The sequence below is a fragment of the Amblyomma mixtum genome, chromosome 2 (assembly GCF_055824585.1).
Source record: "Amblyomma mixtum isolate Tamu chromosome 2, ASM5582458v1, whole genome shotgun sequence".
Taxonomy (NCBI): Eukaryota; Metazoa; Arthropoda; class Arachnida; order Ixodida; family Ixodidae; genus Amblyomma; species Amblyomma mixtum.
The window spans coordinates 69,375,353-69,519,531 of record NC_143013.1 but is presented as its reverse complement, the minus strand read 5'-3'; the positions used below and the strand labels follow the sequence as shown (position 1 = coordinate 69,519,531).

The following is a 144,179-nucleotide window of genomic DNA, read 5'->3' as shown; positions in this document are numbered from 1 at the left end:
CTTTCATGCTGCTTTCGAGTTGCAGTGATCTATTGTATTTTTTTGCAGAGCAGTTAAATGCGTCGACACAAGCGAATGACAGGGGCAAAGAAAGAGTAATGTTAAGTAGCTTAACAAGAGGCCCCGACTTCTGTCCCTAGCAGTGGAGGAAACGTGAGCGGGATCTGAAGAGAGCAGGAAAGAGATATCAATCAGAGAACGATGTCAGTTAAAGAATCGTGTGCTAGTAGCTGGCAACCTAAAGGAAAATTCCCGGGAATCTTTAGGGCTGGTGATCGATATGGCCTGGAAACAAAATATAAATAAATAAAAAAACAGAGAACGGCCTGTCTTTTTAGGACTACTTTAATCGAAGATCCCTAATTACGAGCCGAAGCTTGGGCGAGTTGTTACGACATTTTTCTGTCGTACCAATGCCCGTACATGTGTCTTTCTTCTGTCCTCGTCCAAGTTCGCGCTGTTATTCAGAAAAAGACTAATTTATGAGTTGTTACCTGCGGCCTTTTACACCGTTTGTTTCGGTAATATTGAGCTGCATTCGTCGAAACTGCCATCAGCAGACACTGAATACGCAGCTACAAAGAGCGCGCTGCACCTACCTTACTTATGCCGCAGCGGCAGAAAAGAACTAGCGTGATCAATATGTTAATCACTTCTCATGCCTAAAAGATTCTTCTTTATACTCGAATGTCAGCAAACGGAAGAGATGCAGTAGTGACAGTGATCGACTCCTAGCTAAAGGTGAAGGTCAGCGCATTGCTAAGGAACTGCCCCGTCCATCACGCCGAGGAGACAGCCGTTGCTCCAGCGGTTGACTCAGGCTCTTGAGCGAAACTTGTCAGATGAATGCACTGTAGTATGATTTCCTTTAAAGAAATCGTAGACTATACAGTGCAAAACCTGTCTCCGTCAGTGTGTAATGACTTTATTGTCAGAACGTTCTAACTGTGAAAGGAGTGCTACTCGATGCTTCTTTGCCGGCACAAATATAAATCTTTTCCCTAGGCCTATCCGATCAAGAATGAGGCATTGCAACCACATTCAGTTCGCGCCTAAGAAAGGAATTTAAGAAAGCAACATATATCCTTAATTTCGCCTGTAGCTAAATTTAAAAAAAAATGGAAAGGCGCCATTTTTTTAAATTTAGCTACAGGCAAGAATAAGGATATATGTCGCTTTGTTAAATTTCTGGAAATGTCTTGAGACTGCGTGAACGCATTATCCTGAGCTGTAAATCGTACAATTAAATATTCCTGAAACCTGCCTCCTGATACGTTCCGTATACGCCGCTCATATAACAGTATGCGAATACGGAGTCCATATAGTTTTGTACAAATATACGAAAACACATTTGCTGTTTCTCGCAGATGTTTGACGGAAGAATTCTTGGTAATTTTAAAAACTGGGCTTTTTGAGGTAAACATATGGCTTTTGCGGCATATTATTATCAGCTTGATAAAAATATAATGAAATAATGATAATAAAATTATAACAATGAAAGAAGCTTGATACGCTCCTTTGTGTGCCTTGACGCACAAGGCGTGCATGCTTGCTCTCCTCTACGGCCTTTTCCCTCGCGGTGCCCGTCACGCGGACACCATGTGGCATGCCGCTACATATGACGTCACCAACGGCGACTCCTTGGTTTCGCCGAACGTATGAGATATACTTGCTGCAGTTAGATTGCTCGCTTCGTAATTGTGCAGCCATGCAAGCTGTAAGAAAATGTCACTTTTACCAACAAAGCATTTCCGCAGCTGTATACGAAACAAACAGATTGCGTGTCATTATTATTTTGCAGTCACCGTGCAAATCTCGGAATAACAGTCACTACGGCTATATCACAATATTTTTAAAATTGTTTCTAAAGTACACGCATAAAGCCACCTAAAACTGGATGAAATTGCGTCAGAATCGAGAGAAAATTTATATCCGATCGTCAATTTTTTCACACAGCTTCTGTCGTTTATTATATTTATTTCAAGAAATATCAACTAACCGCTTGCTGGTCTGCGTTTTTCTTTACTTTCTTGCTTTGATGAAGATATCCATGCGTCCATGGGTAGGCTACCCGAGGGGAATGTAGGTGCAATGGAGATTTAAGTACATAATTCCTGCAAGAGGAACGGTGCATCTACAACCTGGACCACCGCACACATCCCCTGGTCTAAGTTCTATTGAGCACTGAAAGGAACAAAAGAGAAGCATATTAGAACGAGAAAAAATAATAATTTGCTATAGCTTGGTTTTGCCATGGTTTTTGTCAGGGATGCGCAATTTCAAATGCCTGTGGAATAACTTGTAAATGTTATGCATTAATTTACCTTGCCAAAAAAATTAACACAAACTCACTTTTAACACAAACTCAAACACACTCACAAAGTTAACCGAAGATTATGGTACTCCCTGATATGAAAATTAAGCACACCTAAACTGATGTCGGAACGTCTGACGACGCTTAAGCTACTATTCTGGGTACAATGCCAAGCATCGCCTCTTTGTTGCAGAAGCCCTTTAAACAATCGCACTGATTGGACGCTCCTCAGCGGTACAGATGGGAGCGGTGCAACCGTCGCCCGTGTGCTTCTCTCAATGCTTCAAGCAGGGGAGCTGAAACCTCAAAGGATGCGTCTTCTTTTGGAGTTGATCCTGAGGCACGTGGCCCACACATTCTGAATAGCGCGTGTTCGTTCTCATCGTAAAGACCATGGACAGATGCCCATGCATGTGTTGATTGAAGGTTCGACTGCCGATTCCTGGCTGATTCAAGTCGCGACCGGTAGTTTTGCAGCCGATCTTAAGCTGATTCGAACGTAATCGATAGTCTACCTGTGCTGCAGTTAAAGGGCCCATAATATTTACGAACGAATCGCTTCATTTGGGCAAGCTAGTGCGTCATGTTTCACAAACCCTTAAATGTGTGCCGCCAGAAACTGAGGGTTCGCTGGGGTATCTGCCTGCTACTGCATTTGAAGTCGCTTCTGCGCAGGTGAAGACGCACGTTCCAGGCTTTGCGGTTACCTGAAACGCGTCAAGAAGGTACTGCATAACATCTGGGGCAAACTGAGCATGAACCATGCCTCTTGCTGCCCTGATACTCTCCTCATTTACTTTCCGCCTTTATTTCTTCCTCCACCCTCTCATTCTCACCCCCTCCCTTCATTGTCATCCAACTTTCATTCTTTGCCGTGGTCTTCTCGTTGCTATAGCATTGCCGGCTATGCCGACGACGACAACGAACAAGCCAGAAACGGGAGTCTAACAGCTGCGGCTCTTTTTGCGACATGACAATGGTTCTTCAAGGCAAGGTATTCGCTTCCAAATGCATGATGAAACCAGGGCTGCAGGAATAAGACGAAATAACCTTTCGCAACTAAAGGCTGTGCAGTCGTCATGCTCGTGCAAGACACAGGTTATATAAGGCTTATCACGTCAGCTGTGCGGATTCTGGAACACTTAAGTAGCCCTCTCTACACCGTACGAGGCGTGTAGCATCAAACCCCACCTGACAGTGCCAAATTGACGCTGGCTTCAACATTGTTACGCCTTTTACCAAACACCGCCCCTGTCGCGAGACGGCCTTTCTCCCCGTCTTCTATTCGCCCGGCCCCTCCGTCACCAACGCACAGTTCATGACAAAGAGCTCTCCCACTGACCTCCGATTTCCCCTTTTCTGCGCCTGCTACAGCCAGATGTACTTCCTTAAACTTCCTAATTTCCTGCACGCACCCGACTTCCCTGCCCCTTGCTACATTCGCTTTCACTTCGAATCCTCTCCATTAGCCAAGGGGCCTCCAGTTGCCTCCTTTAGCATTATGTTCTCTGTACAGTAAGGCCGGAATGCAACTGCAGCCAACACAAGTCAAAGTTTTCTACTTTGGAGCGAAATATGAAGATTTGAAGATTTTGTTTAATTTGAAGAGATGAAGATTCCATGAAGATTTCAGAGATGGCACTCGCTGGATCGTAAACGGAGGAAGGAACCGCACTGCGAGCAAAGATCCAAGCGCCCTCCTATGGACGAATTTTTGGCCGACTGACACAATAGACCCTATGGCCGAGTAATTTTCTCTTGCTTGCCGAGAACGGTTCTCGCGGAGAGTAACCCCTTGCTACGCTGCCTATGAGTATTTAGTTTAAGTATGAGTATTGTGCACAAACGAAACTATCATCTGTTCTGAGATTGGGCAACACCTAGCTGTGATTTTTTTGTTTCAAGTGAACTTCGCATCCCTAACCTCGCAAATAAGCTATTTTTTATGCCATGCACTGAATGCAGTAAATAATATTTGCTGCGTTATTTATTCGTTAGCAAGTCCTCAGCCATTTTATGAAGACATAATTTGCCGCAAGTAGCAACATAATTATTTTCGGGAATTCAATCGTGATGTGCACCTTCGAAATATATATTAATCTACGATCTTTCGCGTGTGTACATGATACTAGTATTTTCATTAAATATTACACTTTTTACGAAATATTGCAAATCCGTTCCAAACACCCTCTGCTAGCATTTTGCTCTAGAAAACTAAGAAATTGTAATTTTTGCCTTGATACACTATTCAGCTGGATAGATATTTCACTTTAATGGCAACAAAAACTGGACTCTCAAAGAGATACGGCTAGACTGGCCGTTCCGCGATATGTGGCAATGCCAAACAGATATGGTGGCAGTTTCTCTGTGCTCGGAAACACATCGCGCTGCATATGATACTAATCGGACTGGTGCCATGTCGTACATATGATACTAAGCGGAATGGTGAAAAGTTCTATGACGTCACCTGGTGCACTAGTATTATAAACTACGCATGAAGGTTACCACTCCGGAACGCGATTTCCAGCGACAGCTGCAGATTGGACGTCGAAGAGATTAAGAAGACATGGTGTGCGTAGCAACAACGAGAACCCCATTCCCTGCCACACGGAGCAGCGAATAACCGATTCGCTCAAATCTGTAGTGATAAATGTCCTGTGCAGTTCATTTCAGCACTACCTTTATCAGTTTAAGGCTTTGGTTATGGCACAGTACAAGGGGAGTGACGAACAGCGGTAGAGATGCACAAAGCTCTTTCCGCTTTTAGTTTGTGGCAGCAACGATGCGATACCCATTAAGCCAAATGGAAACCACTCCAACCTAAGCTCCTCCGATTCTCGTGGTCGGTTCCGGAGTCCGGTCCACATGTGCGATTTCGGAGAAAAGAAAGAGACAACAAAATACGAATGTTTCCAGCTTCGCTTGGGAAGCTGCCACCGGTCTACCTGTCTACTTTAGCGTTAAGCATCCAGCAAAGAGTAATACTGGTGAAGGCTAATTAAGGGGACAGAATTTGAACCGGACATTCCACGCGGAATCAGAAAAAGATATAGAACCCTTAATATTCAAATCCGCGGCGTCAATCTCTGACTACTAAGGGTATTTCTGTTTGAACATTGACTGCTAAAACCATGCTTTTCTTCACGATTGAGTTAAACATTTAGCGGATTACCTAGCGCTGATCCCTCGTTTTGCGTCAGGAATAGGCGGCTAAGCACCTAGCTCTGGTTGGGAGTTTTACCATGAGGATAGAAGCTGTATTTTTTTTACCCAGCCTACGAGTTTTGATTGTCTGTATTCCCTGTTCTCATTTTTTTATATCTGAACACTAGTTTATGATATAGCTAGTATGTTGTATCAGTTATTTGAAACGCATTGAAGGAAGAACTTTTCTTGTGCGGCTTTTATAAGCTTGCGGTGCTGTTCTTGCTCATCGGCAAATATTTTGCTTTATTTGCTTCCACAACATTGTAGCATATAGTACAGCCCCATGCAGTTTAATTTGCAGTGTTCATCACCCAATCGGGTGATATTTGGCGCAGAGTAGAGAACATTTTGTGCAGGCAATATCTTGAAAGCATCCTTACTAATGACGGACAAGAAGGGCGGTTCTGGGGAATTTGTCGGTGCCGAGGAGGACGCATGAATCTGAAAGAAGTATTTCCATGTAGGACACTTCTGCTGCAAAATCACCACAATGGCTCAGCCTTTTTTCTCATAACCGGATGCTGTTCCACACGAGTACTCTCACTCCCGTAGTTAATTTGCATTAATTTAATTTAATTCCATTTATTGTTTGCTTAAAGGACCGAAGGCATTACATAAAGGGGGACATATTGGTTTACAACCGTGAAAGTGATGTGAACACGCATTACAAAAAAGCAAACGAACAAACAAATGAATGCTGCGAAGTGCTGCGAATTAATGCTGTGAAGTGAAAAGTGGCTTCCTTAAACACTGTATTGCGTCATTCCACACAGCTTGGCCGAGACGAGCCAGATAATGTGCTTTTTTAATTATTGGAAAAAACGTAATTAACAAAAATTTTGTGAAATAAAGTTCTGCATGCCTGTTTATTTTTTTTTATGAATCAAAGAGGCTGCGTGGTCATAGGCACTCACTTTAAATGATTTCCTTTATTTGTTTCACCAACTTGATATTGAGAACAAGTTAAAAGCTGCGCTAATTTGTGTTATACTTTTTTACACTCTCCTGGAAGTCATTTCAAGCGTTTTCGAGGTACCGACAGCAAAAAAGGTAATAAAAACGTTTCGGAGCTTTTGCAACGGAAGATATTTCAGAAAACATTGCTATACATGCAAAAATTGCTCTTTTCAGCTCGTTCAGCAGTAAATTGAATAAACAGGTAGTCCTAGTAAATACATGAGGCAATAAAGTCCTGTTTCCCACCTTCCTGTTTCCCACCACTCCTGTAATGACCCTTCAATAGGTTTAACAGTATCAATAAACAAACAAACAAACAAACATAACCATTGAATGATAATAAGGAAGTAATTACTCATTGATATGTTTGACGCGAAGCACTTGTACGTAGACGATTCGGTTTCCTACCGCGTTTGAGGGAAAAAAAATATGCGCTACACGTTCACCAGAAGCGGATGCTATTGCGAAACCTACTGAAACAAGATCAAGAATAGAAAGAAATGGGAGTGCAAAAGGCAACTATACATCCCGGGCAGCATTCGTCAGCCGCAGTGTTTTTTAGCAGGGGAAGTTGCATCACTATTTATTGTGTATCCATCTTTAAAACTTCAAACTGATGCTACATGTTGCAGGACATGATGAAAAGAAGCGCTCAATAATTTCTGGCGACGACGGTGCGGAAACTGGACTTGAAAGGCAGGATTTTGAGCCGATGCGACATACCGCCAGGTACTGACCACATAGAGATCTGGCACTTGAACACAGCGACTCCCGAAATAGAATAAGAGAGAACTGTGCAAGCACAACAGTGGATCCCTTGCGTAGCGCACGCTGTCTGCTGCAGGCAATTCCTTTAACGCAAATAAGACAAGTTGGTGAAAAAATTGCTCACGCATCTAAACGTGCAACGTTTTGTGAGCAATAAAAGGCCATCCCACTCGGGTACTTTGCTGAGAACTACATTTTTATTCCCCAGGAAGCTCCGCAGTAAGACCACAGGTTAAGCACGCCAGCAACGGTGCATTCTTTTGTATTACCGCTCGCCAGAAAAGAATGCAGAAAACTTAAAGAATTCATTTCTTGTCAATTCAAACTACCTAGAATACATCAAATTTACTCTCTAATCGTGTATAAAAGAAGTTCTGAAGAAGCTGTTGTCAGAAAAAATTTGCGGTGGCTTAGCTCAGCTATGCAAGGAATACGTAGCGGAAAAGTTCACGAAGTCCGTTTCGAAAGTCCTAGTCGCGGTTCCACTCGCACTTAGCCGAATGGTTTGCTCGGTCAGCCGATGGGCCTTCACTCTTTCCTTTTTGGCTGGTGTTATTGAGAGAGAGAAACTTTATTGTAAGAGGAATTCGGGGCAACATCCCAGGGTCCGAAACAGCGGCTAGGCACTTCTTGCTTTCCTCAGTTTGGCGCCTCCGCTTGGCTGGCCGCTCTTCGCGCTCTTCGGGCATCTCGGCTGCTCGCTTGGCTTTCCTAAGGTCGTTCTCTCTCTGCTTGCCCACCCAGTACAGAGCGATGACTTCACGATCCGGCGAATTTATCTTCTGCTACCTATACTAGGGCAGGGCGACTACGCAGGCCTTGCTGCGGCCAGTGGCGCGAGCTTACGAAGCGATTCCTTATCGCCCGCTGTCAGCAACGGCGCGTCTGGGGAAACGCGTAAATGAAGCTCGCCATTCTCCAAATGGCCCCTTTTGAGAAGTTTTTGTCGTCCTTGCTCGTCGCATCTCTGTCGCCGTTTGGTACGATTTGTACCCCGCTGCACTGCTGCAGCAGTTTTACTGGTTCTATCGTTTCCTTCGGTGTACGGCCAGAGCGAAACCTTTTCCCGTCGTTGTGCCCCGCTTCGCGCTGTTCGAGTTTGGAGCACTTAGCTCTTCAGTTCAAAATGAGCTTGCGGCATGTGAAGAAACTTTGGTCCGTGAGACACCGCGACAGCATGGACTGTACCGTCGGTGTCTTACTTTACCGCTTCCCGCTGGACTTTCACAGGTGAGCTCTTGCCATTGTCATCTGCTCTAGATATGCTTTTGTCGGGCTTTTCTTACCTGTTTCGTAGCTGTAACCGTTTCATGCGTACCTCGTTTCATGTTACCGTTGATATTTAAGTAAACCGCAGGGCACGCACTTGCATTCCTACAGGGTGTGCGAAAGAGGCCCACCATTTGTCTTATTTATATTTAGCTTCGTGCAGCCGACTGTCACCAACGTGAACTTGATACCGGGCTCTCACGAGCAACCACGTGTCTTCTACTGGTCGCAAGGCCACTTTAAAACCAACTGTGCTACCTAACAGCTGTGAGCATAACATTAAGGGTTTTCGAACAACGTGAAACCAACTTCAGGATCCCCTCGCAACTGACAGTATTGAACTCCACCACGTGTATGTGCGCCGCCTTGACGCTGCCTTAACTGAATTCGGTCAGCAGTAGTTATTTACGTTCTACATATACATGACCGTCAATCTGGTTCTGAACACATTTCGCTGCTTCTCTTTCGTCACTCTTTGAGCATAGAAAAACAGCTAGCCCTATGGTATCAAGGCGAGCGTAACCGCACTCTGAGGTTCGGAGGCTTGACGCGAGCATTTGCTGCCATAGTTAAGATAGAATGTACTGCATTTAGCTGAAAGGAAACATGGAATATTGACATTTGGAGCAAATGGACTTCATTTCGGTGCTGTTGTATAACGTGCATGCTTCATCATGTCCAGGTGCAAAACGTGGGTGCAGTTCTGCCCCAACGCCGCAGCGGTGGCTCAGGGGTAACGGCACATGGCTGCTGATCCGAAAGACACGGGTTCGATCCCGGCCGCGGCGATTGAATATCGATGAAGGCGAAATTCTAGAGGCCCGTGTGCTTTGCGATGTCAGTGCACGTTAAGGAACCCCAGGTGGTCGAAATTTCCGGAGCCCTTCACTACGGCGTCTCTCATAGCCTCAGTTGCTTTTGGTTGTTAAACCCGAAAACCTAAACTAAACCACTTCTGTCGCAACGTCAGCCTGAAGAACACGCCGTGCCAGCTGCGAGTCGTGAGGGTTTGTTCTAATCACTTCGAACCGTCTGCGTATCTGCGGCCAGGATGGCTGCGTCATGGTGCTGTGCCTACTCGAGGAAGGATTGGCGGTGTATTTTTTATCGAACTTTTAAGTAATACGTCGGTCTTGAAATGGCAAATTCTAGCAATGAATTTTTACTTTTTTTTTCGGAGCACAACGAGATGGCAGAATAAACCGCACAGAACAGATTTATCTGGCTGTGTTGTAACGTGCAGTACAATGATTACACCGTCTACTGCAATGTGAATGTCCTTGCACTTCACTCCAAACTGGACTTCATGCAAGCTTTAGTTTGATTGGAATTGCTTCAAATTACTCCGGTTAGCGACAAGAAGCAGGTCTAGAGGCTGTCCGCAGCCCTATGCATGGTGTAATGCTCTATCGGTGAGCAGGTTTGTTGATGCTAAAACTTGTTTTTTTTTTTTTATATTGTCATGCAGGTGCAAACATAGCTGCTATAATCTTTAAGCTGAAGAAAAGAAATGTGAAGAGTAGTCCCAGTGCTTTATGCCCCATGTGCATCTCGGTGCGCCTATTTGATGTCACTTTTGTCTCAGTTGCAGCTGTCATAGCATGTTTTCTGTATATTTAAATTTTCCGGCTGACATTTGTAGCACTTCACTCTTTTTCCTGTCTGCCCTGCGACCATTGATATGATTAGCCAGCTTAAACAGGGCTACTGTTTCTGCTGCCTGTGACATGCGTTTTTGTTGGTGTGCTTTATCACTGAATTTGTTTGGTTGTAATAAACCATCAACATGAAAACGATACTTGCCGTACACTCTGTTGTGTACGGCTACTTTATGAAGACTTTATGAAGTAATGCCTGTATAGTAGCTTTCCAGTCGTTATAGATATCTTCCAATATTTTCACATAACACTCTTCTACACCCTGATTCCACAATGCTTGCATGACTGCTGAGGTTTCGACTGAGTAAAATGCTTTCTCGTAATCAATGAACGCTATATATAGGGGTTGGTTATGTTCCGCGTTTTTTTTTTCTATCAACTGTGAATATGGTCTATTGTCTATCAACTGTGAATATGGTCTATTGTCTATTGTCTATTGTGAATATGGTCTATAGTGTGAATATGGTCTATTGTCGAGTATCCTTTATGAAAACCTGCCTGATCATTTGGCTGATTGAAGCCTAAGTTTCTCCTGATTCTATTTGCGATTACCTTAGTAAATTCCTTGTAGGCACCGAACAGTAAGCTGGTCGGACTGCAATTTTTGAAGTCCGTGATGTCTCCATACTTATGTATTAAGATACTGTTAGCGCTCTTCCAAGTTTCTGGTGCGCTCAGAGTCACAAGGCATTTCGTATACAGGGTGGCAAGTTTTTCTAGCACAATCTCTCCTGCGTCCTTTAACAAATCCGCTGTTATCTGATCCTCACTAGCTGTCTTCCACCTTGCATAGCTCCTAAGGCTTTCTTTACTTCCTCCCTCGTTACTGGCGGGATGTCCCATTGCTGTGCTCGACTGCCTCTCTGCAGGCCTGCACCACCTTTAGCGTGTAGCTCTTATTATGCCTAATTACAATAGCTGCCACCATCTCGTTAATACTACAGAACTCCTCCATATTTGCAGCTATATCCTCAGTGATGAGGAATCCCACACTTAGTTCTCATCGATCCCCTAATCTCTGATAGCAAAGTACGTGCCCGCCCTTCAGTACTGCACACGCCTCATCTGTCCTCCTAATCTCAGTAAGCCCTATGACATCCCATTTAATACCCTCCAGCTCCTGGAACAGCACTTTTAGGCTAGCCTCACTAGATAAGGTTCTATCGTTAAACGTTGTAAAGCTTGTGTTTCCAATGGCGGCCTGTCCGGAGCCAGTGATTCTTAGCACCGTCCGCTGCGTCGCAAGTCTGACCGCCGCCTTGGTCAGTTGCTCCGCAGCCGCTGGGGACTGAGGGCCGAGGGTTAATAGGTTTGCTCATAGAACGTTGTTGCCAAGTACTACACCAGGATGACCAACTGCTGCCCTGGTGAGGGAGTTCGCTGTCGGTTCTGGTCACCGAGATCAGGTCGCACCCCGGGCCTGGTTGTGCAATTCCATCGACACGCGGAGTTTTGTTTTTTATCCCGGCGGAGAATTGCATGGCATCGGGAATCGAACCTCGGTCCTCTTGAACGCGAGGCGGATGCTCTACCTCTACGACATCGCTTCTTTCCTTAATAATATAAAGTACGATAAACTGAAGAAAAGATTACACTTACTTTGATTCTGCAGCCAAAGCGAGAAGAGCGCACAGGAAAAACAGCGTCAACTTCATGTCCAGAAATATCAAGCCTTAAACGGCAAAATCTGGTCAAAAAGTTTCTTCAGATTTGTCCTCCGAGGCAGAAGACGGGCAATATATGCACGATGAAAGCTTGTTTAAAAAATTGTGCCTCATTGGTGAGGCTTTTATTTTCAAATGGTGTCACAAGTTGGAGGGAATTTCCGCTGGACGCGAAAAAATATTATAGTGATACGGATGTAAATGTTCTATTTGCAGTCTAGTTGGAAATGTTAAGCCACTGGATGTAACTGGATTTGTTTTCGGCATAATACACTTTCTTTCATGTAAATTGCCCTAAAAATGAAGTTATGTTGAAATGCAGATCTTGTCACTGATTTTTTGTCGCCATCGAAGTTTAATGGCATTTAGCGCTATAATGTTAATCGCTGGCAGTGCTGAAGAAAATCTTTCTTGGAAACTGTATTACCACTGCTATTCATGCATGAAATGAGACGTACCATTCATATATAATTATTATAAAAATGAGTGCCTTCCTTTCACCCGAAACAAATTCCCTCTCAAAGAAACTTAAGCATTCCGATATTTGCCCTATGTGTGAGATAATGTGAGCTTTCTTCATTACCAGACCCCTGCTGTATTTTAAACTAGCACTGTAATTAGACTTGTAACGCTCCACTCAAACGACTTTTAAAAGCTAAAACTCGCGGTTTTTTCTACGCGCTGCTCTTCCTCTGTCAATCGGTCAAACCTGTCGAATATCGACTAGAATCAGCGAAAAAGACGACACCAAGCCTCAAATAAGACTAAAGCTGACTCTGAGGCCTAAACTTTCCGAATTTTTTTGTTCAAATTGTGCTTGAAGAAAAAGAAACTTTTCTCATGCACACTTACAAGGAGGAACTGTCTTCACGCAGAGCGCTGATAGATTAATTTTGTGCCCCCAGGTATTGGACCAATCTGGCCTCACAGCAGCGCATTGCGCAGTGTACTTTATTGCATGTGCAGCTCATACTAGCGACTAAATTCCTTTTGCAGTCACCTTTCATCCAGTTCTAATAGAGTGAGATGTATCACTTGACAGGAAGGCGCCTATCTCTTCAACGGCAGCTTTTTCTAGCTATACGTGAATGTGTGGATGCGAACGTCGTAGACTCTGTACCTTAAGTAGAGATACTAGAGAGAGCAGCGGGCTACTGCTACGGCGTGTCAAACAGAAAAAGCGCTTAGGGGAGCTGAGCCCGTCCCCCAGGGCGAAACAGTGAAGTGCCTGAACGCGTCCCGTGAAGGGAAATTTCACAGTGATTACGCTTGCTGCGCTGATCACGAAAATTAGCCAAAGCAGTGGGCTCTTGGGGCAATCCTACGAGCCGCTTCCATTAGCCCTATCCCTGCACTCTGCGCGTCATCGTGCTTAGGTTTCAAGCACTCGCGATAACCTTTTCATCACTCGCTTGAAAGTGCGACGCATGGCCGCGGCGTCCTGTCCTGTTCTTTTATGATGGAGTATAGAGACTTTACCTGGGCGCTAATCTTTCTTTCTCTTCAGCCTCCGCAGTGGCTCATCATGGGCACAGCCCACGCGAGCTCTGTGGCTACGCGAGCCCTGTACGCTTCTAAAAAAATTCGCGCACTTTCGCTGCTGCACTGTCCTGTGTAAAAAAGATATTGCACTTTTCCGCATCCCCACTACTCATGATGGCGCTTGCCATCACCGTTACTTTGCCGTTGTACGCGCACGGAATGTGGACATGCCTGCACGCTCTCCTCTTCGCTGTCGGAGGTACACATCTATATGCTAAAAGAACAGTTCAGCACTATGGTGCGTAAGAGAGTGAATACTCTGAAGGATGCTAGAGTGCATTTCCTTGAGACGAGGCTAAACGCGTTGGCCAGTAAAGATCCAAATCCGGCGCCTAACACCGAGCGTAATGACCAGGTGGAATTCATACGAGTGATGGGGGCGGTTAATCAAGCCCTCAGAGCAGTGAAGAATGCCGGACGGGTTGTGTACGCTCCGCGACGAATTTTCTTGGCAATATTACCGAAGCTACGGAACCTAAAGACAGCCTGTCTTCGCAAAATAGTATATAACCTGGGATCAGATATAACTTTTTTTTGAAAAACAGTACTATGCCAATAACCGTTATATATTGCATATTTTAACATCAGTGCACATTTTTTGAAGTAGGCGAATCGCGCAAAAAAAGTGCCTTTCATAAAACGAACCATTTAGGCACATCAAGTTGCAAATCACCTTTTGTAGGTGCCGCCAGTTATACTATAATCGACGAAATGCAAAAACAAAGCAGCCAGCAAAGTACCAGACGGCCGACCTGCACCCAACTATTCCAGGAGTGACATGGTAACATGCGCTTCGCCCTGGGAGTTTTCCCTTCATTCCAAAAATAAAAAAATTGTCGACCTATTATAAATTTGAGGAAATTAAAAAATGAAAAAGAAGGGTGCTCTTCGTTAGCGGTCGTGGCTTTGTACTGCTTTGCATTTGACATTAATTATATCTCACGCACAGGCGTGCTATGGCCGCGTTTAACAGGCAGCGCCGTATGTTTGCGTATTAAAGAAAAACATATCGAGTTTCATCTGAAGCCTGGAGAACTACTTTTCGCATCATCGATACAGGGCATACTCTGCACGACTATAGCACGAAAGTGTCCTTCATATGTTTTCAAGCCCAAGTAATAGCATGCTGCATGCTTTAAATACAAATCTGTCAGGAAAATGTCGTGCCAAATTTGTGCAGAGCATGACTTGTTCGATTGCGCACTTAGTAATTCTGCATGCGCACATGACAAAATTCAAGTTGCAAAGCATTCCGTCAGCAGGAGACCGCAACGTCGTTATCTACAGATTTGAATCTTTCAAATGTCACAGAATTTGGCAGCAGGTGATTTGTTGGTCATTCTCTTACATATATCAATGGAAGAGACATTAAGCAATAAAGAAGCAAACTATATATAAATCCAGCTTAGTTCCGAGAAATGTTGAATTCATAACCTACACCTCAGTATGGTAAACATGTATTCCGTATATGAAGCAAGTCAATAGTAACTAAAACGGAGGAAAGCAGGGGTGAATGTTTCTCATCATCATCAGCCTGACTACGCCCACTGCAGGGCAAAGGCCTCTCCCATGTCTCTCCAGTTAACTCTGTCCTTTTCCAGCTGCGGCCACCGTATTGCTTGAAACTTCTTAATCCAATCCGCACACCTAACTTACTCGCGCCCTTGCTAAGCTTGCCTTCTCTTGGTATCTACTCCGTTACCCTCAAGGACCAGCAGTTATCTTGCCTTCGCATTACGTGCCCTGCCCAAGCCCGTTTCTTCCTCTTGATTTGAACTAGGATGTCATTAACCCGCGTTTGTTCTCTAAACCCCTCCGCCCGCTTCCGATCTCTTAACGTCACGCCTATCTAAATGTATGCAAGGTTTTCGCGTGACCAATTAGAAATTAGCTTAACTCTTTTTTGCCTCTAACTCAATAAAAATTTCAAGAAAAAAGAATAAAATGCCGCCCATGCGATGCAAATCCACGAGCTATGCTTGTCGCGGCACCGCTCTACTACATAAGGTATCACGCGGCTGTGCGCTCACATGTTTTTTGGGCGTTTATGTTATATGTGACCGAACCTTGAGAGGTTTCAGCACCGCCGAAGCCCGGCCATTGCACCGTACATAGGCACGTTTTGTAGTACCAAAAGCGTCTCGTAGAACGTGACATAGCGGTGAGGGAGGCCGCTGCGCGAGATCCCTCTTACGTTTGCTGTGTCCTGAACTCTGCCAGAACCAAGACGCTCTTTGAGAAATATATCTGACAAGGAAAGGAAATTGAATTGCTCGTTACGACACACACACGAAGAAAGACAACAGTCAACGAATCCGTGGAAGACATGACGGAACTTTTATTTTATTATCGGATTGTACTGATGGACTGAGAGCAAGCTGGGAACAAGGAAGCCTTTTTAATGAAAATGCACATGCTGGAATTAAGCCGTGAGTGCGTGGCGTGCTATTCTAGTCTATATATACAAGGCGTCACAACAGAGAATTGAAATAGTACGTGATTGAATCTTTTAGCATCCACTGCCTTAGAATGTTTACACACCAAACGGCCATATATATAAGCATTCAAATGAATGACTTCAAAGGAAGCGTGCGTGTAAGCATCAAGCGAGAAGGTATTGCATTTATACACAGATGACTGAAGGGTGGCCGCTGCTTTCACTGGACACGGTTAATTGTTGAGATATGGAGAGGCCTTTCTTCTGCAGTCGGCGTAGTCAGGCTGGTAATGACGACTATAGGCACTAAGAAACAGCGCTTTGCGGTAAATTCATTTGCTTACGACCCACTTCTAGCCTAAGCTCAGACACATTAATTATCCTATCGGGAGAGCTGCAAGCGAGGCACTACCGACAATCCTTTGTTGATGCCTGTGTGGAGCCCTGGAAATCTCAAGCAATCTGCGACTGCTTTTTGCTGGGATATTGCCGTAACTTGGTTGCTGAGAGTTTTATGGGAGCTTTTTCACCTCTCCTCGAATAAATTATCGTCTAACAACACTGTTGACAAATTTACGATATTTTCCTCTATCAAAATTAGAATATACAGTTTTTCTTGATCCGCCGCGGCAGCTCAGTGGTTATGGGGCTTGACTGCTCACCCGAAAAACGCGGGTTCGATCCCGGCCGTGGCGGTTGAATTTCAGTGGAGGCGAAATTCTAGAGGCCCGTGTACTGTGCGATGTCAGTGCACGTTAAAGAGCCCTAGATGGTCAAAATTTCCGGAGCCATACACTACGGCGTCTCTCACAGTCTCTGTCGCTTTGGAACATTAAACACCATAAACCAAACCAAACCAAACAATTTTTCTTGACTACGCTCATGCTATTTCGACAAGGAAGATTATGTTTTCGCGTGAAGACGGGATTTTACAATTTTCCCAGTTTTTGCTAACTTGTGCCATCGAGACTATATTACAACCCTGCGCCCTTATTATCATTTTTAATTAATCGATGTGTTCAAGCTTCAAATATCCGGGTGGAAGACACTGTATTCGTAACAGCTCTGCTGACTAGCGAAAGGAACTGGAGGTCGCAGTGCTGGTATTTCACATTATAACATTTTATAGCTTAAAAAAACTTCCTTTTCAGTAAAAGTCGTGGCTTTCTTAGGTAAACATGGAAACATGCTGACTCACCTCACGTCTATCTTGTCTTAAACGTAATTTTAAAAGGCCCCAGAGACAGAAATCGCAAAGGCATTGCCGGGCCTAAGTAACATTTTGATAAGTCAGCGCTGTATGTCGTACATCCTCTTTCCGCGTGATTACATATTTCCGTATCTTACCGGGAGCTGCCAGGCTAGGGTCGCATTCTGCCTGTGTCTTGCACAGGGACGCACCCACACGCTCGTCATTTTTTGCATCACCGCGTTTTGTCAAGGGGTGTTGCTTGTTCTTTGGGATCGCTGGGCGCAGTCCTTTGGGGATATTTTCAGTGCTGCTGTATCAGCGGTTCTGGGAGATGCTTTTGTCGACAAGCTTTCCCTGAAGTGCACGAAGTTTTTGAAGAGCTCATCTCTGAGGAGGTCAGCAGGTAAACCATCAGCCACTGTGACAAAAATCCGACTCCTATAAAAACCACACTAGTTTCTCTATCCTGCTCCTGTTACCTGATTTATGAATTATCTTTCGCGGATGGCTGCAAGCTCCAAGGCAGTTTTTGGGAGAACTTTGTGGACTATCATTAATTACCGGTAACGAAAGGCGAAACTTCGTAAGGTCCCGGTTATTAAGCCAGGTTATGTGAAAGAAAAGACACCGAGAGAACTGCGTGTTAAAGCTGCTTTTATCACAGAAAAATAACTAAACTTTAGGATCAAAATATATTAAATATCGAACAAAGAAAACCGGCGGCCTTCGTCACGCCGTCATCAGCTGGTCACAAAAATATATCCTTGTAAAATGCCTTTTGTTTAAATTTTTTTAATATGTTTTGTAAGTTTTATTTCGAAGGCACTGTTACCGCTAGCACATTACCGTCAACGAGAGAAAACTTTTGACCTATTTCTCAAAAGCCTTTACGTTTCGTCAGTGATACGTTTTTATTTTTGTTATAGTTCATGCACAGCATAACAAGCTGCCACCTTTCGGTTAACACTGTTAATTTTGTTGTCACCTTGACGATTTTGCAGACAGTCCTTGTCAATGGAATCCATATGGAATGTTGACGCAAGGAAGTTGTAGCGGACCAGGAGGCCCGAAGCGAATGGCGCACCTGCAACCGAGTTCACCGCATTTTGCCCCTCGCCGTTGTCCAGGGTTGCACTACATGGAAGGATAAAGACAACGTTATATCATAAGTGGCGGGAAGATAACGTACGGAATTTCATGCATTTGTTTCTTGAGAAAGGGCTAATATAAGGCATCAGAAGAGAGCTGCGACTGCTCCTCATGCTTGACTATTAGTAGGTAAATGCCCGCATTTTGGAATGATCCAAAAACGTCGCCTGCGGAGCCTTGTAAACGTAATTTGCTACTTTAATGCAGTACATCGGGCTAGGAGGCAACGAACAGAATAAAAGGAATTATCGTAATGTGTAAAATAATAATGCTTCCCAGTTGTTCGGGACAGTAGCATCTTTGAAACTGCAAAGTTCTGCAGTGTGATCCGCGTAGAAAAGACACATTTTGTTTTTTGCAGTAGGCGCAGTCACGGCAACAAATTTAATAGTTTTGTTGGTAAAATATCGTTGCCAAAGCTTTCAAGAGCATGTGAACACAAAGTGTGGTAAGTTTGTGTGCATTCAAGCCCACATCGAGAAGCCAGTACCAATTGAGGCTTTTGCGTTCAGAGAGGCCCCATATCTTAACATTTTTTGTAGCTCGGCTAACATCTCGTGCATTTTACATGCCAGCTTTGGTTTTTACGAACTTTTTAAGCCTCTTAAGATAAGTCATTGATCACACATTACGCTATCCGCAGTTTCTGGAGGCACTTTCTTTCTCTTATGTTCGTACATTTAGATCATAAAGTTTTCTACATTTGCTGACCTGTCACTATGGTGACAAATCTTTAGCTTTCATGTCAGTACAGATGATCTCATTACAGGGAAAGAATAAAATACATTTTTTTATCGCTGAAAGAAAGGTCTTACATATGAATGGTTAATGGTCGAAAGGTCCGCCTGTTTTTTCCTTCAATCTTGTCTGATTTTTCATCTAAGAATAAACGGTCTTAGATGCCTTAGTTATAATTCCTAGAATAACCTGCTATTTTTTTATGCTGGGTCCAAAATTCGCGTTTCCTAGGTAGTTTGTGCATTGTTCATTTATCCCCACTTTCTGTTTTCAGCCACATTTCGTCTCAGTGTCTTTATTTATGCTTCAACTTCTAGTTAAGAAACCTGCGAACTAAATATTTAAATTGTAAAACTAATCGGACGAATTTGTCAGTCTGCAAGTTCTCGGTGTGTAGGCGAACAATAATTTGTGGGTGTACTGCGCCTCACTCGTACGCTCGCTAATATTTTTACTGTCCACCAGTACAACCACGACATGCAGTAATCAACAAATACCGCTTTAGAGCATCACTCTTGAACTCATCTATGTGTGTCTGGTGACACAGATTCAACTGTTTATTTAACTACGGGCTATTATCAGCGCACGTTGACAAGCTACTGCAAAAAGTTCATAAAAAAACTCGATACCTTTTAAAGCTCTCCCGCTCCATTTCGCAGATATGCTGCACGGGACTAGCTTCATCATCATTCCTATCATCAGCCCAACTACGTCTGCTGGAGGACAACTGCCTTCCTCATTCACCTCTACTTGGCTCCTGTACTTATTCCCTCAAACTTCCTATCACAATAGCCCACCTCTTTTTTTTTCAGCTTTGCTCCTCCACCTTCCATTGTATTTCCCTGTTTACACTAACAGACTGATCTCTTATTTGCACAAACATTGGAGTGGTACAATATTTTGTGTAGAGTCGTGTACCTTTCCTCGAAATGTTCTGATATTCCTTAATAATCAAAAGTATCAGGTTTTGTTGCACATAGGTTAATTTCAAGGTAAACTCGCGTAGATGTCCAACTTTTTTGCGCGCATTCACGCAGTCTTTGCCTACTAAAATACCGTCATTATTTCTCACCATTGCAGGACAACCACGACGATCTGAGTTACGAAAGTTGTAAGGATATATGCATCTGAAACGAAAACATTTAGAATATTATTTCACCCAAAAGGGCAGTGTAGACGCCGAGGGCGTCGCGTTAAGTTTAGAGCGAATGCTCACTGCTCTAAAGTTTCGACTATTGTGCATAAAGTATGCCCACTTGCAGTAACGCTTCTGCATATTGCATAGAAATTGTAATTTCAGTGTGCCGCCGAGGTCGCCCAGTGGTTATGGCGCACGGCTGCTGACCCGAAAGGCGCGGGTTCGATTTCGGCTGCGGCAGTCAAATTTCGATGGAAGCGAAATTCTGGAAGCTCGTGTACTGTGCGATGTCCGCCCACGTTAAAGAACCCCTGGTGATAAATATTTCCGGAGCTCTTAACTACGGCGTTCCTTACTCACTTTGGAATGTTAAACTCCCGTGCACAGTAATTTAGGCCAACAGTCACTTTCTTTTCTCCAAAAATCGTTACTATTCCCCCTTCTAAAAATGTAGTTCATGTTCCACTTCTACATCTTCACCGTATTCATAATGCGATTTTCCTTTCTTTCCGAGTGTATTCGTCAGATTTCTCTCTGCTTATTTTTGATGATGCTTTTTTGAGGCTTCTTTTTATTACATCTTGCACTATCCTCTGTATTCTTTTTTAGTATTGTTTATTTTACTGTTATACATAAACTTCTGCTTGTTTTATCTCATCATTGACATTCAGCACAGTCGTGTTCTCTTCGTTCTAATTATAGTTGTTCCCTAGGGGGCAAAACGGTATTCTTCTTACGAACCCTGCTATCCACTTGTATGCACACTTCGCGAATATATTCACGACTAATTCAATCGCCACTAATTCAATCTCAGCTTCCTGCGTTGTCGTCTTACACTTTACGATAAGATGCCGGTTCTCGAGCTAAACAATGAACAGTTTTTCAATCTTTTAATGCGTTGACATTACAACCCTTAGTTCAAGAAAACGGTGCTGTTGCCCTCTATCGGTGACCAGCCTGAGAATAAACACAGGAAAAAACTATCCTTATTAGGGTCTCGAGCCGGAATCGAACCCACGAGGGCAAGAAGAGATCAGCGTCTCTTGCTGCGATACGGCCAATGCCGCAGCCTTTCTCCTGCTGTCTTCAACTGTCCTTTGGCCACCGTCGTTTTTATCAATTTTCATCCGTGCTGCAGTCAGTCCTAAAGTTATAGCACTCGTCTACGTGCGCATACGAGCCCAATTTAGAACGTGTTACCTGTTTTTGTGCGAACGCTTCTAATCGACAGGAAGCGCTAAGCTCAGTGCCTTGCTACACTTTGTTTTTAGTCTGACCTCCTAACCATAAACTAAATACCCCAGCCTCCTACCTTAGGCCTCAAAATTAATTGACATCGCGGAAACGGGACCCATGGAGGTCTGGTAGTACGTTTACGTATGTCAGTTAGCTTTGAAGAATGAGAACTATTCAAACACTATGTGAAACTGAAATTCCGTGCAGTTAAACAATCATGTACATAATAGCACACATGAGCCAAATACATCTGCATTCGCATTTAGACGCAAAAGCTATTAAGCTCATAATAATCCAATTTTTTGTCCTTTTTGGTCATTTTGATGACCCATATGTGTGCTACGACCCGTATATTGCGTTAGAGAGAGCGCAGCTACTATGACAACAGTTGGCGAATTTTAACAGTTTAATAGCCGACGAGACATCGCACACCGTCTGGGCATTAAATTATCTTAGTGTTGATCTCCAAATCGCGCACTCTTTTCGCGTCGTTGGTCATGTTGGCCCGTGCTCTATCATGTTAAACTTAGCGCCAGCAAGGAAGACAACTACATACACAATTTAACCACTGGAGATCACAAAGGTCTTTGCGCTCGAAAGACAAAATTGCAGAACATAAAACTCAGCAGGAGACAAGACACAGGAGAGAGGTAAACAGGACGAGCTTATTCCTGTTTGCCTCTCTCCTGTGTCTTGACTCCTGCTCAGTTTTATGTTTTGTCATCATGTCATACCAACTAGCCCCTCATCGCTCACTCTCGAAAGACAAACTTGTAGAGTAAAGCAAAAGGAGTGCTATAAAATAATCGTGGTATACAGGCGGTGCTCGCGTACGCTAACAGACACTCCCGTTGCCTTTTATTTTATACCATCCCCTGTCTATTTCTATATGACTGTGTTTTTCTGCAGTAAAGAACTAGTTGATGTTCAGCAATTGTTCTTTGTGCCCTTTTCTATGAATTCATCTTTTCCACTGGCGCGAAGCTGAAGAGGCTGAATAATCAACACGCCCGGCTTTCTGCGTTCTTCGCGTGCTCTATACATTCTCGAAAAGCCAGTCGTTCAACCTATATATCCTAGACAGCTCTACAAGGGAGGTAGTTTTCTAAAGTCATGATAAGTGAGCCCTGTATTGCTGAAGGCGGCGGTGCAAGCGATACTGTTATCCGTCTCTGTCATCCGTGAGAGCCTTCGATGCTTCTAAATCCGTTTTGCATCAGTAAAAATGAGCAAGTTCTAACGAACGGTGGACTATGACTTTGAGAACAGGCATTCATTATGTTATATATGATCATAGCCATCAGATTGAACAGCAGCTAGAACTGAAAGTTCGGGACTTATTTGATGTAGCTGGGCACATATATCTACAAAAATTAGTGTTTTTTTGCTTCAAGAACCCCGACAGTAAATTAGGCTCAGAACGAAGCAAAAGACCTGCAACAGAGACTACTCAATGGCCGGATTTACTCCTGATCATTTTTTCTTATCTCGCATGTTACTTTGCGTTTGGAAAGAATTTTCAACGAAAACATTATCATCCTGCATATCGCACTGATAGCTTCTTGACCCACTGCGCAGTGTGCCGGAGCGCCAAGGACATGTATAAAACATGTCGAACCTAATTTCAAAACGTACACAGAAATGCAGCTACCAGTTAAGGCACGGAATTTATGATAACCTTTGTTTTATAAAACAGAGGAGCCCTCAACTGTTAAAGAACATGTCACAGAGCGCACAAGTGAAGCTTTCAGACTAGACTGAAGGCTTCTACCTTTAAAAAAATGTGCACCTGTAGTTGCTGCTAAAGACTATCTTAAGAATACCACTTGCTATTTCCTTGAAAGCGAAACGAAAATTTAACCGGCATATTACATTTATTCTAGTAATTTTATAGCGCTCTACTTGCTGACTTTATCCACGAGGTGAATGTATTTTCGTAGCTTATTATTTTCCCGCGATAGCAGGGAATATTAGAGTCTTACTCTTTTCACTTAATCCTCATAATCTGGACACGTAGCCGGCCTGTGTTGACTTCAGAGCGGTAATTTATAGAAAACAAAATTCCAAATAGCAATGAAGCCTATTTCACTGAAGACTATTACGAGCTACACACTCAGAGATAAAAGTTGTGCTCACTCAGATATTGCCACCAGAGTGAAGAGAACAAATATGCTATGAGCCGTTGACTTCATATCAAGAGCTACCATGGGGACAGGCCCCAAAGAGCGGTATTAACGAACTTAAGAACGTACTCTACGTGCCTTATACTGGGTACTTATACATGTGGGATCAACGTTTCTTATCTATATTTCCAGAGTATTACATTTTTCTCTTTCGTTTGAAGCACTGTTTGACATGCAGAGGAACCCATTACAATAATCGCATTTTTCAGTGCTGGTGCTGTAGTAACTTTGTTGAAATATCCTTCAAGAAAGCGAGATTTTTCACTCCAGGGTAAAGAAAAGTCTAAGCACCACCTTATTATAACGCTGGCAATGCTAGTGCCGGTGTTACTCGAGATCAGCAAATACATAATGCTACATGCGGGGATGCATTGATTTTCAGCCAAAGTATTTTTTTTTCATGAGTGCAACATAGGTTATCAAATTTTGCGTGAATATGCTGAGTTCCCATATTCGTCGCTGAGGAGTAAAAAATGTGTAATTCTGGAAATATAATCTGAGAACTGATGACGAAAAGAGAGCCCAAGTATATATGAGCCGAATCCGCTCTGGACGTTATTTTTGTCCATAATGCGTCACTTCAGATTCGTTTACTCGCGCATTTTTGCAATATCGATCTTCCAGCCCGAAATTACATGCAGTTTTAAATGTGCATCATTTTATTCGTTTCTCGTTCTCTATGCGGTACGATTTATATACTTTTGGTTTCTTTGCACGCATCTTCAACTTGTGTGCGACCTTTACTGCACTTCATTTCATACTCCTGAGGAGTAAATGGTTTGAAAAGTCAGTGAGTCAAGCTTTATGGCGACTGTCGCGGCAGAAACTGACACTAACGCGAAGAAGACACGGACGCAACACCAAACTTTTAACTTTAGTGCAAACGTATAAATACAAAGAAATTATACAACGCATCACGCCCCACGACAGACGAGAAAGAATGTGCCAAAAGTCACAAACAACCTGGGAAAGGTCGTCTAAAGCAGACGTTTCGAAAAAAACTATGAAAAAATATTTAATGAACCGTTAGTAGTTTACCTCATTCAGAAAATCGAGGAGGGGAAGAGATGACAAAAAAAAACACCCAGAAAAGCCGGGTCAAAAAAATCTGATAGAAACATGACAAAAGTCTCCAACCAAAACGATCATAACATAAAGAGAGAAACTTCAAACGCAAACAGAACTACAGTCGACGTTGAGTGAAAAGCGAACGAAACGCAACGCCCGGGTTCATATCGTTCAGATCATTAATACCAACAGTAGCACCACTAAAGAAATCTATTAGATGAGAATAAGAGGCAAAGAGGAAGAAAACTAAAAATCAAAATGGTTGGTTGGTTTATGGGGTTTAACGTCCCAAAGCGACTAAGGCTATGAGAGACGCCGTAGTGGAGGGCTCCGGAAATTTCGACCACGTGGGGTTCTTTAACGTGTACTGACATCGCACAGTACACGGGCCTCGAATTTCTCCTCCAAAGAAATTCAGCCGCCGCGGCCGGGATCGAAATGAAGCATCAAGAATACAGCCGGGACCGAGGAGTGGCAAGGCTAAAGCCCCGATAGTTGTGGCTGGTTTCCGGGAACCTCTCTCATACGGCCATGAAAACTAATTTTCTCTTAGCTTTCTTTAGGAGCAGCTGCGCTAATGCCTTTCCTAACTTTCCACAGTATTTCTTCTGCTGCGGCTATTTCGCGTGGGAGCTTTTATGACTGCGCATTTCCCGAGTAGCGCCCTGGTTTTGCACGACATGCATTTTAGGGAGAGGTTGGCTTCAATTCGTTGCCGCAAGGTAGACCAATGTTGTTGCAGGCGCTTGTTAATGCACCTGCCAGCCTGGAGTGTGTAGCCGTCGCCATATGCTAAGGGAATCTTCTAGACGGCGCCTTCAGATTAGGCTATGAAGTTGCTCTCGTGGTTTCTCAGCAATTCGCGATCGATTTGCTTTTCGTGACAGGGCACCTGTGCTTGCACACGGCTTAGAGTTTTACACGAGCCGAACCGGCCTGGTCGACGCTCGCGCGTGCTACGCTTGTTTTTATGCGCTGCGAAACCATTAAGATATACGGAAATACTTTGCATCTCTTGGGCTCCCCTCTTTCCTTCCTCTTGGTTTGATTATATTTGTCTAAAACTGAAATGCGGCGCCATTATCTTTCCTGTGGACCACCTCTACTGCCGACAGACACAAATGACTCCAGTAGCTCGCTGTCTTGAGGAGCGTAGCCTGCATGTCGTGGCTTCTGCTCATAGAATTAGGGCATGATGTGCGTGATTGCATCCTTGAAACGACGTCGTGCAGTACGCTTTTTGCCAGTACAGTCTGTCAAAAGTTTAGAGCCCAGGGGGTTTGCTTCTAAGCCTCGCAGTGGGACTCCTGTAACATTCGTGGTAGTCCTACCCATTGGAGGAGGCAGGACCAAAAATCTTCTTACCTTCAGCAAATTTGGAACGCTGGAGATTCATTACGAACCACACAGTGTGGCCCAGAAGCAAACCCCCTGGGCTCCAAACTTTTGACAAAGGCTGTACATTTCCGAGTGGGCTGACCAGCAATACAAGAGGCCTCTGTTCACCTCGTCCAGCATGAATGTCAGATAGAAGACCAATAACCTAGTACAGTCTATTGCAGGAAGTTTATGTATTACATCTAGTGTTACTAGGCCCTTGCTAACCCAACTCTGTATGATGTCAAACAAAGCATCACTTTGCTTTACCGTGACCGTAAGGTAATAGTCGACATAGAGAAATACATTTACGACTCCGGAGCCAAGTTCTTTATCCAAGGTTGAGACCTGGCACGCTAAAGCCTGGTCATTAAGTACCACCGCGATGGAACAGCAGATGTAATCTCCCTTCTTTCGTTGGCAAATATATCCTTCATATCCCAGGTATGAAATGGTGCGAATAAATTTAAAATGATCCAGAAATGTTCACATGTTCACATCCCGAATTTTTTTAATTTTGGCAGTCCCCCATCGTTTATCCACTGAACGCAAGAAAGAATTTCGTGATGAGGCAAAGCATAACATGAATCTTTAACACCAAGCTAAAACGGCCACAGCTTTCTGTAGCCATGTGCCTGCAAAAAAATTACTGAGCGAACAAAATCTGCATCCAGAGAGCGGGATACAACCGATAACGCTTTCAGGTTGGTTAGCAAGTACTGCACTACAGATCTGTGTCATGTCCCCGCTTTTGGGGAGTCATATTTGAAGAGTCCGGATTATGTGTGTTTTCTGAAGAAACAAAACAAAAAAAAACGCGAGAAGATAGAGTTGTTTTGTAGAATTCTCGGAGCCGAGCGGTCAAGTTTTCAGTCATTACTGAGCATTTTTTCCTATATTTCGATTTCCCAAGAAACACACAGCTATATCGGTAAAAAATCGTATACCGAACCTAATGGATGCCTTTAATTTCCATACACGTGAAAGAAGCCCCGCTAACCAACCTGCTTTTTCAACTGGGAGGAGGCATTGAATATTTCCCTTCAGAACAGATGATATCGAAGCCATGGGCACCCCAATGTTGCGGCTGGATACAGCGCACTAGCACGGCTGCTCCTTGAGACAGGCAGTCGCAACCAGTTCAGGAGTAATATTTTTGGGTTCAGAGCGAGTTTCGGGCCTGTGCGCTGCGTGTGTCATCTTCTAGTATTCAAACGTCACCTAGGAAGCGTAACTGGTTGGGTCTAGCCTACTTCTTCTCAGGTGTGCTGAAGAAAACCAAGGTAGCTGCGATTCCGCCTATCCGAACTAATTTGCACCGCTTAGAAAAGATCAGAACACGCGCGAACAGCAAAATGAGCTGGTTCGGTTTATGCGAGCTTAACGCCGTAGTGAAGGGCTACGGAAATTTCGACCACCTGGGGTACTTTAACGTGCACTGACATCGCACAGTACACGGGACTCTAGAATTTCGCCTGCATCGAAATTCGACCGCGTCTTTGGGGTCAACATCCCAGCGCCATAACCACAGAGCCACCGCGGCGCCTTTCGAGAATAGCGTGTGTACTTCCTGTGAAGCTTACAACTCTATGCAAGAGCAGGTTCCCTGTCAGAAAAGTGAAAGCAAAATGCATATGAAACTACGTGAAAGGAGATAGCCTGTTTTGCAGGCGTTCCTCCAAGCTTCTCGTATGCTTAAGGTTATATCAATGGCGTGTAGAAGATAGTTTCTTTTTCTAGCACAAACTTCCCTCCGTTTTTTAACAGAGCTGCTGTTGTATGTTCTCCACCAGCTGCTTTACCTCTTTACATTGTTCTAAGCAGCCGCTGCGTATCCCCTTTGGTCTGTCTCAATGGCGCAGTCGACGAACGTCAGGCCCGACCGAGATCTCCCGAACCGCTCCTCTTTCGAAGCGGCCGGGACGTCCTCTGTCTGGCTCACCCACAGTCGGCAAGCTCCATCGCGCCCCAGAACGGCGTCAAAGTCTCCTCCGCGGATACGGGCCAAGGCCTACTTCCCGCAGCCGTCCTTAGCCTGTCCGTTCAATTATGGCAGCAAAACTTTTCGTTCACCTCCACGATCGCCCGCAGTTTGCTGTCCTCCGGCTGTCCAGTGCCGTTTCCGGAATTCCGCGACTTTTCAGAGCACTCAGCGGCGTGTATTCAAGCCGCAGAGATCGCCTCCGCGGAAGATAGTCTTTGTGGAGCCGCTCCCACCTGGCACCTGGTTGACCTGGTCGGCCTGGACAACTGCCCTCCTGGCCGCTTTTGTTATGGAGAAGCGTGTAGCCGACGACAAGCTATATCCATATCGGCTGTTAGATTTTTGAATACGCGTTTACCTTCGACACTCTGGAAGAAAACATTTTGACTACATCGCGCCAAAATACATGCGCTTCCGAGATGCTTGCAAGCAAAGCAACCTCTCAAGTGCACGTTAACTCGTCGAAATGGCCAAAATTTGTTGGGCCAGAGAGCCGAGGGTAACCGAGCTTACGAAATTCTAAAAACGGATATAGATATTACTTACGGTTGGCTTCACGCCTCTGAATAAGTAAGGAGCCTACCAGTGATAGGTAAAAAGTTGACTATTCAAAATTAGTTAACCGTCAAGCTAGTAAGCATGTCTCATCTTTATTCTGCTGTACTACACCGTTGAACACGCTATGCCGAGAAGAGCACCCTTCTATCTGAAAAATCTTATTTTTAAACATTGTTTGAAGCCTTACTTGAAACAGCCGGAATACTTTTCTGTGGAGGTCTATTGATCATTACCATTCTTGATATAAGGTGCCTGCCCATGTGCTCTCCCAGTTTATTTATTTTGAATACTGTCAGCCTCTGGCTCAAGCCTTAGCAGGTGGGCATTACATATATCGCAGTTAACAAAAGATGACATTTCTAAAAGCAGCTCTGCAAAAGACAACCATAATCTAGACAATTTATAGCGCAGGAAAACTGAAAAGGCGTTAACAAGCTGGCACAAGTAACTTAAAAACCAACCAGATTTTACCTCGCAAACATAAACATTAACATGGGCACAATACTGTACGCTCCTTGTAATAGATAAAAACGGAGAAAACTAGCTTCTAACCACAACACTAAATTTTAAAATTCTTACTCTCATTTGTCTTGTTGTTATTCCATTGTCGTAGTGCTCATCTGTGGTAACTGCGTTCTCTAAGTAGACGTTTCCTCTTACCACTTCCGGTGCCACGCTACCAATCACAAACTGCGGTTCTTTTGCGAGACTGTGGAACATTAGTTTTTTTTTTGCATATTTTTAATGCGATAGCATTAGATAGTACACTTTCAAAGTCACGTCCGCAAAAAAAGTGTCCGCAGAAAGCGGCAGCATGTCACATGACAGGCGTGATATGACATTGTAGCGTGCCATAGTGGTCCGGCCGCTGAAAGCTTCACTTCTGTCGTCCGCTTTTCCTTCGCCATGGATTCAGCGCCTACCCTTCGTCCTGCTTGGTCTCCGCACTGCACTTCGCAGTGACTCTTCTACCTGTGCAGCAGAGCTAACGTTTGGCACTACTCTCCGTGTCTCTGGTGAATTCTTCGAGCCTTCAACACCCGCGCCTGCTGACGTCTGAGATTACGCCTACCGCCTACGTAGCGCTATGAGCGCTGTCATTCCACCACGTCAGCGCCAGTATTCCCGTCGTGTCCACGTCCCCTCCGACCTTCAGCGGTGCACTCACGTCTTTGTTCGCCACGACTCCGTACGCCGGCCCTTACGGCCACCATACGATGGTCCGTACCAAGTGCTCCGGCGTGCTCCTGAGCACTTTCTCCTGCTCATCAACGGCCGGCAGGACACAATCTCAGTTGACTGCCTTAAACCTGCTCATCTTGACACCGACGTCATCGCTAACTGTGTCACTGCATTCCCTCCCGACCGTGCCAGTCCTCGTCGCGTACGATTTGCGCCAAGAGTATCCGCTTTTCGCCATTCACTCCTCGCTCATAGCTTCATCGCTATAGAGGGGGGGGGGGGGGGGGGGGGGGGTGGCTGCAGCGTGCCATCGTGGCCCGGCAGCAGAAGACGACGACTGTCCCAGTACGCCTGCCAAGCACGCGCAGACTCGATTTCGTGGCTGCTTAACTGCAAGGCCGGCGAAGCGCTGTTCCGTTCCGGCCTGGCTGAGCGCGTCCAGCCGAATATATTTGTGGAGACCCGACGACGACTGGTTTCTACGATTCGTCTGCACAACATCATACTAAGTCTCGTGACAATGATGTAATATAATGTCATCACGTCACAACAAGTAACGTGACAACATCGTTATCTGACGTTAGGTGCCAACGATGTAATGTGACGTCATTCCCTGTAACATACCTAATTCCAAGTTTTTTATCTAGCTACCGAAATCGAATTAGCTCATCTTATGAATGGCTTTAAGAATAGCATTTGTTTTGTTCTGATGATATTACCACAGGGCTAATGAAAGAAGTTTTCGATATTCTATGTGACATTTTGATCCACTGTACAAATCTGATAATAATTACATGAAGATTTCCAGACAAAATGGAAATTGCGAATGGATCAATTGCACACAAAGGGGGTGTCCTCAAATGCAACGTTAACTATCTCTCAATAACAGCGCTCCTGCTGTTCTCAGAAATAGGCGCAGAATTACTTAGTCTATGGTAACTAAACTTTTAACTACGCATGGTTTATGGTTCATGGTTTATGGGTGTTCAACTCCCAAAGCGACTCATGTTACGAGGGACGCCGTAGTGAAGGGCTCCGCAAATTTCGACCACCTGGTGTTTAACGTGCACTGACATCGCACAGTACATGGGTCTCGAGAATTCCGCCTCCATCGAAATTCGACCACCGCAGCCGGGATCGAACCCGCTTCTTTCGGGTCAGCAGCCGTTGCCATAACCACTGAGCCACCATGGCGGCTTAACTTAGCATTCGTCGCTCTCTACGAGCCAGTACATTTTCAGAGCGGTAATTCAAAAGAATCTGCCCTTTTACGTATAAGTTCGCACATGTTGTAGAAATGCAGTTGTTTACTAAAGCTATTTACTTATCTCTAAACAAGCCTTTTTACATAGTTAAACGTAAAATGCTTTTTCAAAAGTTGCTACATGACGAAATAAAGGGCATCACACTTCATTTATAACGCAGCAATTTCTTTAACCGTTCCCAATGGGTCGTTATAAATATTACTGCCTCATATTGCAAATAGATATAGTACTATGCTCCAGAGAGTTCTGTACTAAACGCATTAATATTCCTTATATATATTAACAACACCAATGCTATCCCACGAACTTCAAATATCGTACTCTACGCTCATGACACGATTGATCTTTTTTCATCATATAACTTACCATCTGTATCTCACTGACAAACGAATGGCTTCATATTCTGTCCAGATGGCTCTGTGCCCGGCGGTCATGTTAAATGGCAATAAAACAAAATATATTAACTTTTTAGGTCTCGATACACCTATGAGCGTAACTACCACAATCTCAATCCAGTCACTTCTCTGAGAGAGCGTTTCTGTGCATAAATATTTATTTCCTTTATTCCAAGAACATCTCTGCTGTACATATACTATCTGCCACTTCATTATATCTAGATAGACACAAAGGGCCTGCTCGTACTAAGCACCTTCGTGTGATCGTCAAAAAATCTTTTTCCAGCCAACATATGGAGAATATGCTTTCTAGCGTGCTATGTTCTGGGTGCAAGCAGTGCTAAAACGTAATATCTGGTGGAAAGCTCGCTTTACAGTGACATAAAAAGTTATTGCAAGATTTTAGGCCGCTGATGATCCGACGGGGCCAATTGGGACTTGGTTAGCCCCCAAAACACCCACATCAGCGTACAGGGCGGGGGATTACGGATAAGCACAAATAGGTTGGGCCCTGCAGAACACACATCTGTTCCATTTGGCAATGTCGGTAGCCCAATAAATACGCACATCGGCCCAGCGTCGGGAATAAATGGTGTCATGCCGGAAAACCCGCCCGGATTCCAATTCTGCCGGCCGCTAACTTTCTCCTACGAGCGTCCCTTTTGACAAGCCCTGGTGCTGCGCCGCAAGGCACGCGCCCTAACGCTCCCTGACAAGCCACGATGCTGCGCCGTACGGCAGCGGAGTCCTAAGGAGAAGCATCTGCAAGCAACACGCCTGGACCTGTCGCAAGAGGCCAGACAGCGAGGCGCCAGATTCCTTCTCTCCCGGACGCCACCGCGCGCGGCAAAATTTGAAGCGGTTGGCCCGCGCGATCGCTGATTGGTCCTTTCGGACTGCCGTCGAGTGCTGCCTTTGGATTGGCCAGTTCTGAGGGGCCACCGTTCCTCAGGCTATATAAGCCCCAACGCTGCAGCTTGGAAGTGTGTGACGGAGTGACCGAGTGACCGACCCACCGTGAGTCGAGTGCTGCTCACGAGTGGAGTCGGATGGTGTGACGTGCTGGTGTCTCGCTGATCGTCGCTGTGCGAGAACAGTCGCGTTGTATAGCTCTCGGCCCCCGTGCCGATGTTGAACTATATTATGTCCTGTACATAGTGTATAAAGCGTTTTCTTAGTCTCACGGACGCCTTACTCGGAGTCTTCGCTACCGCTAAGAGAGTTGGCAACGCTCAGTCACGAAACGGGTGGCGAGCGCAACGGGACCACCTCTATGGCACAACAATGGGTAAGCCAAGATGGGCTGGCAACTCCGGTCCCCCCCCTGTCCCATTCGGCAATTCAGGAAGCCCCAAAGTGCTCACATCGGCCCCATGCAAGCCAGCCTAATTTGAGCTTTCACCAGCAGAACCAGCTTCAGTCCCATTTGGCAAGGCGTGTCGAGTGTGAGCAGCCGAGCTCAAGCTGCCACCGTGCGTTTGAAAAATGCGCCCTGTTGGCAGCAAACAGGGCGCCTATCTAGACACCATTCGCGAAACACGGGTGTTTGCCACGTGGGCTGCCCACATAAGCCCCGTATAGCCCTTCGCGGTGGTATATCAAATTCCTCAACTTCACAGGCTTCGTCATTAGCGTCCTGATTATTTCGGCTACTCTATACATCAGTGTAAGATTTTCATGCCACTATAACATAACTCATATTTGTGAATAAGTTGCCCTCATTGTCTCTTAGCGCAAGCGCTGATGTTCGGCGCTGACTATTTTGGCTATGACTATATAACAGCACTCAACATCACAGTGGTCAAGGACACCGGCTGCCGAAAAGTGCCTTCCGCTAGATCTGAATACTCGCGAAGTTTGGTTTTGTTAGCGGAGGTGATCTGGCTTTCCACGGCGACAGTATTTAAGAATCGATAGCGATTCCTGCACTCTTTAAGGCCGCTGGAGAAATTGGCAGTGTCACGGCAGTAAAGCACTTAACCTACCGGTACACGAGTTAGCTGAAGATAAAGGGTACGGACGCGGACAGATGTAAACGGAGCGCGCCGTACAAGAAAGAACTGCGTGTCAGCGCCCCCTAGCCGAACCAGACTAAAGCTCCAAATTGCCACGCGCATGTGCACGCCCTCAACAAGCGCAACGCCCTTACTGCTCCGCCAGTTTTGCACTGGACCGGCGTCAGTGTCGCACTAATGATGATTATGGTCGGATGGTTGCGCCCTCTATAGCGAACGGGCATTTCGAAATACGCGGATCGCTGCCTTTGATGCCGCAGAGCCCGTGCAGCGACGGTAACATTAATGCGCTTCTTCTGAGACAGCTGTAGGCATGTTTCCAACGCAAAAAGCCCGCTTGCTTCGAACTTTTGTTGTCTCTGGGACTAATTTTCGTCTGGCTATAGACTAAACGCGCTCAAAACACTCGATCTACCACCGCTGTCTCGATTTCATTTATTATAGTTACCATTGATTTTCTCCTTGCTCCTACGAGGCACCGATGCAGTGGCAATGCATGCGCTTTGTGTCCGTCCTGCAGCACATTGTACACCTGTACTGAAACCCGGTCTAGTTGCTCAGCTTAAATCAAGATGAAACCGCCGCTTCTAGAGTTTTCTTTTTTTTTTTGCAGCGCGACCCAGCGTCGGAAGGATAGTGGCAGCTCCCAAAGGCGCTGGATGTTGCTGCTGCATCAGTTGCAAGGCGTATATTGTAAATCAGATCGACGCCTAAATGTAACCGCTAGCAGTGAAGTAATATAGGCCGGACAGGGGAGTTACGATCGCTGGCTGATGTCTGTCTTGGCTCATTCTTTGATTAGCGGGCGCACATCGGAACGTGTACGCCGAATTTCACACGCGCGGAGCGAAACAGTGACGCACCGCTGCCGCGGCATTCACGTGAGGCAGTGAGACAGCGTCTGCTTGTAGTCACTCAAAGATCCCAAAGTGCGCGATCACCCGAGCTTTGCTGCGCACATGACAACTCAATACGCAGCCCGCCGTCCCGGTGGCGATAAGCTAAGGCGATAAGAGCAGGTTCCAGAGCAGGGACAGTTGTGCTTCCCGAGAGGCAGACAGGGTATACATGCTTTGTGCGGCGTCGGCGCCTCGCAGGGGTAAGTCGAACCGTCATTGATCATTGAAGTAAATTAACCCGAAACTACGGCAGTACCTGGAGTGCTTCAAGTGCCTTTGGCTGCTAGCAAGACGCAGATGAGTGCCAGAGGCAACAAAAGTTCGAAACACGCGGGTTATTTGCGGTGTAACCGCGCCTCCAGCTGTGTCAAACGAAGCGGCTTATACAGTGGTAGGGCTGTCCTCGCTGCTCGGCGTTCAAGGCAGCGGTCTGTGCATTTCGAAATGCCCGCTCGCTGCACAGGGCGCGGCCATCCGGTCACCATCAGCAACAGCCCGACTTAGACTCTGGCTGATGCGAGGCAAGCGGAGCAATGAGAGGGTCGCGCCCGTTGGGGGTCTGCACATGCGCGTGGCGATTTTGAGCTTTAAACCGGCTCGGCTAGGCGGCGCTGACACGCAGTTTTTTTTCTTGTGCGGCGCGTTCCGTTTACTTCTGTCCGCGCCTGTACTGTAGATTGGGCGGCGCCTTAAAATCTGCATCCTCAGCCATTTGTCAATAGCACGGGGAGAATGTTAAAGATGAAGAAGGGATGAAGAGAGATTCGATCGACACAGCACTAGACCACAACGAACTTGTTTTTCCTGGCCGGGTGTTCTGCATAATATATTCCTACCAGCTCACAAAATATACAGGAAGAGAATTGACCCTATCTCTCGAGTAGTTCTGAAAATGAAGGTACATTTTTCAGAAAAATGGGTATTTTGGGCTGAATGATTTTCAAAGTAAAAAGTACGTGCACTGTGGGGCTTTTTTAAGCGCCTGGCAGTTGCTGACTAAATTATTCCTTTGGAACCACCTCGTTACTAATCACTGAACTGACCTTTGCGTCTCTTTATAGCCATCTAGCTGAAATGATTTGTTTTAGAGCGCAAGCACCGTTCCGACGAACCAACCCGAAGCAAAAATCTTGTCTTGTGCACTGTCTTGTACAGTCTCATACACCCCCGATCAAGAATCTTGTCTTGTACATCGAGCGAACTCGAACTTACCAGAGTTATTCGGGTAAGCTCGGGTTAGTTCGGAGGAGTGTCGCACAATCTACAGCCAATGGAAGGAAGCTAGGGCAATTTGGGAGGAGGGTCTCACGTGCTGTAGCCAATGGGAGGAGGGCGTCACGCGACTAAGACAAATAGCCTTGTGGCGTCATCGCAGCTTGCCCTAGCAGGTGTCATTTAAATTAATCATTGTTCATTACACGTTGCTTGAGAAGAGCAACATGGGTCACGCAATATCTAACAGAGGCTTTGATAGAAACTACCACCTGTCAGTGTAGTGGGTGCATCGCTTAACCGCTGCGCCACTGCGCAGGAAGTGGTTCGAGGACTCGCCGCCATTTATGAATGATAATTGGAAAACGACCAATTCTGTATATACCGGCATCAACTCACTAAAGCCCTTGAGGCAGACTGAGTATCCTTTGCATTCGTACGTGTACTGAGTTTAACAATGATAAACCTCTAACAATTTTTAAGACTTGCCTGCTAATCAGTCATCAAAGTTGACTCTGTGATCGCAACTTATAATCTCAGGAGGCGGAGAGTGTTCGGCATTGATATTAGCCCAAAGGCCTCTTGCATTATGGTTTCTTTCGAAGCTGCTTTCGGTAAATATTATGACGGCATCTAATTTTTTCGCTTCTATAGCCTGCATCACCAAGACGGCATTTTTGAACTTTGTTCCAGGCGATGCTGTTGAAGGATTAAAAGGGTAACATGGAGGCTAAGAGCGTCAATATGCTTTTACTGAATCTGAACAAATAAGCTTTCAATTTTTCAATTTTATTCATAAAAGTTGACTTCACATGGGCGCTAAAATTTTTTCCCCAGAAAAAAGAGACTTGGCCATTCGTAAAAGCAAAATATATCGCGCAGAAGTGTCCGAAGCTGGCAAATATGCGGAAAATGTTGCACGTACTTTGAGAAATGTTATACAGCAGTAGTCTTTTTTATAGTTTTGCACCCGGAACCCTTATTTAGTGTTCCTTATGGCGGGGATGAAGAACTTTTATTTTTAGAATGGGTGAGTATGGGGCCTCTCCTTGTGTGTGAAGCCTCAGTCAAGGGCTTCGATAGCTTCTTGCTATCCTCTAGGCACACGCTATCAACCGCTAGTTATTGCTAGGTCTTTAGCTAGACAGAGCAGCTTCCCATGAGGTAATGGGGCGGGTCATTGGTCGTTGCCCTGCGGTGGTAGGGGGAGACGGAGGAGAGTATTGTGAGGGGAAGAAAGGGTGCTTGGGCCGGAGATTTGGGAAGAAGATCATCTGAAGGTGGTGCCACGCTGTGGCATCCCCTCTGGATATGGATAGGTTGGGTGGTGGAAATGTTCTTCATTGGAGTCTGTAGTATTCGAGGATGCGTGAGTATGTTAGTCTCTTAGCAGTGCGTCGTTAAGGTGTGTTCGCCTTTCATCTGGATTCCAGCCTCGAATTTCTCGGGCGAGTGCGCGTATACGCTCGTTTGCAGAAAGAGACGTTTGGCTTAAAGCCCAGACTATCCCTACCATAGGGAGTGTGGCCGTCATCAGCGAGATTCTTCAGTCTTTGTTGCGAACGAGTGTTAACAGTAATCCCCTCTGCATTTCGCTAGGAACAGCCGTTGTCTGGCCACAACTTCTAGAATTTCCTTCTCTCTCGACCAATGGCGGCGAACTAATTTTGCTGTAGAAGGAGGCAGCGTTTTCTGCACGCAACAAGCAACAACTATGCATATCGCGTCTTTATGAGAGAAGTCCGCCTATTGCCGAAGGCCAGTGCGCTGAATAGAAATGCCATTTCGGTTGCTTTGAGGAGACAGCTACTGCATAAAGGCCAGGAAAAATCATGCCGCACAGCCAGCGGACCAGCGGGCGATCGCACGCTGTTCTTCGGGACGGCCACTTCCGCGTTCTCGCATAGACTAAGATCCGGAGCGCCTGATAAATAATTTGTATGTTTGTTAATCTTTGTTCTCTTCGTGAATTGGCCTTATAGTATTTCTGTGCAAGTTAACCTCTCTCAAGTCAAACTCTTTGCATCTGATGGGATATGTGCATTGCTCTGCATCTTCTCACTCCTGGGCAAAGCTTGATGTCCAGTGAACTTTTGAATCAGCTTCATTCTTCAGAATGGGTTGGGCAGTAAATGGCCTTCCGCCACCCCCTTTTTCATTTGAGAGTGTAATTCCGGCCAAGATTTTAACAATAATAAATCGTGGACATCGTCTTTCAGACGAAAATATCGGCCACCACACGCCCTGACGATGTTGGGGTACACACACTATCACTTTTTATTTGACAATAGGAAAGCCCAAAGCGTGGAGTTGAAAGTTAACGCAGTCTGGATACCGCAGTCTTTCTCGGTATGCACTTTAATCAGTAATGGCTTTGCTTGAGATTGATCCTTCACCGCCATATTTTACGCGTTCGTTCTGCGCTCTCCATGCTCGACAGCATTACTGCCGGTGCCGTTACTGTGCAATGAAGCTGGGTGATCCAAGACAGAGAAAGGAAATTCGTTGTAGCCTATGGCGGCTTTACGGTGCCGCACACAAAGATAGAAAGTGGTCAAAGGTGTCGAACTTGTCCCTTAGTTAAAACATGTTTCGGATTGGGCTAGTGGGATTTGCATTTTAAGATACCGGCAGTTTGAGCTCACAAAAAAAAAAAAACATTGTTCCTAAGGCCAAAGAGCGAGTGAGCAATCTCGTGCGCAGAGGAGAGAGGGCCGCGATTTTCGCGCAGCTCCTTAAAAAGCCCGAGGAAGGAAGCGGCTGATGGCACTGACTCCTCAAGCCTCAAAAGCAGCCAGAGGCAAAATAGATGCTAGGCACTTAAAATAACTGAGGTCAGTGAAGGCCGTGGCATATGAAGCAACCACAAGTGCACGCCTGTGTTCATTTTCGGCAATTACAGTGATTAGGCACTCTGGTAACTGCTAATTTCGTGCAATAGAACTCGTGATGACAGCTAGTGTCGGCGAGGATGGAGGTAATGTTGAAGATGTTGGAATGTTCTGGCGTTTGCTTCAAGCAGTCTATAAGTGCTTATTATCTGCACTGCGCCGAATATGTAAGATTCGCATAAGTTTTGGGAGGAATATTTTCTAAGGCGTAAGCCATTTCACCTTTAAGCGAAAACCTGAGCGCGTCTATGTGTGTGTGTGTGTGTGGTGACCAACGATGGTACCCATAAAATATAGCATCCAAATGCAACCTGGCAGGTGAAAGCTAACTTAATCGTTGGTCGTGCGAAGTTTTTAGAAGATATATGCATGTATTTGTAGTTACAAATCACTCTTTATTTTCCACAGACACTTTTTCTTCACGTAACACTCCTGTCTCAATGTTTGACTGTCATGAAGGTGGCTTAGTTGTCGAAGAAATTCATAACGTGTTCAACCTCCTGCACCAATGCCTGCCTCATAAGCAGGCGGTTTACACTAAGAAGACAACGCTGTGAGGGCTCTGACCGACGCGGACAAGCACCGCTCTGGCGCCATTTATGATCGAGCGGCGGTACTTTCGTTCGCTCGGCAGGGCTGGTCGCGAGTGGAGCGTGCTCGTACTCCTCTCGCTTTCCCTCTCTCTCTCCTTTCTTCCGTCGCGATCAGTTACACCGACGGCGACGCGGCTCAGCCCACGAACGGGCGCATAAAAGCTGCGCTCTAAAAAACACCGCCCACAATGGCAGCCAATTTCATAGCACAAAATTTCTAAAAAAAGAGAACATGCACCCGTGAGAACTTTAAATGGCAGAGACAAGAATTTTAGCACGAAATTCCTCATTAAAGACAGCAACTATTTATTCTGACTTCTGAGTCTACTTACTTTCCGGCTACTATATTCGAAATATTTTGACTGACTAAGAACGTTGGGAGAAAATGGCTTGCTTGGCTACAGTATACTAGTTTGAAACCTTAGAATAAGCTCTCAACGAACAGGGAATCAGCTAAGACTGAAAGGTAAAACAACTGGCTTAATTAGAAGGCTTTTTATTCATCAGGGACAGCGTATGTCGGCGCTAAACACCACCACTGTCCCGTTTTTACTTATTTTCTGTGAATATAACGCATTGCGTCGTCCACCATAAAGAAAAAATTGTGGGCAAAACCATGTTTGTTGCTTATTCCTCGTATGTCGCACTTTTATTCTTCAAAGGTCTATTCATGCGTACTATATTTCTAGTCAGAGTTAATAACGCACTTCACGGCGCTTCTGGTTTCTTCACTTTATTTCACATTTTGAAAACTTTCATGTACACATGGATCAAAGCTATCCCGATAGAACTAAGATGCAGGACAGTGCTCCAAGTTTCTTCTTTCCCGAGATGAAGCCGCAGACACAACCCGGAGGCCCGCATGGATCCCCTGGCCTTTGTGTAGGAAGGCACTGATTGGTAACAGAAAGATGGCATTTAAAAATTCTTGCTTGAGGTAATTAAATTTCGTTCTTTTCTATACTGTCCATGCATTACCGAGATGCAGAAATCTACGAGAGCTGTTTTATTGTTAGTGCTGTTCATTGGCGTGCTGTTCAACTAAAAACACCAGAATGGTTGCGACTAAACAAACCTTTAGGCACTGTTTTTGTCACGTAATTTGCAAGCACCCACGTGCCACCTACGACGTAGAGTGTAAGATATGTCTGCTTAGTATGCTCGCATGCTCTTGGAATCTGGGAGCAAGCATTTGTTTTCATTACTTTTACTTTATAGTAACGTCTTACACGCATTTTGTCCACTCGAGGAGCCAGCGGTCACAAAATAATTATTGAACACAAAGAGAAAAAGCGCCGACACGAAACCAGCACATGCGAGCGCGGACAGCAGATGCGCGAGGAAATCTGCCTGTACGTGGTCGAAGACAACTGAGCTATGGTGTCACTATACATTGACCGAATTTGAAGACAACCTGCGCGTACCAGAAGTGTAAGGCGCTGAAATTTTTCAAGGTGTCCCTGTTTGGTCATCTGGTGAGATATTGGGCATTCATGGGTGGATAAAATTTGTTTTCGTGTGGTTTCTTTAATACATATCTTTGCATTCAAACGCGTGCTCCGCTGTTTAAAAATCACCTAGATTTTAGCCACGCTGTTGTGGCTCATGTTGAACTAAGTTCAAGTTATATGCCCAAGTGGGCTTTGCACAAGCTTCTAAGACCTGCAGGTCGGCTGATTATGACGGGGTATGGCACTGCGTGTAGCAGATGCTGGGACAGCCGGTGCCATCACCTTTGCGACGACAGTTGCTGCGACACGCGCCCTCTCTCTCAATCTGTATCTTCTAGCACCATTTCAGCTCCCTTCTGTCTGCATGTGGCAGTTATAGTTGCCCTGACTCCTTCTGTGCGGCATCGGCCGCGTGACAAACATTTTGAAGTGACTGACAAGTGGTGCTGCGCAGACTATTGTGATGACTTTCTGTGGACTTGCCCGGCTACAGCCTGCGTGAGACGACGCTTTCTGCAGACTATGCAGGAGATTATCGCAAGTGGGCACATGATAATCGATTTATTGAGAACTGTCGCCACATTTTAACCGAGGCTTGTTTACACTCCTCTTATAACTTTCTCGCCCTTTCTAATAATACGCCTAATGGCAAACAGCTCGAATAAAAAGAAATAGTGGCATAGTTGGAGCCAGGTTACACGTACGTGCAATTTTCGCTTTCTTCTTTCACTTTCAGTTGCACCTGTCTGCCCGCGTCGGCCGAAAGGCTTCAGCACGCCGCTTTGGCGCTACCCATGCTGCCACTTAAGCGGTCGGCTTCGCAATCTACTCAAACCTACTCCCTCCACGCGGTGTGGATGGACAGATGGACGGACAAAATTCTGCGGCCAAAAAGAGGTGAAAACGTAGCGATTGAATGCAATTGTGCAATAGAAAAGGTCCTGAAGCAATATCTTGCATATTACGTTTTAATCGTTCTTTCCAATTAGTAGGAAAAGTGTATTCTTATACAGTGATCTAATACGGCGTAATACTGAGCGCTGCAGATCAAGCTGTTGTACAACATTATTTCTCGGCGTCAGGAGTCCGCTTTCAAGCCGATTGTTAAAAATATCCAAAAATGCTCGAACCAAGCAATGTCGCAATAAGCGCAAATTAAAAATTAATGAAATAAAGGAAACTTTTAGTGTTTGCGCTTTCGTGGGTACGCGCCGTAAAAAGCCGAAGCTTGACGGACGTGAAAAACCGCCTCTTCATTTCAAAGGCATTCACCTTCCTGTATAATGTCATTTGCGCATTTGAAGGAGATTCTTGCTTCAGTGAATCCACAACGCACATTGCGAAAACTAAGTTTCACATCTTAAACACACAAGGCCCAAATCTGGGAGAACCTCTGATCGCAGGGCAGTGGCGCATCGCTTAACCGCTGCTCCACTGCGCGAGGTGTGGTATGAGGACTCACAGGGATCTATGAATGTTAAGTAGAGAAGTAACTTCTGCTTGTGCAGGAATTAACCCATTATGCTATCACGTCATGCCCTTACGGTGGAATTTTTTTACCAAAATATCATCCCTAGATATCATGTGTTCAGCCCGAAACACGCCCAGAACGTGTTCTAGAGAATTGTATTGCCCTGTGTACGTCCGGCGCTCACCATTGCGCTGTACTCTTTCCCTCCGGTCCCCTAATCACACCACTATGGATGAATGAATCCCGCACTTGGTGATTTAGCCGTAGGATCTGGCGTTCAACCCTCAGCTAATCTTTCCCGCTTACTTTCGATGGACTAAACTAAATATTGTCACATAGAGGTGCCGACAGACCACAGGTCATAAAGGCAGTAAAAGACGGCAAAAGAAAAGAAGGGACATTGCAAAGCTTTGAGGCAATATTGACAACGCCGTCGATGATTGGTTATCAGGAAACGAAAGGCGCGGTAACTGTCTCACTTCACGGCGGACACGTCAACCGCGCCGTTAATGAAGGGAAGAAGGTCGGCGCGAAGGAATAAAGAGCTGCTGTATTGGGTCTCTCCGATATAATTTCGACCACCTTGAAATCTTTAACGTGCGCTGACATCGCACAGCACATGTGCGCCTATTGCGTTTCGCCTCCTTCGAAACGCAGCCGCCGCAAGCATCAATGCGAGCAACACAGAAACAATGAAAGAGATTTTCCAGAAATTAAGTAGTGCTAAGTATGCAGGTCTCTTCGAGGGAACACCCTGTTCATCATCACATTTAAATTACATTTTAAGATTTTCTCCACGTCAATAGATATATGTGTGTGTGGGTGCGGGGGGGGGGGGGGGGGGGGCACGGTGTGGTGGACGAAAATCAACAAAGACTGATTGATATCGCAGCTATGCCCACACTCGATGCAGAACTTGTCATATAAACAAACGAAAATGGACAAACACAGCACGTAATTGAGCTGCCTATGGCCGGAGCACTCCGCGAGGCTAATTGCCTCCCTCGCGGCACGCCTAAATTCTCATTTACACAGCGCACAGTGCTTTGATGCCATGTGGTGCCTACGGGATAAGGGAAGAGCGGTAGGGATACATTTTCAGAGCTGTATCGCAGATAACATGTGATAATAGAGCAGTCATTAGTGAATTTATGAACGTTCGGCGTCGCTTCCTTGAAAGTTATGTGTACTTCAGCAGGCTACTCATAACTAGAGCTTCGCAACATGGTGCGGTGAGCTTCAGAAAAACCGGACCGTGTTAATTACGCATGGTTTGAAATTTTGAATTCAGACTTCGCACTGGGGTTGAGAAGAAATGGTCATTTCGGTCTTTGAATAAGGAGAGCAGGGTAGCGGAGTCGGGACGATGCTGTCATGAAAACTCTCACTTGAGCCTCAGCACAAACTGCCCCTTTCCCTAAGAATGCTGTAGTTGCAAAACGGTCTTCTCACACCGTTTTTCCAACCTGCTTGCATTTAACCTCGAAGTTGCAAACTAAGCACTTCTATCTTCATTTTAAACTTTCCAACGATTTGGATGATGCTTTTTAGAAAGACGGAAATAATACTTTTCCCACCTGATGGCTGATAAAGGTAGTTCAGCAATAAGCAAATTTCTGCAAAATAAGATACCATGTAGTCGTTAAATGCCTATTTTGAACCCTCTGCTGTATTCAGATTTTTTCTTGCGTTATATAAGGGCAAACACCCTTTTGACTTTTGTGCATATCTTCGAAAATAGGAAAATCTGAGTGCTCCTCTGTATCATGCTAGCTCAATTATGTTACTGAATTGTTGAACTTCTGAGAGTAAAGGTATCTAGACAACGATTGACGCTTTGTTGTTCTGTGCCCCATATCGAACTGAACCGATACACCTGTAGACAACGCGCACGGATGGCTCATTGCCTAGGCGATCAGCTACAGAGCCGGGGTATTGGGATTCAAATCCGACCTCAACGACCAGGTTTAAGTGGAGATGAAATATAAAAGGCGCCCATGTGCTGTTCGGTGTCAGTTCCTGAAGTGGTCGAAACTATTTAGGAGCCCTCAATAGGCCACCACTTTCATCTTTCACTCGCACCGTCCTGTCACCTCTCACAGCGCGGTTCAGGCGTACACCGAGAAGTGAAACAGTTACTGTGTCTCAAAACCCAATTTTTATAGATTCGCCTGCAATTGCAGGGAAAAAAAAGATTCACTCTGCAGGATACACTACACCCTTCGGCAGCTTTCAGCGCTCACTGATGAAATTTTCATGTGATCTGGAAATGAGAAATACAGTACCAGCAGAGGGCATTTTCCTGGTGTCGCTGAGCTCCACCGTACAGCACGGCGTGGCCTCTGGGCATTGTAACTGTGCTTCATGCCATTAGTGCCTTGAGCGGTGGGCGGGTAAACGCACCTGAAAAGAGCGAAATCTACTGAGATGATTATAGATTCAAAATAACCACAAATATCATTGGCTTCGCTGATCTTTTATTCTAAAAGAACTTCAGAAATTAAGCGTAATGAAATCGATAGCATCATTTTATGCGTGCAAACGCAGTTTCTTAAGTACTCTGTTATTCTGTAAGCTAGTACGCGCTTAATGAATTGAAGCTGAATGTGCAGGTACATTAATACTGAACCTTGGCACTACCTGCTTGGAACTCGTTCTGACTGCTTTCAGAAATGAGATGGGCTTTGATGTTTTTTTGGTTGTGCTGCGTATAGCGTGCCCATCCTAATAAATATTAAGAGAGAACAGAAAGAATCTGAAAAAGCTTGCTTTCAAAAGCGCAAATTTTCTTTGTTCATTTTTACAGGAAGCACATTTACAACCATCGTTGGCAATCATATTAACCAACCACCAGAACTGCCTCATCCTTTGTCTTCTACAGGAGGGGCGCCTGCTTAGCTGTGATGACTGGAGAACTGGTTGCTCATTCCATCGATCAGCTGGCAACCCCTTGAACGCTCACGGTGTTGCAGGGATTCTGTGTTTTACACCTAAAGCAACTTTGCTGCCATGACGTTGAACACCCTAGAGCCACTGGGAATGCCCGTTTCTGGGACTCTGACAAACAGTGAAAAAAAGTGAGTGAAAGCTATTTTTTTTAGTGGAGAGTTCAGGAATAATTTCGACCACCTCAAGACCTTTAACATGCACTCACATCGGACAGGAAACGGGCGTCTATGCGATTCTCCTTCGTCAAAACGCCACTGTCGCCGTGGTCGGGTTCCAACCCGGCTACTCCGGCTCTGTAGCCGAGCGTCCTAATCAGTGAATCAGCGCGGAAGTCCGAGAAACGTTTGGAGACGTCTCCCGAACCGCCTGGATGCATTAGCCTAAGGGTTTCACATGGCTAAACGAAAATGACCGAGAGCCTTGGTTGGTTTGTTTATGGGGTTTAACGTCCCAAAGCGACTAAGGCTATGAGAGACGCCGTAGTGGAGGGCTCCGGAAATTTCTACCACCTGGGGTTCTTTAACGTGCACTGACATCGCACAGTACACGGGCCTCTAGAATTTCTCCTCCAAAGGAATTCAACCGCCGCGGCCTGCATCGAACCCGCGTCTTTCGGGTCAGCAGCCGAGCACCATAACCAATGAGCCACCGCGGCGGTGAAAGTCGGCAAACACCAAGACCATACTGCGATGGAAAGAATGAAATGAGAAGAATAGCCGACATTTTTTGCGCCTCTTGCAAGTTTCGCCACTTATGCAAAACAGCTTAAAAATAGTAATTTTTCTCCTTGTGTTCCGTTTCCTTTGCCATCATATGATTAATGGCGCGTCGAAAATAATTTATGCAACTGTATGTATGTCGTCTTGTTTATTTCCTTAGAGCACCGTAAGCGACAGAAGAAGTTCGGCGAAACCCTGTTCCACAATGCTTCTATATATTTAGGAGTAGAGCAAAAGGAAACACGTTTTTGTGCTAGTGTTCGCTTACGAATCCGCGCCAAAAGTTCCTGAAGTAAGAAGCAGTGCGCGAAATTAAGTAGCAAGTGTGGTTGTACGGCAGACGCTTCAACAGGCCCGAACTTTTCAATGTCTAGATAGAGACACTTAGCTGTCACTCGGCTACTGAGTCAAAGAACCCAGGTTCAGTACAGGTCGCGGCGGCCACATTTTGAGGTATGCGAACCGCAAAAGGCATTCTAGTGCGTTGCATTGTGAGGGCACGTTGATTGTCCCCAGGTGGTTGAAATTATTTCGGAGCCCTCCACGGCAGCACATCTTTTTCCTTGCTTTCATTCACTTCTCATCCCTTCCCTCATGCCAACCGAGAAGTACGACAGTTACCGCGCCATTTCCTACCCTAAGTGTCGCAAACTCTCAAAAGGCGAACAAAGTGCGTGCAATCGACGCCAATACGGCAAGTATTAAAAATGTTGCCTGTATCCCAACAATCTAACATTATAATCATTTAATTAAAGTTTAATTAAAAAATGATAAAAGGGCGTGCTTACTCCGATGTTACAATCAAGTACAATACACACAGGCACTTGGCTGTCGTATTCATGTGGTCCCTGCAACTCTCCCGGCAGTGAAAAGCGCTAATGCTCAGTTAATAAAGCTACCGGCCTGCACAGACGTCTCGTACAGATGCTTGACGAATGCACGTTTGCTAAGATGGTCTTTTGTTTATTAGTTTCTTCTAGCGCGGTGTAACGCTCCGTCGAAATGAAAACTAGTTTGACATGCTTGTAACAAGTGTATGCAAATTAACTTCAGAAATGATTTGTAATCTCGTTATCTACTGCGCGAAAAGCTCTGCCGTTGCTATGCAGCGGTCGGTATCAAGCAGTTTTCGTCTTTAATCTTCTCCACCTTTTAGTGTAATAGCCCTCAAGAAGGGTAATATACGTACCCAAAGCGGATGTACAATTTATTCCCGTACAGATTATTCCCAGCTTATTCTCTTCAGAGTTTATTTAAGAAATTTGATTGCCCTTGTCGCTGGCTTGCTCAACTGCGCAACCGCCTCTGTTCCCAGTTAGGAAGCTTCTTTTTGTTTCCTTTTGTGATGCTGCGTACACGAGGTGCATTTTGTTTTAGTCTTTTTAATGATCAATTATTGTATAAAGTTTTGCATTCTCGGCATTGCATAAAAGGAAATTTCGCAAAACCCATACGCTGCATTTCAAAAACACGGACGTTAAGCTTTTCAGTTATCTTGAATAAAATACCTCCAGCATTTATTTTGTAGCATTATCTTTCCTCGATACGTGTCTTGGGGTTTTCCGGCTTAATTCTTCTGTTAATAAATAAGCCTCGAATTTTCAAATTTATTCGGTTTTCTAATAGCGGTGATTCCAAATACTGGCTTTTTCGGGTTTTCGGGCTTTTTCGGGGAGAAAACCTACATCTTAGGTTTTCTCATCAAGGGGACTTGAAGTTTTTTACTACAACATTTTTATGGTCACGGTTTCCATTTTTGTTTTTCGGATGTCTACACGCGTCACTCACTCGAACTATGATTTCGAGTCTTGAAGTGCACGTTTTTAAATTTTGTTTCCTTCAGTATTTCATCTCTATGGCTATTTTGTGTTGATATTGGTTTCAGACTTCTTTTAATTGTCACATTTTTGCAATTCTTCATTGCACTGTATTAATGTGTTCACAAACAATAGGGCCGCCGTGGTTGCTCAGTGGTTATAGCGCTCGGCTGCTGACCCCAAAGATGCGGGTTTAATCCCGCCCATAACGGTCGAATTTCGATGGAGGCGAAATTATAGACGCCCGTGTACTGTGTCATGTCAGTGCACGTTAAAGAACTCCAGGTGGTCGAAATTTCCGGAGCCCTTCACTACGGTGTCCCTCATGGTCTGAGTTGCTTTGGGACGTTAATCCCCCACAAACCACAAACAAACGGGACCTTTTGTTTTCACTGTTCAGGTATAAACATAGTAATCTACACCTGAAAAGTTAGTTATAATATCGCCCCCTTCCACTGTGATCTCATGTAAAATTCAGCGCGGTGGGTATTGTGAAAAAAGAAATAAATAAAAATTAAAAATCTTGCTACAACCCACCGGCTCTAATAAGAGACATACTATCAGAACAATCGATCCCACAAGAAGAGTTCACCGTTGGTACGTTCCGACCACAGTCAACTACCTAGGAATACTGCACTCTTCACAATTCGGTATCTATCCCCGCCGCTAAGGATTCAGTTCTGTACACCTTTCCTGGCAAAAAATATTAAAAGTTCCGAATTACATCTCAGGGAAAAATTGAAAGTAATGTTGCTGCCTGCAAACGAACACCGATTTCTTTGTGACATGTCGCCTTGTGCATTCAGCTATATTGCAACCAGCAAAAAGAAAGGCCATATGTAATGGTGGCAACATCGTTATGATGCAAGCATTTTCATGTCTTATTACGCTTTTTTAAACGAGTGATTCCTGCGACAGTGACGCAGTTGGGTGGAGACGACGGGGGAGAAGAACCAATTATATATAAATCGAATGAAATGTGTAAATCATTTCCTCCACTCATAAGAAAAACCATAACGCTATGCACAGACTCCTAAATAAAGGTTACAGTTCTTCAAACTGCTGTGCGCAAAACTTTTTGCGTTTTAAACCGCCTCGCTTATATGATCTCATTGAAAAGGGAAGACAGGTGGTTTTGTCTTCGATAATTGAAAAGCTTTGAGATGGCAACCATCATCATCAGCCCGACTGTGGCGAATACAGAACAAAGGCCGCTCAAAAACCTCTCCAATTAACCCGGCTTTGTGCCAGCTACGGCCTCCCAGTCCTCAGAATCTTCTTAATCTCATGCGCCTACCTAACGATCTGCCAGGCCCTCCTACGCTTGAATTCTCTTGGAATCCAGTCCGTTACTCTTAACTACCAACGGTTATCTTTACTTCGCATTACATTACCTGGTCAGCAACATTTCTCCTTGATTATGGCTAAAATGTAAATGACCCGTCGTTGGTTTCGTTACCCATTCTGCTCACTTCTTCTCTAACACTTACCACTTTCCTTTCTATAGCTGCTGTATACTTTTCTGTTCAGAGATAATTGATAAACTACTATCTATGATCTGAGAGAAAGTGCAAAGTGCACTCCACACCATTCCTCTTCGAATTATTTCGTTCTCGTGATCCGAATCTCCGGTCACTACCTATCCTAAGTAGTCACATTCCTTTGCCTATTCCACCCGCCGCGGTGGCTCAGTGGTTACGGCGCTCGGCTGCTGACCCGAAAGACGCAGATTCAATCCCGGCCGCGGCGACCGAATTTCGATGGAGGTGAAATTATAGAGGCCCGTGTACTGTGCGATTTCAATGCACGTTAAAGAACCCCAGGTGGTCGAAATTTCTGGAGCCCTTCACTACGGCATCCCTCTTAGCCTGAGTTGCTTCGAGACGTTAAACCCCAATAAACCAAACGAATCCATTGCCTGCTCCAGCGCCTCACTACTACTAGTAATCTGCTCTTCCCTTCCTTGACTGCTGGTCACTAATTTTGTTTTCTATATATAAATTTCTAAGCCCACCCTTCTGCTCTTCCTGCCTAAGTCATTGAACATGCTGTTCAATACATCCTGTGAGTGACCTAGCAAGGCAACGTAGTCAGCGAATTGCACATTATTAACGCGTTCTCCATTAAATCGTATCCAAAACCCTTCCTAATAAGGACTTTTAATATCTCCTTTAAATATGTGGTGTAACATTGGCGATACCGTGTCTCCCTGCCTTACACCTCTCTTTATTGGATTTTATTGCTGACTTTATGAAGATCTATGGCAGCAGTGAAGTCGTTATAAATACCCTCCAGTTTTGTTTTACAAAAGGCTTATGTAAACACTGGTTCTGGAATGCCTACATGAGTGCTGCAGTTTGAGCGAGCGAAACGCTTTTTTGAAAACTGCACAGGCTATATATTGTTACGAAGAAGACAGCAGCCTGTGGCGCGGTGCGGAGCGCTCGCGCTAGGCCAGCGGCCATTAAATCATTGGTTGTCCATCGTTCATAACGCCTCATTCTTCGGCTGGCCGCCATGTAACATTTGGTGCGAGGTGCGGGGGTCCCTTCATCGCCATCCTGGTCCCGGAGCTTCGGCGTCCTGCGCCTGCCGTGGTAGTCGGCCTTGAGTGCCTGGTCCGCCCCGCCCGGCCGTGCCCTAGCCCGACCTGAACCGACCTCGCCGCTCACCCCAACCCCGTCCTCCGTCCGGACCATAAGGCACGACGAACTCACGACGTTGCCGCGACCATAATGACCCGACCGACCCAAGACCCACATGTGAGGACACCGCCCCCTGCCCCTGCCGTTCGGTGCGTCCAACGACCTCGGCCGTCAACTCCTGGCTCCCTACGGCCCAGATGCCTCGTGGACCGGGACTCATCCGCCTATCATCTCATCCACCGTGACGGCCGGCACTTCACCCCCTTCCCACTTTTCCGCACTAGAAGCCCATCATCATATCGCCCATCCGTTCGTCGGTCTCTTCTTTACGATCGGGACGATCGCTCGGTGTCCCCGGGTAATGTTACGAAGACGAAGCTGGCAGTGGCGCGAGACGGAGCACTCGCGCTAGGCTAGCGGCCATTAAATCATCTCTTGTCCATCGTTCTCATGTCTCGTTCTTCGGCTGGCCGTCACGTAACAATATGATGCCGTGGTTAACCCCTTGTGATCTGTTAACACTCGCTTGTCACACAATTAGATTCAAGGGGAATGACCACGACGTCATGAAAATCGGCCTACGCCATTGGCTGGAGGGCTTCCTTTGAAGGGCATCTGCCGCTTCGTTCTTGAGTTGTATCCGACTATAATGCTGCAAAATTTCAAGACAGGTTGCATTATTTGAAAGTAGGAACGTTCTGGCGGTAACAGAAGCAGAAGCACCGAATTGGAAAAACAGCGCAATCAAAGACGAGACACAACAGAAGGACAAAACACCAGCGCTGTGTCTCGTCTTTGATTGCGCTGTTTTTCCAATTCGTAAAACATGTACCAACCAGCCCGCATTTGCCCTCTTCTAGAAGCACCGGTGTGCAAATACACATATTAACACCGGGAAACGGCAGAGCGCACACGGTTTGAGAACAGCGGAATGCTCCGTATATATGCAGCATCCCTAATTATACGAAGAGATATCCGATAGCTGTTTTGATAGCGTTTGTGGTGCTCTCGCGCATGTGCGTCCTGTTCTGATGTTGGCGATCCACTAAGTAAAGAATTTTCAGTTGTGTCTCCAGCGTTGTCCTGTGTACTTCTCCTCCTTGTGAATGCGTCCTTTTCGCTGGTTTTCTACGTACCATGCACCAACTGGCCCAACAAGCTACGCTTCTTCAGATATCCGAAACCACAGTGAAGGCTAGTGGCCCTAATCTGTTCTAGTAGGCAATTTTATTGGCCAATAAATCTGGGGTGCCGGAAAGAATAAACGCGATTGTGCGCATAAAGCTGCAAACATGTGTTATCGAAAATGCAGGTGAAGTCTTCCCGAGCTGTGTGCCTCTCTGCGAGGGGCTCCCATGAAACCACAAAAACCATTTTCTTCTGATCATGCTTCACATTAGCATTAATAGTAGATTTAAATCATTTAACACAACAAAAGTAAAGCTGGGTGTGGAGTTCCGTGCTTAAAACCTACACCATACAACTGTGGTTCGTGTGCATACGGAAAATAATCTTAAGGGTGAAGCTGATACTCTTACCTCTTGGCACAAAACAATTCCTTGGCTACGATGTCGATCAGACCCTAGAAACGTTCTACACAACTTCTTTCCATTATAATATTTTTCGTTCTCTAAAATTTTTTTCACAATATAAAATGCTCCAGCGGGAATGTTATAGCAACTTTCCAACGAAAAGAAAAGTGATTAACTAGACACGCTCGCCTTTTTTGAATAATTCAATACATACACATCATACGGCTTTGCAGGGATCTCAGGAGCAAGTAGCACGTTTATAACTCATCTTCTCAGGTAATTGAAAGGCATGTCATGCCGAATACGCGGCAAATACGCGGCGAGCGGTATACAACGGAGCAAAAATCGAAGCCGAAGCCAGCCCCGAGCTGGACTCGAAGCAATTCATGCTCAAATGGAGCAGTTTTGTTTATTGACCCTTAATACCGTCAGATATTGCCGCAGTTTTATGCACGCGTGATACACTTGCATAGCGTTAATGAACGTTTACTGACCCTACGTGCAGAGGCTCAGCGGCAGCGCCTCCCGCTGTATGCTCTAATGTGCTAATGCGCAGTTCATCATCATCATCATTATCATCAGCCTGACTACATCCACTGAAGGACAACGGCCTCTCCCTTATCTCTCCAACTAATCATGTCCCGTGCCAGCTGCGGCCACCATATCCCCCGCACATTTCTTGATCTCATCCGCCCGCCTAACTTTCTGCCGCCCACTACTACGCTTCGCCCCGCCGCGGTGGCTCAGCGGTTACGGCGCTCGGCTGCTGACCCGAAAGACGCAGGTTCGGTCCCGGCCGCGGTGGCCGAATTTCGACGAAGGCGAAATTCTAGAGTCCCGTGTACTGTGCGATGTCAGTGCACGTTAAAGAACCTCAGGCGGTCGAAATTTCCGGAGCCCTTCCTTCACTACGGCGTCCCTCATAGCCTGAGTTGCTTTGGGACGTTAAACCCCAATAAACCAAGCCAACCAAACTACTACGCTTCCCTTTCCTTGGGATCCAGTCTTTTACAGTTAATGACCATAGGTTATCTTGCCTTCGCATTGCACGCCGTGCCGAACATCATTTCTTCCTTTTGATTTCGACTTGGTTCATCGTTGGTTATTTTTTGCTTTTTATATTTGCTTTCTTTGGACAAAGAGATGTGCCCGTATGTTCGGTCGTTGGACGAATGGATGCGTCGTACAGTATGATTTCCTAGAAGGCCAAAAGTTAATCCCTTTTCGTAAACTCTAGTGGTTGTGGAAAATAATTTGTCCCTGAGATCACGAACCTCTCAACCAATTTTCGTATGTGATTTGTCTGTAATTTAAGTTTGTAGACGAGACCCGCGCAAAGTTGTGCTGTATGAATGTCGCGAGATGGACGAAAAAAAAAATCGAGTTCGCCCCCTCATTTGCAAGCAATTTCTGCATTTGGCGCTTTGTTAACTGCTGGGCATTCGCTTTGAATGAGCGCGAGTGCATTTTTATTGTGTCCTCTTTGTATATTTTGCGGCACTTGAAAACTGGTTGGCTTTATGGTGAATGTTTTATTCCATTTCATCTAACGACTACTACGGAAAGCTCTTTGTAGTTGTTGTGCAGTTACCACTGACGAATGCTTCGCGTATCTGTCGGAAGATACTCTCGTAGGCTGAGAGTCAGCTGCCACTTTACACATAACTTGCACAACTGAAAAACTCTCGTGCACACTGCTTCAATATTCTGTACCAGAAGGTAAATAAATTTACTGAGAAAATGCTTAGGAAACTATTGCGAAGAATAACAAAATTTAAATTCAGCATCAGAGGACACATTCGCCATGCTGATATTCTTGAAGGTCAAAAGACATCCAGACTTTGACGCCCTGTGTTTTGAAGGGCATGCTTCCGGAGGATGTGAGGAGCGAGAAGCCTAGTGGCTTGCCCCCCCCCCTCGTTCTTGAGGGTATGCCGTCAAGGCTTTTGGAGATTGAGGCATGTGGCCTTGAGGAGGATTTGGCTTAGTGTTGAGGAGATGGACGACTCACGCATAGAGGAGATTGATGGTCAGGGATTTGACGCGATGAACCGCATTACTCTGAGGACCCTGAGACATGCGGCCTTAGAATGTTTGATGCCTGGGGCCTCGAGAATATTGAGGCACAGCTCACTGAGGCGTTCGAGGCCTATGGTCTTGAATATCATTTGGCTTGGGGCATTCAGCAATTTCAGACTAAAGGGCTTAAGAAAAACTGCTCTCTGGCCTCTAAGAACTGAAGGAATATCTGTTGGTTGACCTCCAGGAAGGTATGGTTAAGAAAAATGAGGCGTGGAACCTCGAGCATTAAGAGCCAGCAGATCATGAAAAGATTCGGGTCCAGGGTGCCGAGGAGAATGAGCCCTAAGGATGTTCTTGTCCGAGGCATTGAGGTGGTTAGAGCTGTATCGGGTTAACAGCTATTGCTCTAAGACTCAAACTCTTCGGCTAAAGTGAGCTCACTCCCCATGGTATAATGTGATACACCATGTCAGACTTAGCTACTGCCGAAGCCTTTCATATCTTTGTCGCTGGCGCAGAATGCGCTTTTGCCGCACTAGCTGTGAGCGCCGGGGCGCCGCCGTATCTGCGCGTTCACTTGAGGGGAAAGAGTGCACAATTACGGGCTGTTGAAACGCATAGGGAGTACTTATCGAACTGTTGGCAGCTGAACATTTCGGGACGCCGCGAGACGCGGAGTGCGTTTTCCTGCGTGATACCTTCAGTCTAAGCGTTTGTATGATAGGATTCAGGCACAAGCATTTTTTTATATTCTTTATGAAGCGGAAACATAAAAAGTACTCCAATATTCTTAAACGTTAAAGAAAATGTTTGTTTGAAACATTTTCGTTCTTGTCAAAATATCTGAATACCTTTATTATGTTTCTAGTATTTGTTATAACCTGCTTGATGTGTCGCTTCTCAATACTTCGCCACTTTTTCTATGTTATTATTTAGATACTTTTTTTGTTGAAAGCTATCCCGACGGAACAAAGATGCAGTGAAGATGCCGCACAGACGAACTTGGGTACCAGACGCCGCATCTGCAACCTTGTGGAGGACCGCATGAATCCCCTAGCTGCTGTTCCGGATGACACTGAAAGGGGAAAGAAAGAATTAGATTGTGGCTAAGGAAATAAAAAGCGCTCGTATTCATCCGTCCGTCCTAGTCATCTCATCAGAAAGAAGCACAAAGTTCAAGAGAGGAACATATTTAACGTCACGCTCAATTATCTTCTATCTCTTGTTTTATAGGCGGCAAGTTGTGCCGATTGCAGGTGCGAATGTGGCCTTCTGCTGAGAGTTACTGGGGCAGGCTGTAGAGCAAGTGCGGTTTATCGGCATCAAGAATTTTTTTCCAACCCGAATGCAACATGATTTTTTACCAAACCCGGCAGTTTTATTTAGTTTTAAAGAGACAACCTGTCAGCGTTAACGCTGTCGCCGTTGTAATATCAGCGCCATAAAAGGAGAAGATTAGCTAAATTCATCTAAACGCGGTGTTGAAAGAAAACGCCTCCCTAAGTTAACAAGACAAAATTGATATTAGTTAGCTTTGTTGAGTTTTATGGCGCAAAAGCAACCGAGGCTATAATATCCAAACACTAAAGTTGAGATTGCCAGCAATCTATAAAACAGAGCTAGCTGTACACGGGAATGCATTTTCATGCGTTGACCAAAACGTTATTTTAAGCAGAGGAAGATGATCGCGAAGAGAATCTGAAAGCCAAAAACCAATTTTTCCGAGGCCATTGAACCCAGAAGAAATTTTCTTTTTTGAAGTAAATCAGACAGCGCACAGGACGCCTACTGTGGTGCATCTACTGAGATGGCTGGTAATTTTAGGCCCCTAGTTCACAATCAAGTGGGCAAAAAATTCTGTCAACCAACACCCGTTCTGAAAATATGAGTGAATAGGTAAAAAATATATGGGCCGGTGGCCATGTGCCTGGTAAGCGGTCCAATACAAAGTATATTTCAACAGATAGCAGCAATGAGAACAAACCTGTACTTGTAAACTATTCGGAAAAGTTATATATATTAAAAGTTATGAAAAGTTATTAGTACATGAGTAATACGGAATAGAACAAAGAATCATGAAACAAAGCACACAATCTTCACAAAAGAAATGGTGACAAAACAACAGCAAAATGGTGTTTCACAATGCTTTTTGTGGCTTGTGCTAAAACAAAAAGCGAAATTGAGCTTTAGTTAAATCTTTCGTGTTCATGGACAAAATTTTTTCAAATTTTGCGCCGAAAGGTCCACTAAAATGTGTTCCATATACACATACAATAGACCAGCAAGACGTGCTAAAATCTCCGTACAGAGCATATCTGACGATACAGAATGGTAACAAAGGCGGCTGGACCGTAGTTGAACACTTGTCTCCGTGACAAAATTTAACAATATGTAAAGTTTGTAATTACGCATGCACTCAAAAGAAAATACCCACTGTTCCTAATATAGCGGTTGTTTTACCGAAGATCAACGAAAACCTGAAAAAAAAAAACTGCTCCTTGAGATATCGGGACGCCTTCTGCGTTAGTAAGCCAGTTTTGATGGTCATGGTAAAACATGTTTTGTTGTCAAGCCTTTGCCATGCTGTATGCACAGCTTTTAGCCCAGGTCACCATCCCCTTATTGGATTAGTGCACTGCACGGGCTCGGGCCGGCCCGAAAGCCCGGGCCCGGCCCGGCCCGCGGGCCGGGCCGGGCCGGGACATGATCTGTTTTGCCGGGCCTGGGCCGGGCCTGAAGTTGCGGGCCCGGGCCGGGCTCGGGCTTAAACCTGCGGACCCGAGCCGGGCTTCGGTCCGTATAGAAACGGCTGGTGTCCGACTATTCATTCACTATTGCAGAGTGAAGTACACAATTGCGGCATTGGAGCAGCGGCACATGTGAGCTATGGGTTATAGTGCGCGCTGAGAAAAGAACTAAGCTTTATTGATTGACTTATTTATTTCCTTGTTTCCGCACCGCGGTGGCTTAGTGGATAAGGTGTTGATTACTGAGCCGGGGAACCAGGATTTGCTCCTAGCCTCGGCGGCCGCATTTCAATTTAGGAGGCAAGCATCACAGCCATGTACTTTGTATTATCATTGCTATTTGAAGAAACCTATGTGGTCGAAATGATCCGGAGCTCTCTGCTTCGCTGTCTCTCACAGCCTGACTCCCCTTGGGCCCTTAAGCCCCAAAAACATCGCTTTCATTTTATAGCTATATTTTTCTCGTGTGAGAAAATTGACAAACTAAAGCGCGTTTGGTTTTCTTTTTGATCAGCTGACCGGAACGTCTCGTAAATGAAATAGTCACAAAAGCTCGCGAGAGTTTGTAAATCTCATCTGATAACCACATCTATCCCTCCTTCCTTCTTCAGCCTGGTTGACATGACAAGTGTTTTGCCCTGTAAGTTATCACGTGGTTCGCGCGTTATCTTCTGCTCCACCAACGAGAGTAAAATTTAACCGGTCTTAATCGCCCATTGATCGTTCGTCATCCCAAAACATACCTATACACTATTAGAATTGCATTCGGGAAGGACATATTAGTTTAGGACGCTTATAGTCTTCAAAACACACACCGTGAAATACTCAAGCCTTTTAGCTTTTCGTTTCTGCTGAAAAGCGACTAGTTCGGCTAAGAGTTAAACCTGTGAGATCACGTTCACTAAAAAAATGTCACCCCACTGCTGGCTAGGCAGCTTTAATGTTTATACTTCGCGGGCGGCAAAATATAACTGATTAAAATCATAGGGGAATGCAAAGTAGTCTATTACGCGCGTATGCAGCCCTTTTTATTTGGTTCTCGGAACTTCCGAGTTTACCTTTGCGCACGTACACGAGATCAGTGTCCAGAAGAGGGCCTGGCGAGCACTACTCTTAATCACTTCCTTCTGGGTCAAAAAGAACCAAGTTTCTGCAAGCCAAACTCAGAACCTTTGTCGGCCAGTTTCTTATCGGTCTAGTAGCAGTCTACTTGCTCAGAGTGAGCAGTATACCTCAAGCGGTACTGTGAAGCGGGCCGGGCCGGGCCCGGGCTGGGCTTCACTCCGGGATTCACGGGCCGGGCCGGGCTCACTAGAGCGATAATTTAGCGGGCCTGGGCCGGGCCCGGGCTTGAAGCCGCGGGCCTGGGCCGGGCTCGGGCTTCAGGTCGCGGGCCCGGGCCGGGCTCGGGCCTCAAATTCAGGCCCGTGCAGTGCTCTATATTGGATAATATATTTTATTTTCTTTTATTTAATTAAATTGACTACTAAATACACTACGCTTAAGTTAGGCACCTGGCTGCCGTTGAAAATTTGTAGCCGACTATTAATAGCCATAAAAAATTTTCGAGTTTTGAAAACGCCCTTACCATGGTCGCTATGTGGAATATCGCGCACCCTTTTAAAAAATTCACGCTTCTTCGGCCAGCGCGAAGGGGTCAGTCACAGCACGTAACTCACTGGCGTACCTTTCATGTCACCTTCTCTTTCTTGTGTAGGCTAATGCAGCCAGCAGCGGCGAGCACCGCATCTTGGTTCGAACGGAGATCACATGGCTGACGCCACGAAGTGACGTGTCACTGAAAATGCTGTGCGCCGCGCGCTTTTCAAAAGGCCGTGCGGAGGCTGAAATTAGTTTTCTCTAAAAGCCTTTTTTTTATTCTGATTTGACTTCGTTGAAAAAGCCGGTTTTATATTGTTGCCACAATTCGAAGATGGATGCTATATTACTCTTCATACATACTGTCATCTGCAGTCCGCATGGGAAAGAGGTAACGAAGACATCAGGTCGTAGGTTTTCCAAGACCTCAGCAGGCTGACAGCTTTCTCTGATATAGAAGCCTGCTTTCTCGAATGTTGTTATCTATTTCCAAACATTGGCTTTTTTGTCTAAATAGAGACGTGGGAGAATATTTGGAATCAAATCTACTTGTCTGCTGTTAATTATGCTTTTCAACCTCGTCTCGGGTGTTAGTCTATATCGAAGTATTCAACTCATTCTGAGCTGCTGTCCTACGGGCATCATGTCAAGAGGCGCGACAGTACATGTCCTTCCTGTCACCAGTCAACTAGTGGTGCGCATCCGCTATTGCTTCCTGGTGGAATAAGTTTGCAGTGACAAATGAATCTGTCTCCTGTTATCCTTCACCTCTTTTACGGCCGCATTCGAATATAGTGAAAAGGAGATTGCCTTCAGGAAATGCTTTATGAACCGCGCTAGTGGAAGGCAAATTTGAAGTTTTTATTACCTTCTTCGCATACAGACTTCCCACTTCACTTTTTTGCACATTGCAGGGTATGCGGTTTGAGAGAACTCCCTTGTTTTTTTTTATTGTTGTCTCAGCACTATACATTTTCCCTCACATAAAGGCTGATTTTCTGTGTGCCGGGGCTTTTAATTAAATTCTTCTGCACACTCACATAGAACTGTCGTTGTATTTCAAGCAGACTTTTCATCCGTGAATGTTCATAATCTTTTTTTAAAAATGCTCTAGCCGACGCTGATCCAATGTCACTTTGCATGGTAGCGCACGAAGCTGAAAAAATTCCTGCACACAGTTGTGAATTCGTTTACCTTCAGGTAAGTAAAGGAATTGTGGAAGTAGTTTTAGAAATGATCAAAAAATAAAAATGAAGTCGGTATAGTTACCATTAGGGGACACGTGTACTGTCCCGTTGTTCCTGGAGGCCAAAAGCCATGCGGAGGTTGAAGCCCGGTGCCTTGAGGAGTATGTCGCCTTGAGATTTGAGGAACTTGAAGCGCGGCGCCTTGCCTCCGGTCTCGAGGAGGTTGGCGAGGCAGCTCTTGTGCAGGTTCAGGCCTAGAGTGTTCATGGACATTGACCCTTGGGCCTCGAGAAGGACTGGGCCTTGGGTCTTGAGTAGGTTGTAGCCTCCTCTGGCCTTGAACAGGTTGATGGCCATGGCTTGGAAGAGGTTGCACTCCGCTACTTTGAAGTTGTTGAGGCACATGGCCTTCGGGACGATGTGGCAGGGGGTCTCCAGATTGCCGAGGAGCTGACCCTGTAGAAGATTCAGGCATATGGCCTCGAGGAAGATTTAATCTTGGGTCTTGAGCCGGTTGTGGCCTCCTCTGGTCTTGAACAGGTTGGTGTGCAGGGCTTGGAAGAGGTCGAATTCCGCTACTTTGAAGTTGTTGAGGCACACGGTCTTCGGGACGATGATGCCGGGATTCTCCAGCAGCAGCTCCTCGAGCAGATTCAGGCCTTTGGCCTTGACCAGCATTTGGAGTGGGGTCTGGAGGGGGTTGATGCACAGCGGCTTGAGGAAAGGTTGGTCTGTGGCCACTGAGACCTGGAGGTACTTCGCCTGGTCGACTGCCAAGCAGGTGTCGTTGAGGAAAATGAGGTGGAGAGCCTCGGGGATTAAGAGGCGTGGGATCTGGAGGAGGTTGAGGCCCAGGGCTTAGGGGACGATGTTCCATGGCGCCTTGAGGTTGTTGGTGTCTGGGACTTTGAGCGTCGTGAATCCTCGGGTTTTGAAGAGGAGGTCTTGCGCCTTGATGTTGTGGATGTCCCTGGCCTGGAAGTTGGGGCCTCTGGCCGGGAGGTCGCTGTTGTCTGGGGCCTTGAGGTCCGGGGGCTTGAGGAATATGGGGCCTGGGGCCTTGAGGCACACCAAGCCTGGGGCCTTGGGCATGTTGATGACCGTGGCCTCGATGAAAAATTGGCATGTGGCCTTGAATGCCTGGTGGAACGTCACCTTCATGAGCTCCAAGCAGGAAGCGTGAAGGAAAGTGAGGAGGAGACCCTGGAGCATGACGAGGTATTTCATCTGCAGGAAGTGCACGGGCGGCGTCTTGACCGTGGGAGTTTTCAGGCAGCACGCATCTGAGAAAATACGATTCAGTTCTTTGCAATGGCGCCACTAGTAAAAGTTTTACGACTCCAGAAAAGTTTATTGAAACCACCTCTTTATTCTGCATATTATTATAATGTTATGTAGTCATCAATATAAACTTTGTTACGACCTACAAGTTGTTATGAATAAAGCGACTTGATTAACGACGTCACGACGACGTCATTCACGACGTCATTTACAGTATGGAGTATTTGAGATGCACAAGAATATCATGCTCCAGTAAATCAGCTGATAGATATTTGCCAGTGTATCCTAATTATCGCAAAAAATGATTTGGAGGGCTCTCAATAGCAGTTTAGGCAGCAGTATGCCCACAATGCAGAATCTAGCAAATATCTGTGTACAGCACAAATGCATTTCTCATTGGTCTCTTCCTGTTCGTTTACCGCACATGCTTGCTAAGCTCATTTCTCCCTAACAAACGATATTCTTGTTTTTCTAACATTAATCCTTTTCCGTTCGGCTCTTAAGTGTTTGCGCACAGCGACTACGCATTCAGAAACTCTTCAAGGCATTATGTCAAACGGCCTCGCTTAAGGAGTTATATTTGTACTCAAGGTGTGCGAATGCCATAAATTTTCTTTGACAATACTAATGATGTTGCCTTTTGACCCTTTTTATTCGTTCCAAAGCGCCGTCTTCAAAACATTTTCAGTGTGCAAAAAAAGCGAAATATAGCTCAGTAAGGCATGTTGACGGACTAGTTGGTTTTGCATGTCGAAACGTGGAAAAAAAAAACCACCTAGGCGCGAATAAATTCACAAGGACAAAAGGAGACGAGGAGACAACGCACAGGCGCTTATCCGTTGTCTCCTCGTCTCTTTTTGTCTCCTTGTGATATAGGTGGTTCTTTTTCCAATTTTCAAGAGCGAAATAAGAAAAAAATGATCTTGTTTTTGGCCTTTTGCTCACACAGTTTAGTTTAGTTTTGTTCTTGTTGTCAAGGCCTTGGAGAGCATGATTGACACAGACAAGTCAATATAGCGGCTTCGTGCGCCAATTCGTCGGCGTATTCGACATTACTGTTATTATGTAAACACCAGAGTGAATATTGGCCTTGGTATCTATGTCCTCTTCAAACAGGCACAGCACAGGTATCGGAAAAAGGAGAGAAAGAGAAGAAGCTACAATACTAGGCGGAAAAATCGGCAGCAGAACACTAGCCAGCACCACAGCTAAGGACAAAAGAAGCGCATCATTTTTTCGTGAAGCCAACACTTGATTTTTAATTTTATTTTAAAATTTGACACAGGCACAGCACCAATTCATCTAGCTGCGTAAAATTAAGAATGGAGCGGCAGATACTCCTCAAAGCAGGTAATCCAGACAAGAACATTCACATATTCTGGCACCGCGGTAAGTCGCCTGGCAGCTGCCTGTCTCCAGCAAGCACTGTCTCTGATGGTTGCAAACGTCGGTGCAAAAGTTTTGCTGCTTTGGTGATTAAAGAGTCGTGTGAATCTCTGATGTTCATTAAAGTCAAGAACCATCGCAACTTTATTGCCAGTCTCGGTGGCGTTTTTTTCTACCCGATTTGTCTCGCTAATTGTTCTAAAAGCTCTTCTTCAGAACTATCTTATCAAGCAACAAGGAATATGATACCCTCATCACACGAAAATAGTCGGAAATTCTCTGCAGTTGATCCTCGGGAAAAAAAAATGTACGCATCCAATTTAACGAGTACCTAATTTGAGGCCCTGTATTTGTCGTGAAATTTGGCGCTCCCTTCTTATACACTCTATGCGTCGTCGTGAAATTTTTCGCAGACACTATCAAATGTACCTTCCGTAGAAGAGATTTTTTTACCTGCTATCTTCCATAAATTAGGTTGAGTTTTGAAATCCTGCCAGCAACCCTGTCATTCATTAGTTCTGTTTCTCTAAAGCTTCGAAGTTTATCTTGTGAAAAGGCTGCAGGGTTGCAGACAGATATTGAAAATTTCGTCCTAGTGCAATAAAATGGCCTCTATCGTCGAGTGCCTTCGAGTGCAACCAAGCGTATTAAAATAGTAAAACTTCAGGCTAAAAGCTGGTTTAGAGTTTCACTGTAGGAATGTTTTAGGCGTTCAGCAACTTTAAAAACATTGCACTACATGGCGAAAGCAGATAAAACTCACCTGAGGAATAAAAATACTACTACGCATAACTCGTGAAGATGAGCATTTAGGCTAAACGTTTACGCTTGATTTTATGACCGCACAGATATCTAATGTTCACGTGACTACCTTGGGCAAAATTAACCCCGCCCGGCTAATCAGTTCTAAAGAACTATCAAGTGGCGTTGCATTGAGACTCGGCTTATTCATTTCAAATTCATTTTAGTTCATTGTTGAGCAGCGTTTTGGAAGGGCAGTTTGCGTCGATAGGATACCAGAGGTGTTTTTGCAGCGAACGAATTTTTGGGATATATGTGCATGTAACTGCGGGTCATATACCCGGCTGGGGAGGCTCACTTGCTTGAACATAAACGCTGGCTATAAAGGATATTCTGCACGGAGAGCCTTAGATTACGTACAAGACTCGTTCTATGTAGGATGCTATTCCTGAACCATATCGCAGGCACCCGTAAGGTAACGAAGTACATACCTCAGTGCGCTATATAAACAAAAGGCAAGCCATATCGAACACCCAGCGTTTTCGAGAAAACGCCTTGAGGGCATTCATACTTAGAGTTTTGTTCTTCTATTTTTCACAGGAGGCTTCCTTTGCGTGTAGGTTAGCTGCCTGGGATTTCCTCTGAGCGCTTGTGTGGAGAGGAGAAAGGTGTTCTGAGCCGAGCCTGGTATTTTCAGCTACGGTGGTGTCGGTGTCCTTGAAACTGTGCATTTAATACCGATTACAGAGACTGCAACGGCACAGCAGATATCTGAAATATGTTCTGTCAGAGGCATAACAAATTCTTCAGAGCTCCTTGACAATTCTGAACATGCAGCATACTTAGGTTTTCGAAGCGTTTTCATACTTAAGAAAAATGCGCTTTCAGTAGAAGTTTGTGCCCAGGAATTTTCTTTCGTGTTTTTGACGAAATTTTTTTCTTTGAGATAAACAGGGTGGCCTGAGTACTTACTTAATCTTATTCAGGGATGGATGGATGGAAACAACTTTATTACAAACAAAAAAAAATCTTCCAAAATCTTCCCATTAATTTGCCAGTGAAAACCTAAACGTTCTCGTTTGCTGATCATCGTTGCAATTTCCTCGTTCTCAGGATCACTTATTTGGTCGATGTATTGGCGACCTACTGTTGTTTTTGCGGCTCTTCAGCATATATTCAGTGTTTGACTGACTGGTAATATTGTGCATTTTATTCAAATGAGATGTTACCTTGGACACCAACAAACGGCACACATTTTTTTTTTTTTATGAAAGCACTCAAGCACGTTTATTCCTGGCTTTCTTAAAGTGTTCGCAACGAAATAAATGTGTTCAAAACGTGCAGCGGCCTGGCGCGAAAGCTTGCTTGTTTGGACAAGGTGGCATAGGATGCCTTGCCTACCGCTTGTGCCAAAGAATTTTTCCAAGCGGAGAAAGACATCAAAGCAATGTTAAATGTATATAAAGTGTTTTCTTTATAAGTTCCGAAAAATCAAACGATCAGTTGATGAAAACCCTTTCTTTTATCCCCACCGTTTAATGGCGATGAACTCATGAGAATGAAGGCCAAAATACCACTTCGCACTTACTATTCGGTCCCTCGATCCTTTTGGTGGACGCGCTGTTGGACTCTTTATTATGGAGGAATTTTACTTCTTTGGCGGAAAAGGAAATTTATTTTTATTGTTTACGATACCTTCAACAACTTCTCAGATTTCCATATGTTATTCAGCATTATTTTTCTTGGACTCTCCGGGTCAACGATTGCGCCTCTGTATAGCTTGTAGTTTCAGTAGTGTTTCGAAAGCATAAGTTGGAGACGCACTCTCAGTATCCCAATTCGTTGAACTATACTATACCATTCTTTGAACTATACGCATCCATTGTCAAGAATGGAAGCTCCGCTAACGATCACGAGCTAATGCTCATATAGGCGGACCTCGTCATTATCTTTATTACGGTAATAGATCCTTCGAAGTCGTGACTCCAATCTAGGCGCAGTGCTGCAGAGTGGTACGCTACTCCCCTGCAAATGGTAAGGGCTGCCATCGATGGAGCTCGTGAGACTCAGCTTGCACTTCCCGAGCAAACTCTTACGGCCAGCGACTAATTTAACTGACACCTGCCGCGATAGGCAGTTTGCCCAGAGCCCAATGGGCAGTTGCCAGGGGCGCAACCTGCCAGGTGTATATATCCATATAAACACACCCAGGCAGGTTGCCCTCAATCAGGTGGGCAGGTGAGCAGCCCGACACAAAGCAGGCTTTGGACAAACTGACTGACAGACCAACAGACAAACAGACAGGCAGACAAACACACAATGGCTAAGTGCGGGGAATAGCCACTATAAGTGCTAGAACACTAAAGTTAAGCTTACTCTGTTGGCAGAACCAAAGCCAGAAGAACACAGACGCAGTACCCTCTTGAATTCATGTCATCTGCTAGCTATTGCCTACAGCAAATAGTGCTGGCAATAATGTGTAAGTGCCTGTTCTCATTAGAAAATTCTTGGCGTTTCTGCGTGATGAATAAATGTTTCTTGACGTTCTGCGGCTTTTGGATTCCTGTTTTTTTTTTTTTGCGCATCGCATGGCAATAAGCTGTCTTCAACATTCGCACAGTCTGGCCTAAAAACAAAGACATTGACAAACGTCCAGATGTCAGCCTAATATTTCTCTGCACACAATCTATTCTGGTTTTGCCATTCTGATATTCCCTTATTTTCCTTTGCTAATAGCCGTCCTTTAAAGTGCAACTAGCATCGAGAATTACCATAAAGGAAAACTGCAGTGCCTGCCGTTTGAGTCTTTTTTTTATTCTGCAGCTGGGAAAAAGAATTAGCGTTTAGTTTTTTAAGCTGCCAGTGCTGTTAATGAGACTCCTTGTTCAAATTTCCAGATGTATTGCTCGTTATGCTCATTGCATGTAATTTTTTACATAAACAAGTCGGCTTAATTTACACATGTTGTCTTAAGGGGAAATCTTTATTTATGGAGAGATTTCATGCAAGAGGCTCTACCACCTAAAAATATAAATAGTTTTGTGACCAACTGTTTCGGACGCAGTAATTTTGTGAAGAGCCTTAAGTATTTCACAGGTGGCCTCTCGTAGTGGTGGGTTTTCTAAACTTAAATGTTAATCATGACCAACATATACAGGAGGGTAGACATATACAGATCCTAATATCCTATGTTCTTCAAATCGTCCATTAACATGTTTTAATGATGGATTTTTTAATAGTGGCAGCTCCCTTCCCGGACGTTCCTTGCGACAACTCCGCTAATTTTCGTTGCATTTCTTATATAAGCTTTAGTTTTACTGCGGCTTTTGAATGGCAGGATAATAGTGCATATTGTCTACGTGAGGACGATTGACCCGATGACCGGCTCATTCTAGTTCATCTATCCTGAGCTGTTTTGGCCTCAGGTTGAATTGCTAGAGTGCAAAATGAATACAGCTTTTCTAGGTCTTTTCGGCTCCCCTGTCTGCTGCCTCGACGACCCGTGTGGTTGTAGCGTAGCCACATGATTTCATTTATTTTAAGCTAGCATCGCATACAGCTCATTATGTCTTCAAAGTACATGTGCAGTATAGCGCATAGGAAGTCGTCTGCATTGATAGTATCAGTCCAGTTGCACACTGCAGGGAACAAAGACTAAGTTCGAATGTTCAGGCTATGTAGCCATTGCGCGCGTTACAGCGCATGGGAAAAAAGGATGAAATATTTTACAGGTACGACTGTAACCTTATTCCACGATAAAATTTTGATCGTTACACCGCCGCGGCCGTGTTGCACATCTTGAGAACTGCGAATGAGATTCTCACTAAAGTTCAAAGAGCCAGCATCATACAGGGTGTTTCACTTAACTTGAACCAAGGACTTAAAAAAAAGCGGTAAACCGAAGCCCGCTGAAACCAATAACACATTGTTCGCCATCATGTGGCGCTCCTCGGAATATTTTTATTGCGCTTAATTAGTCCATTAACTAAACTGAATTAAGCAAATTTTCAAATATATTCAAATTTTCAGGGTCTATACCCTGTACATGGTTTAAACCGGCAGTTGTGGTGGGCTGTCCGCCACACGGCTTTGCGCAAAATGGAGTCTTTCAGTGCTGTGTATTCTAAGACAAGAAATTTTCACGGTTGGTTGCCAGGTTCTAATGCAATGAAAACGCAAGCATCAACACCGCCCTTATCAATTTCAGTAAAGCTTTCTAACTGGTGGAATCAATTACAGCTCTGTCTACAAAAAGCTAAGCCTTCCTTTGGGGCTTTGGGATGACGCTGACACTCACTCGGAGAAAAACTTTTCATAAACCATGGGGAGCCAGTACTTTTGTTTAGTCACCCTTTTAGCCTGGGGAATTTATTCAAGAAGGTCAGCGTGATAGCCCTAGGTGCACCAGTTTTTTTTTTTTGGTCTTATTGCATGCGGAATCCAGCCATAGCAACATTCTGATTCGCTTAATATGAAGTATTGCGGAGCAAAAGATACAATACATAAGTTTAACGAAATGCGAAGAAAAATGTTTCTAACAAATATGGACTCACTTTCTACCGCTCTTAATTTTTTATTCAAAGGAGACAAACAAATACGCATAATTTCGAACAACAATTTGTATGTTTTCTGTGGAAGTTTATGATTCCTTGATTGAATATGTTATTCATTTATAAAGCGCTAGAAATAAGGAGAAAGAACTCGGGACGTTTTTCATTTCATTTTTAAGCATCGCTAATACTCACGGCTGTTTCTAATGGAATGACGCGGAGAACTATAATTCTAAATGTTTCATTCGCTTCCAAAATTTTAGTAAAATGATAGAATTCGTGTTTTTACCTTCACTCGAGTATTAAGTTGCAGAGAATAGTGTGTGTTTGAAATTTTTAATGTTAACATTTATTTTCAATAAGCCGTCTAAATACATTTCTCTTCGCTGAAAGCCACTACAAGACATTTACTCAGGCTGAATCGGTGCATAGGAGTCAGTAGAAGAATTATTTAATAATCGCTTAATCATCTACAAAAACGAAAGTGACGAGCAGGCAAGAATGAACTGGAAGATTCAGTGAACAATATCAAATTATTCACCAGAAAACGTTTTATGAGTTTGTTTCGACGCACGATATTTCCACATAAAGGTTATACATAAAAACATGTAAACGAACGAGAATGACGAAATGAAACATAGAATTGTAGCAAACGACAAATTTTTGCGGACCATAATATCAGCTCTTTTTAACACACATCCATTGTGCACAAAAATGTCTTCCAGAAAATTCACGACACCCCGCCGCCCGATAGGCTAACATTTCGCTTGCTTACAGTCATGTCGCTTTCTTAAAATCAAGCTGCCAGCTGTATTGTATTATTATCTCAAAGAAGAGAAGAGCAGAAAAAAACTATTCTAAGCGACCTAATTCTAAAGAAAATGTTTCGTGAACACTTCAGATGGTTTAAAAAAAATATGTAGCAGCCATCAGTGTTTATTCTGTAACAAAGCATATTTCGCATCCTTATGGATAGAAATGCGTACAGAACTTATCCAGCCAACTTCCTCTTTTTTTGCTGACAGCACCGACACCGAATTTTGTGCAGAACGGAAGCCTTGACCCTATGGCGTTAAAATGGTCAGCGTTAGGGCTCTAATGTGCATTAAATCTTATCTTAATGCCCTCGGATTGCAGTAAAATGCACAATTAGAGGCTTTCCACATCACCTGTAGGCTGGTGGACGATATATAAATGAATTTAGGACTGGAGAAAAGTAGAACAATGGATATGCAGAGAGGTTTATGTTAATAGTAAGGTGAGTGATTTTAATGCTGGCTTTTCGACCACTGTTAATTGATGTCGTATGTAAACCATTTCAAGAATGGGAAAATTGCGAGGAGACTTTGGCAGATAGTGTTGAGAGGCGAAAGCCAGACGAATTCCAGTGGATGTGACGTCACATCGTTCCCATGGCTATATCGATGCCCAAATTATACATCTTTCGGGGATCTTTAGTGTTAATTGCGCTTACTTACACATTTTTCCATCGAATTTGACCCAAATCTGACGTTTTTCCGACCATTCTGTGACAATTTTTACTTTGCGTGACGAATTCCGTTGGAAGTGACGTCACACCGTTCCCGTGGCTATATCGACTTCCGCACTATTTCGACGGAATTTCTACATTTTTGCCTATAATTAATTCACTAATTAATCTAGAGTCATCAAACTTGGCTTCTAGGTTCATTTTTTGCTCCTCTGTCTGAAGGAATCATTGGCTACTTTTCTATCTTTTTTAGTTCCTGAGTTAAGCGCGTGTGACCACCACCAACTTGACTTGACAAGGCCTGTTCATCATCCTCCTCTCCAGATTGCCTACCTTACGCGAGTTGTCCGATTCACCTGTAGCCGCCGGGCGCACTCGCGACGAGGGGACGGGGCCAGTCAAAATTTTGTACAAGTCGGAACGTGTTTGCCACCCGCCTGTCCTTGCTTCCTCTGGTTAGGTTCGGCGCTGCGTTGCACTGCGTTCACATTCTTTTTGCGCTCTTTTCGTTTTTGGCGAAGTGTCTTATTTTACTGTCTTTGCGTTTGTGTGCGATCGTGCGTGTGTCTGTGTGCAGAATAGTTGCGGAAGAGTTGTGTGAAACAATCCTGTGGCGTTGAGCAAAAGCAAACGCCTCACTTTGTGCAACATGGGACGGTGTTGTGTTCCTGGATGCCGCGGAAATTACGACTATGGGCACAAGGTGCGGGTTTTCTGTTTCCCTAATAATGAAGGTCCGAGGCAATCCTGGATTAGAGCCATTACGCACAAGGATTTCACACCCAGCATACACTCCAAGGTGAGCAGACGACATCCACGTCATTACGTTGTGCATCGCATGACTCACGTTCTCGCTTAGTAAATCTTGAAGCGATTGCGTATGGTTTGTCGTCAAAACGCTGGCAGTTTTATTACGCTTACGGAAAGGCAATGCGATGTAAACGAGCAGAAATATTCAGGACAGTGTCAAACTTCATCATAACAGATAATTCATACAATAGTGTGTCTATGTATCGATGATAATTCAGTCGTTTTCATTATGGCGCAGGTTTGCGAACTTCACTTCCAAGTGAGTGATGCAAGATTCCAGCCAACGAAATTACAGGCAGGCTTTTCGTAAAGGATATTGCACAACAGATCATATTCACTATATCAATCAGGTGATAGAGAATTGCGCACCATATAACCAACCCCTGTATACAGCCTTCGTTTATTACTAGAAAGCATTTGACTCAGTGAAAACATCAGCAGACATACAGGCATTGCGGAATCAGGACGCAGATGAGCCTGTAGAGGCTTCTGTGGAACCTGTATAGCTTTCCGTTGTAGCCGTATTTCAGCGCTTGGGTTGACGCTAATGAATTATTTGCTCACTTATTACAAATTTACTCCACCTTGGTAGATGCCCCTAAAACATTTAACCAACGTTGTTCTCATTTCAAGTTTTTGATACATTCCTTCTCGCCCTTCCATATGGTAGCCCTCCCGGTTGGCTCAAATGGCAGAGACTGCTGTCGTGAAGCTAAAATTATCTGAAGCATTCCGAACAAATTTTACGGAGGTCTATCTGTCAGAAGAAAAGATGTCATCAATATATTTGTGCAGAACACGTGAAATAATTCATGCATGAAGTACAAGACAAGAGGAAAAGACGCTCAAGTGCTAATTTCAGGCAGCTCTTTGTGACGTGACGACTGCGTGTGAATAGTGACATTCTTCGTGCTGCGCGGTTCATGGTCGTAGGGCTCCATTGGGTGAAGCATGATTCAAGGCGCAGCCGCGTTGTCATATTTTGTTGTTTGGTTAAAATTGGTACGCTGTCCCAATCATTATTATGTTCGGACTTATCGTGCGCAGCATGCACACGATGCAATATTCTCATTTTTGAGGTCATGCTGCTGGTGCTTTGCTCGTCGCGTGAACGTTCTCGTCTCGCCGATACAGACCTGGCTGCAATCGCCAGAAAAAATCCGGCAAACTACACCCCGGAAACCGATATCTGGCTGGCATTCCTTGACATTTAGAAGCATCATTCGTATTTTGAAGGTTAGCACGTTCCAATCGCATTAGTGATGCTTCGCGAAGGCACTTTGTCAAGGTTCGCTAACCACGAACATATCAAATGTCTGAGCTGGCAGCCAAAATCTTCGAATCATCTGTAGCTGGATGAAAAAATTCTAAGGACGATTACGATAATCCCTAACGCGAAATTTGAGCGCGGCTCTGTCTGCTTTAGCAGCTCGAACAGCTGCCCTCAAAGGCGTCACCTAGCCTCTGCTTCGACACCACGAAACTCTGGGTCCTCTCGGCGGCGGCGACTAGCTTTTGCTTCGACGGGGCGAACGGCAGAGTCCTCGCGGCGGCGACGCCGAGCTTCTGCTCGGACAGGTCTTTCAGCACCAGCGCACCACTCTGGTGCCATCTATGAGCGAGTGTCGCTACTTCCGTTCGCTCGGCGCGGGTCTCAAGAGGAGCGCGAGCTGTTCTACCCTTCCCCTTCCCTACATCCCACATCCCCTCCCCCTGGTCCCCCTGGCTCCCTTTTCGATGCCCAAGGGCATCAAAGAGCGGCAGGCTGTAGTCTATTTTCAATTTCAACCCTTAGCTGCAAAGTAGGGTCTACGGCGTTCAGTTTTTGCAGACGCTCAGAGGTGTATTTCTCATCACTTTTTCACTTGCTCAGTGCGAGTAAACCTTTTTATGATCTATGCTTGAGCACAGTATTTTTTCTATAGGTCGAATCCTCGACAACTTTAACTTAGAATAAGTAAATTCTATTCATTATGAAAGTTACGGACCGGAGTCTCGGACTCATCGCTAATTCAGTGACCTGACCAAGGTTGTGGGCGTATTCAGATGTCGATAAAAGAAGATAGCTAAACTAAATTTCGAAATGCAGAGATAGCGTAGCGCTAGAGCATCCACCTCGCATGCAAGAGGACCGGGGTTCGAATCACGGTGCCCCGCAATTCTCCACCGGGTTTAAAAAAACTACGTATGTCGATGGGATGGCATAACCAGGCCTGGGGTGGAGCCTGGTCTCTATGACCAGAACCGACAACGCACTCCCTCACCAGAGCAGGATTTCACCACCCTGATGTATCACTTGGCCACAGCCTCCTATGAACAAACCAATTAACCCTCAGCCCTCTGCCCCCAGCGGCTGCGGAGCAACTGACAAAGGCGGCAGTGAGACATGTGACGCAGTGGAGGAAGCTTGGATGCTATGCTTGAGACGTTTGGATACTATGTCAAACGTACCCTTCTCCAATTGCATATACTGAGCACCGGTGTTCTATTTCTAACAATAAACACTTCAAACAGATTTCATGTTCCAGTTTCCTTTTGCTGACAAAATAGAATTCACTGCGAGTTACGGAACTTGTACAAAGAATATGTGCTTATTGAAGCGTGAAAGGCAAACATTCTCCTCGTGGTGATGGTATGTCACGGTACGCACAACACCAACTATCCCCTCTAGTTTCCCGAAGTTTGTATGATAATGGCGTTTGCGTACTGTTTCATGCAACAGAACATGCACTCGTACACTGGCACACACTTCCTCCTCCATGCCGCTATAACAACATAGCAGTTCGCTCTTTCCTCACTTTTGTGGTGTAGTCGGCACCCGCAAGCCTACCGCCGGGCACATACCGATAAAATGCACCTTTCAGTGCACCAAGTTCCAAGCGCCTCCCTTATAAAACGCGGACACTGCAGTGGTGGCCCACTGGCCGGGCTTCCACTAATACAACAATTTCATCCGCCAACACAAATCAGCTGACGCTAGTTTGTGTCACTTTTTAAGCAGGATCATTCGGTGTGTAACTACTGAGCTCTTCCATTATGTATTGTCGGGTTCGGGATACTTGGTTGTTTAGCACTGGAATAAATTGCAGACGTTGCATAGTTTTACAACAAAATAGGAGAAGCCAGGGAACATCTGAACCGTGCGCCTAACCGTGCTGAACGAATTTCCTGTGCAGCGTGTGCGATTTAATCCAGGCTCTTCCATCAGTTGCTGCGTTGCAGGCTTTACCCACCCCGATTCAGGAGCTCCTATTGATTACAAGCTGCTTGTGAAGTACGTCGCACCCGCACTGATGAGTAATATGAAACAGTGAACAGGAAACAGTGAACCAACGAACTACGCATTTTCATGCACACGAATATTCGCTTAAATTGAAACTATGAGCTCAGAGCAAGAACTTTTTCAGGATCACTTTGAGGGCGCACAATGGCCGCATGGGCTAAGGAAATTAATTTTTATGGAGTGCCAGCAAAATGTTTAACCGAAACGTAAAGGAAATAGCAGACGAATGTGGAGAACGAAAAAAAATCCTCATGCAATCTTTGTTGTCTCAGCTAAGAAAATAAACAAATTAAGAAACGAATTTTTCGTTACTGGCCCGTTGAGTATCACATTCATCTGCATGTAACAATGTAACAATTACTCGGCAGCTTTGCCTAAAACCTACTAGCAGGAGAAATAGGTGTGAACAATCGTCACTTCATAAGAGTGGCAAATTTCCAAAGTTAAGAATCTATCAATGAGTAGGACAAAGAAGGGGCAGATGATTTAGAACAAAGCGCATGGTTGCTTGCGAACTTCTTCAGACCGCGACAGATGTCCGCCTGGAGAAGCGCACAGTCTGTGATAGGTTTTTGAGGCTTGTGCCTTAAGGTGTGCGGTTTGTGTTTCTTGTACTCAGATACAAAATTGGTGATGAGAAGACAAGAGAATACAGTGGTTGGTTATCTTTACTTGGTCAGATGTTTAGAGGAATCCCCCAAGGTGGAGTAGATTTGTAACAAGGGAGTAATTACCCATTGACATCCACCAAAGCGCAACCATACGGCTACAAAGGACAGCTATACAGCTTTCTGAGAAACTTCACATTTAAAGAAAAATTCGTCCTGGTACGGGGTTCGAAACCGGGACCATCGCTTCACCGGAGTAGTCGCTCTACCAATTGAGCTAACCGGGACGGCAAGCTAATCGTAGTGCGAGAGCGAATTGATGAATAACTTGAAGTGGGAACTGTGTTGGTTAAATGTTTTGGGGAATCCCCCCAAGGTGGAGTATATTTGTAACAAGGGAGTAATTACCCATTGACATCCACCAAAGCGCAGCCATACGGCTACAAAGGACAGCTATACAGCTTTCTGAGAAACCTCACATTTAAAGAAAAATTCATCCTGGTAAGGGGTTCGAACCCGGGACCACCGCTTCACCGGAGCAGTCGCTCTACCAATTGAGCTAACCGGGTCGGCAAGCTAATGGTAGTGCGAGAGCGAATTGATCAATAACTCGAAGTGGGAACTTTGTTGGTTAAATGTTTTGGGGAATCCCCCCAAGGTTGAGTATATTTGTAACAAGGGAGTAATTACCCATTGACATCCACCAAAGCGCAGCCATACGGCTACAAAGGACAGCTATACAGCTTTCTGAGAAACCTCACATTTAAAGAAAAATTCATCCTGGTACGGGGTTCGAACCCGGGACCACCCCTTCACCGGAGCAGTCGCTCTACCAATTGAGCTAACCGGGACGGCAAGCTAATGATAGTGCGAGAGCGAATTGATCAATAACTCGAAGTGGGAACTGTGTTGGTCAAATGTTTTGGGGAATCCCCCCAAGGTGGAGTATATTTGTAACAAGGGAGTAATTACCCATTGACATCCACCAAAGCGCAGCCATACGGCTGCAAAGGACAGCTATACAGCTTTCTGAGAAACCTCACATTTAAAGAAAAATTCGTCCTGGTACGGGGTTCGAAACCGGGACTATCGCTTCACCGGAGCAGTCGCTCTACCAATTGAGCTAACCGGGACGGCAAGCTGAGGGTAGTGCGAGAGCGAATTGATCAATAACTCGATGTGGGAACTGTGTTGGTCAAATGTTTTGGGGAATCCCCCCAAGGTGGAGTATATTTGTAATAAGGGAGTAATTAACCATTGACATCCACCAAAGCGCAGCCATACGGCTACAAAGGACAGCTATACAGCTTTCTGAGAAACTTCACATTTAAAGAAAAATTCGTCCTGATACGGGGTTCGAAACCGGGACCATCGCTTCACCGAAGCAGTCGCTCTACCAATTGAGCTAACCGGGACGGCAAGCTAATGGTAGTGCGAGAGCGAATTGATCAATAACTCGAAGTGGGAACTGTGTTGGTCAAATGTTTTGGGGAATCCTCCCAAGGTGGAGTAGATTTTTAATAAGGGAGTAATTAACCATTGACATCCACCAAAGCGCAGCCATACGGCTACAAAGGACAGCTATACAGCTTTCTGAGAAACTTCACATTTAAAGAAAAATTCGTCCTGGTACGGGGTTCGAAACCGGGACCATCGCTTCACCGAAGCAGTCGCTCTACCAATTGAGCTAACCGGGACGGCAAGCTAATGGTAGTGCGAGAGCGAATTGATCAATAACTCGAAGAGGGAACTGTGTTGGTCAATTGTTTTGGGGAATCCCCCCAAGGTGGAGTAGGTTTTTAATAAGGGAGTAATTAACCATTGACATCCACCAAAGCGCAGCCATACGGCTACAAAGGACAGCTATACAGCTTTCTGAGAAACTTCACATTTAAAGAAAAATTCGTCCTGGTACGGGGTTCGAAACCGGGACCACCGCTTCACCGGAGCAGTCGCTCTACCAATTGAGCTAACCGGGTCGGCAAGCTAATGGTAGTGCGAGAGCGAATTGATCAATAACTCGAAGTGGGAACTGTGTTGGTTAAATGTTTTGGGGAATCCCCCCAAGGTTGAGTATATTTGTAACAAGGGAGTAATTACCCATTGACATCCACCAAAGCGCAGCCATACGGCTACAAAGGACAGCTATACAGCTTTCTGAGAAACCTCACATTTAAAGAAAAATTCATCCTGGTACGGGGTTCGAACCCGGGACCACCGCTTCACCGGAGCAGTCGCTCTACCAATTGAGCTAACCGGGACGGCAAGCTAATGGTAGTGCGAGAGCGAATTGATCAATAACTCGAAGTGGGAACTGTGTTGGTCAAATGTTTTGGGGAATCCCCCCAAGGTGGAGTATATTTGTAATAAGGGAGTAATTAACCATTGACATCCACCAAAGCGCAGCCATACGGCTACAAAGGACAGCTATACAGCTTTCTGAGAAACTTCACATTTAAAGAAAAATTCGTCCTGGTACGGGGTTCGAAACCGGGACCACCGCTTCACCGGAGCAGTCGCTCTACCAATTGAGCTAACCGGGTCGGCAAGCTAATGGTAGTGCGAGAGCGAATTGATCAATAACTCGAAGTGGGAACTGTGTTGGTCAAATGTTTTGGGGAATCCCCCCAAGGTGGAGTAGATTTTTAATAAGGGAGTAATTAACCATTGACATCCACCAAAGCGCGGCCATACGGCTACAAAGGACAGCTATACAGCTTTCTGAGAAACTTCACATTTAAAGAAAAATTCGTCCTGGTACGGGGTTCGAAACCGGGACCACCGCTTCACCGGAGCAGTCGCTCTACCAATTGAGCTAACCGGGTCGGCAAGCTAATGGTAGTGCGAGAGCGAATTGATCAATAACTCGAAGTGGGAACTGTGTTGTTTAAATGTTTTGGGGAATCCCCCCAAGGTTGAGTATATTTGTAACAAGGGAGTAATTACCCATTGACATCCACCAAAGCGCAGCCATACGGCTGCAAAGGACAGCTATACAGCTTTCTGAGAAACCTCACATTTAAAGAAAAATTCGTCCTGGTACGGGGTTCGAAACCGGGACCATCGCTTCACCGGAGCAGTCGCTCTACCAATTGAGCTAACCGGGACGGCAAGCTAATGGTAGTGCGAGAGCGAATTGATCAATAACTCGAAGTGGGAACTGTGTTGGTCAAATGTTTTGGGGAATCCCCCCAAGGTGGAGTATATTTGTAATAAGGGAGTAATTAACCATTGACATCCACCAAAGCGCAGCCATACGGCTACAAAGGACAGCTATACAGCTTTCTGAGAAACTTCACATTTAAAGAAAAATTCGTCCTGGTACGGGGTTCGAAACCGGGACCATCGCTTCACCGAAGCAGTCACTCTACCAATTGAGCTAACCGGGACGGCAAGCTAATGGTAGTGCGAGAGCGAATTGATCAATAACTCGAAGAGGGAACTGTGTTGGTCAAATGTTTTGGGGAATCCCCCCAAGGTGGAGTAGATTTTTAATAAGGAGTAATTAACCATTGACATCCACCAAAGCGCGGCCATACGGCTACAAAGGACAGCTATACAGCTTTCTGAGAAACTTCACATTTAAAGAAAAATTCGTCCTGGTACGGGGTTCGAAACCGGGACCACCGCTTCACCGGAGCAGTCGCTCTACCAATTGAGCTAACCGGGTCGGCAAGCTAATGGTAGTGCGAGAGCGAATTGATCAATAACTCGAAGTGGGAACTGTGTTGTTTAAATGTTTTGGGGAATCCCCCCAAGGTTGAGTATATTTGTAACAAGGGAGTAATTACCCATTGACATCCACCAAAGCGCAGCCATACGGCTGCAAAGGACAGCTATACAGCTTTCTGAGAAACCTCACATTTAAAGAAAAATTCGTCCTGGTACGGGGTTCGAAACCGGGACCATCGCTTCACCGGAGCAGTCGCTCTACCAATTGAGCTAACCGGGACGGCAAGCTAATGGTAGTGCGAGAGCGAATTGATCAATAACTCGAAGTGGGAACTGTGTTGGTCAAATGTTTTGGGGAATCCCCCCAAGGTGGAGTATATTTGTAATAAGGGAGTAATTAACCATTGACATCCACCAAAGCGCAGCCATACGGTTACAAAGGACAGCTATACAGCTTTCTGAGAAACTTCACATTTAAAGAAAAATTCGTCCTGGTACGGGGTTCGAAACCGGGACCACCGCTTCACCGGAGCAGTCGCTCTACCAATTGAGCTAACCGGGTCGGCAAGCTAATGGTAGTGCGAGAGCGAATTGATCAATAACTCGAAGTGGGAACTCTGTTGGTTAAATGTTTTGGGGAATCCCCCCAAGGTGGAGTATATTTGTAACAAGGCAGTAATTACTCATTGATATCCACCCAAGCGCAGCCATACGGTTACATCTTTACTTCTGCCTTAAGGTGTGCTTTTTTGCTTGTTGTAGTCGGATAAAAAACTAGTGATGGGAAGACAAGATAATCCTATCTGTTTAGATATATTTGCTTTAGTACACATATCACTTTATTCTTTATGGGGTAGCGCGTCTAGTCGGTACTTCCTCTACTCTTTCTCGTTCGTCAACAGCTTGTTATGCACTACTGCCAACGCTATCCGGATGGAATAAAGATGCACGGATGGTCAGTCATAGAGCCATATCTTAGGTCGAGGGTGCAACGGCAATTCGGAACAGGACCGCATGGGTCCCCTGGCTTTTGTCCAGGTTGGCACTAAATGGAAGAAAAAGATGCAAATTATTAGGTAGTAGTAAATGTAGCCGGAAACAGTAGCGTGCACGCATCTCTCAAGGCTATGCGTGGACGAATACGTACAAAAATGGAGATGAAAACAGTAGTATACAAGTCCTTATCTACACTGCACAATCCATCTTACGAAGCGTTTGCATTTTCTTACAAAATTTCGATTCAACCTGAGTGCGGAATTTATCACTCACTGGAAGTTGATGTGTTTTACATAGTTATATAATTACAATACCTTTTAGTTACCATTAGCTGCAACACTCCATGCTTTTATCATCTGGGTTTCGCAATCAAATACACAAAAAAATCTGCTTGCGATAAACCATTACCTGTGATAAAAAGATATAACAAAATAAATCGATGTTCCCTCGATCTGTGAACGAACGCCGCAAAGTTCTCATCAGTGTAGTTATATTGCCGAAACTTTTTAACATTTTGTTATAAACTGTGTTTCAGTACATGGTATCTGTAATCTCCTATGTTAAAATTTTCTCTCTGCCTTCACCACTCCGGTGTCGCAATTTTTTATCCGAATAATTTGATTCTCAGAAAATCCCTTCTTGCCCACCTTTCAGGCTTACGGCAATATTTGTCGCATGTCTCTGAGAGCTCGTCCATGTAGAAATTTATAGGTTATTACTTTATAAATTTCGATTCAACTTGAGCGCGGAATTGATTACTCCCTGGAAGTTGATGTGCTTTACACCGTTATAGAATTACAATACATTTTAGTTACCATTAGCTGGAACACTCCATACTTTCAACATTAGGGTTTCGAATTCAAGTACACGAAAAAAAAACCTGCTTGCGATAAACCATTACCTGTACTTATCGTGCACCTTCTTTTATATTGTGTTGTGTTTTTATATTGTGTTGTAGGGCTCTCAATAAAATCGGACTTTTCTAGAAGCGAATCGATTTTCGATTCACCGAAGAAATAGTGCACATTCAAAATTTTTAGAAAAGGATAGAATACTTTGGCAAGATTTCGAATATTTCTCAACAATTTGCATCAAGTCTGAAAACCGCATGCCAATGTATTTTCTACGGCTGTTTCATAAACAGCACCGACTATAATGCAGTACAGCATGCTTTGCGGTCGGTTTGCGTGGGATGGAGGATTCAACACCCCGACGCGGTCGATTAGTGTGGCGGCTTTAGTGCTGCTTGTACAAGGCCTCCAACATTGGGTGACAGGGCGAGCCTCAGGCAGGCTTAGCAATGTCTCGCTTTGATAGTCGATCTCAAATGTCATGGCGCTCAAGTAACTCTTGTCGTTTTTTGTCTACTGAGATGTGCACTAGTCAGTTCCCTGCCATCATGAGTTGGGTCGAAAAATGTATTTCTTTGTGTATAACGTAAATACACTAAAATTTTATAGTCTGTCTCTCTGCTGCGTTGTTTTCTAATAAGCGGTGTGAACGCTTTATACATCTAGGTACAAGCCAATAAGTTACAGTGTCTTATTGTAACCCGCCGCTACCACTTCGCGGTTTCGGGCGATCAGTTGTATGATATAAATACTGAGTACTTTAGAGACAAAGCGTAAAAATATTTGATTCGTTGTATGTGAGATTTTCCCGCTATTCAAATCGCATTTCATTCCTAATATGATCGGTTCCATGCTGCACAGCTTGCATTCGATTCGGCAGCAAAGCTCAACTATTCGTATTCGATTCTATTTAGTGAAGCACTCTACTCATCGACCTTTCATTAGTATTGTTACTTGTTAATGGCGGGACACAACCAAAAGCGAAATACACTTTCCGGAAACCTTAGTAGCCATTGAGAGCCTTATTACTAGTAACTGTAAAAGTCATGCGTGCGCCTGATGGATGCTAGTTTCCAAGAGCAAGAAAAACGGCTACAAGAAGCGGATAATCCCCATATGACTTGGTAGCGCTAGCCGAAGAGATGATTCGCAACAAACGTAACGGCGAGTGAGAAATGTAAGTAGCAGTGATTCCGTGTATGCACAGGATATCACCTAATCTGAAGAAAATAGGCAAGCGACCAACTCTTCGAGTTGTGTTCTCAGCCCCTAATAAGCTTGCCGAACTATGTAAGATAGCAAACCTGCGAAAAGAAGTACAGGACGAAATTTGTTGAGTGCACAGAAGAAGTTGTTTACTCCCTGCCAGCGTTATGTGGCAAAGTGTACGCAGATCAGACCGGAAGATATCTAAATGACAGGCTGCGTGAGCGCAACAAAAAGCTACAAAGCCGTAATCTGTCTGAACATCGTGTACAGTGCGAACCAGGTGTGTGCACTGCAGACTTTAATGCATATGTCCAGTCATTAACAGAAACAGGAAACAACTGACAAGAGAGATCATGGAGGCAAGACAGATAGAAAGGCCAGAAAGTAAATCTATGAGCACGCCTTATGCCTAGCTATCAATGAAAGAGTTCTTTTTTCTTGATGGCGTGAAGAATAGCTAGAATGTGTGGCGCAAGTAAACTGGCGGATTATCTTCTGACCCATGCACCCTGCATAAAAAAGATGTGCACGTATTGAATAAACATTCAGTTGCAATTTAGCGCATGTGGTGTCTCCATCGTGTTCTCCGTGTTTCCGTGCGCTGCAGACCTCATAATGAATTTTTGCCTCCGGCACCAAGCGCAACTAATAGAGTTATTACTTTGCTTTTCCTTCACTTTTTGTCTGGACTTTTAATTTGAATAACCTCGTCCCGAAGCAATCAAACCACACGGTTGTTAAGAATTGACAGCGCGATTGATTCTCTTTTCATTTATCCGAAATTAACAACACTTATGCGCATAGAGTCCTTTTATAAGCAGGGCCTGTGCCGCAACTTTTGCGGCATACATCTCTCAAGCCAATCACACACCCATTTGCTGAAGCACTTCCACCAGTTAGTTACTGTTGGCATTGCGCATGGTATGAACAAAGCAGCGCGCGCGCATGAACTAAAACTGCAATGCACAATTCGCCATCTAGCGCTCAAGTGCGGCTGGTTATCAAAGCTCTCAGTAAATGCATTGCTTTCGAATTTCAAATAACTAGGCGTGGTGCAGTTGCTGAACATTAGCCTTGTTTTACGCTTTAAATAACGAGCTCGTCATCAACGCACGTCATCTTTGGGCTACGTCTTCGAAGCGAACAAAATTATTATATTGCATCTCATTTTCCCATGGCACACTGGTGGCGGAAAAGATCACCGCGCTTAACTGTTCACTCGGCTATAACGCCCTGCTGTAATATCCACATTTGCAGAATGCAACACGAATAAATCACACCAACCGGATGCCTAGTGGTGACATTAATGTGTCGAAGAATACTCCATAGTTTTCTTGCATTTCTTAAAAAATTGGGCGGATGGAAAGCTTTAACATAATCTTTTCCAATAAGCATTCACATTATCATTTTTAAGCCTCTCGTTTGAAATCTCGTTTGGGAGGAGCATCACACAGCGTTTATCCAAACGACTAGGAACCCGGATTCAAGCGTGATAAGTATAGCAGGGTGCAGTAAAAAGTTGTGGCGTGGTGGAGGAAAGTTATGGCTGTTGGAATGCAGCTCTGGCAGCGTTAGCGTCGCTGCGTACAATAGGAATTCATGGCATGGGAGAGAGCTTTAGGACGTTGTTTTGGTACCATACGGCTGCATGTACCAGGGAGGCAACGACAACACAATGTGAAAAAATGCCACCCATATCTGTGTCGGTGTAAAAGCTTCTTGGGACAGATGATATTTTGATGCCTATATAAGTGCTGTGAACTATTTATGAAGGTCAAGAGTTAGAAGAACTAAGGTGTGTGATTACCAAGTCAATATATGCCCAATACTTCATGTTTCGTGCCCCTTTCTTCTAAAAAATCTCAAGTATACTTTTAATATAACCATTGAGCAGTCCTTTCCCCACACTACTTGTCTGATTTCCATGAATCGTAAGCATCTTATCAAAGCTTGCAGGTTAAATTGTCTCCCATTTCAGTGGATAAATAAACCACTAATGCAAAAAATTCAAAAATTTTTGCATCAAAGCAGTGCCATGTGTATCAGCATCAGTATCGCGCAACCTAGGAAACGCAACTATCCTGATACCACCTTTTGAGCTCCGCTGCATTGAATGTTAGCTGTCTTGAGGTTAATATACGTTGATATTCCGCCGCAACCACGTATTGCAGAATTAAGCATTTTTGTTTATTCTGTGGTGCCAAGTATCATATATAGGCCTTTAAAAGAACAGGAAAAAAATTTACCTGCGCAAACTTCACATGCAAAGGAATTATACATTTCTTTATTTGTGTAAATAATGAGCGCGCAGTTAGAGTTACATGTTTTTACATTTTTACATGGGTTACATTTTTATGTTGATTTTGTATTGTACATTTTCGAGTACTTGAGCACTGAATGAAAGTCTAGAGTGTGTTATCCTACTTGTTCTGTATAGCTGCTGTAGATGAAAGTGTCTCTTTATTCGCAGGAGAAGGTTTTGCCGACTTTGCCTACAATGCCGACTTTGCCTATCACTGATGCAATCCCCAAAGCCTTTGCGCTTGCGTTGGTGGTAGTGGTGGCTAAAAAAGCAGATACAGAACAGCGACCCAAAGCCGCCCCTCTTAAACGACGGCCGCTATCCCTTGGGCAGCGCCGGCGTCTTCAGCCAGCTGGAGGAGCTTGAGCTGTGTCCCCGGGTTGGGGCTGAACGTTAGAGCCTGCCAATGATCAGAGTTGATAATGAAGTTACTCCCGGATAGGGACTGCGGGCAGTTCCAGATCATGTGATTTAGATCGGCTTTGCTTTCACAATTTTTGCATTTTTCTGAGCAGAGTCTTACCGAACAGATGCTAATGTAAGTGCAAATGTAGAAACTTCTTGTGCGCACTGGTGAAAATTTGTGCCGGGTAAAATAATAATTTTTTTTACCATCAGAGGACAGATGTTTTCGGCTGGGGTCCCCCATGGTGGACGCTGAGGTTGGGAGCTTTGAGGATGTTGAGGCCATGGGCTTTGGTGATATTGATACCCGGGACTTTGATGAGGGTAAGATCCGGGGCCTTGAGGAAGCTGCGGCTTCGGGACACCTGGAGGTGGATACATTGGGCCGTGAGGTGGAACAGGTCGCGGGCCTCGTGAGCGTGGAGCCCGGTGGCCTTGAGAAAGTTGATGGTATTGGCCTTGAGGAAGTTGAGGCCGTTGGCCTGGAGGATGGGGAGGCCTACGGCCTTGATTTTGTGGCCTAGGAGGACGCATTGATCTGAAAAAGAGATAATTCTAGTTATTTCGCTGACAGGGCATCAATGACCCCTCAAATTAGTACTCAATAGTTATGACTAAAATTAAACAAGGTAGTGAAATTTTTCATGCAAATTTATTAATAGGTGCTTTGAAATATGACATACAGTTCGTTATAAACTACTAGTTTTCTTCAACTAGGAGTATTTTAGGCAAAAATTCCGACCCCACTTGTTAAAATTAAGCACCACAAGTATTTTGAAAAAGCACCAAAATGTCATTGGCGCATGAAAGAGCTACTGCTAAGTATTCTATATATGAGGCATTTAATAAAAATTAGATAAACCGGAGTGCTCTGCGATAGTGCAGTGTATATTGCTCCGTGTGGGTAAAAAAGCCGACGGTGCGCAGAGATAAAAAAGTAGTTTTACTACGAGCGATTTCACCCACGTTCCTTTTTTCCAGTTGCTAAGATAACTCCTACAATTGACCAGCTCATATTACCAGAATGTTTTCATTCTTAGGGCATGGTAGGGCATTGTAGAATGCTCAGCCACCGGGCAATTAAGAATAATGCAGGGTGCGGTATCTTCTCCGTTCCGCAGAATTTTATGTATCTTAACTGAGAGGTCAGCGAGTATTCAAATATTTTTAGTACAAATCGAATATATCATATTGAATGTTTTAACCTAATTCAAAAACTTTAGCCGCTATGTATTTTGAATACTCTAAGGACAAATATTGCTGGAAAATTGAATATCGGATGGTACATCCACTAGGTGTAATTTTTCAGTGCGCAGACAAACTTGCCGAGCTCACCCACAGCCTTAGAGGATCATAGTGGTGGTTTGAATTTCTCTTCTGCATAATAATATTACGTATAGTCGACACGATAGGAAATATTTACGAGCAATATACAAAACTGTTCGCTTTTTTTAATAATACTGCGAATATGACTGCTCTCCTCCAACCTCGAATGTTTTTTCAATAATTCAAAAGTCACATTTGCGATCATGTTTGGATGATCACTGTGCACTGATCCAAACAAAGCCTTTAGTGTTAAGACTTCATTCGTCCTGATGAACAAATATAAACCTTCCACCATCTCACCATTAAAAAAAAGCCTTAACAAACGCATCGAAGCTTTTTATGACATCGAATACTCAAAACAAACCGTTTGTAGTCGATGCTTCATCGACTACTTCTTATTTACCATCCTCAGATGAAAATAAAACTGAAGAGGAGAAATACCACATATTTAATGTTCACTGAATGGTATAAGTGTGCGAACTGTCTTGAAGCATAAAAATACTTGCGCAGTAATAGGAAGTGCTACGAACGTGAAGATGCCTGTTTGACACAGATACCATTTTGATATAATTGGCAAGCGAAAACCTGGGGTTTGGCATGCGTAAAATACTTTTCTGTTCCAGTATCTTCTTGTTTTAATCGATATGTAGGATGTTTCTTCATAAGATGCTACTCTCATGCGGGCAGCATCAATGATGTGCTGCCGCTATCGAAGCAATTTTCCTGCTCTTCGCAAGCAGAATGTTTTTTTTTTTTTATCATTTATACGGGAGACATATTTCACGTAGGGAAATGATGGACATAGTGCGAGGCTCTATAGCTTGGTTAAAGCTATGGTGCAGATAGCACAAAAATACTCACATTCAAATGGGGAAAATTTTCGAGCTTAGTCCGAATGCGTCAAAAGCACTACATATGGGAAATAACACATGTTTATGCTTACACTGATGGCGCAGCGAAGGCGAAGAGAACACATACGCAGTAGAATGTCAACTGCATCTCAAGAGCAGGTAAGTCGCCAGACAGTAACACACTGACGATGTGTCATGAAGCCCGCCTTAAATAGGCATAGGCCTGATTATTATACATTAACGAGGCCGAAGTGCTCACTGATATGTTTCCTCCCGCATAGCATCTCAGAACGCTTCAGCTCTTTTTTCCTGCAGCTGAGAAACACCATTAATTAATGCTTGTTAAACCAAGCCCAAATTTATTCAGGTATATATATGTATGCTATTTACATACTCAGGAGTTGTGTGGGCGTTCCAAGTGCAGGAAACTAAAAACAAAGATTTGCTTTCACAGCTGAGAAGAGTTTTCGCAGTTAACGCAAAGTGTTTGTGTTAGACCGTTGCAGCTGCTGGAAATGTTGAAGAATACAAAATTTTTGTGACGCCACTATTGAGCAATATACTACTTTAAACATTTTATCCAACCGCTCTTCAAATCGTAACCGTCTTTCCGGCTATTTTTTTTTTGTCGGAGAAAGTCTCTAGGCATTTTATAGTGTCCGCTTTAAACAATCGTTTGAAACGTTCTATTTAATACTGGCAAAGATGCGGTTGAGAATGTCAGTTTCATCACTTTTTTCTTCTTAACAACCCAAGCTTATACCACCAACAAGAAAGGCCGCATACTCCATTCATTCTGGCCTTGGATGCCGTGGTTCAGCATAGATTGCACTACTGGAACGCGAATGTATCCATGCTATTTCCCTACACCGTAGTTTTATACACAGTAGTGTTCATTACTGCCCTGTCTTATGCGTCCTCGGGCTAAGATTAGCCCATTCAGCTAGGATTATTATCGAATCGAGGCTGTTTAGGCTACGTCGCCCCAGCGTGGTTGTTTTCAGAGCGCGGTGACTTTTATAGAAAAAGATGAGCCGTCGTTTTTGACTCAGATAAATGCCTACAGCAGATACTAAAATCATTAGGAAGTTGTCACCGGGACTTGCTTTTCCACCATGTAACAACGAAAGTGACTTACCAGGCGTTTAAGCTTACTCGCGTAGCAGGATTTCTGTGCATGCAAGAGGACCGAAATGGTGCAGTGCACGCTTCTTATATCATTTTTGAAAAGTGAATGATCACCCGTTTTTTCCCAAACAATATTCAAAAATATTCTGTGTAGTGAATTACAATTAACGCGCCTGAACTATTATGAATGCGCCTCAGGTTGCCTCGATGGCAGACGAAGAAGTTGACGACGAAGTGTGCCGGCGCGCGCGGCTCCAGCTCTCTGGCTGTGTAGACTGACTGTGATTTTGCTGCCGTCCGCTCAGCTGTTTGGTGAACTGTATAGCTGAGGTCACTAGCACGCGAACCCCCTTTCATTTGGTGGAGGTTGCGGTCGTCTGACGCCCTGGACCTTCGCAGCCGTCTTCTCCCGCCGCTCACAATGCCTAAGGACTCCGTGCCCAGTCCTGCACCACCCACCCCGACCGTTCTGTGCGCTGGAGCGCTGCGGCAGCGTGATCCCGCTTTCTTCAGTGGCACCGGCGACGATGACGTCGAGGATTGGCTGGCATCGTACGAACGGGTGAGCACCCATAACAAGTGGGACGATGCACTCAAACTCAACAACGTCATCTTCTACCTTTCGGACGTTGCGAACCTATGGTTCAGAAACCACGAATCCGACATCCCCACATGGTCGGCTTTCAAGTCCAATTTTTCTGATGTATTTGGCAGGCCTGCGGTGCGCAAGCTGCGCGCGGAACAACGCCTGCGAAGTCGGGCGCAGCTGCCTAGTGAAAATTTCACCAGCTACATAGAGGACGTTGTGAACCTGTGCACACGAGTTGATGCCTCTATGTCTGAGCGCGCCAAGATTGAGAACATTTTGAAAGGAATCGACGACGATGCGTTCCAGATGCTTCTGGCACGCAATCCCACCACAGTGGCCGACGTCATTACTCATTGCCAGAACTTTGACGAACTTCGGAAGCGACGCATCCTCACCCGTTCTCCGCTCTCGCAGCAGGAATCGCTTGCTTCCCTCACATCTGACACCGACCCGGCGCAACTGTCACCGCAGATAAAGCAGTTTGTTCGGGAGGAAGTCGCGCGTCAGCTCTCGTTGATGCCCTCCAGTCACGACGCTGCGACTCCTCTGGTGGCGCCATTGCAGGAGGTCATCCGCCATGAAGTTGCCGATGCTATTCCTACTGCACATCCATCCCTTCGGTTGCTCCCTTAACCTACGCCGAGGCTCAGTATCCCCAACCATCTCCTATACCCGCCCGGATGACCTACGCAGAAGCAGCGGCGCGCTCCGTGCCCCTGACTGTGTTCCACCTCGTCAGCCCGTCCTGCGCCCCGCCCCGTCTCTACGACCAGCCCCGGTTTCTTCGCCGTCTCCGCAGCGGCTTTACAACCCTTGGCGCACATCGGATAACCGACCCATCTGTTACTCCTGTGGGTACGCGGGACATGTCGCCCGCCACTGTCGCCGTCGCATGGTGGCATCGCCAACCATCTCAACCCCTGTGCATCCATCCCAGATGTTTTATTCGGCTTCTCCATCCTCGCCGCTAGACGCGTACGCCCCCGACCGTCGTGCTTACGAGACCCGACGTTCTCCATCACCGCGCCCTCGCTCACTGTCACCAATGCGCCGTCGCCCTCCCTCCGCTGAAGAGGGAAACTAAGATCCGCAGTTCCGGAGGCAAGAACTGCGTGCTGTTCGAAAAGCTCAAGGCCTCCGTTTTCCCCACGCAACGTTCTTCAGGTCATCGTCGACGGACTGCCGGTACATGCGCTTATCGACACGGGTGCCTCAGTATAAGTGATTCACGAAAAACTCTGCCGCCGCTTGCGCAAAGTCACGACGCCATTTACGGGTCTCTCGCTTCGCACCGCTAGTGAACAGTGCATTGCCCCTCTCGCCTCGTGCACAGCGCGAGTCATCATTGACGATATATTGTATTCAGTCGAATTGTTGGTGCTGTCCTCATGCTCACATGACATAATTCTCGGGTGGGACTTTCTGTCACACAACAACGCCGTCATTGATTGCGCCCGCGCTGAAGTTGAATTTTCCCCTTTGTTTCACGAGCTTACTACTGAAACCTCTGCCCCCTTGCCACTCAAGGTCACTATCGCTGAAGATGTTGAAGTAGCGCCGGGAGCATCTGCCCTTGTTTCCCTGTCGTGCCGTGCCGCGTCGGATGACACCGTTTTATTTACGCCGTCTGCTTCCTTTGTACGCCGGAAGAACCTGCCGCTACCTTCTGCTGTCCTCGATGTTCGGCGGGGTGTCACGAAGGTGCTGATCTACAATCCATCCTCGTGTGCCCTTACCCTGCTACCTGGTGAGTCCCCTGGCTGCATTCAACCTGTTTGCCTTCTCTCTGCCCTTAATGTCCACGAGGCAGCCAGCGGTCCCTCTCTAAACGCCATGCATTCCGAGCTCGCTACTGAACCTGAGCCTGACGAACTTTTCCGCGCCGCCATCGACGATACTCTTCCGTCCACCTACCGTCAGCAGCTTTCAGCCCTTCTCCACACTTTCCGCTTCGCTTTCGATGCAGCCCATCAGCCTTTAGGCCGTACATCAACCGTGGCTCATCGCATTGAGACCGGCTCCCACCCGCCTTTTCGGCAGCGCCCCTATCGCGTGTCTGCGGCTGAGCGTCAAGTGATAAGTGAGCACGTTGAAGACATGCTGCACCGTGGCGTCATTCGTCCCTCTCACAGCCCTTGGTCTTCTCCGGTGGTGCTGGTCAAGAAGAAAGACGGTTCTATCAGATTTTGTGTCGATTACCGGCGACTGAACAAAATTACCCACAAAGACAATTATCCGCTTCCCCGCATCGATGACGCTCTTGACTGTCTCCAAGGCGCCGAATACTTCTCCTCTCTTGACTTGCGTTCGGGCTACTGGCAGGTCCCGATGGCTGCCGCTGACCGTGAGAAGACCGCATTCGTTACCCCCGACGGCCTTTACGAGTTCAGCCTCAGTCATAGCCGGGTCAACACGCTTACAAAGGTCCACTACATCCTCAATGTAGCTCGTGAAAGTCTCGTTAGTGTGCTGAGCTCGGACACGCAGGCTTTGCTCAGCGCGCAGTTTCCGCACGGCGGGACGACCGAAAACCTCCGCGAGTGTGCTCTTCAGAACGGCCCAGGTGGGAATGTCGGCCTCGTGGTTCCGGAACCACAGGTTCGCAACGTCGCTGAGGTAGAAAATCACATTGGTGAGTTTGACGCGGTCGTCCCAGTTGTTATGGCGGCTCACCCGTTCATACGACTCCAGCCAATCTTCCACATCCTGGTCGCTGTGGCCGCTGAAAACAGCTGGGTCCCGCTGCCGGACGGCACCGGAGCAGATGACTGGCTCCGGCGGGGGGGCTGGCTGTTGACTGGGGGGCTGCTGACCTGCCTTGGACATCGGGATGGTGCGACTGCGAAGGTCCACGGTGATGGGGAAAGGTGACCGCCGCAACCTCCACCAAATGTAGAGCGGTTTATTGACACGTTGAAGCACCAGCGATAAAGACCCTGGCGCAAGAAGTCCGGGAACCAGCGAGGCGAGGGACCGGCACACAAGCGGCAGTTCTCCAGCACGAGCCTTCTACGGACTTCTTCTTCTTCACCTCGGCGCTAGCGCTTCGTCGTCGTTGGTAGTACTGTATCATCTTCTTCATTCCAACTCATTCCTCCTCAGAGACTGTCGCATCATTCATCGGACCACCACTGCCTACCACCCTCAAACTAACGGGCTGACTGAGCGCTTTAATCGCACTCTCGGCGATATGCTCACCATGTACGTCTCGTCAGATCAGTCTAACTGGGACTCTGTGCTGCCTTTTGTGACGTACGCATACAATACCGCCACCCAGTCAACCACCGGATTTTCCCCTTTCTACCTGTTGTATGGCCGTGAGCCGTCCTCCACAATGGACACGGTTTTGCCGTACACTCCGGACGCCTCCGAATGCACGCCCCTTTCCGAACTCGCCAAGCACGCCGAGGAATGTCGCCAACTGGCCCGTTCTTTCACCTCGGACTCCCAAGGTCGCCGAAAGCATGAACACGATGCCCATCAAACCGCGCACGCTTTCTCTCCAGGTTCATTAGTTTGGCTTTGGGTCCCCTCCACTACACCAGGACAGTCTTCTAAATTTCGCAGAGAACATCATGGCCCTTACCGCGTCGTCGAATCAACATCCCCTGTTAATTATATTGTAGAGCTGCTTACACCCTCTTCGGACTTGCGTCGTCGCGGCCGTGAGCTTGTCCATGTCAGTCGCCTCAAGACTTATTACGACCCGCTCCTCTTGCCAGCACCATAGGTCGCCAGGATGGCTCCTCTTCCATCCCGGGGCCATTGTAGTGAATTGCAATTAACGCGCCTGAACTATTATGAATGCGCCTCAGGTTGCCTCGATGGCAGACGAAGAAGTTGACGACGAAGTGTGCCGGCGCGCGCGGCTCCAGCTCTCTGGCTGTGTAGACTGACTGTGATTTTGCTGCCGTCCGCTCAGCTGTTTGGTGAACTGTATAGCTGAGGTCACTAGTACGCGAACCCCCTTTCATCTGTTACATTTAAATTGCTTCGCAGTTTTCATGGCCACAAAATAGTGTTTTGGTCGCAGATCCCGTAGCATTTCATATTTTTTTTTATAGCAGGAGCAACTCTTCTTCACGAAGTAGCTTCGAAGAAGACGTCAAATTTTTGTTTTTCTCTGCACCGCACGTAAGCTCCCAGATGCTTTTCAGATTAGGAGTCCTTCCGTGCTGCATGCCTTCGCTGCCAGGGAGCATCCTTCACGCGCATACTCGTTAAGAAGTTCGCTGTTCTGCGGCTTTCAATTTATATTTTTTCTCGAATCTTGGACCACTTATTCTAACGAGTTTGCCGTAATTATAATTTCAATGAGAACTTTGCCACTGCATTTTATGAGTCCAGTGGCACGTTTTATTAGTTCGAAAAATACGGAAGGATGTAGCTGTTGTCGGCGCAGAGCCATAATTAACTCCAATGTTAGCTTCGCCTCTATTAGTTCTATTTATTTATTTAATACTGCGGACATGCTGTATGTCAAAGCTGGAGAGGGAAATACAAAGAGAGGGAAAAAGCAGAGCAAGTTAATGCAGTTATTGCACAGGACTGTGGACAAGCGCTTCAGTGTCTTTTAATTGCTCTCAATCAGCGCCGGTACACCTCCATAGGCAATGATGTCAAACGTCGTCCAAAGACGAAACTTTTATTCGTTTACTTCTCTTCGCGTTGTGCTGTCGTTCTAAAAGGTCAGCGTTGTGTCTATATTATTAATGCGCTATTAATTTTAGTGCGCGTCATTCGCTCTCGACATGACATTTAGATATTTCCCTCATCGCCTTTGCAAGAGGTTCATGACAAGTAGTTGAATTTTTTAGAATTGATAATGGCAATGCCGGCGGGCGACTAGCGTGGCCGGCGTGTTCAGGGCTATGAATTTTTGCCTTAGATAACACATGTACGCCTACTTGGAAAAACAAATTTTGCGGCTGTCGAGCTTGTGGCTTGACAGCAATTATTCAGCGAGAAGCTAACGCTCGTGCTTGGTTTCGCCACACCACGTTGGCGCTGGGTCTTGTTGCCATGCTCGCTTTAGCCCCCACTCAGGGGTAATAATCTCTACTTAGTTTTGGTACGACTGCCGTGTTCCTCCTGACTGAAAAACTCGTCTAAAATAAGTCGAAACAAACTTCAATTGACTTCGCATTTAGCGTTCGCGTTTAATTTCTAAAGCCCTGACTAGAATTTTCTATAAGAGGCATGACTTGAATGAAATACGTTTTCACTCTCCCCATTTACTCCTTTCACGTTCTTTGGAATTCGAAAGCAGGTGAGCACGCACCTAGTAGAAAGCGGTGGTACTGGCGGAATTGTCTAAGGCAGGGGGAAAGGTAGCTGCTCTGTTTGCGCCGGCGCTGGTTCGAATCTCCCTGGAAAATGGTGACGTTTTCTCAATGGCTGCTAGGATCGATAAAACTTACCTCTATGGTAGCCCAGTGGTTATGGCTCTCGGCTGCTTGACCCTAAAGACGTGGGTTCGATCCCGGCCGCGGTGGTCGAATTTCGGTGTAGGCGGAATTCTAGAGGCCCGTGTACCGTGAGAGGTCAGTGCACGTTAAAGAACCCCAGGTGGTCGAAATTTCCGGAGCCCTTCAATACGGCGCCCCTCATAGTCTTAGTCGCTTTGGAATCTTAAACCCGCCATAAACCTAAAACCTAAAACTTGATGGGCTATTCGACGCATTTTTGGGCGCGAAGAGAAAGGAACAAGGACTGCGAAGAAGCACTTCAGTGTTCGTCACATTTGTTTTTATAAATAATGGGAAAAACCGAAAACCATACTTGGAAAGATTTCTAAATCTTGAACATCTATACACACCAGCCGTATTGGCAATAATTTTCATTCCCTTAATTTCGCGGGTAATCCGTTTTGTACTTCCTGAGGTAGACGTCCGGCCAAAATAAAGCAGATAACGCTCTGCCGTTTGATCTTATCTGTGACCTTATGCGGAGAAGATATGAAGGTTTCGCTGTGTTCCTCGCAAGTGAAGCGGTGGCATTTACTTCCATGTATATTCAGGTATATCAAGTAGCGCCTAATTACTTCTGGCATGACGAGAGTCCGTTCATCCAAAGCATTCTCTATACTTTATGCCTTATTCTGTACTTATTGAATTTCCGGCATCTGTATGCAGAAAATCGTAGAATCGTAATTTCTTTGAGAAGGACCCAAACTTTACATTTCAGCAGTCTAGCGTTTCATCCGAACACGTCTGCGCGTTAAGTCTCCCGCAACTGAAAACCCTTTCCCGCACAGACGGTTACTTCACGGTACCGAAGTTAAATCTGAAGACTGGTGCTTACAATTTTTTTTTCAGCCAATCGCGACCTCTGTACGTGGCGTCAGAAGCAACCATTATACGCCAGGCGCCACAAGGTCATGTGGACGTCATATTATTTTTGAAGTCGGAGAATAACTGGAATCTCACTCCGACAGTTGTAGCATTGGACATTCTATATTTTCTTTAATCCGCTAACAAGAAGTGCGAAGGTGTCGGAGGTGGCGTCCCTGCAGTTGTACTGCGTGGGCGTGGTTTCTGCGTCGTGTGCAACGTAACAGGTGGTCTTCAGTTTGTGTTTTTTTAATACGCAAGGAATACTAAAATGGCGAATAGCTCACCTAAGTGGTAGGTTACTATTATACCACGGCAGAGGAGAAGCGGCGACCTAAAAGGTACGAACAGACCAGGACGGTGCTGGACTACCAACTAAAATTTTGAGTGAACATTGTTCATGTTTACCACATAGATTTTAGGACTATCCGGTCCTTCTTCTTATTATTTTCTTTCCTACCTGCAACATCGCGCAATACACAACTTCCTTCCTCGATAGAGCTACAGATTCTGTCTTGACACAGGGCTCATGATACTCTTGGATGACCCATGCTACTCAGATCTCGCAAGCCTGCCTCTCTGCATTCTTTTTATTGGAAACTTGTATGGTTTGCATTCTTTGCATTTTTTGAGTGCATCGGAAGGTAGGTGCTTGACATCTCAGTTAATGATGGTGAGTGCTTCCTTGTCCTTTCGTTGACACAACTTCCTGTCTAACCTGTGTAATGTTTGCCACAAGAGAGGGCAAAGCGATAAAAAATTCCTTCTGCGTGTTGGAAGTACTTTTTTATTGTGCGATCTTCGATTTCCATTTTTTGTTTGGTCATTGACTCGTGTACACTTATTTTTTTCTCTTATGAGGTACCGGACAAATTATCCAGATCTCATGTTTTTTGCCGATATTCATAAAATTATGGGTCAGCCCATCAATGCAAAAACAATCGAAAATTTCATTAGTACATTGATCCTTGCCAGCACGTTCCTTAGCATGATGGCGTGTTCCTTAATAAGAAATGAACACTCGTATAGGAATTGTATGGTCAACTCAGTCATTTTATTGCAACTTCCTTTGACGGCTTTTGAGATATGGCCTTCATAGAGATAACGACAGCTTAAAGGTTTCCCTGTGGTTGCTCCTGTGGAGTTGCAGCAGTGCACCGCAGTAGAAAATAACTTTAGTCTGTGCGTAGTGAATTGTGTCTGATGGGAAGGTTTCTTTCCACCACATTGGTGATTTTTCTGTCATTACAATGGCGCACCATTCGATGTCTAGTCACAATTAGTTTCGCGTGGCAAATCCTCCCAGTCATGTCTGGTCCCACCAGCCATAATTTCGAAATTATCGGCGGAGCCCGCTCTTCCCTAATTCGAGACCAACTAGTTGCATTTCGTTGTACTTACTCATCGGGTTTAAATATTTTTGTTACTGACTGGTTTTAATAGTTGCACTACGTATTATTTTCTCTGTTTACAGCCGATGAGTGGTTCTTTTATACTTTTACTTTGATGTCTGCGCTTTTTTCCTGAACTTTTGACGCTTGTGCTACGCATTATTTATTCTGTGCATTGCCGATGAGCGGTTGTTCATTACTGGGACTTTATCTCTGAGCTTTTTGCCTGAACTTTTGACAATGCTATTTTTTCTTTTTCGCTTTTTACACTTATGTATCCACCCTACTAAAATATCTTGTGGAATTTTAGTATTCACAAATAAGTGTTAAAAAGCCACTTATAATCTTAGCAGAAACCATGTGTATTTCTTGGCACTACTTTTTCATGAGCCGAGCAAAACGCTGAGCAGCATCCTGACAATTATATATCTCTTTAACTTCACCATAGACCTTTTTTCACATAAGCTCCAGCTAAAGCCTGCTTTTCACATATTTTATCTACAAGGAGCTCGTTCCAGCTTTCATATGGGAGAACACAAACAATGGCAGCTTATTCAAGCCTTTTTATGTGGAACATATTAAAAATGCGTTATTTGGGAATCAGCCAGCCCGTCGTTATTCTTCAGTACGGTTAAGTGGAAAACGGTTCCAGCTTCTTCATAACGCAGTACAGACGGAAATCTGCCCACGGGAAATCTGCGCAGGGGCAACGGGACATCCGGAGGTCGGTAGAATTTAAAACCTCTCCTCAGCTGCGACAATGTCGGGAAGTTCGTTGAGTGGTGCGATTTTTCAGAGCTACGCTCTATGTACTTAATGTTTACTGATTTCGCTTGAAATGCTGCGGTAAAGCGACAGTTTTATTGGAAGAGTGCTCCGTGGGTCCTAACGAGCGGTGGACTTTGAGTTTTTGACGAGAAACCTTTGGTGAAATACTGGGCAAATGACGGCAAGATCAGGCCTAAAAGCTGTGCCGAATCGACGGCAAGGGCTACTATGCTAAAAGAATGCGCTAGCAGATCTTAAGAGGTGATGCAGCTGCCTACGGTATGCATTCACGCAGTTTGCATGATCTTTCTTATTCCTTGACACGGCATCCTGTCATGTAGCTTGCGGTTTTTTTTCTTCCTTCAACGAATAGACCTCTCGGACAAGAACGCATAGTTTGTGGGACTTTCTACGGACGTACTTACATTTTTTAAGTGCTGTTCTCTTGAACTGTTGATGAGCTTTTGAGAGCAGTTGGAGTATACTTCGCGGAGAAACGATCAATGTTCGCTGCCAATTACGCGCTTTGCGATAGAAGAACTCTTTTATGCTGTTTTCGAGTTCGATCAATCAGCCTTGCAGGGCTCCTTATGCTGTACTGAGCACTGAAATTATTAAAGCTAGATATGCCAATGGGTCTCTGATGTGACAGACGTGCTTCTGGCATAAAAATTTCTTTCGAAGACCGACATCAATAAAGGCGACTTCCGAACAATGCCCCACACAGTTTATAATGTTGCAGCTTGGAAACAATACCGCAAGAGCTGTGTTTTATGGACAATACTTCCGCGAAACGACAATAGAAAACGTATGTGACTGCTGTGCTTTTCGGTTTCTTGCCATTCTAAAGTTGCAACTCTTCGTGGTAGCTTGCTTTCTATACACATGAACATTTTAATTATGGTGGTTGGATCGTACAATTTAAAATTCATTACTATCATTTCTGCTCTGCGAGTGATCGCATTCATCGTCGAGGCATTCTTGTCCCTTTGAAAGGTACAAAATTAATATTTGAGCTCTTTAGTGAAAAACAGCTCGATGAATCTTTGTTTTTACAACAAGCATTCAATTATAAATCAATGTTGACAACCAGCTTTTTTTGCAATATTCGCCTTTAAATGCACTAACTGTAATTTTTACCGTTCCTTTGGAAACCGTTTTTTTTTTAAGAAAGAATGGTATGCCGGAAAAAAGAATGCATTTGGCGAAGCTGTAATGTCGCATTTATATTGAAGAGTGCACTACAGGAGAAACAGCCCTTTTTCCTGTTATGTAAAAATCGCAATAAAATTGGTCAAATAGTCGAATAAGAGCAGAGTGTAATAGCTCTCAAATCATGCAATCTAAATAAAAACTTAGAATCATTCTCACATCTGTTAAGTTTAATGAGCGTCTTCAATTCTTCCGTTTTGTAAGAAATTCTTCAAATGCAGTCATGAAAACAAATTTTGTCCACTTATATGTTCTAAAATAGAAAAGTGCCGTTATATACACGGCGTGCTACTCCAGATGCTGCCTGAAAATTTTCAAAGCTGAATTAGTAAAGCGCTTCTCAGAGCTGGCAATTCAAAAAGAAATTGGGACCACATGACGGGTGGAATTCCTTAAATCCATGCATTTGGGCAGGCTGCTGAGTGGAAGGATACGTTATTTTACCCAGTCACTAACCAGCCACGACCGGAGCATGAGCTTCTATTACAGACAGCATTTAAGGCCGCTTCTAAAAACAATTTATTGAGTTTTTTCACGCCAGTGTAGAGAACAAGGAGTGATGGAGTCAGCGTCCTGCTTACTCAAATCCAAATGGAATCCGGGAGCCTATAGCAGCGCAGTATAAGCTATGGGGAGCCGAAGCCGCCCATCGATAACACCTACAACCTGCCCCACATGGGAAGCCCCAGTGTCCTCTTCTGCACTGAAAGGAAATGGGATGGCATGAATGTAAATAAAGACAGCTTCAGAGTGGCCGAACTCAAATCACTGATTGCGTCGTAATTGTTTCATGTGATAAAACTGCTGGGCTAAAAAAGGTCACGAGGGAGATATAATATTTTCAAATTGCGTTCTAAGTGCCCCTTGTGAAAAATCCACTGCGTAATATCATGCGTAATATCAGGACACTGTGTTGCACGGTATGTCATGTGGGCCATGGTGGTGGAAAGCGCAAGAATTTTCCAGCGTGCATGAAAGCACGTATTAATGAGTTGGTTTATATAAATGCACAGGTTTTCACCGTGCTGCTATCTTGCAGCATGACGCCTACTCTAAAAGCCAGTGCAAGGAATCTATGCATCATTACGCCTAGTACACGTGGCGGTCTAGCAGGAGTCGAGATTATTTTCCAGAGTCATTTGTTCGAAAACAAATCTTAAGAGGCGATTGCCGACAGTAGCGTTAATGTGAGTGAGAATATACTAAGTGTGTGCATCAAAATGGGTTCACCTCAAATTTCCTTACTTGAGTCTGTTCCTATGCCCTGTTTTCCTCCCTTCTTATCTTGAACTCACATTCTCCCTTATCTTCGACTCCTCTAGCATGAATTCTGAATCCACGCACACACATGGATGGGTCTTCGTTCCGACGGCACGAGGTAGACTGTGCCGCCATTAGATAGCCTTACCTCTGTTTCGGCCCGTCGCTCTGTTGGGCCTGCGCTCTTATGTCATTGTATCCGACATTGAGAATACATACACCTGGTTTTTGTCTTAAAGCTACCTTGCAGGATAAGTTCGTTATTCGTTCATTCTGCGCTTCCGTTCGCGATATCGTCCCCACAGAAAAGCTGAAGCCTATACAGGTCCCGATATCCCTTCTTTACGTAAGGGTGTATCTCAACATGTTCATTAAACAAGCTTGGCAAGATCCCCATGAGGCCCTCACAGTAGCCCGACCTTACCCGCCGCGGTGGCTCAGTGGTTATGGTGTTCGGCTGCTGACCCCAAAGACGCGGGTTCGATCCCGGCCGCGGCGGTTGAATTTCTTTGGCGGAGAGATTCTAGAGGCCCGTGTACTGCGCGATGTCAGTGCACGTTAAAGAACCCCAGGTGGTCGAAATTTCCGGAGCCCTCCACTACGGCGTCTCTCATAGCCTTAGTCGTTTTGGGACGTTGAACCCCATAAACCAAACCAACCTTATTAAGCAGTCCTAAGAGAGAATCCGGTGAGTCTCAAGTCCCGCACTCCATCCTCAGTAACTGTAACAAAACCCATTTGTCTTCTCATAGCCCTCATAGCCTGAGTTGCTTCGGGACGTTAAACCCGAATAAACCTAAACCAAACCATTTGTCTTCTTCTGTTCCTCCGAGCCTGAACAGGATCCCACGTGAAAAAAAGTGTCTAAGACATGAGAACAATCGTCGCTGTAGCCTCTCATCAGTCTAGGCCGTCGCAGTGCGTGGAGAGACTGCGGAAGCATTAAGAAAGCAGAGGCTATAGGATTTTTGTGACGGCAGTAACAAAGTTATGAGTTCTTAATACGGTGATACACGTGTGAGAGGGATCCCGTTTTCTCCTCTCGCTATGTTATATAGACGTTGGTGCGCACTCGACACGTGTGGAATCGCTTGACACACCTGGTCAGGTTTTTGCTGGCGTCGGGGTAGAGGAGAGTACTGATACACAAGAAACCTTGACAACAGGCATCGAGTTTCGATGCAGCCTTGAAAAGATAGAGAACAAGTAGGAATTCCAAATACAACAGGCCGCGATTGGCAAAACTTGTGCTGGGAATTTGATGGCTCGGCTACCATGAATTGACAATTAATGCGAATTCGTAGGAGGGTGAAAAATAAACGGAGCCTACAGCTTTCTTGCCTTTGAGTGCAGATTGGTGACTATGAAGTTTTCTTTTAACGCACATCGCTCAGCCTCTCTTTTGTACACCCTTGCAAAGGGCACATTAATAATAATGCGGGAATATTTACAAATAACAGCTTCCCATATTATGTGCTACGAGAGAAAAACACGGGTATGGGCAGAAAATGTTTCCCAAATTTACGTAGCCTGAATGCAAATGAGGCTTGTTGCTTTCACATCTAAGACCACTTGATCTCAGAGGAGGCCATTGTGCTATTTTAGCTTTGGACTTCAACTAGCCAACGATAGGATGAGGCCGCCGTAACAAAAAATTTGTAACTAAAACGACGTTTGTAAAAAGGTTTCTTTACAGCGGCTGCTGTCTGCGTGATGCCCCGGCGTCGTACCATATCAATTCGCCGACTTCTGTGGGGATCCCGAAGTTAACGTAAAAAACACCACCGGGATCCTCTCCCGTTTGGTGCATGTCAACTGACGAGAAGGAACGAAGGAACCCCAGATACCCGAAGTTCAACCGCAGCCCTGCAATTCTGCGCCCCTTTCTTTCTCACGCCCTCTTTCATCCTGGTCTTCACCTTGTCTACAGAGTGTGAAACAGTTACTGCGCTTTTCTGTTTGCATTAGTCACTTTTATTTAGCCTTCCCTCCTCGCAACTGCTCGTCTTCCGCCGCCAACACTCCTCATAGATATGTCCGCTGTCTTTAAGTTCTTTCGTCACCTCTGTGCTATCCTTCGCTCTCAGTACCTGCCATGTGGATTTTATTGAGAGTGCTCTCTGTTACGAAAAATTCGATCTGGTATGTTGCTTCTCGCCGCCAACGATGCTGCACATGCAAAAGCCTTGCGTCGTTAGGCGCTTGGGTGCAAGGCATGCTACCCCCTCACTTTCTCACTGGTTTGGTTGAGGTTTGGTTTATGGGGCTTAACGCCCCAAAGCAACTCAGGCTATCAGAGACGCCGTAGTGAAGCTATGGAAATTTCGACCTCCTGGGGTTCTTTAACGTGCACTGACATCGCACAGTACAGCTTTCTGACTGGCATACGTGCACTTACAAGATTCGCCCCCCGTACTAGGACCAAAGAGGGCAATACCTGGACGGGCTTAGAAGACCCGGCGAAGTGACGCAGCTGCATGAGTACGAAGACTGACGCAGGACCCCTACTGTCGCAGACAAGAACCAGCGCGTATGCTACAATCGCTTGGTAGCATGCCTCAAGAGGACGTGTAACGTCATGACTCCGACCTTCGCCATATGGCAGACATTACAAAAACGCCCTCGTAGTCGCAGAATAATGAATACAGGTCCACAATATGACAGAATTCCTCGGAACCGCCTGTCAGTATCATGCTTCAAATCTTATTCTCCCTATCTTCCCTGAAAAGCACATCAATACCTGTATTTTCAGCAGCCTCTCTCTAAAATATATAATATAGCACAACTTCTGCTGTCATTCACGTGATACTCAGAGGAACCATATTCTGTAACATATATAACAACTGCTCAGGACTGAGAAAAATTCAGGAAAAAATATTAATTGCAAATACCGTCTATTGAGATAAGACGCAAGTGGAATCTCACCCTGGCAGTACAAGTGCGAAGATATGGATGTTGTCCAGGTGGTGGCGGTAATCCTGCTCTAGAAGGGAAAGGAATTTTTTAAACAACATCATAACCGCTGGCGCAATATGCGCAGCCCTTTACCACGGTGATAGTAAAGAGCTGCCTGCCTCCTTCCATTGTCTTCTGTGGTTTTTCGTCGTTGTAATGTATTAACTGTCCTACAACAATACCCTGCTAAGTCTTTACTACGCTTCACGGCTGGAACAGTTAAGCAATGAATGAATGGCTCGTGTGCTCACTGCTCAGATCGCAGTTGACTACTAAAATAGGCACTTTATTTTTTCCACAGAAAAGACTTTTGAGCTATAATTTTGGGCCTCATTGCAGGGCAATTCATAACACTAGATGCGTCCGGTATGCTGTGATAGCATCTGATAGTGTACAGATGCTAGCTCCTATGGCAGGTGCGAAGGCTTGAAACGTTTCCTTTAAAGAGCCCTTACCCCTTCCTTATATTTTTATTGACGGAAACTATGTTTGGAAAGGTTTGTCGAATTGGCGGCGACACAGTTCATAGAGAGTCATGCAGTGCGTTCTTACTCAGATTTTCTGGTCTATTTTTAGCCGTTCTAAGTCTGTGAATATCACTAATGACTTCCCGACTTTCAAGAAAATATCACTCGCCATGCTGTCTCATGACTGGGGCGCACGACTGAGCCCAAGCACGTAGGTTCAATCCCGGCCGCGGCGCTAGATTTTCGATGGAGGTGAAATGCAAGGCACCGGTGCGTGTACAGCACGATGTATGAGCACATGAATGAATGCCAGCTCCTGGAGATTAATCAAGAGCGCCGAACAGACGCGCCATCCGGGGCCCCGGGACGATGCTCGACTGGTCTAAGACGCCAGTCAAGACAGGCTACTAACTCCACGCTTCTGCGGGCACTTCCGCTTCCGCTTCGAATGCGGAATTCCGCTTCGAATGCAAAGCAAGCTTTTATACGGCTAATCTACGCGCCTTTCTTCTAAATGCTTCCTCCTAGTATAGTAATTCACTGACAATACCAGGTTGGCACAGGTCGTGTGCTGCTGAATCAACGAACGACATCTATATCGCAGCGCTGCTCATTTCTTCGACTTTCGCTTCCCTCACCCCGAATGCAATCACTTTCGCGCATATCGCTTTAACAGGGGCAGTAGTAAGTGCTATAGTTTAATGTGAAACCTATTGAATAACCCATTTATATGAATTTTAAAATAAAAAATTAACAAATTGGCCTCCGCAGTATATAAGCATGCCGAGGAAAAATCGTTTCAGCTCTCGCCACACGTAAGAACTGCTAAAACCGAAGCTTCAAGATTGCGCTGTTCATTTTTGGAAATATGACGTGCTTCTTACGCTGAACGCGGTTCAAACAAGGCACAAGTATGCCATGAAGACGCGGCATTATGTCCTAATCAAACTTCCAAGTATTAAGCGGTGAGTCGCTGATCTCTGTTAAGGTCACCCTCAAGAGAAGAACTTTGCATGTCTTAGCGCAATATGAAAGAACTAAAAATATATAGCGCAGAAGAAAGTAATATGCGTTTCCTAATGTCCATCTTGAAGTGACTTGGAAAGTTGTTTTATTCCTTTATGAAAAACCGAAATTATGAAGCAGAACGCAGGGTCTGATTTAAGTGTTCTGCATTATTCATGTCTCTCTGGTGCGCTTCCATTATCATAAATTTTAAAGGATGACCTCTGAGAAAAGTGACCCAACATTAGCTTTGTCAGTTCAGTAAAATGACATAGGTGATTATCGTTGTCATTGCACCGCTCTTAAAATTTCTCGTTCAAATTAGTCTTTTGTATATTCTGTAGCAAGACAGACCGTGAGGGTGCACGATACCTGCCCACATATCGTGTACTTACGTCCATCCGACTGCTACTGATATTTTGCGGTAAACTCAATCACGAAAGCCGGGAAACTGAAAGCCTTGTCACAGCCACTTATCAACTGACGCAGGCCGACCTGCTTGGAGATACTTTAAGGCTTAATCTGGTGTGTGAAAGTTTTGTTCGCCTTCCCTTTATTTCAGATGCTGGGCAGGAAGTTAATCAAGGTGAATTTAAAGATCAAGGAAATGAACCGAAATATCTTAATAAAACCGAGCAGTTAGATGGTAGTCGGTAAACATCCCCTGTGCCCATTGGTTTCTGTAGCTGTTGGCTTCTGTCATAATTACAACGAGCCCCTCATTCCCCTTCCTTGTTTGCTTAATTGCTTAGCGAGGGCCTCGGGTCTGGCAGCCTTGATGCCATAGGAAGCATAAGAGGGTTCTCACACAGCTTCCACCCTCTCCGTTCGATGACGTTCTACGTCACACCTGCGGTAACTCAGGACGTTTTACGTCCACCGCTTATGAACGTGGGTGGCGCTGATGAACACTCTCAAGGTTAGGTTACTTGTAAACATAAATACCCCCGAAAGCAGAAGGTTTGACAGCCGTCGCCGTAGCTCAGAGGTAGAGCACCGGACGCGTAATTCGGAGGTCGTGAGTTCGGATCCCACCGGCGGCATGTGGTTGTTTTTTCTTCTGCTTTTCTAATCAATTAGCTTTAAGCGATGACATATTCAGTAATATTCTAAATTGATCAACACCACAAAATAAATAAATGAATTAAAAAAAAATCCCCTGTGCCCCTTGGTTTCTGTGGCTGTCGGCTTCTGTCGTATTTACAACGAGCCCCTCATGCCCCTTCCTTGTTTGCTTAATTGCTTAGCGAGGGCCTCAATTCTGGCAGCATTGATGCCATAGGAAGCATAAGAGGGTTCTCACACAGCTTCCACCCTCTCCGTTCGATGACGTTCTACGTCACACCTGCGGTAACTCAGGACGTTCTACGTCCACCGCTTATGAACGTGGGTGGCGCTGATGAACACTCTCAAGGTTAGGTTACTTGTAAACATAAATACCCCCGAAAGCAGAAGGTTTGACAGCCGTCGCCGTAGCTCAGAGGTAGAGCACCGGACGCGTAATTCGGAGATCGTGGGTTCGGATCCCACCGGCGGCATGTGGTTGTTTTTTTAAGCGATGACATATTCAGTAATATTCTAAATTGATCAACACCACAAAATAAATAAATGAATTTAAAAAAAATCCCCTGTGCCCCTTGGTTTCTGTGGTTGTTGGCTTCTGTCATATTTACAACGAGCCCCTCATTCCCCTTCCTTGTTTGCTTAATCCTTCCTATAGGTTCATTTTGAATGTACGGCGAAGTATAACACCATAACAACGAACGGACCCTTTTTCAAAGGCTTTCTGCTTTTTCGTTATCCATATTCGTGTTGAAAAATGGTTTACAATTTAGACTTTGTATTCATTGCTTCACTGGCACCTGGACACATTGTTATTACAAAAAGCGAGCAGTTAGCATGGCGGTCAATGAACCTTCTTCCTCTAGGTGTCTTTTGAGTTAATGAGCGAAGTATAACACCACAACAATGAAAGAAACACTTTTTCAAACGCTTTCTGGATTTTGTTAGCTATATGCGTGGCCAAAAATAATTTACATTGTAGACTTCGTAGTCATTGCTTTATTGGTACCTGGACACATTGTTATTATTGCAGTTTTCTTTGTCACCGAGCCAAGATGTTTCCCCTAACTACTTTTAAGTGTACATAGGGCAAAACGCATGCCTAGAACGAGCGGACTGTCTGTGCCGCACCTCCCAAAGCCGCTGCGACCAGGAAGTCAAAAAATTACAACGAAATCCTCTAAGTTTAACTGCATATGCTTACATCCAGACGATTTTTAACCGAATGTTATCTATAGATATCGCATGTTCAGCCCGAAACACGCCCACAACGTGTTCTAGACAAGGGTTTTGCCCTCTGTACCTTTCTCGTTCTTGGGTCTCTAGTACTGAAACGTGTGCGGGATCTTTCATAAAACTATTGCTGGTCGATAAACAACGTCGCCTCGGTATCTTTTTTATCCACAGATTTCGGTCAAGCAAGCTTAGTAGTTTGCTTGTAACATTCGCGCGAGATTGGCTTTAAATCTGTGCTAGTGTCTATTTAACTGTCCAAATGAAGCTTCGTAACCGCTAGGTACTTTAAAGGTAATTATAAAATTTTAGTCCTGTACACCACTGACAACCAACAACAATGTTTGGCTTTCCTGCACACCATTTTTCGGTAGGAACCGTGCATTTTTCGCCGAGTTTGTGCGTAAGCTGCGAAAAGAAAGTGTTTAATAATCGAAGACGGGAATTGTACAAACACTTTTTGACGCCATTTTGTTCACATCTTACCGCCAGCGTTTCTATGTGATTGAACATAGTGACAAACAATGGCGTTGGTTAAGGAATAAGGGTGGAAAGAATGTGATGTTAGTAAAAAATCGAATAAAATTGTTGCGTCAATCGAACGTAGATCACAACACACTCCCTCAGGGTCCACGTATACAGATCTCCTCAGCGATATTAGCAAATATTGCCTGGTATATAGATAGGTCCTTCTAATCAGAAAAAGTCGCCGAGAAATCCCGTTTGGAATTCTGAGAAATACAACGCCGTTTTGGTGTGCGCCGGCGCAACAAAGTGCTGGCATCCTACGTTCACACTGTTCATCCGTCCGGTGTTTTTTTTTTTTTAGGTTTTCGCCAGCAAGCAACTAACGTTAGGTACAGTATGAATAACATAATTTATTAAGGTCACCGAGAGGCTTGGATACATTTTGAATTGCGAATGTTACTTTCGAGCTCCGCCGTAGAGGTAGGAAAAAAAGTAGCTTTCCTAAAATCAAAACGTGTTACAATGTTTTTTGTAGAAAATAGCTGCATGAAAACTTTCCACGATGTTTGCCATCGTCTGATCGATACGATTACGGCGGGCTCTAAAATATCACATAGGTCCAAGTCCCTATTTAGGTGTGCGAAACATGTCGAAAATACGGTCATATCATGTGCGTAACGGCTTAATTTCGGTTGCTGTTTTAATCTATACGCTTTTAAACACACACCTCTACAAGTCTGCCAAACAAATGCTGGTGCTGAGAGAAGCTATTGCGCACTAAGACAATCCTAGGCAGTCAGGCATATCATGCAATATTCACACAGAATGCCTATACTCTACGAATTAGCCTTGTTTTGCAGATTTTTCTACGAACATTATATAAGACTGGTAGCTAGTATGTGGGGCTTAAAGTCCCAGAAAGACACATGGGCTATCAGCAATGCCGTAATGGAGCGTACGGCAATAATTCAGGCGGCCTGAGTTTGTTTAGCATGCGGTGACATTTCCCCGTGCACCGGAATTTTTGAATTTCGCCAGCATCGAATTGTAGCTCCCGCGTCAGAGATTTGATCCCGCAACCTTGGCATTTATCGCCCAGCGTATAACCACTGAGCCACCACAGCAGGTCCGCGTATAAATGGTGTTGAAGGTATTTTACTTACTCCGCCAGTATGAATGAAATTGCAATAAGCAGGAAACAAGTACTTGTACAGGTCATTTCGGCAGGGCGGACGGGGATTGGCTAAGAAAAAGATTAGTTCCGTTTTTCCATGTAGAAAGCTCCCTTATATATTTGCCTGTACAGAATTTCTCAATAAATATCGTTACAATATGCGCTTCTGTGGAACTTATTCATAAGCTTAATGATACTGCCATGAGATTTCCACTATATTCAAGAATTCGAATTATCTTGACCGTGTTTAATGCGTGCCAAGGGTTTTGAGCAACTTTTTTTGAAAAGCCTCTTCGAAGCACTAAAGCTCGTCGAAACTCGATGAGGACGTGGAGAACGATGGCATTTCAAATCTCCTCTGCATTCGCTCACCCCTCCCGTGCGGCGGCAGATGGCGCTAGCAACCCTTTGCAGGTTTTGCCTACCATGGTGTTTGTGTTAATTCTTCAAAGCAATCGTTTAGGCTTTGGAAATGTACCCGCACCGTATATAACGTCATCATGCGCACCGCACCAAGCGCTGTTGGCTGCTGGGAATCCTGAAAGCGGTCTCATTTTTAATCAGCGACTACGTCACAATGTTAAATGCTATATGACAAAGACACTGCGCCGCGCATCACACCCCCATAAGTGCGCAAAATTCTAAAAAAATCTACGGTTGCACTTAAATAACGCACAGTAAACTGAGAGGAGTGATTCAGAGTTCGGGCAAGTTCCAAAAGATTTCCATTTTTGCCCTAATACCTGACCTCCAGCATCGTAGAATTTTCACCTGAAAAAGATCTACCATGCGGCGGTTTGGTGTAAATTATACCATGCCTAAGGTTTAGTATCGTGTCTTCGGGCAGAAGTCGAAGTGTTATAAACTGTTTCGTAATCTGAATATTTTTGTTAGTTCCACAACAACAAAATGCTACCGCATACCTTGGTTTTGCTGCGGAGCAAAACGCCATATTTTATCAAAAATTTCCTGGAAAAAGTTACACCTCAAATATACTTACTCTATGTTTATTTCACTTATCTTACAGCACAGTAAGCCTGATTTTCGGTCTCACCTAGAAGTGGTGTGTAAAATGCATACAGTGCTTGATAACGTGACAAAGAGCATGCACAAACAATCATAGTGGTGGTAAAAAATTGGCGTACCATGCACACCACTGAAGCAGGCGAGATGATGCCTAATTCACGTCTGATAAATTTCAAAGGGACATTAAAGAGGACATTCAGTAAGCATTTCAGATGACTTCACCCTGGCAAACAAGGCTTTATAATGTTTCGAAGGCTCTAAACTCCATGGACGAACGCTTCAACTATGCCCATGTTGAACTTACTGTTTTAGCACGCTTGATAATGCATGCAGATATTAGTGCAGCCTCTTTTTCAAAATCGCCTCAGACATATTTTCAGTTACTCATGCAAAACGTGCCAGCGACACTATCGCCGGAATCCTGAAAAAAGGGGATCTCCAGGTAGCGCACAAGCCTGCAAACACTTCAGAAAAATAGCCTGAGGGGCGAGTTGGTGCATGATGAAAAGAACGCTGGCGCAGCAAGGACACTAACAAGAAAGGGAAGGAAACGAAAGAAAGTGCACATGTGGTGTCCCTTTCTTGTTAGTCTCCTTGTTGCGCCAGCGTTTTTTTTTTTTTTTCGTCTGCAAACACTGTTGCGCTTTGCCTACGTGTTCCCAAAGACCGGCCTCGGAGAATAGAGCCCGAGGCATTATCTACAAAATTCCTTGCTCCGAATGCGACGCAAGACACATCGTCGAAACCACAAACCTAATAGAAAGGATTCAGCAATAAAAAATATGCCCAGGCTTAGCTTGGTTAAGCAAAGAATGCGTTGCATATTTTTTTGCGCGAGGTATTGTTTGGCGGCACTCGATTTTCTCAGCAGCTTTTCCTCCGTGACGTATGTATGGGATGGATGGATGGATGGATGGATGGATGGATGGATGGATGGATGGATGGACGGACGGACGGACGGACGGACGGACGGACGGACGGACGGACGGACGGACGGACGGACGGACGGACGGACGGACGGACGGACGGACGGACGGACGGACGGACGGACGGACGGACGGACGGACGGACGGACGGACGGACGGACGGACGGACGGACGGACGGACGGACGGACGGACGGACGGACGGACGGACGGACGGACGGACGGACGGACGGACGGACGGACGGACGGACGGACGGACGGACGGACGGACGGACGGACGGACGGACGGACGGACGGACGGACGGACGGACGGACGGACGGACGGACGGACGGACGGACGGACGGACGGACGGACGGACGGACGGACGGACGGACGGACGGACGGACGGACGGACGGTGGGAGGGTGGGACGGACGGATGGATGGATGGATGGATGGATGGATAGGAGCGCCCCCTTTGAAACGGAGCGGTGGCAACCGCCACCATGCTCAGCCGTTTTTTTTTCGTTTTTTTTTTCTTTTTTTAACCTGGTTTGGTGGCTGCCCGGCCGCGCCCAAGGGCTGAACTGAGTGATTGCAATATGCTACGCATAAAAAAAAATGACGTCCGTAACTTCGCAAAGGAACGCAATCCTGTAGCCGAGTATTCCGAACACTCAGCCCACAGAATCAACTTCGGCGAAATCAGCAACCTCGCAACCGGAACATATTACCAGAAAAGGCTCTCACTTGAATCCTTGCCCATCCAAACTACTCTGTACAACATCAACCGCACACAGGGAAACTTGCCCGCAATATATATGGACAGTAACTTCACTCTGCAGCTGCAAAGAAAAGCCGCCTCCCCACATTCCGACAATGTGACTCTCAGTCTTAACCACTCAGCTCCTACCCTCCTCCCACGCTTTTCGCCTCACAGCTTCGTTCTTTTGACCTCCTGCTCCCCTCCATGCATACTTAAAGACGCTAGTTACTTCCCACAGTCACGCCTGAAGGAGGAGCCGAGCCGGCTCTGAAACTTTGGGTTTGAAATTAAAGTTTTGGTTAAAAGCATGTTAGGATTTCTTGAAACCCAACCAAACAGGCAGATCTGTCAAATTTTTTTCTTTTCAGTAGTGATGCAAACCAGCTAACAGAACTTTACAGTTTAATCTCTTGCTCGTCCCCTGCCAGAGATTACATACAGGGTGCGTCAATATTTCTGTAAACTCCGCTTATTAACAACTCTCGAATGAGACCTGTTGGAAGGCTATTCCTCGCTGGAATATATCTTTAAACAATCGTATGGAGAGGTTCCAGGGGGTTGATTATATCGGTGTAGCATTTATTTTAGTTGTACTCCAGACCTGCATTTTTATCTTGTTAATTGTTTCAAAGTGTCGTTGGAAACTGTTCGCTCTAGCAGGTGGCGGGTCTAGTTTTGGACTGTTCCACGTTTCAGTAAAACTTTGGCATGTCATTATTTCGTGCATATTTAGAGTGTTTCAAAAGGGCATTAGTATAACATTTCTGTGTGCTCTTGAAGAGGCGGTAGATCAGAAACACTGCGATAAATGCCTCATAAAGCATGCAGAATTACAGCATGAATTGAAGATGCATACACCACAACTTATTGAGCATAAATTTCAACAGAAGATAATACATCATGTCTTAATCAGAAATGCTGTGGCCAGTCAGCGTCTAAAGTCGCTGATTTTGAATAAGAAACTCGCCACACATTTTTATCAGAGAAACAAGAATCGCGAATATCAGCAGCGCCTTAATCAGCCCCTAAAGAGTCCAACCGAATATGGACAGGCCGAGCTAATGCTTACGCATGGATCTCAAAGACAAAAAGTAAGGTCTGGAGTAATTCGTTCTGCGCTCCGACGTGTCCGAAGATATTTTGTGCGAATTAAGGCAGTGATCTGCAAACAAAATCCGCAAATAAGTAAGAAAAGCGTGTAGGCGTGCATCGAGCAGTTTATCTCGCAAATAACTGACATTGCATCGGAACCGTTTGAAGCAATTTGATTTATTATAATTCTTTTTCTGGCATCTCAAACAGAAATCCAGTTTCCTGAAGCATTTTCTGTTGTTGAAACAAAAAAGAAACACGCGTTCGTCTGGGATAAATATCGAAGTTTCAACAAATGTTTATTCCCGGGCGAGTTGCAAGCTGTGGAGATGAAGTGGATACTGTGCTGCCTCCTTGTTTTCGTCGCTTTGGCTGTAGTATCGGAGTAAGTTCTTGTTTTTTTTTCACAAGTAATGTGCAGTTAAACTAACAGGTATATGCACAGTGAGCGGCCTGCGCCGGTAATAAAAGCCTTATTATTTGAAAGCTTGTTCTCCAACATTTAAAGTGGCCTTGCTGCGTAGTCAAGATGTCTGCAACGAGAAATATATTTTCTGACTCACAAGAACAAAATTTAGTTTCACAGTTCTGCTTTGCAATACAGGCGACATATCTGGTTAAACTTCGACGTCGGCACGATGGAGATTGAATGTAATTCAGGAAAACATTCTACTGCAACGTGTACATTCATGACCCTATCAGAAGGCGGTTTTTTTTTACATCGGCAGGGATAAATTCAACAGTGCATCATGTACCTGCACACGGTTATAGCACCTTGCGGTCGTGTCCGCTGTCGTATTTTAATACGAGTCCGCTTGATATTTACAAAAATTGTTGATATTGATATTCACAAAAAATGTATTCTCTGATCGCTGTTTTCGTGCAATACCTTTCTCAGTTCACTATTGGGGATGTGTACGAGATCGATAACTGTTGGAGCCATTTCGCAAGCTGTTTGCTGCGCATGTGACTCTCTGTGGCACACACAAAAACAATTGTTTTCTTCTCAAAAAAAAGAAAATATTCCCTTGAGTATAAATATTACTACGCAACGCGCATTATTCTTCACAAATTACAAATATTACGCCAGAAAATCATGCTAAATTGTGGTTAGACTCATGTTCATGCGAATTATCAGCGATGGCTCTTCCTCATAGTTCTTTTGCAAGTCACATTTTTCAACTGCTTCTGCCGTACAGCCGCCCACAGACTTAACACGAATGACGGAACGTGTGGCCTGGACTGCCGTCAGCGCCAAAAAGCGATAGTCATCGGGTGCGAGATAATGCTCTCGGAATGTTTACAGTGGCTGACGACAGCTGGTGCGAACCGCGGCAGCTTAGCACGCAATTCCTGGTTGCCGCAATAAGAAAACTGCAAAGAGCGTTGTCAGGGCCTTGGAGGCCGAATCAGCGAGCAAAAAGCGCCGAAACGCCCCCGTGACGAGTACGCTGTCCATGCGGTGATCAGGCACAAGCGGAAAAGTAGTCAAAGCGAGCTGCGCACCAGCTATCGTCAGCCACCGTAAACATACCGAGAGCATTATCTCGCACCAGTGACTATCGCTTCGTGACTCTGACGGCAGTCCAGGCCACGCTTTGCGTCATTCGTGTTAAGTCTGTGGGCGGCTGTACATGACTGTCTCCTGATTGCGTTTATGTTTTGGTATGGCTACAGCGAGTTCTTTTTGATGTAATGAATGTATTGCTACGGACTTCAGTTTTCGTGTAGAGCTTATGCGAGCAGCTTCCCGATACCGTTCCTCCTCTATCAGAACCGCCGCACGTTTTGTCTCTGGCCTCTCGTATACGATCGGCGTTCAGAGCTCGAGGCGCAGCGAAATACAGAGGGCTATGTGCACAGGGCACGCGAAAGAATGTGCTCATCACAGAGGCTGAAAAGCATCGAATTAGCAGCTCCCGCTGTAAATATCTTTTTAGGAGATATATATCACGCATATATACCTTCCTGCTCCTTGCGTAGGCCATTTTTTCGCGGTTAGCCAGAGTAGTAGGACTATTTAAGCTGCTTTTGACTTACCAGTAATAACTAATTGTCAGCCCGAAAAACATAGGCCTGACAGTTTTGTGAAGTTGCAACTTTCCTACACAATACAGAAAGATCTTTTGCGGTATATGTATGAATTGCTTGCTATTAGTTGCCCATAGGTCCCCTGGTTCTTATGGATTTATATGAGCAGTCTATATTTTTCGTTCGGTCAAAGGTATGATTATGCTTATTTACGTATTTACATTCGCAAAGAATAAATGTGAATGCTTTTTTGCGCTTATCATCAAGCATTTTTCTGATAAGAAGTTTTCGTTTGCAGATGTCGACCTCGAAGGTGGCGTCGACGTCCACAACACAATAGTTGCCCTATTCTGGTAAGAAGCTGTTTCGTATCAGCAGCCTCTCACACCCGCACGGTTATCGCCATCCTTCGCGTTTAAATGTCCCGCAATAACTGTGTTGCGCCGCCTCTTCCCAAAGAACGCTCATCGCAATACACGCACAGCCTAGCCAGCAAGAAACGCAGTCTGTAAAGCGCCCATTACTAGCACATCTCGTTGCCATCCTCACTGGCCTGAAGCCTAATCTTGATCTCTGAAGATATGAACAGCCCTGACAACCTATTTAGACTATATTCAACGCGGAGAAAAATCACTTGACAATTAGAATTACACAACTTGTTTAATGGTCTCGTACCTACGACTGGCGGTAGCAGGTTAGTTCGAAGTACTTGTTATTACTGACCCGAGCTTCGCCTGGAAGCCCAGCGAGAGAGAGACCCGCGATTAATGTTCTCTTTTGCAGGCGCATAGTGTGTGTGACTTTAACAAGCTCTTTAGACTACTCATTATCTCCAAGTCTCGCAGTCGTCCTACCAACGATACTTCTTCTTTCCGTCCGATCGCCAAATTCCGCCATCAAGGTGATTCAGAAACTTTAAGACATGCTCCAGAACGGGCATACCAGAAGTGTTTCAGCTCTTGCGCGGCTCCTGTAAATTTGGTTCGTCAGAAGGAGAGTACCTGTCAGTTTTGGGTAGAATATCGTTGTTCAGAACGCCGTCACAAGAAAATGTCTTTACCTGGTAACCCGTGCTGCCTTTCTGCCACCTTTTACTTTACTGGCGCGGATCTTAGACTAGTTTACTGGCAGGTTACTGATCATTCCGCGGACAAGAAAAACGCGGTTCTTGTCATTCCGGACTGCCTTTTTGATTTCGCTGTCCATTGAAATGCTCGAGCTACTTTCGAAAGGCTTACAAACACGCCATTACGCGTTTTGAAATGGGACATTTGTGTGTGCTCCCTTCATGATTCCTTCATTTTTCGAAAGACGTTCGATGAGCACAGGAAATGCCTCTTGTCTTGCGCTGCTTTGACTGTTCGGCTTGATTTACATCGCAAGGCACCTTAAAATCAAGCGCGAGGTTTATATTATTTGTGTGCAAAGTAAGGGACATTGTGATGCCTGGACGACCAAAAGAATAACCGAAATCATAATATGCGGTAACGCTCGTTTCCACGTGATGGTATCGCAACTCAGCGTCCATTTTCGGCAGAGGAAATCATGCGGGATTCACACTGAGCGCTGTTTTTGTGATTTCGTTGGGAGTCTTGTTTGAATCTAGCTCTTTTATGTTCGCGAAATGGATCGAAAATGCTGTCTCTGAGTGCTGTAAGCATTTCGCATGCCACTGAAAAGTGATCGAAAATTAATATTGTTACGTGGCAGGAGGCGTTCACACCACGCAGAACACTGGTGCACTCACACTGGACACAACACAAGCACAGGGCGCACCGGATGCCAAGACACAGGCCACTACACAGGATTCGGAGCCCGAGCACGCGCCAAGCGCCCTCTCACTTCGTCTGCCTCATCTTCTTTGAGTCGACCCGTAGCATGACGCCCGGGCGCAAAAGCACCGTCGCGGTGCAGCTTAGCGAGTGTCAGAAGAAGGTAGGTGGTAGGGCTTAAGGCGCGACACGTGCACAATATCGGAGGGTGGAGTACTGGAAGTGCACTCGGGGAAGGCAGGCTCAATCTCGTATGTGACGGCTCTGACTTGGCGCAGCACACGATACGGGCCCACATATCGAGAAAGAAGCTTTTCCGAGAGCCCTACACGGCGAGAAGGCACCCAGAGCAATACAAGGGACCCAGGCAAGAAGGCACTGTCCAGGTGGCGGCGGTTATAGTGCTCTTGCTGAGAAGCTTGGGAGGCTTGCAAGCGGGAACGGGCGACTTGGCGAGCATGGTCGGCATGGGCAATGGCTTCACGGGCGTATTCAGAATGTGGGGGATGAGATGTTCGATACAATGTGTCAAGCGGTAGTTGAGGCTCACGGCCGTACAAGAGGTAAAACGGAGAGTAGCCGGCAGTGTCGTGGCGGGATGAGTTATATGCAAATGTAACGTATGGGAGTGCGACGTCCCAGTCTCGGTGATCAGAGGATACGTACATGGCGAGCATGTCGGTAAGCGTGCGATTGAGTCGCTAAGTGAGGCCATTAGTTTGGGGGTGGCAAGCGGTCGTCAACTTGTGCTTAGTTGAGCACGCGCGAAGAATGTCGTTTGCCACTGCTGAAAGGAAGGTGCGGCCATGGTCAGTGAGCAGTTGGTGGGATGCTCCATGATGAAGAATGACGTCCTGAAGAAGAAAGTCGGCGACATCAGCGGCAGTACTCGTGGGGAGCGCACGCGTTATCGCGTACCGGGTGGCATAATCTGTGGCTACTGCAACCCATCTGTTCCCAGAAGTGGACTCAGGAAAGGGGCCGAGAAGGTCCAAGCCGACACGGTAGAACAGCTCCGGAGAGATGTCAATGGGCTGAAGAAATCCAGCGGGAGCAGATGCAGTGCGCTTGCGACGCTGACACTCATCGCAAGCACCAACGAAACGGCGCACTGAGCGGTAGAGGCCAGGCCAGAAGAACCGACGACGGATGCGGTCGTACGTGCGAGTAACGCCTAGATGACCAGCAGTCGGGAGGTCATGGAGTTCGTGGAGAACGACTGTTCGTAAGTGCTTCGGGACGACGAGTTGAAGGTCAGGACCAGTTGGTTGAAGATTCCGGCGGTATAAAATACCATCAACGAGAGCAAAGGGGTTCAGTGAAGAGTCGGTTTGGGCGTATGTTAGACGATCGATGATGGAGAGAAGCTCCGCATCCCGACGCTGTTCTTTGCCGATAGTTGTAAACGGTGATAGAGAGAACAGGTCAATGGCGCTTGCGCTCGTCGCAGCATTATTGTGGGAAACAGGGTAACGAGAGAGGCAGTCGGCATCTTTGTGCAACCGGCCGGACTTGTAGATCACAGCGTAGTCATATTGTTGAAGTCGTAGCGCCCAACGACCGAGGCGACCAATAGGATCCTTCAGAGAAGAAAGCCAGCACAGTGCGTGATGATCAGTCACAACTGTGAATGGCCTGCCATACAGGTAGGGTCGAAATTTGCCAACAGCCCAGACGAGGGCCAAGCACTCTTTCGGTAATGGAGTAGTTCTCGGAAGGGGATAGGAGGCGGCTAGCATAGGCAATTACACGATGTGTGCCGGATTGACGCTGGGAAAGGATTGCTCCGATTCCATGGCCACTAGCATCAGTGCGGATTTCCGTAGGAGCTGACACATCGAAGTGTGCCAAGACCGATGCAGTGGTAAGCTTCCTTATAAGGTGGGCAAAGGCTTGGTATTGGGAAGACCCCCAGCAAAAACTGACATCCTTTTTAAGACGATCGGTGAGCGGCTGAGCAATGTCGGCAAAATCTTGAATGAATCTACGCAAGTAAGAACAAAGACCCAAAAAACTTCGGACGTCATTGCTCGAACGGGGTACTGGGAAGTCCTTTACTGCACGACTCTTGTCTGGATCGGGACGAACCCCCGTAGCATCGACGACATGGCCTAATATATTGAGCTGACGATGCGCGAAATGGCATTTTGAAGATGGTTTGGTTTGGTTTATGAGGTTTAACGTCCCAAAGCGACTAAGGCTATGAGAGACGCCGTAGTGGAGGGCTCCGGAAATTTCGACCACCTGGGGTTCTTTAACGTGCACTGACATCGCACAGTACACGGGCCTCAAGAATTTCTCCTCCAAAGAAATTCGAGCCGCCGCGGCCGGGATCGAACCCGCGTCTTTTGGGTCAGCAGCCGAGCACCATAGCCACTGAGCCACCGCGGCGGCGCATTTTGAAGAGTTGAGCTGTAGCCCGGCATGGCGGAAGAGGGAAAGAACTTGTGAGAGGTGGCCCATGTGGGACGAAAACGAGGGAGAAAACACAATTACATCGTCTAAATAGCACAGGCAAGTGGACCACTTAAATCCTTGCAGCAAGGAGTCCATCATGCGCTCGAAAGTACTGGGGCGTTACATAAGCTGAAAGGCATAACCTTAAACTGATATAAACCATCGGGAGTAACAAACGCAGTCTTCTCCCGGTCCTGGTCATCCACAGCGATTTGCCAATAGCCAGAGCGTAGGTCTATGGAGGAGAAGAATTTCGCTCCGTAGAGGCAGTCTAAGGCATCGTCGATTCGAGGAAGCGGATAGACATCTTTTTTAGTGATCTTATTCAGGTGACGGTAATCCACACAGAAGCGCCGCGAGCCATCTTTCTTTTTAACCAAGACGACGGGCGAAGCCCAAGGACTGTGAGAGGGCTCAATGATTCTCTTCTCCAGCATTTTTGCCACTTCCGCCTGGATTACCTGCCGTTCTGCATGGGAGACCCGGTATGGTCGGCGGCGGATAGGAGGAGCGTCGCCGGTGTCGATGCGGTGCGTAACGGTAAGAGCTTGGCCGAGCGCGCCGTTATGGAGGTCGAAGATGTCGGAATAGGACTCGAGAAGCGCACGCAGCTGACACGATTGGGCAGGGACCAAATCGGAGGGCATCATTGCCGTGATCCCGTCAGTCGAAGTAGGATCGTGAGCAGGGTCTGCAGGAGCTGATGCATGGGCAGTGTCCAATGGGCCAACTTGGCAGGAGCCAATAGGTGAGAATGTTGCCACGCATATGAATTAACTCGTTAATTCGTCCTCATGGGTGTCGTACCATTGCCTCGCTGTGCCAGACAAATAGAAAATGACGTTTGCCAGCATGACGGTGTGGTCCCACCTGTTATGGGTGCTGACAAGTTCGTACATCGAGATCCATTTGTCGACGTTTTCAGTTGAGGCACCGGAAAAGATGTCGGGGTCACGGGGATGAGCCATGACCATGAATGTAGTGGCAGTGGGACTTGACGAGTCGCCGGGCTGCGTCATTGTAGCGGTATCCGTGTAGCGACCGCTGCGAAGCTCCGTGATGGAATAGGCCAGAACGAGAGGAAGGCGAAAGTCCTCACCTCCACCAAATGTTACGGGGCAGCAGGCGTTCACACCACGCAGAACACTGGTGCACTCACATTGAACACAACACAAGCATAGGGCGCACCGGATGCCAAGACACACGCCGCTGCACAGGATTCGGAGCCCGAGCACGCGCCAAGCGCCCTCTCACTTCGTCTGCCTCATCTTCTTTGAGTCGACCCGTAGCAATATAAATAACGTTGGGGCAGACGCTTCCCATTTCTCTTCAAACTTTTGTGGAGGCGAATGCTATCCAAGCCACACCAAGAACGTAGCTATAAAGGAAAAATAAAAGCCGGTCTGCACACCTTGCCAAAAACTGTAAAAAGCCGTAAAGAAGGCGAAAGGGGTGGGGAGAGAAATCGAGGAACTACCTTTGCTGAGTTAGCCACCGCTTCCTAGTCACGAGGGTACGACGGCATCAAAATGCGCGACTGTGGGCTTCCACGGCAAACCAACAATGGAATTCAAACTTTCGCTGCCTATGCTAGGCGTGGCTCTGATTGGTAGTGCCCAGTCTCAGCCCTGGGTGAGTGAAATGGGCTAGTAAAACGAATTTTTTTTAGATCTTTCAATTTTCTATTTTCTAGGCGGCATAACTTTAATTTCTATGTTTCGATTTCAATAACTCTGCTTGCACTTGTATCCAGGACACATGAGGAATCCATTTAATCAGATTAATCGGCCCTGAGAAAAATATTGTGGTGCCCCTTTAAAAATCATTGTCATCGCACAGTGCACAGGCATCTTATTTTTTTGCTTTCATCTAAATGCGGGCTGAATAGCCTGAATTCGGCGCCGTCTTTGTGTTGACCAGGCGAACGCTATAACCACTGAGCTGGGACATTACGAAGAATTGATTGCAATGACTAGGGCAACCACTCTCACTGCTAAGACTAGACACTTTTAGTTGGCCGTACGGAACGGCGTTACGTACGCAGGAACGTTGCGGGTCGCGAGTGCGCATGCGCAGAACGCTCCGTACCGCTGGGCCGCTTGCGTACGTACGCACGCATCGTGTCGTTGCGTGCGAGCGCTACGGGCACGTTACGGGTTGCGTTGACAAGATGGCGGCGCCCAGCTCGCCCGCTTCGAAATAAATACATGTCGCCGCTGCATTCTCCGACGGGATAACTCGCTCAAATGGTAGCGGTTCGCTTTTATTTCGCACACTCTCGCCCACACGCAGAAGTATAAGCGATAACTAGCCCCTGTTTTTAAGATAATTTGGCGATTTTCAAGCTGTAGGCCTAACCGTGTTTACCTCGTCGCAACGACACCTGGCGGAGCACTTCTCTGGCTTTTAGTCAGTTATTTCGTTTGTTTCTGCTTGCATAGTTTTTCTTAGAACAAAAAAAAAGACTCGCAATGCAGCCAGCTTCGTTACCAGTAATTAAATGCTTCTCGGCATTTCGATAGCTGCTGTGGTAGTCGCGGAGCACACGAGAATCACAACCTGAAGCAAACAAAACAGCGAGAATGGCTGGAGGAGGATTGGCGAGAGGCTTGGCTTGGCTGATGTCAGGAACCTTTGAAACATCAGTTGTCATTTCTTGCGCCAGATGGCGCGAAGAAGCACAGCGGAGAATTTTAGGATGCGCTTGGTACGTCCACTCGAAAGGACGCTAACGTACGGCTAACTAAAAGTGTGATGGACGCGCCATTCGTACCGTACGCAACGTAGTCAGCGTTGCGTACGTAAACCCGTTACGTACGGCCAACTAAAAGTGTCTACTATCAGCATACCGCGGTAGAATGTAGTATATTAATTGTAATGGTAGTTTTTACATCCGTAGAGGACGTGAACTTTAACTTTCATTTTTCGGTATGCTTAAATGTGCATTTAGAATTTTCTAAAGCTTTTATTTCCTCCACGAGACGAATATTCGCCTTCTCCAGACATTTTTTTTTTTGTTTTGCCCGCTAAATCACTGCTGCCCGACAACAACGCTGGAGTAAAAAATATTCCTTCAGATTTTCTAATTCACTTCCTTCTGCTTTCTGCTTTGTGCGTGGAGCCATGCGCGATTTGCCAACAGTGATCTAGAGCGCATGACATTTAATAATTTTGTAAGAATATTTAGCGAAAATCGCACCTAAATGTCAGCCGCTGCATTAGGAATGCCTAAGAGTTGTCCTACTCACTCCGCTTATTCGCACTTGTTATTCGCTTATTCCGCTTATTCGCACTTCAAGACAAAACACTTTTTTGTTCATCGCAAAGATGGAGGTTTTCCCCAAAAATTGCATAAAGATGTCACTTTGTCTACTGTTTACTTCAGTGGCTTTTCCTTTCTTGATCAGTTCTTTTATTTTAGTTATTACCACATTTTCTTACTAGCATTCCAACCTGCTCCCCCCTACATAAAATAAACGGTCAATATTAGTACAAAGAAACTAGTAATCTTCGTAAACTATGCAAAATTTATTGTGGATATTAGTATCATCACCAGTGTCATTAACAAATAGGCACATACTCTGCAGCTATGCAGCATACTTAATCGAGGTGTTGAAAGAGAAGGCAGCGCCAAACGTGTCATCGCCAGCCTGAGTACGCCCACTGCAGCGCAAAGGCTTCTCTGATGTCTCTCCAATTAACCCTCTCCTTTGCCAGCTGCGGCCACCGTATCACCACAAACTTCTTGACCTCATCTGCTCATCTAACTTTCTGCCGCCCCTACTACGCTTGCCTTCTCTTGAAATGCAATCCGTTACCTTTAAGAACCAGCGATTATCTTGCCTTCGCATTACATGTCCTGTCCAAGCACATTTCTTCCTCTTCATTTAACTTTTGAAACACAGCGCAAGCGGATAACGGACGAGAATGAAGACACACAGAAGAGACACAATGCGCTGTGTGTCTTCTGTGTGTCTTCATTCTCGTCCGTTGTTCCCCAGCGCTGTTTCAAAAGAATGCTCTATCAATTTGCCCAGCATCATACTTTGCTTCATGTGACATTAGCATGTCATTAAACGCATAGAAATCAAGAGGAATAAATTGGCTTGGGCAGGGCATATACTTTCATATTTCAAACAAAAAACACATGTACAGGGTCAGTCAACAGTTCCAAGGACACAGGATTTGCTTTTCACCAGCATAGTCGGGTTGTTGAGATACCCTCGAAGCTCAAAACATCTGTAGAGAATAGAAGAAGGATCGTTCTACCATCTGAGAACCTTGATAGCTTTATCGGAATCTCAAGTGCCAGGATATACCAATGAAAAGCGGACCATCTAGCCTGGGAACTTTTGACCAACCCTGTACCTATCTTACGGTTGACTGAAGAGGAGCTACTACGCTATCAAATTCGAAATTTAGTATTAAGAGTCTGTTCTACGCATTCTTCTCCTCTTTACAGAGGAAAGGGGAATTCTTTCGCAAAATTATGCCTCTTCCACTCACTAATTCAAGCCTTATTTTTCCCATTCAGTGTGACTTTGGAGATGAAGAAGGGGAAACCTGTGCTCCAGGATGCAGGTGCGGCAGTCCCTTACTAGGAGGCCCACCCGGAAGGCTCCTTTGCGTCTCTATTCGGTTCGCAAATCTGGGGTGAAATGAAGCAACGCAAACAGAAAACTTCCATTTGAGCTGCACAGAACATTAAAGACAGTCCACCAGGGCTCACTGTTCTCAGATTGATCCTAAAACAAAACTTAAACCCAGCAGATTCTGGCTTTGAATTCAGTCAAGATAAAAGACATGCACCTCTCAATGTCTTCCAATACAATTTGCGGCCGACTGCCTCATTGATTGCTTTGCATCTTTATCTGCTAGGCATCCTTTACCTAGGTAGTTTATTAGATTCTATGCTTTAATTTCATGAAAGTTGTTTCGAATCGAAGCGAACAGCCACCGCACCTACGGCTACGATTGAACAGGTGCGGTCGGGCGGGGCCCTTCGAAAAATGTTGATGTTCTCTTCAGTTCAGTTCAGTTTATTTACCTTAAAGGCCCCCTTGTATCGGGGGTATTACATAGCTTTTCGTTCAAGCAAAGCCCGGTAAACAACAAAACTTCACTGAAAAACTTGAATAAAATTACTATCAAACTTTTCAGTCATTTTTCGCCAGGCGGTCCTGGTCAGTTCCGACCCGCCCAAACTACTCGCATCGTTTAAAACGTCAGCGCATGCTAACTACTGAAATGATACAATAGCCCTACACCGGCATCATTTTCACGATTTAATTTGCCGAAAACAGCGCGGTGAAAAAAACGAGGAAGCTATAGTTCTACACAATCGCTGCGTAAGACTCAAGTATCAAAATCGGGCAGTCTGGTGCATAATTCGGAGCATAGCAGACGGTCATTCGACCAGCAACTTTCGGGTGTACTGCTTAAGACAACATAAAACGAGGTTGTGATTAAAATTGAAATATTTCAGAGATCCGGCAATAAATCATTGCCCACTTACCATGGCACACCTCAATAAAGTAACCTCCTGAATCTACCCGTACATCAAACGCGGTATTTGTTTCATGTTGAGTTGGGTTTAATTGCATATTAGCAGTTAAGGCTATCGTGCGCCAAGATCAAGGTATAGGAAAATTGTTTTCTGTAGATTTTTACAAATATGTGAAAAATTAGGGTGATGTACAAAGCTTAAAAAGTTCTTTACTTCTACCTGGTATTGAGAGACAAAAAAAAGATTTACAAATGGCTAGCAATAAAAGCTTTAAAGGAGGTCGGGTAACCTCAACAGCCATCCTTGGTTGGGCAAGGATGTGGAGGCTCCCAGCCAATCAAATAATGACTTCAGCCTCTTTCTCAGCACTTGGTCAGGAATTACATTTTTTTTAAGAAAACCTGCTTCTGTTAAAAATCTAAAATTACAAGACATGCCCCCTCTTGCATTATCACCTAACTTCAGTGTTGGGTGAAAAGGAATGCACTGGTTATAGAACGGATAAAAGCAATTTTTCCTGAGCCTTTCGAGTTTCGAGCGCGAAAGTAAAATGTGATTAACTGTATGTTCATCTCCACATGTACAAACTGGTTTGTCTTGTTTTGTCAGCCAAAACTTGTGTTCAAGGTGTCTGTGGCCTCTACGGCAGATGACTTTTGAGTCGCTGTTTCCAATCCCTCTCGGGGCTGAAGATATCTTTCTGGGCTACCATTTAGACGGAAACTTTTGGGAATTGGTCAGGATACGTTCGCTCTCTGCTTCGAGCTGTGATGATGTTCGCCTTACTTTCCCCCAATGGCAGCTAAAAGCATTTAATGCTTAACGAACTTTTATTGGACCCCGCGTTACGCTTCGACAATGTTTCGTTCGAAAGTCACCATGGTCAGCTGGTCTGTCAGCTAGAACGAGGCTAGCCCTCGAAAACATTTGTATCCACGGGCTTTCTTTTGTGTACTCTCGTTTGAAATGTTTTCCAGGCACTGCAGTTTATTGGGTGTAGTGAGCAGAATAGTCACCAAAACGGGAGCCGCACGAATACTGCACGGCAAATAAATTAAAGTGCGCTTCCATGTGGTAGCGTATGCAATGATGCTGCATGAATGTGTTTGATATCTGATGTTTCCAACATTGGTTTTCATTTATTCCCATTAAATATTATCAGAAACATTGCCCATATTGAATTATTCTCATTCACATCTTGCCCTTAAACCCATGTGAATATTTTGAGGCAGAAATAAAGAAAAGGTGCGACGGATACTAGTCTCTCATGGATCTTTCATTTATTTTTCTCGGTGAAGAAGGCTGCTGAATTGAACATAAAGGCAAATATTGAATATTACCGGAAAAATGATTTTTCGAATTAAAAGTATAAAAATTTCTACATGAGAATTATGGCAATAAAACAGTGCGCAGTTTATCCTGTAGGTAGGTACGTAAAAACTTTATTAATAGATGAACCAAGTAAGGGAACCTCTGGTTTTCGATTAGCCAATAGCTGCCGTAGGTTGAACTGCAATGCAATCAGCTATGATATAGCACGCGAACGAATACAAAGTAGATAAAAACGCAGGTAAAGCACAGCCACTGTTGCACTTAGAGCTATTGATATCCTAACCCCCACCCCCCCCCCCCCCCCCCCAAAAAAAAAAAAATGCCGTTACGCCTATCAACGGCTCACAGGGCCCCAATTAACTTTCTGGGGAAGTGGCGTTTTGCGAAACACGGAATGGGTGCAATGAAGCCGTCCGCTACGATCTCTTCCTGGTATGAATCCGCATATGCAACCTTGCGTGCATGAAGAGAATCGCCGTTGTCCAGGTATACACTGAATGGAAGAAAATAGAAAAAATGCATTACGCAGAGTCGAACAGAAAAGAGGTGCAGTAGCTGAAGTGTTTCTCCCAAACCACGAACAGCGCAGTCAGCACAAAACGCTATATTTCTGTTTATTTTTTTAATTTCAGTCCTGAAGGACGAAACTTTTGCCGTTAGCACATAATATGTAAATTGATGCGATTACTCAGTTAATACTGCAGCTTAGCAGTACCATTCCGACATGAAAGTTTCAGATGTCCATGGACGAGTGGGGTATATATACTTACAATTTTATTAGGCTCTGTGCTTATTACATTTTGTTAAATGAACCTAGACGGGCAGTCGCATATGCCCGTCTTCCTTCGCACGGAGTATCTTTGGCAAAGTTAAATGAACAGTAAAGCGTGCAATGAGTGTTGAATTATAGCGTTCCTAAAACAATGATGCAAATCTTCATAAACCTCCCAACACAGAAAGCAATAGAACACAAAAAGTGAAAAGCTGCCCAGCATTTGGTGAAGAGAGCCGACCTCGGCCAATTCATCCGTACAGAACTCCTTAGACCAGCCTCCATGTGTGCATAAAATACGTACTTCCGAACACGTCAAAACAGCCGGATAATATAGCTACCATCCAGACGACTGTGACAGAAACGCTACCTTATTGCCACCGTCCGACCAATCAGTGGCGCCGTACCGCGGCCGAACTGTTTAAGCAGGGACTTGCCAAGCCTTGGGCATTCGAGGTGATCGAAGGTCGTCGTCTTCCTCGCTCGAGCTGCCTGCTGGCTGGCACGCCCACCTCGTCTAATTAGAACCTGGCTATTTCTTCACCCGTTTGTCGGTGAAGAAATAGCCGTCCGACCAATCAGTGGCGCCGTACCGCGGCCGAACTGTTACCACTGCGGGGGGCCCGGGCACATCCTCCGCCACTGCCCCTACCGCAGAATGGGTTTAAGAGGGTTTTCACCTGACGCACCTCGACCGCGCTACGGTGAAAGGCCACGGGATATCGAGCTGTACCTGGCTGATAACGTGCAGTCCTCGACCCCGCAGCGGCGTCAGTCCAGATCGCCATCCCCAAGGCGGTTCTCTTCGCCCGGCCGCCCATCGACCTCTGGCCAGTTCAGAGGTGCGTCCCCTCGTCGGGAAAACTGAAGACGGCGTCCTCCGGGGGTAGGGCCGCCGCTACTGGACCGTGTCAAGAGCCTCCATTCGAAGGTTCGCCGCGACGCTCCGACCGACGACGACCTGACCCGACGACCTCAACGACACGCTGCGACCGACTGGTTTCTGCCGAAATTCCGGTATCCGCTGACAACCACGACGTTACTGCACTGGTGGATACCGGCGCCGATTTTTCTGTAATGAGCAGTCGGTTAGCCACGGCCCTGAGGAAGGTACTGACCCCTTGGTCTGGGCCGCAGATCCGGACAGCTGGTGGCCACGTCGTAACTCCGATCGGTGTCTGCACTTCGCGAATCCAGATCCGCGGAGTTACTTTCCCTGGTTGTTTTGCTGTGTTACCCGATTGCTCCAAGGACCTCATACTCGGTTTGGATTTTCTTCAAGAGTACGGTGCCGTTATCAATCTACAGGAGCTCATCGTGTCGTTTTCCACCCAAGGCCCTGTCGACGACGATACCGAGCCACGCAGGGCTAAGCTATGCGTCTGTACCGACCAGGTAGTAATCCCGTCACGAGCCAGCATGTTTGTTACCGTAGAGTGCGATAACAGCCCCAGAACTCGTGTAATCGCTGAAACCAACATCTCGCTGCTCCTTGGTCGGCAAGTTTGTGTTGCTCGCGGAATTATTGAATTGAACAGTGGGCGAACCGAACTTCTGGTGACCAATTTTGGTTCTGAACCTCAGTGTTTGCCTGGCAGAACAGCTATTGCGTATTTCGAAGAACTTTGTGAATTCGCGGGACAGCACGCGTTGTCCGAAATCCCGGCATCAGTGGAGGCACCGACCACTCCCATAAAGACCGACGTCAACCCGAACCTCCCATCTCATCAGAAACGCTGCCTGGAGAGCATTATCGACTCTTTCCGCGACTGTTTTGCCTCGACCTCTAAAGTTAGGCAGACTCCGCTCACAAAGCATCGCATTATTGTTGACGCAAACCAGCGACCGTTATACCAGCCGCCTTATCGGGTCTCTTCGAAGGAACGTGACGCTATTCGCCGACAAGTTCAAGAAATGCTCCAGGACGACGTGATACAGCCGTCGACGAGCCCGTGGGCATCGCCTGTTGTTCTTGTGGCGAAAAAGGATGGCACCCTACGGTTCTGTGTTGATTACAGGCGTCTCAACAAAGTCACCAAAAAGGACGTTTATCCTCTGCCGCGGATTGATGACTCCCTGGACAGGCTACGCCACGCCACGTATTTCTCGTCACTAGATTTACGTAGTGGCTATTGGCAGATCGAGGTGGACGAGCGCGACCGGGAAAAGACCGCCTTTATTACACCGGATGGTCTGTACGAATTCCGGGTGCTCCCTTTCGGACTGTGCTCGGCTCCTGCCACCTTCCAGAGAATGATGGACACCGTGCTTGCCGACCTAAAATGGCAGTCCTGCCTCGTCTACCTGGATGACGTTGTCATCTTCTCCGCTACGTTCGAAGAGCACCTGAGGCGCCTGCGCACCGTGTTCGCCGCCATTCGTTCAGCCGGTCTTTCCCTCAAGCCCGAAAAGTGTCACTTCGCTTTCCAGGAGTTGAAGTTCCTGGGCCACATCGTGAGCGCTAAGGGGGTAAGCCCTGACCCCGATAAGACAGCCGCCGTCGCTGCTTTTCCCATGCCAACCGATAAGCGAAGTGTGCGCCGCTTTCTGGGCCTCTGCGCCTATTATCGGCGTTTTGTGCGGAACTTCTCCCAGATTGCTGAGCCCCTCATCCGCCTCACAAAAGATGCCGAACCGTTCTTCTGGGGCCAGGAGCAACAACAGGCCTTCGAAGACCTCCGCAGTCGTCTGCAAAGTACGCCCATCCTTGGCCACTTCGACGAGTCAGCCGACACTGAACTGCACACAGACGCCAGCAACATCGGCCTCGGTGCGGTCCTTGTGCAGTGGCAGGATGGTCTCGAACGCGTAATCGCATACGCAAGCCGCACCTTGTCACGCTCGGAGGCGAACTATTCCACTACTGAAAAAGAATGCCTGGCAATTGTGTGGGCAGTGACCAAATTTCGCCCATATTTATACGGCCGCCCGTTTCGAGTTGTCAGCGATCACCATTCGCTGTGTTGGCTAGCGAACCTGAAAGATCCCTCGGGGCGGCTTGCACGCTGGAGCCTTCGTCTTCAAGAGTTCGATGTCACCATCGTTTATAAGTCCGGTAGGAAGCACAGTGATGCCGATTGTCTGTCTCGTGCCCCTGTCGAGGACAGCCGAGCTGATCCCGACGACGATTCTGTGTTTCTCGGCGCCATCTCCACGTCCGTCCTCACTCAACACCAAAGAGACGACAGTGAACTCCGGCCTCTCATTGAGTATCTTGAAGGAAGCGCAGAGTCGCCCCCGCGACTCTTCTCACGTGGTCTGTCGTCATTCTGTTTGCGCGATGGCGTTCTGTATAAGAAAAACTACCGCCCGACGGAAGCTGTCTATCTGCTCGTCGTACCTGCGGCTTTGCGCGAAGAAGTCCTGCAGGCGTGCCATGATGACCCATCTTCTGGTCACCTGGGTTTTTCTCGCACTTTGGCGCGGATACGCCAAAAGTACTACTGGCCCAGGGTTGCGGCAGTTGTACAGCGTTACGTCCGAACTTGCCGCGAGTGCCAACGTCGCAAGACGCCACCGACTAAGCCTGCCGGACTACTACAGCCCATTGATCCGCCACAAGTCCCCTTCCACCAAGTCGGCATGGACTTACTCGGCCCCTTTCCGCAGTCCTCGCTGGGTAACCGCTACATTGTGGTGGCCACCGACTACCTCAGCCGGTACTGTAAGCTCTTCCCCGTGGTACCGCTGACGAAATTGCGAACTTTTTCGTTCAAAACATTGTGCTTCGTCATGGTGCCCCCCTCTTCGTTATAACTGACAGGGGAACGGCGTTCACCTCGGCCCTCACACAGGAGGTTATGCGCCTTAGCGGCACGAGTCACCGAAAAACAACCGCTTACCACCCTCAAACGAACGGACTCACAGAACGGCTCAACAAGACGATCGCCGACATGATCTCCATGTATGTTGACGCAGACCACCGGAACTGGGATGCCATACTCCCTTACGTCACTTTCGCCTATAACACTGCACTACAGGAAACGACACGTTTCACTCCGTTTCGTTTAGTGCATGGTCGCGAAGCCACCACCATGCTGGATGCAATGTTGCTTCCAACTAGTACTACCTCAACTGTTGTGGGTGCTGACCACTTCGTTCGTCACGCCGAGGCCGCCCGCCAACTCGCTCGACAGCGCATCCGGCACCAGCAAGCCCACGACGCTCGCCGCTATAACCTCCGCCACAGAGCTGTTAGTTACCAGCCCGGCGAACAAGTCTGGGTTTGGAGCCCAATCCGCATGCGTGGACGCTCCGAAAAGCTTCTGCGCCGATATTTCGGCCCCTACGAAGTACTCCGCCAAGTAAGTGAGGTGAACTATGAGGTCCTTCCCCAAGGAACAGTTCGCTCCTCCAGACGGCCGACCTCCGAAGTTGTCCATGTCGCACGGATGAAGCCATACCACGCCCGCTAGCGCTACAGGCATGTCTACACCTGCCGCCGGACACATGCAGCGTCCCTTCTCTTCGTGCTGCCCATTGCTGCGGCACCGAGTCGGTGCCCTTCAGAGAGGGGGAGCAATGCCACCGTCCGACCAATCAGTGGCGCCGTACCGCGGCCGAGCAGGGACTTGCCAAGCCTTGGGCATTCGAGGTGATCGAAGGTCGTCGTCTTCCTCGCTCGAGCTGCCTGCTGGCTGGCACGCCCACCTCGTCTAATTAGAACCTGGCTATTTCTTCACCCGTTTGTCGGTGACATTATTATAAATGCCTGCATTTGATCCCACTTACAACGGCCGCACTTATAACGGACGCCCCTTTACCACGAACGCTGGTGGAGCTACATCATAATGCGCATTCGGGCTATAGCACAGAGTGTCATATAAAACAATAACACGTGGCCTCACCACTCTGTACTTCACTTTTGGTTTCTACGGGTGCCGTAAGAGCTCCACTATATGGCTGTTCAGTTTATTGTGGTTTAACGTCCCAGAGCAACTGCAGTTGTAAGAGACGCCGTAGTGAAGGGCTCCGGAAACTTCGACCACCTGGGGTTCTTTAACGTGCACTGACACATCGCACAGTACACGGGCCTCTGGAATTTCTCTTTCATCGAAATTCGGCCGCCGCAACGGGGATCGAACCCGTATCTTTCGGGGCAGCAGCCGAGCGCCGACAATAGGGCTGTGAAGCACATCCTTTACCTGATTACTTTTCTCAATGACGGTACTTACAACGAACGTAGTTCTTTCTTCTAATTTATACTATATCGCGTGCTGTTTTTAGCTCTTTCCTCAGTTTCGCATTAGTGTTACATCCACAAAACCATCGCCGTGCACCCGCAGCTAAAAATGCACCTCCAAATCATCGGCCAAGCTCCTTCCACCGAGCATTTCCGCCTCTCGCATACGAGTCAAATGACGTAAGCAGTAGGCGAGTGATGCAGTGACCCAGTGCTTTCTTAGCTTAGAGCTTAGATCGCTTTCTTAGCTACGTCCTTGTTTTTGTACCGTTGGCGTCATCGTCGACAAGTCCGCCTTCGGGCCGCGACCGGTAAAACTTTTGCACCACCCAGCTACGTGACAGTACTTCCCACCTCGCACCTCCCGAACCTGTAATCTATCTTTATTTCATCGCAACCGCCCGCCGCGGCTGCGATGCGGTTGCGGTCGCGCTAAGAACCCCAGGTGGTCCAAATTTCCGGAGCCCTTCACTACAGCGTCCCTCACAGCTTGAGTCGCTTTGGGACGTTAAACCCCCATAAACCAAACTAAACCCTGTTTCATCGCGACCGTGAAAAACTTGCATATTGCGGGCGCTTATATGATTGCAAAACCTGTCCTGCAGCATCGTTTGAGGTTCGCGTTAGATGAGAGACCGCGGAGTTGTAGATTCCTTGCCGTCCTTTGAAAACGCTTTTCGCGCTGAAGTAGATAAGAATTAGATTCACCAGCTTAGGACACTTTATATTGAAAGGGTTTGGAAGCACATCTCTCCAGGCAGACGGCAGGCACCTGCAAAGTAAAGACACTACTGAGAATGGAGACACCGCAAATATTTGTTGTATATTCTTGCTCAAAAATAACCGTTTTTTTAACTATGAATACCATTTAAATAGATTGGCCCATCCTGATTTCCATTATTCACAGAGCTACGTCCCTCCAGCAGAAAGATCTCCAGTGAAGCCAATCGGTTGGCCAGGATTTTGCAAATTTCGATAGGCCGTAGCAAAGCGGCCATATCCAGGTTCCTTTTCAATTCTAGCTAAAGATTTCAAATTATAGGCGTAGGTGAACATTCTTTGCCTTTGTCTTTGTTTGCACCTTTTCATTACGAAAAGCCAGATGGAAAGCAAAAAGCTACAATGCGTGACAATGGCTTTCACTCCATGCGACTTTCAGCGAGCAAGTAAATGACTATGTTCAAAGAGTATTCGACAAGAGCACTTCAAAACCTAAATACGAATTGGAAGTTCAGAAATTTGGTGGCATAAGATTTCGACCGTCCAGACTCACAAAATTAAAACATAGCTGTAATATGAAAGGCGTAAACCTTCAGTGGTAAAGTACCGCAGTTAGAGATGTGCGAATTTCTTTCCAATGTGACAAGTTCCTAAGGCGTCACCATTTAACGAAACCTGGAACATCATATTACCACCAAAGAAGCTACAGCTAAAATAAAGAAAGACGCTAATGTAGAACTTGTGTGTTGTAACCTCCGTTTAATTCTCTATCACATAATTGCTCTGCTCCCCACATATGTCTTAACTAAACGATACCATAGCTACAGTATGTCGTTTCGTTCCTTGCGAGTGAGAGAGCACCAGTGCGCCGCCTGCGGGCATTCACGGTAGGGCATGCCTATATTAAAATCCCTTATTTCGATTCACTACGTTGTCACTTACCGACAAATATGCCGCTGATATGTTGTTATATCTCTGGAACAAATATTTCGCTGAAAACAAATGTCAGGTTTCATGGTAGTGCGTGCAGCTGCAGCTGCAGCAACGTGCTCTACAGCGGTGCCTGCCTGGTTGACATCCCAACGGAAACGAGTGCTGTCGATGGCTTAGTAGATTCGTTTCCGTACCTTTCAGCTTGTCGTTGTATTTTACATAGGATGTGATAATAATCAGGTTTTTTGGATAATAGTCTAATCTTTATACAAAATATTCCTTTAAAAATTGAACATGTGCTCAATTAAAACATTTTAGAAAATGTTAAATAAATAGAAATAGAAAGGTTATATCCAAAGGCCAAACAATAGCATTTTGGCAATGCCCCACCCAAATTTGGAGGTCGCCATCATGTCGGGCTCGGTCAATCATGGCTGGACATCTATTTTGGTCCAAATCGGCTACGGTCAATCTGCCAATCTTTCAGTCAACCTGATGATATGCCGTGCTTCTCAAGGTAAAACCAAGGGCAAATCTGGTACCGAATTGTGAGCGACTTTTGCGCTGAGTAGAGCTACCGCTCCAAAATGAATAATACGGACGCAGGCGAAGGGGACGCTTCTTGGCGTCGTACCATTGAGACTGCTCCTCAAAAGGGAAAGAAATGACCAGTGACGCGCCATTCGGCATCCGAAAGCGGCGCTCAGCTCTCTTTGAGCGGCAGGTGAAAGCACTATATGTCCCTGTGTGTAATAGCGTCAAGTGGTTGTATGAAATTAGGAAGCCTGAGAATAAGAGAGCCGGAGCTGGCACAGGACAGGCTTAATTTGAGGGTTATGGGAGAGGCCTTTGTCCTGCATAGGACGTACTCAGGCTAATGATGTTGATGGAAGGTGCCCTCATTCCGTCGTCACGATTTCCGTTATTTGCATGCCAGAGCTGCAGCATGTAACCGGCGGAATTTTTGTACCATCGCTCCCCTCGCCGGTGACACCTCCACTCAGCCCCCCTTGAAGAGGCCCAGTTGGTGGCCTTTGCCGGATGTCATAGAGTGAGCTCCGCCATCTGGCAGAGCTCACTCTAGAAGAGTAGTAAATATGACTGGACGAGTGACATAAGTTATGGAGGTTGCCTATTATACGACCGCGGCCGCATTTATTGAGGACTGGCCGACGTAAAGATCGGCGAGGCGGCTGCGGCACCTCCTGGCCGAGGCTATGGTCTCGAGAGTTATAACCAGGCTGTGCTGGCGACACTTTGCCATTTTCGACGCTTCGCCGGCACGGGCCGTGCGGGTAGCTTCAGGGCTCCCCCTCTTTCGCCCCGCTCAGACGATGATTCGAAGAAAGCGAAACTACAGCCATTTACAAGAGCTATGCATACCGGTGTTCAAGCAAGTCGATGTCCAATTCCTCCAAAGAGTCGCGAAGACCATCCGAGGTCCAGAGGGGACGCTCAGGCAGAAAACTCTCGCTGTTACGTTGCGGCCGGCTTTCGGTAGGCGCTAAGGTATGTGTAGTGGTAGGCAAGGGCTTTGGGTTGGCCTGCTATGGGCACCCCGCACTGGCGCGTCTGGTGCAGCAGCTAACGATTTACGCATGAGAGATAGAATACACCTAGGTCCGGTGAGCGTGTGCACAGGACATCAAGGACAAGCCGCATGCAAGCTCTGAGGGTAGGATTTGGAAGTGCACAAATAGTGCCTGGACGCGGGAACAGGTAGCGCTGCATAGCGTGTGTGCGGGAAAACTAGATGAAGGTGACGTCGTTCGTAATATGACGCGAAGACAGCGAATCAACATCAGTGTATGCTACGAAAGATTCGTGTAGCAGCGGGGCGTGCCGGCTTGTTCGATAGGTCAGATGTCAGGTTGGTAACCAGATGACTATCAGGCGACGAGTGTCACGCCTTCGTTGGGTGGACGCTACGGGTGCTAATGTGTGAGTGGTGCGTGTCCGTAAAGCCAGACTTTGGCAAGGATGGTCGCAGGGCAGCTAAGTGAGTGGCGAGCTGCTCCTCTGTAGAGAAGAGCGCTAGGTACGTCGAATGGATATGCGGATAAGTGAGCACCCGCTCGAGCCTACACCGTTCGAGGCGGTCGCTAGCGGGGAGGAAGAAGCGCTTGGAATTCAGCCCACAAGCATGCGGGCGTGGCTTTCTGCAGGGCTGCATTGGAGCCAGATGGCCGAGGTAGTGGGGAGCAGGCGTGTACGACCCTAAGATTGTCGCCGAACACCAGTAGTTCCGGTGAATGTCAGGGCGGAGGCAAGTCCAAAGGCGAGAAGAGATCAATTGTGAGAGCAGGAGGTGTGGCGAAGCTCTTGTTGAGCGTGCGTGGTGCGCAGTGGCTTGAGACGGACGTGCCGGAGACGGTGAACTGGAGTGGATGGGAGGCGGACAGGGGCTCTTGAGACGGGCTGTATTCCGACTGAGGCTGTGTAGACTAGAGTGGAGCTGGTGCGGAAACGAACAGTGGAGGCGGCGAAGGTGGGTCTCCCGCGTCGTTGAGCAACAGCAGGCGTGTAAAAGGCGCTGAAGTCCGCCAGAACGGCCACGCGAAGATCATTACGGTCGGAAGCCCAACGCATGGCAGGCGAGTCGCCGCAACAGGTCGGGGAGGAGGTGTCGCGTAAAACTCTAGTTTGGGCGAGTTCGCTCATGTTGAAAGAAGAAACTGGTAATGGCGCAAGAAACGGGGACACAAAAGGCACACAAAAGACAGGACTGACGCCAGGAGACTTCGCAGAAGACTTCGTGTTTGAACGGCTGGATGGTGATGCCGTTCAGATACAGCGCATTCTCCAGTTCGGCTGACCACCCACCAACGCCTTGGAGCCAAAAACTCCGGAAGCGGCGGGTCGCAGGCCGGATCGTCAGCCTGCCATCCTGGAACGTCGCCGGAGAGAAGGTGCGAGTCGCCGGGTCATCACAATGTGGAAGTCGCCTGTTGCGCGACTGCGGCCACATTGATTGAGGACTCGCCGACGTAGAGACCCGCGGTGCGGCGGCGGCAGCGCCCGGCTGAGATTTCCTCAGGCTTAATGGCACACACCCATGGCGGGGGGTTGGCCAATGAAGTACCAAGCGTTTTAACCAGCCCGTGCTGGTGACGCTTCGTCAGCTTTGGCACTTCGCGGGCTTTGGTCAGGTGGGTTGCTGCAGGGTAAAACAAAATACCTCGCTTTTTAACGTTGTGATTGTTAGAATCGGGTTGTTGGCCGTATTGGTTCATAACTTGCGTTATGTGGGAATACCAAACAGCGGAATTTCACATGAGCTTCAAGCCTAGCAGAGACCAAAAGTGATCGGTCCACGCGATATACAACAGAGAAAGAGAAGACAGCAACGTAGTACTCTATTCTTTACACATTAAACTCAATCTCTGGATCAATTTGCCCATATATTTTCATTGTGCTACGGTTGTGTTTATAAAACCAGCGGGGTATTCGATAGCTGCACAATATTCGAAAACTCTGAAGTACCGATTTCTCCATTCAGAAAATTCAAAAAATTCGCCGACCCCGAGATTTCATACTGTAATTTCTTTCGTTCAGTGCGTTCCCATTAGAAGTCGCAGCATAGGCCACTATAACCTAAAGCGACTGTCGTTACTTCGTCAACCTTGAGAAAGAAACCATATCTTTTTTCTCTCCCGCAACTACCGGAAATACATATTATGTGTGGCAGCGATGCGTGGTTCTGTACTCTACGTGTGGGATGTGGGAGGGAGATGAAGGAAGGGAAAGAGAGGCAAGAGGAATAAAAGTATAGTTCACTTCTGAGTACGGAATACGTCAGTGGGGATATTGTGATGTTGCATGTAATTGATGTAGCATAGATCGCAAGAAAAATCATTCCTTCTCACTGAGCGTCACTTCCACACAGCTTATGTAATATCTCCTGTTTGGAGCTCACATTGCATAACAAAGAATAAAACGTCATGCTTACTCGGAGGCTACAGCCATAGCAACAAGGACACAGACGCAACCTGCCATCCACTTCATTTCAAGAACTCGACACCACTCGCTTTACCTTCGACGAGGAGCGAAAAATGCCACGCACACAATTGAGCGCCAATGCATATATACATTACGAATGCATGTTTTCTATATATCTTGTTAAATTCCGTTTATTTCCTTGCGACATGACGCATCCCGCTATACGCCTGAAATCTTGTCTGACCGTTCTCACAGAACCAAAATACAAGTAAGCCGTGCTGTTTCCGAAGCTTTTTTCCCACACAAAAGAGCGAAGGGAAGGGACACACCGATGCGTTACCGAATTTCTCTATCATAATATGTATGAAACTCATTTTATTGGAACCTTGGCCGCAAAACGGCGCATTTGTTCAGGGCTTGTAGCATCGTTGCGAATAGACATCCGTCTTGATATATTCGAATTTCTCTCGCCCACACAGCGGCGTTTCGCGTCGCCACCAATTAGCGAACTTTGTTAACACACTTTTTTTTTATTCGTAACAGCATTTTGAAAGCTTTTCGCTTTTTATTTTCTTTATTTCATAGCCACTAAGTTTCAAAGAAATGGATTCATGAGCAATCTGTGGGACAAGTATATACAGTAGAGTCGCTGTCTTTGTTTGCTGTTTCCTGCTAATGGCCCCCAGGAAGTTCTCTGGCTGGAACTTCTGTTCAAAAAGCGGTATGATAATGCAGTGACGCGCATGGCTCGCATGAGTTAAACCATTAGCTTGGCACCAATTCGCCTTCTTTTGGCTCTCCTCACTGAACCCTGGCCTATCCCCCGTCGTGGGTATGTGCCCTGCCACTAAGGCAACAACAACAACGCTGTCGGACTTTGGACTCGGCCGGACGCTGCCCCCGCGGTTCCTCCAGCTCGGTTCAAAAGATGTGAATGCGGTCGCCCCTTTCCGGCGAGCCGCGCTTTTTATCCCAGCAGCGTCCCAGCATGGCAGGCTGGCAAGACCTGGGGCCGTGTTACGGAACTGTCAAATCACAAACTTGTCAAAAACGCGTCAATTAGCCCCGCCATGGCCGCGCTCCTATTGGTCGGCCGTGACCGGCGGCCGTGTTGCTTTTTTGCGTCATGGGTGGCTGTCGTTTACATCACGGACATGACCAAAGTGATGACGTGGCACATCTAATTATGCAAGTGCAAATTGACGTTTTCTTTTTGTGATCGCCTCGAGGTGGTCAATTTTACCGTTGCGTTTGTGACAGAAAATGGAGGCAGCAGCGGCGGTGTAAGTGGCGATACGCCTGAGGCTGCTGCGCTGGCGTGAGCAACGTCGCAGGAGGGCGCACGAAGACGCGTTTGACTTGCCGGACGAGCTGGAGAAGCAGACTGTGGAGTGGCTGTGCGACGAACTCGGTGATGAACTGGGAGGTATGCGTGCGAGTGCGCTGTCGGTGCAGCTGCGGGTGCTGTGTGCACTGGGGTTATTAGCGACCGGCGGCTTTCATGCAAGCTGCGGTTGGTAACGAGGCGCACGTCGTCATCGCACAGCTCACGTCAGCTGTGTGCAACAGAAAGATGCTTATGCTGGATATAAACTTTATTTTTCCCTGCAAATCGCACTTCGTGGTCGTCTTCTTTTTCCCGATCGAGGAAAAAGAAACAGACGACCATACATCACACACTGCAACACTTCACGCTTTTACACTTTTTGTCATCGATCGTAAAAACCGAACAACACAGACCTTAACAAGTTGGCTTCGTCGATTTTTCTGCGCACTTAGGTTAACCGCACAGTACCTTGATTTTAGACGCCGCGTAAGAAAACAGTATCAAGGCGTTGAACAGCTGTTTTCATGCAAAGCGGCTTGTTTACGTTTTACCGCCGTTAGCGCACCCCCACGGCAGCGAAAGTTACCTACCAGCAAATTTAATAGCCCAACTTAGTACGCTTCTTGTTTTGCTTAATATTTTCCAACTTTAAACATAATGTTTCGGCAAAATAAAATATTGCTTACTTTTATTGCTGTGCATTTTTTTAGTCTTTTTACAAAAATTTAGCAGACGGTACTCATCGTACAAAGAAATGCTCCCGGGCAAATCCTTCCGGCTTCACATCCTCCTACCCCTGACACGCTAGCAGCACTGTGCGACGACTCCATGGCCCCAAGTCTGCACTCGTTCCCTCAGCAGCTCGGTGTGGTGCCTGGTTCATCGCGATCTGCTACGTCAGCGAACGCAGCGACAGACGCGCCTCGCGCCACCCTGTTCAGCGCCTCCGGCTATACCACCTCCAAGAATGACGTTACAGCAACTTTGGGACAGCCCCGCGAGCAACTTCTCTCATCTGCAATAGTACCGCCGTCAGTCGAGCTCTTACTCAACGAGTGCCCCACTCCACCCACTTCTGTAACCTACTGCGTAGCATCGCTGCCAACCGATAGCTCACCTGCCGCCTCATCGCTAATTCCACCAAAGCCATCAGTCAGGGACATGAGCGATCGTGCTAAGGGCGAAGTGAGATTACCGGCACCGGAGAATCTGTCAGATACTAGCCCCACTACCTAAGCGGCCACACCGCCTGCCCAAGGGGCAGATTACGATTACGATTTTCACCACAGCATTACCGCTATCAAGTCATCCATCGCTATCAGCCCACTAGCCCTTAGACGCAAAGTTTCTCGCTTATGTTTATTGCACAAATTATATCACAATTTTCCTAACCTACGCGAGTCCCTTCTAGTCCCTCCTGCGCGCACGTCATCCCGTTTATTCAACTCCATGAGCATCCAACGTTTACACGGATCAACTAATGCCTTTAACAAACCTTTTTTGCCAGCCGCTATTCAAGACTGGAATCGGCTTCCAGAATCGGTTGTCATTGAAAGCGATCGAGAAAGGTTTACAGAACGTCTGATGTGTCACCTTGCTGTATAAATGGTTTCATTTCCCTTACGTGACTTTATTTCTCTTTACGCTTTTGTTGTGTGTGTGTTTTCTTGTTTGTTCTTTTTTTTTAATTCTTTTTTTCCCCACCAATGTGAGTCATGGTGAATGTACTACTCCCCCCCCCCTTATGTAATACCCCCTCCCAGGGGCCTTTAAGGGTTAATAAATGATGATGATGATGATGAAGGGGCCACACCCTATGCCCTCAGTACTGTCAAGAGCTTCTCAGAGTCGGACCCTAGCAGCTCGACACTGTCACAAAAAGCCTATGTTTTGGTGCCTGACTTGAGCCACCTTCAGCAACGAAGAGCTATCCCCACCGAGTAGTGCGGCAACTGTGCATCCACCAGCTGTGTCTGCTGCTGTCAGCCCGCCGTCTTATGTATGTAGCAGTATCAGCTGCACGGCCTTTCACTGAAACAACCTTTTTGCAGCCGCCCATAGCCGACCATGCCCAATCGCGCATTAGCACTGGCCAGCAGCTCTGAAGTGTCACTCCCGCTTCACCCATGCACCTTGCATTGAGCCCAGCAACTTCCTCCGCCATCGTCACAGCTGTCAGCGTTGTGGCGATGGTCACACCTGTGCCAACCCCTCAGTAGCCGTCCCGCCCTGCTCGTGCCCTTCATCAGGGCCACCTGAGTCGTGTAAGCAAGCCGTTTCCACCTATTTGGAGGACATGAAGCTGGCGCTACAGCAGGTATACGACACGACGATGAAGAGTGGCATCGAATAGGGGCTGCAGGTCATCTTCTCGCAGAACACCGTTGCCCCTGCACTGACTCCGGCATCTCCCTTTGTGGTATTTGCCGAAAACTCATCCACCCTCTCACACTAGGTAGGAGCTGTCATGCCCCACGCACAGCTGCTGTCAGTCCACGGAGCCGTTTCGGCCGCTTCCGTGCTTGTGACGGCGTACTCGGCATGCCAGATTCCCACCGACGCCAGCTGCAACGCTGCAATACCGATGACGCTTGTGTCATCGGGCAGTACTACAGTCGGTGGGGGCCCGACCATAGCCTCCACTGCCCCCATGTCCATTGTCAGCTCGGCACCCTGCATCATTCGCCCGTTGCGCAGCAGCCAGGCTCGTCCACCTGAGCTCGCGCACTCCACCCGACGGCTCTTCCCGGCCCCTGGTATGGACTTATCGGACACTCATTTTCTCTTCTTTTCTTTCTTTTAAAGACTGACCGAGTAGGGTGGGAACCCTGTAGCAACGCGCATGGCTCGCACGAGCCGCGTACCGAAGAGAACGAGGCAGGTGGTGGTGGAAAACATTTATTTACACATGCACTACTGGAGGTATTGCATGAGCTGACCCAGGGGGGGCCAGCCCTTACAAGTACTAGGTGGAGGTCCTTAGTTCGGGACCCCAGTGGCGTCGGCCGCCGCCCGGGCTCGCGCGACCAAGGCCCGTTGGGCCTGCAGGTCAGAGCAGCCGAGCAGGGTCGCCTCCCAGTCCTCCCGGGTTGGGTTGGGGTGAGGGGGGATAGCAGGGTTGGAGCGCCGGCACGAGAGAGGGAGAACGCGGTCGGACTTTCGACTTAGCCGGACGCTGCCACCGTGGTTACTCCAGCTCGCTTCAATAAATGCGGACGCGGTCGCCCCTTCCTGGCGACCTAAACAATAACACTGCGTCATATGGGATTTCAAAACACAGGATGTTTTACGTGCTGGTGTTTGGTTTGAGTAATTGCTTGTACCATTCGTCTAGGAATGTTTAAAACAACAAAACGCAGCTTTTGAGGCATGGGGCAGATTTTGATACTGCCCCAAGTCGAGTGGCAGCAAATTTTACAGATCCATTGTATCAGCAATACAGGCATCTCTGGCCCAAGTCGAGTGGCAGCAAATTTTACAGGTCCATTGTATCAGCAATACAGGCATCTCTGGAGGCCCGACAAATATCAACATGAACAAAATAGCGGAAAATAAAAGTCATTTTTCTAAGAAGAAAACCGCATCGAGTCGTCATCGACGGTCTTTCATTTCACTGCATACTAGGAGCAAAACAGGAAGAAAAATATGTTGCAGGTGTTCGTTCTGCAACCTAATTATCTTCCAGGAAAGAAAGATGGGGGCTCATATTTTCGATTAGTAACATCTTTTCCTGATTCTTTGTGAAAATTCTACAATGCGTATTCAAGTGTATTAAGATACAGATTCTTTTTTTCAACACAGACTTTTTTTCATCCCAGACGAAGTTTAATTGACCACTTTGCACGTTACTTTACTGCTTCGCTACCACTGCTATTTATGGTCGCTGTCGGCGTTTTTTGTATATACTTCTCTTTAAGTACTTCACTTAAGCACTTCAATTCGGTTGCAGTCGAAAAAGCCTCGCCTATGCTCTTAACTTTCTTTTCCTCTCCATTTTACATCTACTGACATTCCTCATGTGTCTCCCGTTTGGTAAATGAAAATTCTTAATTATTTATATGACGCCCTTTATGACATTTTTCGCCTGACCTTCTCATGGAATCCGTTTGAAATATTGCATTACTTTCGAAATTTAAAAGCCTTTAGGAGGCCTCCTGCCGGAATACGTTTCTGCAGCGTAAATCTGATCTTTTCGCGTAGAATATGTTCCGCAGCTTGTTAACAGACTTCAAAGAGGAGATATACATGTCTAGTCACAGAAAACAATGCTTAGAACGCTGCATTTCAAAGTTCTAATAATATCACACTCTGAAATTGCTTTCGTTATCTTTTTATTTATTTACAGTTATCAATAACTTTCTTCATACAGCGGGTGTCGTATTATACTGCAGGTGAAAACTACCGCATCGGCCTGCTTTCCTCATTATATTACCCGGTTGTAATTTGAAGATAACTAATAACCGCTAGTATTCTGCCTGCCTACGTCTACTAATTCACCGGCGATCATGTGTTTGGGAAGGCAGCGGCAACTTGCCCAAAAACGCTTTACCGAACAGCTGTACATCGACTCTCGTCAACTGAGAGAGAAAAAACGCATTCCCTTGCAGCAGTAACAGAAAGGAATTCCTTACTCCAGTGTCAACGAGGGCAGCTGTCCTGCTAGCAGGGCCGAGGCTAGCCACCGACACTTGTGTCCGCGAGTATTCTATTGCAACTATCATATGGTCTATGCTGCAGACGATTCAGTCATCGTATGAGGTCATAAAAAGAGCTGGCCCAATATGGGAACCGATTTCTACAGGTGGTTCATATACTAGCGTTCAGAAAAAGGATGCATGTAGTGTTTTTTGAAAACATTTTCTGAAGCCCAAGGCGCGCCTATGGATCGGCGCAATAAGTTGCGCGGGCCTAGCACACGTCATTCAGCGTTGTTTCGGGTGCAGATGGGTGCAACACCTCCGCGCTAGTCCGGCAAGCGGCTACCAGGGGCCTTTGAGGTATCAAATAAAAAAAAAAGATAAAGCCGAGCGAGCAATGCACGGGAGAGACCAGCACGGGAGAGCTGCCCACGCGCTTCGAGGTTCCGGCGGCGCGGACCAACATCTATGAACATCGGAAAGAGTAGGGCCGGTCACGCAAACGTGTCCACCCTAACCGCCGACGTCAACGAAGACAGCGCACCAGAGAAAAAGTCTAGGTCCGTTCGGCTTGCCCCCTGGTGCAGCAAAGATGTGGACACACTAGCTCAACATGCCCGCTACCGCTCAAACCGGGGCGCAGCCGTGCGCTGCTCTCAGCACGTGGGACTCGACGCAGAGACGTGGCCCCTCTGCCTCAGCTGTGGGGGCAGAGGTCCCTACAAAAGGCCTTGCCCAAGTCCTCCTGTGCAGCAACTCTCCCGGGGAATTGTTTCAGACCCTGTACGAGACGAGAGCCAGTGTCGATGCACTTGGGCACTTTTACTCCGAGGCGCAACCCCTTCACCCGCCGCCTAGGAGTTCGACAGCGGCTTGAGAGGCGCAAATCCTCCGCCCGCCACCGCAGGGTTCAGCAGCGGCCCGCGAAGCCTGGCCCCTTTGCCCGCCGCCTCCCGTTCTTCCAAAGGGAGAACCTCTCCCTTAAGTTTTTTTCGCGAACCAAGATATCGCCCGACAAGTAACAAACCACAGGCAGCAGACATCGTTTATGGCTGGCAAACGAAACAACACAAAAATAAGAAAGAAACAAATGCGCTCACACAGCAGCCTAAGAAAAGGGGCAAGGCTTACAATAGCTGAACAACTTGCCAGCGTTCCAGCTCCGAAACGGAGGGGTGGTTGCAAAAGCTACACTCGGATAAAAATACAAGACGCTCCAACCAAATACGGGAAAACAGTCGACTCCCACACGCTAGGCAAATGACACGGCCGCTGGTGTAGCGCAGTTACTGACGCCAGGGGAAGCTGTACCGCTGCCGGTAGCCCGCCTTGAAGAGCCGGGAATGACGCCGCTCCCGAAGAACGCAATCTGTGAACGTCTCGCCAGAAGCCTTTTCGCGGAGCTACAACCACGAAATGCGCGGGCAACACTGGTGCTGGTCTGCCCCGTGCCCTGCTCGGTCTGCCTTTATGTAGCCGCTGATCAGACTGCACGCATGCTCAACCCTATGGCGGCGAAGAATTCGCCAGACATGCGCTGTGGTGCTGCGCCTTCTTGCAACCGAAAGGCGCTGGATGACGTATGCTCGGCCAACGCAGCTTGTTGTGCCTAGCCATAGGGGCGGCATGGGCCCTTAAGGTTGCAAAATTGCTTCTAATTCTTGCAGTCAACCAGGGTTCTAAATATATACAGTGTACTGAATTCTTTTCTTTCAGTAAGGAGACAATACTGAATCCAAATTCTTCTGCGACAAAGTTTTAGCGAACTACCACAAGTGGTGCATCAACAACGTTTTCTTTATTTTCATGGTACAGAAAGCTACTAAACAGACATAAGAACATGTATTAAATATTCCATGAATCCTAGCTTTCGCAACAGTCAGGCTGTCAACAAAAAGCACGGGAGTTTGTCCCGTGTGACGTATGCTCATACATGCGGTTGAAATCCTAATGCACACCGCGGTCTATATAGGCACGCCACACCGACCAAGAGAGGTAGGAAAGATGGCAGGTAAAGGACGTCTCCGCGCACATAGAGCAGAAGCCAAGGAAACAGCACCACGCCTCCAAATTGTTCAACCCTTCTGCTTCATCGTCGACCAAAACGGCGTGCGTTACGGCAGCTGGTGGCAGAAACAGGCGCAATTGTCTGAAAAATTGGCTCCCGCATTTGTAATCCATCGGCCAATGAGAGGGATAAAATGTTAGGCCACCGTGGGCTGCCTCCTTTGGAAGTGTTTGAAGAGAACAGATTGAGTGCAGAAAAGCCGTCCGTTACGATCTGTGCCGGGTACAAAACCACACCTGCAACCTTGCGTGCATGGATCTAATCGTCGTTGTCCAGGAAGGCACTAAATGTAGTAAAAAAGAAACATTTTTTACACATGGACCGAGTAATTAGGTTTGGTAGCTTTCATATTTCTACTGTAGGGTTATTTTCAGGCACAAAAGAATAAAATCTATAAAATCTTCATTTTCATATTTTGGTCAAAAAATCTTTGTTTTCATACTTAGATTGCACTGAATTCCGTCCAGAAGAATTAACTCTTATTCTTGGCGGGTAAAATGAGTCTATGTAATACTCAATATAAAAATGTGGCTAGAGTTCTAATTTTGTAGAACTTTATACTTTTCACGTCCCGTGTGGAGATTTAGTCTACAGCGTTACTATAGTTAATGATAAAAAATCTGTCAAACAGTACCGTCAAGCCGTTTTACGGCCTTTATGCTGGAGCGGAGAGCACACAGAAAACCAAAGCAAAAATGTGTTTCAAAATATTCAGAAAAAAGAGCAGCAAAGAGAAAGGTTCAATGCACTAAAGGACAAGAAGTAGTTGAACAAAAATTCACTCGGCAGGTGACAAAAATAGGTCATCCCTGGAAGCTCTCAAAAAACAAAACTATAGCCTTAATAAACATAATGAGACGCATGCATGTCGACTATGAGAAGACGCGGCTATTCAGCTACTGTCCAGACACTTGTGTCTCAAATAGCTGGCTTCTTATAGATGGATATGTTAGAACTTCAAGCAGAACAGTTACATCTTCTGAAACTGAGCAAACATCGATAGTGTCAGTTAGGTGCACTTTTTTGGTAAGTACGCACTCACTTAAATTAATTCGTGATATTAACCCAGAATGAGCTAGTAAATGCTTGCAAATTATGTTATTTCGCGGTCGCGGTTTGTGTGCTGGTCAAGGCAAGAAATAAATATCTTAGCGTTCAATGCGGCCAGGCTTTGCAAATCAATCGCATGATTGAGCTGTCCTCTGCGAGAAACAAGAACGGAAGCCTAAAATATTTATTTGTTTATTTATTTACTTATTTAATACCGTCAATTGGCTCTTTGCAGTCCACGCAGGAGTGAGTGCATGAAATAAATCAAGTAGTGCGCACACCAAATAAAAATAAACAAGAAAAATGTGAGGGGCAGGTGGCCATGAACTGTGTGTGTGTGTGTGTGTGTGTGTGTGTGTGTGTGTGTGTGTGTGTGTGTGTGTGTGTGTGTGTGTGTGTGTGTGTGTGTGTGTGTGTGTGTGTGTGTGTGTGTGTGTGTGTGTGTGTGTGTGTGTGTGTGTGTGTGTGTGTGTGTGTGTGTGTGCGTGCGTGCGTGCGTGTGCGCGCGCGCGTTTGTGTGCGTGTTTGTGTGTTTAAAATGTATATTAATATTCTAGGTACTATACCACAAGACAAATACTCCGGCTGACGTAAAGTTTGTTTCCCCAGGTTACGATAAAGATTTTCCAGCAGCCCTTAATATTTTCAAAAAATTAGGGTATTTTGAGTACGGAGAAAAACGTTGAACAATTAAATGGATCAAAAAAACAGAAAGCTTGTTTGGACTTTGAGCAAGCAGCAAACAACGCATTTTACAAGATTTACATTCAGGGAACATTTCACTTTGTGATATTTACTGGCTCAGACTGCACTTAAATGTCGCGCGATGTTCC

The 144,179-nt window shown here is 46.1% G+C and overlaps 2 protein-coding genes and 1 long non-coding RNA gene across 3 annotated transcripts; 1 reads left to right on the top strand and 2 right to left on the bottom strand.

The window, feature by feature from the left end:
- Window positions 1–31,898: 31,898 nt before the first annotated feature.
- LOC149359666 (uncharacterized) lies at window positions 31,899–120,604 on the top strand. Its single transcript, XR_016288292.1, has 4 exons — window positions 31,899–32,569; window positions 41,079–41,239; window positions 111,950–112,004; window positions 120,415–120,604. It is a non-coding gene; the product is annotated as an uncharacterized LOC149359666 (long non-coding RNA).
- Window positions 54,453–64,870, bottom strand: LOC149359668 (uncharacterized). The gene is made up of 3 exons (XM_089575293.1): window positions 64,815–64,870; window positions 59,113–60,313; window positions 54,453–54,572 (listed from the first exon to the last, which is right to left on the bottom strand). The coding sequence occupies exons 1-3, from the start codon at window positions 64,868–64,870 to the stop codon at window positions 54,453–54,455; spliced, it is 1,377 nt and encodes a 458-aa protein (XP_089431419.1).
- LOC149359667 (uncharacterized) lies at window positions 82,823–88,907 on the bottom strand. Its single transcript, XM_089575292.1, has 2 exons — window positions 88,874–88,907; window positions 82,823–83,151 (listed from the first exon to the last, which is right to left on the bottom strand). Exons 1-2 carry the CDS (start codon window positions 88,905–88,907, stop codon window positions 82,823–82,825), a joined length of 363 nt encoding a protein of 120 aa, XP_089431418.1.
- Window positions 120,605–144,179: the final 23,575 nt, after the last annotated feature.

What these genes read in the sequence shown, in the direction of transcription:
- LOC149359667 (XM_089575292.1), bottom strand. Translation starts at nt 88,907, where the DNA reads ATGACTGAGGCTGAACTCGTAAAGGCCGTCGGGG. An exon ending in ACTCGTAAAGGCCGTCGGGG is followed by an intron (nt 83,152 to 88,873) that starts GTAACGAATGCG and finishes TCTCTTTTTCAG; the next exon opens with ATCAATGCGTCCTCCTAGGC.
- LOC149359668 (XM_089575293.1), bottom strand. Translation starts at nt 64,870, where the DNA reads ATGAATTCAAGAGGGTACTGCGTCTGTGTTCTTCTGGCTTTGGTTCTG. An exon ending in GCTTTGGTTCTGCCAACAGA is followed by an intron (nt 60,314 to 64,814) that starts GTAAGCTTAACT and finishes GTATTTTCTCAG; the next exon opens with ATGCGTGCTGCCTGAAAACT. An exon ending in AGTACACGTGTCCCCTAATG is followed by an intron (nt 54,573 to 59,112) that starts GTAACTATACCG and finishes TTCCCCTTTCAG; the next exon opens with TGTCATCCGGAACAGCAGCT.